Source organism: Sorghum bicolor, chromosome 3 (assembly GCF_000003195.3).
Source record: "Sorghum bicolor cultivar BTx623 chromosome 3, Sorghum_bicolor_NCBIv3, whole genome shotgun sequence".
NCBI lineage: Eukaryota > Viridiplantae > Streptophyta > Magnoliopsida > Poales > Poaceae > Sorghum > Sorghum bicolor.
The window spans coordinates 50821303-50965481 of NC_012872.2; the positions used below are offsets into that span (position 1 = coordinate 50821303).

Below are 144179 nucleotides of genomic sequence, written 5' to 3' on the forward strand. Positions count from 1 at the left end.
AATAGCCAAAAACATTATCCTATCCCTGTTATTCCCCGTGAAATAAATGCTCTTGATATTTTGGTTACTACCACTTGCTACATTATTCTAGGAGGGTGAGTGCTCTAAAAGAAAAGAAAAAAAAGAGAGAGAAGAGAAAAATACGAGGATATAAAAAGGGGCAAGTGCCCGGAACCTCGAAAGAAAAGAAAAAGTGAGACGAGAGGTAAAAATGGACAAGTGTCCGACAGTAGAATTAGGGATACAAGATACCCACCTGAGAGAAAAGAAAAAGATAATATAGAGCATCTCATTCCCCTCAAAAAGCTTCAAAGTGCAAGAAAGGTATGTATCCCCTCAAAAAGAGCAAAAGTAGAATTAGACTTTCACCATAGTTTTCACCATTATCACCATCATCACCATACACCATTCATTCGCCACACATGCACATCTTGATTTGACTTATTGACTTGTTTCTCTGGATCCATGGTTTGACTATGCAATAAATGTCTTGTAAGTATGTATTAGCTGTCTCCCACCTATGAGCTCCAGATATCAAAACCTTATTAGAGTAGGGTGAGAGAGAAGGCAATGTTACTATGCCTCATACCAAAAATACCACATACTTTGAGAGAAGGCATATACCATCACTGCCTTGGTAAGGATCCAGAAATACCACAAAAGAGAGACTAGAGAGAGTCATACAAGGAATCTCTGAGTTTTATTTTGAAAATGTACAAAAACTCCAGAGCTATAGTTGATCAAAGAATAAGAGACATGGCGCTTGACTTGACCGTTCTATCTTTTAACTGCTCAAGACATAAGTGACGGTTGCAAGCCCCACGATGAAAGGTAAAATGAGTAAGTTTTAAGTCTTAACAGTTTACCCAAACCTAGAGATGAGATCTTGTTTGAACGCATGTGTACCTTTAAGGCATGAAACCACTGCAGAAACTCTTGAGTCCATCCTTGCTCACGGACGAGCAAGAGGTAAGCTTGGGGGAGTTGTTGACGGTCCTTAAGTACCAAATTTAATCATCAAATAAATAAAGAAAAGGATCCAAATGCAACCAACACCCAGACTTAGGGTTTTATCTGACAGAATTCCACGAGTTTTGGTGTTTGTCTATTTCTACAGGGGGTTATCAGGAAATATGAAGGAAAGGCCCACATGTCGGGTTTACATAGAGATATTAACGTGCCGCGTAATTTTCTATCATCTAGAAGACTCTAGAAGCCACGGGAACGAACGGGAGGCCGAGCGGGCTCGGGGGCAGGGCGCCCGCCCTCCCCCCTTGGGCGCCCACCCTGCTGCAGTGGCCAATCATGTTCAACCTCGCGGATTATGCTCCACCGACCTAAAGGATCAAGGATAACCGTTCAATCTATGTCGGTTTGATCCGACGGCCCAGATTCACTTGAGGGGACTATATAAGCAGACCCCCTGGCCCTTGGAGGAGGCACCTCTTCATCCTTATTCATTATTCATAGACAGAGCAAAAGCTAGGGTTTGGAGATGAGAGCTCTCCTCTCTTCCCTAAACTAGAGTAGATCTAGATAGTAGCGAGATGGAGAGCGAAGGAGGATTAGAGGAGAGGCCGGCCTGTCGGTTCTTCCTCCGGTTGTACTTCGCCATGATCAAGCTCTAATCAAGCTTGCTCATGGGATGACTCTGGTAATCTACTTCTAATTCATTATGCAATTACTAATCATGTATGTTCTGGTTCACAACTCTTTTGAGTACTTTAATCTATAGGACGCTATAGGTGAGAGTTGTAGTATAGGTGTAAGCGTGGTGCTTAGACCTAGATTACTTGTGGATATCCCCTATCTAGCTGGATCGTGTGGTAGGCCGCGTAAGTGACAGCTATGTTGGTCCTCTGTAGCCCACCTCCCGTTAGCAGGACTGGTAGGGTTTATCGGCCTATGGATAAGCATCCTTTGTGGTGTATTCTTATCACGTGGTTCGTCCCAGACATAGACATACCCCTTTGAAGTAGAGAAACCATAGTTATCCTCTCTATTCTGCTACCATCGCCCATATATTAGATTGTTCTACTCTCTATTCCCATATTATCACCCATTGTTATCTTACCTTTAATATTGTTCTTATTCAATTCTACCGTCTTTCCTATTTGCACCTATCTATATATCTTGGTTAAGTTAGAACGTAGTTGGTTCTCCCGTTTCCCTGTGGATATGATAAAACCTTTAACCAGGAAAAAGCTTCAACGGTATCCGTGCGCTTGCGGATTATCTGTGTGCGTATAAATACCATAGTACACTCTAGTGCCATGCTGGGGATGACAACCTAGTATTCAAGTGGTGTTAGCAAGTGTCAACACTAGTGAGCTTAGGCTTTGTGCGCTTTGCCTCACTAGTTTGTGTGGAAGCTCCCCCGGTTTACAAAGTACTAGTTACATAGGTTTGTGTGACCTTGCTTCTAGATTTGGTTAGGTGAGCTCTTGCTAAGGTAGCACCTTGTTTTCTTATTTAGGATCTTTTACAAGGTGCTAGAGAACTTAGATAGAGGGGTGTAGTCTTGGCTAGGCCGATAGATTTAATTCCGTATTTGTTTCGGTTAGCCGGTGCGTTAAGTTTTAGAAAGGACTATTCACCCCCCCTCTAGTCCGCCATCTCGACCCTTCAATTGGTATCAAAGCTAGGTCTCTCATTTGTGGTCTTCACCGACCTGAGAGGATGGCGGCTTATGGGCTAGATGTTGAGTGTCCACACTCTTTTGTTGGCACACACTTTGCACGGTGGAGAAATTGGATGCAATGCAATTTTATGTTTATTTCTCCTCAAATTTGGTGGATGGTAGATGTAGGCTTTTCTCATGTGTTGGATGAAGATGATCTAACTCAAGCACAAGAAAAATGCCTAGATCTAGACATCCAAGCTACTAACATCATGTATAGATCTTTGGATGATTGCATATTCGGAGAGATCATTGACATGAAGACCGCCCATGAGATTTGGGTATTTCTCAATGAGAAATATGGGGCAATCTCCAATGATGATGATGTGCGAAAGGTGGAGGCACATGAGGATGTTGAGCATGACCACAACACCGTGGATGTGGAGGATTGCTCCACCTCATGGTCAAGTGATGATGACGATCGGTCAACCACAAGCTCACTTGACAAGATTGATGATGATGCCACAAGTGAGGCAAATGATGACACTACTTCATGCACACTTGATGGTGAAGATGATGGTTCATGCTCAAGCCATGAATATGATGCTACTACAAGCTCATCCACTACACCACATAGCTTCATGTCACATGGTGACACCAAGGTATATAATGCTAATGTGGTTGATCATGTTGTCTCATATGATGAGCTTGTTAGTAGACTTGCTAGCATGACTATGTCTTTAGAAAAAGAGAAAGCTAAAACTTTGAAATTTGAAAATGAAAACTCATTTCTAAAGACCACATGTGAACAACAAAAGCATCTACTTTATGTTACTACTTGTTCATGTTGACGGTCCTTAAGTATCATTTAATTATCAAATAAACAAAGAAAAGGATCCAAGTGAAATCAACATCCAGACTTAGGGTTTTATCTGACAGAATTCCACGAGTTTTGGTGTTTGTCTATTTCTGCAGGGGGTTATCAGGAAATAGGAAGAAAGGCCCACACGTCGGGATTACATAGAGATATCAACGAGCCGTGCAATTATCTTACATCTAGAAGACTCCAGAAGCCACGGGAACGAAGCGGAGGCCGAACGGGGCCTAGCCCTGGGCGCTCGCCTAGGAGACCAGGGCGCCCGCCCCCTTACAGAGTCCAATCAGAACTCTCTTTCGGGATCAATCTCCATCGACCTAAAGGATCAAGGATAACCATTCAATCAATGTCGGTTTGATCTGACGGCCCATATTCACTTGGAGGGACTATAAAACCAGACCCCTTGGCCCCTGGAGGAGGGAGCCTCTCAACCCTAATTCATTATTCCTCAAGGGAGAAGAAGCCTCTGATCAAGCCTAGAGCCACCACATCAATTAGACATCTAGATTAGCATAGCTACATAGGATTAGAACTAGAAGGAGTCAATCTTTGATTGGTTTCCGGATCTGTCAAGAGGATTCTTGGTAATTCTCTAATTGTTCTTCTAATTGTTCTCTAATCATCTTTGTTCTTCAATATTATGAATATGACTTTGTTCTACTTCAATATATTGCTTATGACTTTGCTCTACTTGTTTATATTCAAAATTATATTGTTCTTAGTTTATCATAGTTATGTACTTGGCTTAGTTAGATTGGATCTATATACATGCTTAGGATCGTATAGCGTTTATCCATCGGATCCATGGGTAAATGATAGATATTGTGTAGGCGTGGTGCTTATACCGTATTTATCTGCGATTGTACCCAATATGCCAGATCGTGGGGTAGTTCGTGATAGTGACAGCTTCATTGATTCTTATATAGTCCCCCTCTCGTGTATTGGGCTGGCAGAGCAATATTATTACAAGGGAGTTATTGCTATGTTTCTCATTTACCTTGCTAATATCACTATGCATGGGCGTAATCTTGTCTTGCAATGATTGCTAAGTATGCTTGCACTAACTATGATAATGCTAGACTGTATAGTTGAGAATAACTTAGGAAATATTCTTGTAGTTCGTTCTAATACCATGCTAATGACTTTTTAGAGTATCTAATTGAGGTGCTTATCATATTTATTATGTGGCTAGTTATGCTGATCAGATTAGTTATCTTTGTCACTATTCATACTTTATATATATCCTTTATGTGACAGTTAACCTTGTATGAGAGAGTTAGATAAATGTTCTCAATTATACATGCAATGATAGATACTCAATTCTCTATTCTATTCTATAATCAACATTGATGGTTACTAATCCCTTCGCAGTGGTAAAAATATAAATAACGATACCTGGAATACTTTCCGGTTAAAATGCTACATCGGTATTAATCTGTGCGCTTGCAGATCCCATTCATTATTTATTTAGATGAGCAATTGCATATTTCAATACCGTGTCTCTTATGTCATGCTGGGGATGACAACTTGGCTTAAGTGGCATGAGGGATAGGTTTGGCATTTTTGGCACTGTTATCAGAATTAGAAAACTAAGTCTACTTTTGGTAATGATGTTAAGAATACCCAACAAGCATTTTTGGCGCCGTTACCGGGGAAGGTTGATTACTAATCAGGAATGGATATAGATTTTTGAGTTATCATTCGCATCACTAATATGATTGAGCTTATCGATTCTCTCATACAGTTTTATCCCGATATTTTTCTATTTTATCTTATGCAGGGGAATGTATGAATAGAAGACATCTTCCAGGAAATTTTGTTGTCAACCCCGAAGCGTTATTCAGAAAAACAAGAGCTAAGCTCAAGAAGAGATCATCAACACTTCAGCAAGAAGCTTCATCCAATCAAGAAGATCACTGGAACTTGTCTTCAGAGTCCGAAGTCATGGCAAACAAATCGATCCGCAAGTTCTCAGCTCCCACTATGGACAACATCCGCACTGGACCTGCTGCAGAGATCGATGACAACTTTGAGCTCAAGCCTGGACTTATCAACATGGTGCAATCCAACCAGTTCTGTGGGAAGGCACATGAAGATGCTAGTGCTCATCTCCAACACTTTCTAGAAATTTGCAGCACATTTACCATATCAGGACTCCCCAGAGATGATATACTACTTCGCCTCTTCCCATTCTCACTGTTAGGAAGAGCGAAGTAGTGGTTCTACGCTACAAAGGAGAAGAATACTACGTGGGCACTCTTCTCTACGAATTTTCTGGCTAAGTTCTCTCCCATGGGCAAGACCAATGCTCTCTGTGGGAAGATTACAAGTTTTCAGCAACAACATGATGAATCCGTTCTAGAAGCATGGGAGCGCTTCCAAGACTACATCCTAGAATGTCCCCATCATGGAATGGAGAGTTGGCTACTGATGCAGACGTTTTATCATGGGCTCGGCAACAGTGCCCGAGTGACCATGCATGCTGCAGCTGGAGGAGCATTCTTATCACTCACCATACCACAAGCCACAGCTCTTGTGGAGAAGATGGTGTCCAACCAAAGCTGGAATGAAGAGAGGACCCAGACACGCAAGAAAGGTGGAGGTATGTATCAGCTCAAGGAGGTAGACATGTTGTCTGCAAAGCTAGACCTGCTCATGAAGAAGCTCAATGATAGAGCTGGAGATAAGAAAGAAGTTATGCACATCTACGACTCTCACATGACTTGTGAGGAGTGTGGAGACACTGGACACTCAGGCAATCACTGTCCTGAGATGCTTGAGGATGTGAACTACATAAACAACAACAACAACTACTACTACAACCGTCCTCAACAAAATCAAGGTTGGAATCAACAGAGGCCTAACTACTCAGGTAATTATCAAGGTAACAATTCTAACAATAATAATAATTTTCCACCTCTGAGAGAGTTAGTGTCTAATCAAGGAAAGCTAATGGATAACCTATCTAAGAAATTGGCATCTATTGATAAAATGCTAGAAAATATAAATAATAGAATGGATAATTTCTTTACTGCCATCAAGAATCAAATTAGCTTTAATAAAATGATTGAATCTCAGTTAAATCAAATAGCTGCTGCTGTTCCTGCTACTAACCCCGGTATACCATCACAACCGGAAGGATTAGAATCGGCAAATCTTGTACACATGTTTGATGCAGGTAACTATTGGAGTAACCCCGTCACTGAAGTTAATACTGACCTTCTGCCGGTCAAGAGAGGCGATCCAGGACGCCCCGTCATCCCGATCTCCATCGGCATGGTGGACTTCCCAGAAGCACTCTGCGACTTTGGCTCTAGTGTCAACATTATGCCCAGGGTACTCTATGAAAAATTCTTTACATATCCTTTATTAGAAACAACCATGTGTTTGCAGTTTGCAGATCAGGCGTTAACTTTCCCAAAGGGAATATTGAAGAATCTTTGTGTCCGAGTTGGTACCTTGTTCGCCCTAGCAGACTTCGTGGTGATAGAGACCGGTAATGATGAGAGGGCACCCATCATCTTAGGGAGGTCATTCTTAAACACCTCGGGAGCTGTCATATACGCTAGTGCTGCCAAGATCAGTTTCTACATTAAAGGGAGAAAGGAGACATTTTTCTTCAAGAACAAGACTACACAAATCCCAGAGCAATCCCGACATGAACCAAGGAAGAGGACCAACAGGAGGAACAGGAACAAGCAAGTGTGGACCGAATCAGCTAAGATGGTCACTACAGTTCAAGGAGGTCAAGATCATCAACTTAAGTCACCATTTCTGACCAAGAAGGACGACCCAGGAATGCCAAGCATCTATTGCTCCATAAATAGATACAACTTCTACAAGACGTTTTGCGACACCGGATCGGGCGTCAACATAATGGCCGCAGTCACCTATCGGCTCTTGTTCGAAACCATGCCCTTAAGACCAACATACATTTAGCTCCAGATGGCAGATCAGACATTTCGAGAGGTTAAAGGTATAGTAACTGATGTTCCTGTCAAAATAGACGATCATTTTGTCTACACAGACTTTTAGGTTATTGACATGGGAGAAGACGAATACGATCCACCCATCATCCTTGGAAGACCGTTCCTCAGCACCGTTAAAGCAATCATCTACATTGGAACTGGAGAAGTCCATATGCACTTCCCCTCAGAGAAGGTACGCCGCTATTTTACTGACCCTAACTATATCGTTGAAGACTCTAAGCAGGTAAGGAAACGACGCAACCGCAACCAGAGGAGGCAAATCATCAAGGACGGATGGACAGACTATGAAGGAGAAGTGGTAACGTCAGAAGACGTACAGTTTAAACAGAATTATCCTGAGGAGACCGAAGCACCAAGTCAGGTGTGGAGAGAAAAGATAACCATACATGAAGAAGAGGCGCTGCCGGAAGTACCGACTACGCCACCCAACGAATCCCAGGACGACTGAGAAAACGGAGAGTCCCGTTCGGAGGACTTAAAAACACCGAACGCCTTGCCAAGAGGTAAATTTGGTAGTTATCCTTTCCCTTTCAATTATTTCAAATAGTTTACTTAGTTAATCATGTTCATGCTATCCTAAAAAGAAAATAAAAATGTTAAAAAAATAGTAAGCCCCATGTGAGTATACGAGTGGCATAACCCATAAGTACATTCACTGTGGTGGCATAAAAATAAAATAAATATTTCTTTTCTGCTCTATAAAATGAAAATATAAAAAATAGGGTGTAACATTTATTGAGGAGACTCATCATGATAAAGACTAGATATTTATGCTAACACTTAATCAGTTCCACAAGCTTTGTTGTCTATTTGAGCTCCACAGAATTTAAGAATCAAGAAGACTAGCAGACAGAGGACATTCTAATCGCTGTCACGATACTGCCGACTTTCAAATACACCTCTGCCACCTGCTAGCTACATCAAGAGAAATTACGTCAAAATTCAGCTTGGGGGAGAGCACCCCCATTTATCCCGATAAGTATTTCTATCTATCTTTACACTTATATTATATTAGAATATAAATATACATAAACCTGAAAAAACCAAATAAAGATTTTGTGCCTATATAAATATATGTCTTTTGCTTAGTATGTTTAATAAATAAATAAATAAAGTAGCTATGCTAAACTGTATCTAAATAAAACTCTAACATGGATATGATGAATAGTTGCTCTACCTAATTTGCAAATTTGAAGTTCTCTCACTAGTTTAGATATAACTGTTATAATTTAAAGCTTGCTCTAAACCTAAACTTGTGGGATGAAAACTTGATCTGAAGTCTAAGTTGTTAACGGATATGATATGGGAAGGTTGAGTTGTTGTTTATCTATTCCTAGAGATGCTAGAAATTCTGGAGAATTTTATCTTTTAAAATCTTTAAAATAGCACATGATGAGTTCCTGTATGATGAGAGTTTAAATTCCTACCACAGCCATATATACATGCTTGCTATACTTTGAGCCACACATTTACTATTTACTGCTTATGAGCATTGAGTGTGGTCAAGCTCTGTATACCCTTAGGAGCTTGTCATGTGCTTAAAATCAAGATTCACTTACACGTTCACTCACATATGCTACTTCTACTTCGGAAGTACCATCCACATATATCCACCCATTTCCATCTCCAGAACCACCCAAAAATATTCTACTCCTAATCCGGGAGAGAATAGCCAAAAATATTTCTGTTTTTCCTTGTGAAATAAATGCTCAAGTTATCTTGGTTACTACCACTTGCTATATTATCTCATGAGATGAGTGCTCTAAAAAAAAGAAAGATACGAGGAAATAAAAAGGGGCAAGTGCCTGGAACCTCGAAAGAAAGAAAAAGAGTGAGACGAGAGGTAAAAATGGACAAGTGTCCGACAGTAGAATTAGGGGTACAAGATACCCACCTGAGAGGAAAGAAAAAGAAAAAAAGAAGAGCATCTCATTCTCCTCACAAAGTTTCAAAAGAGCAAGGAAGGTATGTATCCCCTCAAAAGAGCACAAGTAGAATTAGACTTTCACCATTGTTATCACCATCATCACCATACACCATTCATTCACCACACATGCACATCTTGATTTGACTTATGGCTTGTTTCTTTGGATCCATGGTTTGACTATACAATAAATGTCTCGTAAGTATGTATATTTTATCTCCCACCTATGAGCTCTAGATATCAAGCCTTATTAGAGTAGGGTGAGAGAGAAGGTAATGTCACTATGCCATATACCACAAATACTATATACTTTGAGAGAAGGCATATACCATCACTGCCTTGGTAAGGATCCAGAAATACCACAAAAGAGAGATTTGAGAGAGTCATACAAGGAATCTCTGAGTTTTATTTGAAAATCTGCAAAAACTCCAGAGCTATAGCTAATCAAGAATAAGAGACATGGCACTTGGCTAGACTGTTCTATCTTTTAACTACTCAAGATAGAAGTGACGGTTACAAGTCCCATGGTGAAAGGTAAAGTAAGTAAGTTTTAAGTCTTGACAGTTTACTCTAACTCAGAGATGAGATTTTATATCAAAGCATGTGTACCGTTAACTTTTAAAGGCATTTCAACAAATTCTGATCCATTACTGAGTCTATCCTTGCTTAGGGACGAGCAAGAGGTAAGCTTGGGGGAGTTTGTTGCCGGTCCTTAAGTATCAAATTTAATTATCAAATAAACAAAGAAAAGGATCCAAATGAAATCAACATCCAGACTTAGGGTTTTATCTGACAGAAATCCATGAGTTTTGGTGTTTGTCTATTTCTGCAGAGGGTTATCAGGAAATACGGAAGAAAGGCCCACACGTCGGGATTACATAGAGATATCAATGAGTCGTGTAATTATCTTACATCTAGAAGACTCCAGAAGCCACGGGAACGAAGCGGAGGCCGAACGGGGCCTGGCCCTAGGCGCCCACCCAGGAGACCAGGGTGCCCGCCCCCTTACAGGGTCCAATCAGAACTCTCTTTCAGGATCAATCTCCACCGACCTAAAGGATCAAGGATAACCGTTCAATCAATGTCGGTTTGATCTGACGGCCCATATTCACTTGGAGGGACTATAAAACCAGACTCCCTGGCCCCTGGAGGAGGGAGCCTCTCAACCCTAATTCATTATTCCTCAAGGGAGAAGAAGCCTCTGATCAAGCCTAGAGCCACCACATCAATTAGACATCTAGATTAGCATAGCTACATAGGATTAGAACTAGAAGGAGTCAATCTTCGATTGGTTTCCGGATCTGTCAAGAGGATTCTTGGTAATTCTCTAATTGTTCTTCTAATTGTTCTCTAATCATCTTTGTTCTTCAATATTATGAATATGACTTTGTTCTACTTCAATATATTGCTTATGACTTTGCTCTACTTGTTTATATTCAAGATTATATTGTTCTTAGTTTATCATAGTTATGTACTTGGCTTAGTTAGATTGGATCTATATACATGCTTAGGATCGTATAGCGTTTATCCATCGGATCCATGGGTAAATGATAGATATTGTGTAGGAGTGGTGCTTATACCGTATTTATCTGCGATTGTACCCAATATGCATGGGCGTAATGTTGTCTTGCAATGATTGCTAAGTATGCTTGTACTAACTATGATAATGCTAGACTGTATAGTTGAGAATAACTTAAGAAATATTCTTGTAGTTCGTTCTAATACTATGCTAATGACTTTCTAGAGTATCTAATTGAGGTGCTTATCATATTTATTATGTGGCTAGTTATGCTGATCAGATTAATTATCTTTGTCACTATTCATACTTTATATATATCCTTTATGTGACACTTAACCCTATATGAGAGAGTTAGATAAATGTTCTCAATTATACATGCAATGATAGATACTCAATTCTCTATTCTATTCTATAATCAACATTGATGGTTACTAATCCCTTCCCAGTGGTAAAAATATAAATAACGATACCTGGAATACTTCCCGGTTAAAATGCTACATCGGTATTAATCTGTGCGCTTGCAGATCCCATTCATTATTTATTTAGATGAGCAATTGCATATTTCAATACCGCGTCTCTTATGTCATGCTGATGACAACTTGGCTTAAGTGGCATGAGGGATAGGTTTGGCATTTTTGGCACTGTTATTAGAATTAGAAAACTAAGTCTACTTTTGGTAATGATGTTAAGAATACCCAACAGTTCACATGAGGAGCTAAAATTGACTCATGAGGAACTTTGTGTTACTCATGATAACTTGGTAAAAGATCATGCTTTTCTCACTAAGAAGATTTCTAATAAAGAAATTAAAACTAGTGAGAGCTCATCACTTGGGTCAAATGATCAATCACATATTGTTACTAACCCTTGTGATGTAGGCAAGAAGCATGTATCCACCTCTTGCGATGATTTATTATCTATGCCATGTTCTTCACATATAGATGCTTCTTCTACTTCTATGTCTCGTGAGACTAACCTTTTGAAGCAGAACAATGAGCTTAATGAACAAGTGAAGATTTTGAGCAACAAGTTGGAGAGGTGCTACTACTCAAAAGTCACCTTTGAGCACATATTGAAGACTCAAAGAAACTATGGTGACAAGTGTGGCCTTGGCTTCAAGGAAAAGATGACAAAGGGTAAAAGAAAGCAAGAAAAGAGAAAGCTTTCTCATTTCATGTGCTATCGGTGCCATGAAGTGGGACATCTTGCTAATGGTTGCCCAAACAAAGAGAAGCTCAAGAAGATGAAAGAAAAAGAGAGGCTTAAGCATGTCAAATGCTTCAAGTGCCGCACTTGGGGTCATCTCACCTCAATGTTCCCAACCAAGCAATTGGTGAAGCATCAAGTGAAGCCTCAACCAACGCCACAAGTTGAGCAAATGAAGACACCCCAAGATCAAGTCAAGATCAACCATGATGGTGATGACTTGATGATGATGAAGAAGAAAACAAGAAGGGGTGGAAGAGCAAGGCATCCAATGCAAATCCAAGATGCCAAGATGATGAGCAAGGATGAAGACAAGAAGAAAGCTTATGCTCACATCAAGTGCTTTGAGTGCAAGAATGATGGACACTTTGCCTCAAAGTGTCCTACCAAGCTTGAGAAGAAGGCTCAAGCAACTCTCAAGAGGCAAGGCAATGAGAAGCAACACATGAGCAAGGAAGAAAAGGCTCAATCCAAAAGAAGTTGCTACTTATGCCAGGAAAGGGGACACATGGCTCATTCATGTCCCCTAGGTAATAGTTCTAAGCCTATTTCAATTGATGATAATACTATGCTTAGAAAGGATGGTAATGGTACCTCTATGGTTGCTATTGCAAAACATCCCGCTACACATACTAAGGCATCGCCTAAGTATGTTGCACCTAACTTGAGAGGACCCAAACTAGTTTGGGTACCATCAAAAAGTGGATGAATGTATGTAGGTACCATCGGCATTGGAGGCTTAATTCAATTGATCCTATAATTGTTCATCATATGTTTGAGTCAAGTATTGAAGCCTAGTGCACATCCAAACCCAATGCCATGACAAGATAGTGAAGTCCAAATGTGCTAAAACATACAAGTGTCACATTCAAGTTGTGGTAATTTATTGAATTAGTTGATGGCTTGCAAATACATAAGTTGAAGCTTGCAAATTAGATTATCATGAGCTAAACAAGGTATATCTTTGTTGATCACATTCATTTGGGTGCATATGAGTTGATTGAATTGGATAAATATGCAATGTTGCTTGCTATAAGATGATTGAATGGATTAAATGATTAGTAATCAAGTTTGGATTGATTTGAGTTGGATAAGTTCATAAGATGATTTTTGGTAAGTGGATTGAATTGATATATGTCTTGTGAAAGTATTCAAAAAAGTCTTTTTCAAGTTTGATTCAAATTGAAAAAGTATAGCTCAATTGCTTGAAATCTGTCCAATATTGAAAATCTGAGCTAGCTGAGATCAAGTCTGAGTTTGAGTGATCAAATCTATTTGGAATGGCTTGACATTTGGTATGCATGCTGTACAATTATCATAGAAGATGCTGTAGAAACTTCATGAGAATTGGATAAGGGATACTTCAGTTTTGGAGTAGATCTTATCAGCTATAGTGCAGCAGTTTTCAGCATGTAGCAGTGATGGAAGAATTAAAATCTGGTAGCAATCTAGAAGTCAAATGAAGCTCAAATTTGTACAGCTGCTAGATGACTTAGTGAATCACATCTCCACCAAATTTCGTGATATTTGGATCTGTACATTATGAGATATGGATATTTCTTTAAAGGGTACAGAATCTACCAGAAAAGTGACAAATATTGGATTGATCTAGAGTCACTTAAATTGAAAGGTCCTCAAGTTGGAAATATGATTATAAGTGTTTGAGGCACCTAAGTTTGGTTTTGAATTGATCTAGAAGCATGACAAGTAATGAGTACAAGGTCATTTGATTGTGAAATGTACTTGGTGTACACATTTAGTACTCAAATTGAAGATCAAGATTAAACTCAAGATGAAGATGAAGTTTTAAGTTCTAGTAACTATTGGAAATTATTTGGTAGAAAGAAAAGGACTTAAAAAAAGGATTCATGGTTAGTCATCACATTAAGTCCATCACTTGAATCAGTCAAACAAAGCAATTCAAGTGAGTATCAAAAATAGTTCTTTGGAGAGAGATCACTTCTCCCTATGTGAGGGGCGTGCCGCCCGAAGAGTGGGTAAACCAAGTATGGTGCTTGGAAGGCTAACATGGAAGTGGTGATCTAAAGGACATTTGAGATGCTTAGTTGAAGCAATCAAAATAATTGATCAAGAAAGCAAGCAACAACCCAAAAGAGAGCTTGTCATGCTATTTCAAGTGATATTCTTAGTAGTTCTCTCATGCAAGCAATGATCAAAAGAAGAAGCAAGCCAACCACAACAAGATAGTGCACTTGATAGTAAGTGGTTCTCAAATTCATATGGGCGATGATTTGATCTATCAATTGGCATTTATAATTTGTCTTCACCAAGCTTATAATTGGACTTCACATTGCTATTTGGAGCTACATTGGAATCTTATTTACTATCCTCTACTCCAAGATAGAAAAGGTATCATTGTAATGTGCATGATCATTTCATCCCATACTAGTATGCTGTTAGTGCATATAGTACATGATTAATAGGATCATGCATGAGAAATGAAAATTTTTAAATTCATAACCTACCACTATTGCTTGAATGATTAGTTGATCTAGTGGTATGTATATGAGTTTGTTCATGAGCTAGTGAACCCAAGTACTTGATCTATTTTGGATTGTTAACAAGTGACAAGTACAACATTGGCAAGATAACCCTTAATGTGAGGTGTGAAAAAGCTTGTCATTGGTTCAAACCGGACTTGGAAGCTTTAGCAAATCAACTTAGTTCAAGTCATCAATTAGAAGCACCTGAAGATAAGAGTACAAGAACAAGACAACAATGCAAATGGATATCTAGACTCAAATGTTCCTTCTATATCCTACAATTGGTACTCATGATGATGATAGCAAATGTTTAAGATAGCAAACAAGTGGTTTCATACTAGAAGACCTTATTGGTATAAGAATCCCATATGGTATCGGACAAGATATTTCAAATGATATCACATTTATACATATGGTATCTATCATACAAGAAGGTGGTTCCACAAGTGATCCTCAACTTTAAGTGATCATCAAGCAAAGAAAAGTTCCCTCACCAACAAGATTGACAAGTAAATGACCCATGCTATGACATAGGGGGAGTGCCCCAACAAATGGTATCAAGGTCAAAGATCCTATGTGGTATCTCAAGTGCAATTCAAGTAATGTCATTCCAACACATATGGTGATGTCCATCAAAAATAAAAGATTCAAGCCTCAACCATCTATCCCGATGCAATCCTTTGTCACAATGAGTTTCACACTTTTTCAATTGATATCAAGTGATTTGATTGGTATCACATACCTTTTATGGAAATTGATGACAAAGGCGGAGAAGTTGGAACAAAGATATGATCATGGGATAAGTTGGACAACAAAAGATATGTTTCAAGGGGGAGAGATCAAAGATGGACATGGATAAAGAGGGAGCAACATTAAGATAGATCAAGAAGGATCAAAATTCTTGAACATGAGAAGCTCACAAGTAGGGGGAGCAAGCTCATGAACATTGATTGTTTGCATTTGATATGTGCATATTCATATGCTTGCTTGCATTGCATAAGTTTCTAAATTCAATATGCATTCTTGTGTGGTGTATGCTAGTTATAAAACTTGATTGATGATATGATAACTAGCATGCATAGGATGGTAGCTAGACTTGTGGTCTTCAAGTAAAGACTAGACCCTTGCTTATAATGTTGATCTCACGGGGTTTCTAGTGTTTTTGTTGTCTAGCTACTCATGGTGCTAAGGATGGTGTACATTGAATGCTTCAAATGCTATCGAATTTGGTATCAAGCTACAAAGGTTTATTCTATACACATTAGCACTTAGTAGGGTTTTATGGTGCTTATCCAAATTTTGACATAGAGCTTAAATGTTGGATAAGTAGCATAAAATCCGAATCAAGTTAGCAATTTACACTTGTGTAAAGTGCTATCTTGAAAAAGCTTAATTTCCATATCTTTGTAGAGTTGTCATCATTTACCAAAAAGGGGGAGATTGAAAGGTCCTTGTTTGGTTTTGGTAATTAAGTGACAACTTAGGTGGACTAATAGTGTTTATGTGAGATACACAGGAAATTAGTCCACATGTGATTATGTGATAATGGAGGAGCTCATTGCATATGAGACATGACATGGAGTCATGTGACCAAGATGGAGAAGATCAAGATGAGGCTTGGCTCGATGGACCGGTTGCAAGAGTGAAGGACAAGTCAGAGGCTTTGAAGCAAGAGACCACATGTGACGGTGAAGCTTGAGCAAGACTTGGCACCGATGGACTGAGGTAACGGTGAAGAGCAAGTGCGGTCAAGATCGATGAACCAATACGGTCATGTGATGATATGAAGTGGATCATATCATTTGGTGATTGGTTGGTGCATGTGTTGCATCAACATTGGAGGAGATGGAATGGAATGCGCAAGGCAAAGGTATAACCAAGGGGCATTTCCATTTCACCGGTCATAGGTGTGTAGAGAAGTTTATGATCGGATTTAGGATAGATGGCCGTACTATCAAGAGGGGAAACTTGTTTGCATATCGGTCATCTAGTGCCACTTGAGTGATCTAACTTTGCATACGTGTTAGGATCGAGTGGTGTGGCAAGTTTGAGAGGCTAACTCTTTTGAGAAAATGTTTGTGAAAATGCTAACACACATGCACATGGTGGTGTACACTTAGTGGTGTTGGCACATTTGCAAAGGAGAAGGTGTTGGAGTTGATTTTGTTCAACTTGGAGAAGATAGAGAAGTCTTTCGGTGTTCTCCGGACATTAGGATGGCTTTTAGATTGGAATACTGCTTTGATCCATTTTGATTTGTATTGAGTATTTATATAGATTGGATAGCACTCCAAGTAAGCTTTCCAAAATGTCCAAGATCATCGAATTCGGAGTTCGGAGCCAGAAGTTAGCAACCTAATAATTTGAACTGCAGACACAGGACGCTGAGTCCGGTGCGCACAGGACGAGTCCGGTGGGCATAGGACACTGAGAGTTCGGTGCTGCTGCAAGTTTGCGTTGCTCTCTGCATACGGGTTCGGTGCCCACAGGACGAGTCCAGTGTGCACAGAACGCTGAGAGTCCGGTGCTGCTGCAAGTTTGCGTTGCTCTATGCGTATGCGTTCGGTGCGCACAGGACGCGTCCGGTGTGAAGCAGCAGAGCGTCCGGTGCTACTGTTCCAGATGCGCGTGCGTGTGCTAGCCGTTGGCGGCAACGATCAAGTTCAAATGGCTAGTGACACGTGGCTGTTTCTAGAGCACCGGACGCACTGTTCCAGCGTCCGGTGCTACCTGCAGTGAGTCCGGTGCTCACGACTTTTGCCCACTGAAGGGGCAACGGCTAGTTTAGCCCTTGGGGCTATAAATAGAAGTGGTGGCCGGCCTTAGCTTGTGCTGAGCACCCTTGGGACTTAGTGTCCATGCTTGGGGAGTGCTAGGAAAGCCTCTAACTCACTTGTGCTTGCAAGAGTGCGAAACAATAGCGAGTGAGTGATTCTAGTGCATTGCATTGAGAGATTACATCGAGTGGCACTAGGTGTTCGTGTTGCAAGCCGGTGGTGCTTGTTACTCTTGGAGGTTGCCACCTCCTAGATGGCTTGGTGGCTTGTGACTCCGTCGAAGCACATAAGGAGATTGTGCGGTGCTCCGGAGAAGAGATTGTGAGGGGTACGGTGGTCACCCCGCGGGGATCGCGAAGAGCAACTCTAGTGGATCGCTTGTGGCTTGGAGGATCCCCATCTTGAGAGTGGATGTGCGGCACCCGCTGAGGGTTTGGCTTTGGAATGCCAATTAGCTCGTGATCCATCAAGTGGGTGTATCGCCACAACGAGGACGTAGCTTGGTGGCAACCAAGTGAACCTCGGTAAAAATCACCATGTCAATATTTTCTACTCTTCTTGGTGGTTTGCATTTGCTATACACGAGCTTGTATTTATATTCTAGATATACTTGTGCTTGTGTAGTTGCTTTTGTAATTAGTTAAGCTTGTGTAGCTTGCTAGTTACCTTCTTGCTTGTGTAGCTAGAAGTAGTTCCCTTGCGTGGCTAATTCGGTTTGTGTAACCTTGTTAGTCACATTGCTTAGTTTGTGTAGCCAAGCAAGTTGCGCTCTCTAATTTGGCATTAGTTGCCTTGTTATTGAGCTTACTAGTGAGCTTAGGCTTTGTGCGCTTTGCCTCACTAGTTTGTGTAGGAGCTCCCCCGGTTTGCAAAGTACTAGTTGCATAGGTTTGTGTGACCTTGCTTCTAGATTTGGTTAGGTGAGCTCTTGCTAAGGTAGCATCTTGTTTTCTTGTTTAGGATCTTTTATAAGGTGCTAGAGAACTTATATAGAGGGGTGTAGTCTTGGCTAGGCCGATAGATTTAATTCCGCATTTGTTTCGGTTAGCCGGTGCGTTAAGTTTTAGAAAGGACTATTCACCCCCCCCCCCCCCTCTAGTCTGCCATCTCGACCCTTCACACGAGCCACCCACAAGAACTCTGGGTGATCTTCGTGCCTAGAATCACCACCGAACCATCTAGATGATGGCGATCACCTAGAGTAATAAGCAAAGAACTCTCACTTGACCCAAACAAGGCACTAGAGAGTGGTGGATGCACACTTGACTTTTGGAACTCAACTAGAGAAGGATTCTCACAAGAAATCTCTCAATTCTCAATCCTCTCTAGGCTCTTGCTTCTCTCTTACACCACAAGGTGATTCTCAACTGAACAAATGGGCAAGAGACCTTCCATGGATGAGGTGGAGGAGTATAAATACTCCCCATCAAGTCCAAGGGCCGGCCAACCGTTATACACTAAAAATGGGAGCACCGGACGCTATTGATGTTGCACCGGACGCACTGCACCGAGCGTCCGGTGACACACAATGGCTAACTGTACTCTCTTCTGATAGAGCACCGGACGCTACATCTGAGGGTCCGGTGACACCGTCCGGTGTGAGGGAAAACTTACACCCTCCCTGGGTTTAGGACCGGACGCTACCCGATGAGTCCGGTGCTAGCGTCTGGTGCCCTGGTCACCTTTAGACCTCCCTGGGCATAGGACCGGACGCTCTTCGGTGAGTCTGGTGCGAGCGTCCGATGCCTAACCCTAGGCACCCAGCCACTCTGACTCAAGTCAACCATACCGAACGCACTCACATAGCGTCTGGTGCTAGCGTCCGGTGCCTACTTAGGCACCCAAACTTCATCGAAACGCGATCTTTCCAAAACGAAGTTTGTACCTCTCGATCTAAGGACTATTTCTGAGCTGCCTAGTGCTAGGTTTACCAAGTGTGCACCACACCTAAACCTAAAGCCTTGCCTAGGTCAATCTACTAATTCAGTGCCCCTCTTAATAGTACGGTCAAAAGAAAACAAAGTCCTAAACTATTCTAAGTGCCCTTCTTCACCATATGGCACTTAGACCTAGTCTTGTCTTGACGATGTCCAATCATCCTTTGAAAAACTGAAACAATTTCCACTACTAAGTAGGCATGAACGTCCTTGTCCATCGAGTACTTGTTACCATGACCTAACACTAATGACTTTGCCTCTGCAAAACACACGTTAGTCACAGTAATCAACATTGTCATTAATCACTAAAACTCATTAGGGGCCTAGATGCTTTTCAATCTCCCCGTTTTTGGTGATTGATGACAATGACCTCGATTATGAAGAAAGTGGGGTTTTCAAATGACTTGGTTTCTATAAGCATGAGTCAATAAGAACACAAAAGGAGTAGGCATGCTTATATCAACCAAGTCTATCATCCTGCATCCAAATATGTGAGATGTGTACAACACGATATAACAACATATGGCTCATAATAAATCGGAGTAAAAACATGGAAGCAAAGTAATATGAGCCAAACACATGACATAAATATATCACAGAGAAGCACATGTCAAGTCTCACAACCAAAAAAGTATCTCACACAAATGCATGAAAAGTAAACATGATGCATGAAGTAGCACACAATATAATCAAATCCCTCTATCTAGCTCCCCCTATCTCTATCATACTCTAAGCTCTCTCCCCCTTTGGCATCAAGCGCCAAAAACCTAAGAAAAGGAGGTGGAGGTAGAGCAGAGGAGTCTCGTGGCACAGCCTCGAACTGAGCTGCATCATCTGTGCCATCTGCCGTAGACTCTGAGGAGGTGGAGTGACACTCTGAAACTGCACAAGCTGGAGAAGCGGTCTGGTCTGCTCTGTGGGCTCTATGGCTGTCGTAGTCTGTGCTGGAGGCTCAAGACCTGCTGAGGAGGCTGGCACTAACTCTGTAGCTGTAGTTGACATCTCAGGAACTATATACGATGGTGCTAGCTGCTCAGATGACGCTACGGACGAGGACAAGCGCTCGGTAGTTGTGACCGGCAAAGTGAAAGCTACAGGAGCCTGCAGTGGCGGTGGAGTCAGCTGCCCGGTCAGAGCGCTATAGGAGAACGAGATGTCCTGTCCAGCTGAAGAGTCCAACACAAGCTGAGAGGCACTAGCTGACTGTGGTGTGAACCCTGAGCGCAGAGGTGTAAACTGAGGCACCTGCTCAAAACCAAAAGAGATAGCACCCTGAGAGACCTGGTGCTAAGGCGTTGAAAATGGCTGGCTCTGAGCAGGTAGCTGGAGCGGAGGCTGGGACTGACTCTGAAGTCCACTGGGCTATAACACTAGAGTCGGAGGCCTGACAGAGGATGTGCCTGGAAGCTACACATGTGGTAGCTGAATCCCTATCGCGGCCATAAGAGCGGCCATCATAGTTGTTTGCTGGGCCTAGAAAGCTAGCTGCTGCTCCTAAAAGGTTAGAAGCTATCTCTGAAGCTCATCCTGCCTGGCCTGCATGGTTGCATTGATGGCAGCCTGGTCCCTGTCCCTCCTAGCCTGCTCCTCAGCTGCTCTCCACTAATCTGCCCTCATCCCCTCAAGAATAGCAAGCAAAGCTGGGTCTACGGTACTGGAAGAACCTCCTGCCTCGTGGTCGTGTTGCCTCGGAGGTAGATCTGGAATAGGGAGATGATAATCATCATTTGAGCTGTCAGTAGCAAACTCGATCTCCTCCTCGGCCTCAGCATCTGCAACTGCCCCAATAGCAATGTCCTGCTCCTCCTATGTCTCTGCGACTCCCCCTAAACTGCGGGTAGCCCTAGGTGAAGGTGGTGGCGCCTGGCCACGTGGTACTGGAGGAGGTCCTGGAGCTCGAAGGTCATGGTGTGCTCTCAACATCTGGCGGGGGTCATAGTGTGGAAACACAGTGTCTGTCTCTGTCAACTCCCTCTAGATATGAGCTGGAAGAGGGTCTGCCCTAGCACGAAGAATGAGCATGGTGATCCAATGTACGTAGGGTAGCTGACGTCGACCCCTAAAGCCCTCAACTATGGTGTCCTCAATCTCTAACACTATCAGATCCCACAAGTTAAACGACCTCTGAGCAATCAGTTGAGCTATGAGCCACTGCTGAATCGTGGTAAAACCATCGCAGTAGCTCGGCCTGGGGAGAAGTATCTTCCTCATCACAAAGTCGAGGATCTGAGCTGGGCATGTAAGATCTCCCACTGTCCTGCTGGAGCCCTCACCAAAAGGCTGACAAAAGCACGGTGCAACAAAATCAACAGGAGGAAGTGCACCACCGTGTGGTCGTCGAGGGGGCTCAAAGTTGCCACAGCATAGCTCATGGATCTTGGTGTCAATGCTGTCAGCCCCCAAGTCTCTCTAGCCCTCTGAGCTGTCACCCTATAGTCTATGCCTGCTAGTGTTTAATGGATATAACTGTGATCTGGAGCAACCCACACTGATGCGAAGAACTCAAGTACCCACTCCTCAACATAGGTACCTGGCAGAGCAAGCAGACCTGGGAAACCTAGTAGGTAAGTGAAATACTGCCTGATGTCCGCACCTACCACGTTCCCTAAAATCTGAAGATCAAGCACTCGATGCTCCCTGAACTGAGTCTGAGAGTGGACATATGCCATGTACATGTCCTCCTGAACAACTATGTAAAACCTAGCATGTGCCCTCTGATCCCGGGCTACTGGAAACCAAGTGGGGAAAGCAGAGAACCTCAGCTCCTGAATCTCATGAGTGGGAGCTCGGATGTAGTCCTTATGAATCCTAATAGGAGCTGGACGTGGAGCTGGGGTGCCATGTGCTGGGGTGGAGCGAGCAGACGAGGTGGACTGACACTGCGTACCAGTCTTGGAGGCTGCCTAGGTACGAGTGTGAGTCGACCTATGAAGGGGCAGCTCCTCCTGCTGAGTCTCTGTCAGACCCTCTTCCTAGGTCTCTACCTCTGTCTCAGCAGGCTCTGCCTGACCCTCTGCCTCAGTCTCCTCCTGTCCTGGCTCAGTGACATTAATCCTGACACGACGACCCCCTAGCATGATGGTGCTAGGAGGAGTCCCGTGCCGCTGCTCGACCTGAAGTACAGCATGCCTCTGAGGTGGCATGAGATTGGACCCGATCCTCAAAGCACCTGAGCGACCACCTCTCTCAGCTGCCTCTGCAGCTGCTGCCATAGCCTCTACTATCTCGACCTCTCGATCACTAGCCTTCCTCTTCTTAGTCATAACCTTCTTGCATTTGCCCTTCTCTGTAGCTGTCAGGCGATGAGGAGGATCATCTCCCCCATCACCTCCTAGAGAGCCACCACTATCGGCTGTCAGACCACTGACATTCTTGCAATGTGCCATTACAAGAAACTAAGCTTGAGAAACTGCCAACAACTGACAATCTGACACTTGTGAGGCTTGGCCTCAATCCGTACTTGTGGGCTTGGCCCCGAGTTCAACTACCACTAACAACTAACAAGCGGAGACCAACATGCTGCAAGAGATGGAATAGATAGGGTATATATAAGCATACATAATAGCTAGAGATGAGAAAGCCCTATAGATCGCAAGAATAGACAAGATTGGACATTAACTGCTTACAATCGGTCGACGAGACGCGTTCCAGATGAAGAATCAAGATCGAAGTCCGCCGGAGAACGCAAACCAACTCCACAAGGTGCTACAAGGGAAGAACGGATGAAATCGTCGTCAAAAACAACAATCTAATCCATTCACACATTGAATCAAACACCTTATGGGCAGGGTTAAGGAGCTCACCCCAAAACCTAGAATCCACACAAGAAAGAGATCCCTGCACGCAGAGAAGGAAGGAGAGAGCCTCAGAGACGAGATCTGGCGCGAGGAGGGCGAAGATCGTCGGAGAAAACTCGAATCCCACGGCGGCGGTGGGTTCGGTGACTTAGGGCATGAGGCGGGTGTCGGCGGTTTCACGGGAGAGGAGAGAAAAACTAACCGAGCAGATCGTGGGCTCGGGGTTATATGCGCCCGCTGCGGGGGCACTGGACGCTCTTAAGTGGTCACCGGACACGTCCGGTGCCCACCGGTCTTAAACACAGAGAGCTCTGCAAATCGTCCGAGCACTGAATGAAGGCCACCGGACGCTCGCCTGGCGTCCGGTGCCACAGGGTACCCCTTGGTGAATCACCGGATGCTCCTCACCGGACGCGCTCAGCGCACTATGCGTGGGTCCGGTGAGTGCAGACCGGGAGACCCACCACACCGAACGCACTGGGGGTGAGTCCGGTGCAGCGTCCGGTGCACCTTTAGCTAGTTTTTCAACAGTGAACTTCACCTGACTTTCACCTAACCAAGTTCCAACTTCAAGAAGACTCAAATAAACACAAATTGGAACTGGTATGAGTGACCTCTCTCAAAACCTCAAATTTTCACAAATATTTAGCCTTAGGCATAGTAGTTTTTATGAAAATAGTCAAGTGAAAGCACCAAGGAGCATCGTGTGGCCATAAAGCTAGGGGTTTAAATCATGAAGAGCTTTCAATGCTCCCCCTATCAATGGACGAACACAGCAGATGCTCAAAACATAACCAAAAAGAAATAGTAAACCAACAAGCATGCATATGATATGAAGTGCAATGCAATACTTGAAAGTAAACTAATGCTTGTCAAGTTTGATCCAAGGTTAAGCTTTTTCACACACACATGGGGGTTATCTTAACCATGTTAGACAAGCCCTACTCACGATTTTTTTGTATTTTTATTTTTGGTATGCATGACATGCAAAGCAGAAGCTATTTACAAGGTCAACACACAACTTCATTTTTTAATAATGTTAGAAAGATCAAGCACATTTAGTTTATTTCTCAACATACAAAATCTAGCTTCATCTAGAGGTTTTGTGAAGATATCCACCAATTGATTTTTTGTCCCCACATTCTCTAGGGATATATCACCTTTAGCAACATGATCCCTAAGGAAATGATGGTGGATGTCAATGTGCTTTATGCGGGTGTGTTGAACCGGGTTGTTTGCAAGTTTTACGGCACTTTTATTGTCACACAACAAAGGTACTTTGTCTAGTACTACTTCGTAGTCTAGCAAAGTTTGTTTCATGTAAAGTATTTGTGCACAACAAGCACCGGTGGCAATGTATTCCGCCTCGGCCATTAACAAAGCAACACTATTTTGTTTCTTTGACATCCAAGAGACAAGAGATCTACCTAGGAAATGGCACCCTTCGGATGTGCTTTTTCTATCAATGCGGCACCCGGCATAATCCGAATCGGAATAGCCTACAAGTTGGAATCTTGCACCTTTGGAATACCACAAGCCTAGGCAAGGTGTGTATTTTAGGTACCTAAGAATTCTCTTGACGGCAATCAAGTGAGATTCCATAGGCAAATCTTGATATATATAGCACACATACACACACTAAACATGATATCAGGCCTAGATGCGGTGAGGTAGAGTAAACTTTCTATCATGGAACGATAGAGAGTTTTGTCAATTGGGTTACCTCCCTCATCCAAGTCGAGATGCCCATTTGATGCCATGGGAGTCTTGATTGGCTTGCAATCTGTAACAGAACCGACCAAATTATAAGAGATTAAGCCTAATAGTGACCATTTGCATAGTCGAACTATCACGCTTAAGCCCATATAATCCCGGTAGTCCGTGAAATCTCGAAGGATTTCAAACCACACATCACATATACAGCCAAGATCGTAATAAGTTTAGCGGTCGCCATCCACAAGCACATCCAGATTACAACATTCATAAAATACATCGGAGTGCTTAAAGTTGTTACAAACCAAGTTCTTCAAGTAGCGGAAGCTTCATAGTTTGAAATTACAACACACACGAGAAGTCTGATACAGTGCCATAGTTCGGTCATTCCCACAAAAGCAAAAGAAGAGACGGAGTGACCATCGCCCTTGGTCTAGTCATCACCCATAGCTGGGTACAGACAGAGGATGCAATAACCATAGTACATTTGACCATCTGCAAAACAACATGGGAATAGAACCCTGAGTACAAGAAGGTACTCAGCTAGACTTACCCGTCATAAACTTAAAATAAAGACTCATCAAGGATCATGAAGGCTATTTAGTGGGGTAGCTGACAACCATTTTGCAAAGACCGCAAGGTTTTATTACCCAACCTACATAAATCTTTTCTTCTTTAAATCTGCTTAAGTTGAAAGTATCATTATCTATTACCTAGGTTTGCTCCTATGCTATTACAAGCAAGTATGAGACTATGATAGTACCTCATCACAGCAGTCATAAACCCGTTTCATTATAACCCAAGTGTTCCATAGTCCTTACTACGAGGACAGGGCTCATGTCAAGTGCTCACTATCCAGGAGCGATGGCGATTCGAATCGATTTCTAACCAGCTGGCGAGGTATTCCCCACACAAACCACACTCACTGATCAAGTGAGCTACAGATCACCGTATTACACTATCCAGGACCAATTCGCGGGTTCGGCAGGCACCGCCAGTACCCGAGGACCGTTCCGGCGACCGAGGTATCCAAGGTATACCAAGGTTGCGCGCCGCGCCCTCGTCGTTCTCCTCAACCACCACCAATACAGCGCATGGCGGCTCGATTCCCGGCCCGGATAGTGTTCAGGCTTCGCGGTCGGAACGACTTATCCTTCCAGCTAAGTGTGGGGCATGCGTTCAACATGACAAGAGGGCCGTCAACGATCGGTCCTTAATCGACACAGGCAGGGGCACCATGGTCAACCCACCATAAGACCCTGCCCGGTCTCCAATTACATTCCACACTTGGTTATTTCTTTCCCCAAGCAACCACTGCTTAAACAAGCAGGTATCCACCTATATCTCGCAGGTGACAGGACATCACCTGACTTCTACCGGACTAAGCAAGCTAAGCATAGACTCCGCGCCTGTCTACATAGGACAAGGTAGATAAACGAGCAGGGATAACAAGGAGTACATATGCAACAACGGTATCAGGCAACTCCTATCACTTAATATGCAATACAGTAGAACAGGTATAACACTTTATATAAGTTAGCGAGAATAGGGAGACTTAGAATGCTCCGGGGCTTGCCTTTCTCAAACGTGCTGGGTCGGTGATCCGGACACTCCTGCAATTCCTCTCCGGGTTCCTGTGCTTCCGGAGGTTCCTGCTCCTGAAGCTCCTCGGGTTCCTCGGTTCCCACCTCGTTCTCCTGCGAGCCTGTATGATGCATACATGCTCATGAGGGGAGTGCGAGATGCCCGAGTGGATGCTTACATGAGGGAGTACCAAAGGAGTCATGTTATGATGCATAGGTAATGCACTTGGTCATGCTTATTACAAGGTAGTCAACATCATCCAAGAATAAACATTTGAATCAAACATCTATTACATTCTCTTCTATAATTATTTTTCAAATGAAATCAGCAACCTACATGATGCTTCAAAGATACACCAAACCCAACTTAGTCCATTCAACCCACATACACAACCATTCATAATTTTTCTTTATTCATTTCTAAGCCCATTAAAAATCACATGCAATTCTGTTCATCAATAAATTCCAGAAAAATTACAGGAGACTACTAGCTAATCATAAAGTCTACTGTAAATTTTTCATAATTTTTGGTTACTTATTTTGAGCCACAAAAATCACAAGATTAATTAATAAGGCAAGTATAATCACCCTACTGTGATATAAGTGTCAAACAACATATTTCATATTTTTACAATTTATCTAATATCATAAGAAATACCCACAAAATTTTCCAGATTTATTGCATGACCCATTTAATTATTAAAAATCATAAAGCACTGCCATGCAAGCATTTAAATTACCATAAATTCATTTATACACCAAATAATATGTAACAATATTTTCTCAGTGAGTAAACACACATGCAGAGCCAGCAAAACAAGTTTCACATTTTTCTGAGCCATATTTCATTTACTATGCATTTTCCAAGTTTAACAAAATTATGGATAAAATATATTCACACAGAAAAGTTGCTCCAACATGACATGCAATTACATCAAACTGTAGATCTGGAAATATAGAGCACACCAAAATTTATTTCATTCAATTTGGAGCTGTAGAACTCAAGATATAGATTTTACAAACTTTAAATCAATTTCTGGAAAACACTTTTTCAAGAAAACCGACGAAAAACGCTACGCTCACCCAGATCTACACCCACCGGGGTACCCCTGCGACTGACAGTGGGTCCCCGACCCCACCAGTCAGCGAGACCGAGAGGGAGCTCACCTCCGACGAGCGGATCTCGCCGGCGGTGAGGTCTCCGGCCACGGGGTGAGCACCAACGTGCTCCCCGCAGCAAGACGCACCCAGCGGTACCCTTGGATCGACCAGAGGACGGCCGGAACACCTCCGGCGAGCATGCATGGCGGCACGGCGGCGCTGCTCGCCGTGGCCAGGCTGCTCCGGCGCGGTAGAGCGTGCGCAAACGCCTCTCCGAGCTTCCTCACCTTCCTACCGACCTAGCGCAACAAAGAACGAGCGAAAAGACGCAGGGAAACGCTAGATCCGCCGCGGCGGAGTACTCCGGCGAGCTCGGGGTAACTCCGGCGAGCGATTCATGGCGCTCGACGGACTCTCACCTCGGTAGAACGTTCGCACGAGCTTACCCTAGCGACAGCGAGTGTCCTGGTGCTCTCGGCGTCGAGCTTGAGGCTCTGGTGTGGCCGGCGACGAGCGGCGGAGCTCTCTCCGGCAATGGCGCGCGGAGGAGCGGCTGCTGCGGCGCGGTTCGAGCGGAGGAGGAAGGAGAAGGAGGGCGCGGGGGAGACAGGATGGAGGGAGTGGCCTGGGAGCCTACGCCGGCGTCCCGACCAGGGGGGGTTGGAGGCCGGCCGCGGCGCGTCCAACGCCGGCGTACGGCCGCCACGTGGCCGGCGCCGGGTGGAGCAAGGCGGGCGCCGCGCGCGCGGGAGAGTGGGGAGGGGGAGCGGGCCGCGCTGCCCAGCTGGGCCAGAAGGGAGGCGGGTCGGCCCAGCAGCGCCTGCCCCCTTTCCCTTTTTTTTGAAATTTCTTTTCTCCAAATTCTTTCTAAATTCATTTGGACCAATTTAAAATCATTTTCACCTCTTGCTCCCAAAAACAAAGTTGTTCCAAAACAAAAACTCTACCACTTTGCTTTAACAAGCAAGACCAAATTCCAAACAGAATTTGAATTACAAGTTAAAACTCAGTTCTAGGTTTTAAATAAATTCTTTTTGGATATTTTTGTATAAATTCCCTTTCTCAATTTCCATAGCTCCAAAAACTGCACAAAAATGTTCTTAATTCTTCTTACACCTAAAGCAACCTAATTTTAATATTTCACTATTTTAGAAACAAGTATCATATTTTTAACATATTTAAACTCATGAAGTGAAGCACATCAAATCATAATTTGACAAGAGTGTCATGCTCATGATGCTTATGCTTGATGGAATGCTTATGCATGGCTTTGGTGAGACTAAGTGCATGCTTAACACCTAGGGTGTTACAGCCCTTCCCCCCTTAGGGAAATCTCGTCCCGAGATTTTGGGTTACTAACCATTTCTTATGAAACTTTGGGTAAACTGTTTTTAAGTAATCCTCTGTTTCCCAGGTGGCATCCCTATCGTCATGATGACTCCACACCACCTTATATGTTCTGACAATTATGTTTCGGGTTACTCGCTCCTTGGTATCCACGATTCCCACTGGCTGCTCTTTATACTCTAAGTCTGCTTTTATTTTGATCCCTCGGGGTTCAATTCTTTGCTCAGGCACTTTCAAACATTTCCGTAGTTGCGACACATGGAAGACCGGAAAGATCGAGCTCATCTCTTCAGGTAACTGAATCTTATAGGCCACTAGGCCTTTCCTCTCTAGCACTTGGTACGGTCCCACATATCTGGGTGCAAGCTTGCTTCGAACTCGGAAACGTTGAACTTTCTTCATTGGCGTAACCTTGAGGTACACATAGTCACCTATGTTGAATTCAAGTGGCCTTCTTCTCTTATCAGCATAACTCTTCTGTCGTGATTGCGCTGCTTGCATATGTTGCTGTATAATCTGCACCTTTTTCTCGGCATCATTCACAAAGTCGATACCATAGTATCTTCTTTCACCAGGTTTAACCCAGTTTAACGGAGTTCGACATCTTCGGCCATACAAAGCTTCAAACGGGGCCATCTTGATGCTCTCTTGATAACTATTATTGTAGGAGAATCCAGCCAAAGGTAACCACGATTCCCATGATCCCTTGGATGATAGCACACAGGCTCTCAGCATATCTTCTAACACTTGATTTAGCCTCTCGGTTTGACCTGAAGTCTGGGGATGATACGCCGTGCTTCTTATCAGACTGGTCCCCAAGCTCTTATGCATGCGCTCCCAGAAGTGAGCAGTGAACTGCGGTCCTCTATCCGATATGATAGTTTTGGGAATACCATGCAATTTGACGATCTCAGCCATATATATATCGGCATACTCAGGAGGTCGGTAACGAGTCTTCACAGGGATGAAATGGGCCGATTTGGTCAATCGATCTATGATTACCCAAATCGAGTCATTCCCCTTCCTTGTGGTTGGTAAACCCGTGATAAAGTCCATACTGACCTCTTCCCATTTCCACTCCGGAACTGATAACGGTTGCAACAGACCTGCAGGTTTCATATGGATGGCCTTAACTCTGCAACACGTGTCACAACGGGCCACATAAGCTGCTATTTCTTTCTTCATCTTGGTCCACCAAAAGTGGGGCCTTAGATCTTGATACATTTTGCTGCTGCCAGGATGAATAGAAAGCTTAGAGAGATGGGCTTCATCCATGATGCGATTCTTCAACTCCCGATCTTTCGGGACCACTAACCGCTGTTGGAACCACAGTACCCCCTTCTCATCAACCCGAAACTGAGTCTTTGGGTCATCTTTGATCTTCTCTTTGATGTGGAAAATACCCTTGTCTGTTTTCTGACCTTCAATGACTTGACTCTCGAGTGAACAACTGAGTTGTATATGACATAAGACCTCAGGATGCATAAGATTGAACCCATCTTCAAACAACGGTTGAACCACTTGACAGTGTGGTTTACGACTTAGAGCATCTGCTACTACATTAGCCTTGCCTGGATGATAGTGAACTTCCAGGTCATAGTCCTTGATTAGCTCTAACCACCGTCGTTGCCTCATATTCAGCTCGGACTGCGTGAAGATGTACTTCAAGCTCTTATGATCGGTATAAATGTGACACTTATTTCCTAGCAGATAATGTCTCCAGATCTTCAAAGCATGTACTACTGCTGCTAACTCAAGGTCGTGCGTTGGATAGTTGACTTCATGCTTTCTCAACTGTCGGGAAGCATAAGCTATCACCCTGCCATCTTGCATCAACACACACCCCAGGCCACTCTTCAATGCGTCACAAAACACATCAAAAGGCTTCTCTATATTAGGTTGTGCCAGAACGGGAGCAGTGGTTAGCAACTTTCGCAAGGTGCGGAAGGCTAACTCACACCCCTCCGTCCAGACGAACTTATGATCCTTTTGTAGCAAACTTGTCATTGGCTTAGCAATCTTGGAGAAGTCAGGTATGAAACGACGATAATACCCGGCCAGACCAAGAAAACTTCTAACTTCCGAGACCGAAGTTGGTGCCTTCCAGTCCATGACTTCCTGCACTTTTGATGGATCCACAGCAATTCCTTCTTCAGACAGAATGTGCCCGAGGAAAGGAACTTTCTTTAACCAGAACTCACACTTGCTGAACTTGGCATATAACTGATGCTCTCGTAACCGTGTCAGCACGATTCTCAGATGCTCGGCGTGATCTTGCTCATTTTCTGAATATACCAGAATATCATCGATAAACACCACAACAAACTTATCCAATTCCGGCATAAAGACTGAATTCATCAGATACATAAAGTATGCAGGAGCATTTGTCAACCCAAAGGACATGACAAGATACTCGTACAACCCATATCTGGTGGAAAAAGCAGTCTTCGGGATATCTTGCGGACGAATCTTGATTTGGTGATACCCAGATCTCAAATCTATCTTAAAGAACACTCTTGCCTTGGATAATTGATCAAACAGGATGTCAATCCTTGGCAAGGGATACTTATTTTTGATTGTCACTGCATTGAGTGGACGATAGTCCACGCACATGCGCAACGACTGATCCTTCTTTTTCACAAACAACGCTGGACAACCCCATTCCGACGAGCTGGGCCGGATGAACCCTTTTTCTAATAACTCCTTTAGTTGTTTCTTCAATTCTGCGAGTTCGTTTGGTGGCATCCGGTACGGCCTTCTAGATATTGGTGCTGTACCTGGTATCAACTCGATTACAAACTCTACCTCCCTATCTGGGGGAAGTCCTGGTAACTCCTCGGGAAACACATCGGGGAACTCACAGACTACTGGGATCTGTGGTAAAGGGACCACGTGCATAGCACAGGAGATGCTAGCAAAGTCAAGACGACGGGGCAGAGGTACTTGAAAAGAGTTACTGCCCTGTGGTTCTCTGAGAGATAACATCCTCTTTCCAGTATCTATGACCGCATCCCATTCTCTCATCCATTTCATGCCCATGATAACATCCAAAACTAACCCAGGCATGACCACTAGATTTACCCGAAAGACTCGGCCACTTATCTCCAGGGTTGCCCCTCGGACCACTCTATTGGTCAACACATCTGCCCCTGCTGAGCTGATGCGGTAGCCATAGCCCAGATCTGTAACTGGTTGATTATGCTTTTGTGCAAATGCTTGACTCATGAAAGAATGCGACGATCCAGAATCAAACAAAATAACTGCAAGATGTTGGTTGACAGAAAACATACCAGCTGTTACCGGTTCTCCTTCCGGGATTTCCTCAATCGAGGTATGATGCACACGAGCTGGATATGTTGGCTGCTGCCTCTTGGGATAGGGACATTCCTTAGCAAAGTGCCCCATCTTGTGGCAGTTATAACATGGACCCTTGGGCGCATTGTTGACGGCAGGTGCTGCAGCTTGAATTGCCTTTGGCTTGGCAGGAGCTATCGCCACCTTGTACGGCTTCTGCTGTGTTGGATGCCCGGTGTTCCTTCTCTGCGGTGGTCGGAACCTAGCACCCGGGGCAGGAGGACGATACTGCTGTCGCCCTGCCACTGGTGCCCTGGACTGGGATGATCCTGCTTCAAAAGCCCTTTTACGTGACTTGGATGCACTGTAGTTGTTGTTATTGTTCTCTTGGGTCAGGCAGTCACTGATATAGGCATTGAAAGTAGCCCTGGCCCCTGTACCCATGGTCTTCAGCATCTTTGGATTCAAGCCCCTCTGGAAACTAGCAATCTTCTTGGCCTCCGTGTTCACAAACTCAGGGGCATAGCGAGCGAGATTGTTGAAGGCATGTAGATACTCTTTCACAGATTTCGTCCCTTGGGACAGCCTCATGAACTCCCCAACCTTCATTTCAACCACACTAGGAGGAATATAATTCCCCGGAAAGCGGTGGTGAAGCGGTTCCAGGTGATTGGTGTCCCCTCTGGGTAGGTGCTACGGTGATGGGACCACCAAATCCCAGCTTGTCCTTGCAACTGATGTGCCGCATACTCAGCCTTGAGTTCTTCTGTCATTCGGAGAAGACGAAATTTCTGCTCCATAGTGTTGATCCACTCATCTGCTTCGAGCGGTTCCAAGGCCTCCTTAAAGATTGGTGGCTTGGTATCCATGAAGTCCTTGAACGAACTGTACTGGTTGACCTCCCGACCACCCTGATTATCTCCACGACGGGTGTTGTCAGCTATGTTGCGCAAAGCTTCTTCCATGTTGCGCTGCATCTGTTCCATGTTGCGTTGGCTTCCCAGAAACTGCGCGAAAAACACATCCGCAGTGTACGGGGGAGGCGGTGGTGGTGGTGGCGGTGTTGGTGCTCTGTCCTCAATCCGTTGAGCCCCACCTCCGGATGTACCTGTTCCAAGGCCCGGATTGCTGCTACCCCCGCCACGTGTTTGTACCATCTGCATACGCCAATGATAAGCAATCGTTAGGAGTTGCCATCAATCGGTAGAAAATGTGTAAAATCGTGCCATACTGAATTTACTGAAGGAATAAATTCACACAATAAACAAAGGCACAACAACTCATTATCCACGCACAACATCACTAACAGATTACTTAACATTCACGCAACAAGGTTCACGTACATCCAACTTGCCAGCATACATACACTGGACTTTCAGCATCAACTCATAAAGTCTTACACAGCCCAGATCCAAAAGTACATGACATGCCACGCAACATACATCACAAAAGAGGGAAGACTAGCTCTAGAGCCCTAGCATCTACTCGCTGTGGTCACTGTCCATGCCAGAGCCATCCTCATCCTCGTCACCACTAGCAGCTGCTCCTATCTCGGGATCCGCGTCCATCTTGTCCTCAGAGTCTAGCTCCGCTGCTCCAGGTAGGTGGTGAGGGTGGAGCTGGTTATGCAGCTGGTGGATCTCCTCATGCAAGTTCTCATTGTACTCCTCGGCATTAGCTAGCTGCTGCTCTAGCTCTAGCTGTCGGGCCCTCAAAGTGTCCTCCTCGTGCCAGGCTTCATTCCTCTGTCCAAGCACATGGACTAGCATGCGCTCGCAGTTCCTGTGAGCAGTAGTCACCCTGTCCTTCTGCTCCCGTACTGCAAGCAGGTCCTGACTCAGCTCACTGTTCTTCTGGACTGCCTGGTCTCTCTCTCTGGTCACACGAGCCAACTCTGCCTGTAGCCTCTCAACCTCAGAGTCAAACTCACGCTGCAACTGACGCTTCTCATCCTGGACGGTGAGAAGAGACCCGGACAAGCGACCCAAACAACGCTCCAGGCCTCCATAGGTCTTCATCAACGCGTACATGGCACTCATAGCTGCACTGTCACTGTGCTGGTCCTCATCCGCACTCCTCTCTAGAGCATTCACCTCGGACTGATCCCACACCGAAGTGTAAGGGTCACCCCGGGGAAACACCCCAGCGAAGGCGTGGGCCAGCTCCTGTGGAAACCTCTCCATGAGGTCCCTCAAAACTGCGAAAGCTGCCCTGCTGGCACCGTGGAAAGGCGTGACACCTCGGGACTCGTACACCCAGCCGCCCCAAGCAGGGTCTCCTCCACTGGTAGGGACAACTGCCTCAATCCCCACCAGGGTCTCGTCACCAAGCGGCTCCTTATCCTAATAGTAGCGAGGCTCCCTTCCTTCGGGATACCCCATCGAACTGAGCACCCTCCAAAGCAAAGTGGGCATCCCAAACTCCTCTAGGAACTTGCTCTTATGTCGCGAGCTCCTAGCTGCCAACGGACGGCGAGGGGCCCGCCCACCAGTGGACTTGCGAGCTGTGAGCCTAGTGCGTGCCATCTGCTGCAAATGGAATACCGTGGGTAAGAGCGAGGATTACCTTTAATTATTTTATTTAGAATTGGGACAGATTAAATTAAGGGGGAAAGTAAGCAATGATATAAAATGAACATGATGCATGCACGAACTTACGATCTCACAAACTTAGAAAACAAAGGTTAACACTAAGCGGTATACGCGGTGGCACACAACGTTCTCCCATAACGTAACTAGCGTTCTAAGCGAGAACGTGGTTAGGGTACCTGCAGAAAACTCATTTCAGCCCACCCACAGTATGGTCGTGCATAACAAAATTTAAAACTATACACTTCACATACACAGACACCCGTCCATGCATGTGACGTGTCACTACCCACATCATCGCCCTAATGACGGCATCGCCTCTCAGGACGGAATTCCCAGCATGCGGTACTGTTCCCAAGACACACCAACATGTGTGCATGACACAGCACCTGACAACACTTCCCTAGACCGGCAGTGTATCCGATCATGCTCTCACAACTCCCACTTACCATGGCGTAGAGGAAGAATTGATCCATACATTACCACTCAAATGAATGGCACTCATACTATTGCACGCCGTATGAGCGACGAAATAAAAATATGATGCATTGACCCCCCAAGTCAGTACTTAGCTAGCCACCTTAGAGTCCTTAACTGGGCATAAAGGATATGACCATGGCACACTAGATAATTTTCCCAAAACTTAGTTTAACACCTTGATCTTTATTAATTACTAAAATCTTTCATTAAACCGGTTTAGACTTTTGTTTAGAACGTACTTATGAACAGTAACTCGCTAAACCTTGCTCCGATGCCAGCTGTAACAGAACCGACCAAATTATAAGAGATTAAGCCTAATAGTGACCATTTGCATAGTCGAACTATCACGCTTAAGCCCATATAATCCCGGTAGTCCGTGAAATCTCGAAGGATTTCAAACCACACATCACATATACAGCCAAGATCGTAATAAGTTTAGCGGTCGCCATCCACAAGCACATCCAGATTACAACATTCATAAAATACATCGGAGTGCTTAAAGTTGTTACAAACCAAGTTCTTCAAGTAGCGGAAGCTTCATAGTTTGAAATTACAACACACACGAGAAGTCTGATACAGTGCCATAGTTCGGTCATTCCCACAAAAGCAAAAGAAGAGACGGAGTGACCATCGCCCTTGGTCTAGTCATCACCCATAGCTGGGTACAGACAGAGGATGCAATAACCATAGTACATTTGACCATCTGCAAAACAACATGGGAATAGAACCCTGAGTACAAGAAGGTACTCAGCTAGACTTACCCGTCATAAACTTAAAATAAAGACTCATCAAGGATCATGAAGGCTATTTAGTGGGGTAGCTGACAACCATTTTGCAAAGACCGCAAGGTTTTATTACCCAACCTACATAAATCTTTTCTTCTTTAAATCTGCTTAAGTTGAAAGTATCATTATCTATTACCTAGGTTTGCTCCTATGCTATTACAAGCAAGTATGAGACTATGATAGTACCTCATCACAGCAGTCATAAACCCGTTTCATTATAACCCAAGTGTTCCATAGTCCTTACTACGAGGACAGGGCTCATGTCAAGTGCTCACTATCCAGGAGCGATGGCGATTCGAATCGATTTCTAACCAGCTGGCGAGGTATTCCCCACACAAACCACACTCACTGATCAAGTGAGCTACAGATCACCGTATTACACTATCCAGGACCAATTCGCGGGTTCGGCAGGCACCGCCAGTACCCGAGGACCGTTCCGGCGACCGAGGTATCCAAGGTATACCAAGGTTGCGCGCCGCGCCCTCGTCGTTCTCCTCAACCACCACCAATACAGCGCATGGCGGCTCGATTCCCGGCCCGGATAGTGTTCAGGCTTCGCGGTCGGAACGACTTATCCTTCCAGCTAAGTGTGGGGCATGCGTTCAACATGACAAGAGGGCCGTCAACGATCGGTCCTTAATCGACACAGGCAGGGGCACCATGGTCAACCCACCATAAGACCCTGCCCGGTCTCCAATTACATTCCACACTTGGTTATTTCTTTCCCCAAGCAACCACTGCTTAAACAAGCAGGTATCCACCTATATCTCGCAGGTGACAGGACATCACCTGACTTCTACCGGACTAAGCAAGCTAAGCATAGACTCCGCGCCTGTCTACATAGGACAAGGTAGATAAACGAGCAGGGATAACAAGGAGTACATATGCAGCAACGGTATCAGGCAACTCCTATCACTTAATATGCAATACAGTAGAACAGGTATAACACTTTATATAAGTTAGCGAGAATAGGGAGACTTAGAATGCTCCGGGGCTTGCCTTTCTCAAACGTGCTGGGTCGGTGATCCGGACACTCCTGCAATTCCTCTCCGGGTTCCTGTGCTTCCGGAGGTTCCTGCTCCTGAAGCTCCTCGGGTTCCTCGGTTCCCACCTCGTTCTCCTGCGAGCCTGTATGATGCATACATGCTCATGAGGGGAGTGCGAGATGCCCGAGTGGATGCTTACATGAGGGAGTACCAAAGGAGTCATGTTATGATGCATAGGTAATGCACTTGGTCATGCTTATTACAAGGTAGTCAACATCATCCAAGAATAAACATTTGAATCAAACATCTATTACATTCTCTTCTATAATTATTTTTCAAATGAAATCAGCAACCTACATGATGCTTCAAAGATACACCAAACCCAACTTAGTCCATTCAACCCACATACACAACCATTCATAATTTTTCTTTATTCATTTCTAAGCCCATTAAAAATCACATGCAATTCTGTTCATCAATAAATTCCAGAAAAATTACAGGAGACTACTAGCTAATCATAAAGTCTACTGTAAATTTTTCATAATTTTTGGTTACTTATTTTGAGCCACAAAAATCACAAGATTAATTAATAAGGCAAGTATAATCACCCTACTGTGATATAAGTGTCAAACAACATATTTCATATTTTTACAATTTATCTAATATCATAAGAAATACCCACAAAATTTTCCAGATTTATTGCATGACCCATTTAATTATTAAAAATCATAAAGCACTGCCATGCAAGCATTTAAATTACCATAAATTCATTTATACACCAAATAATATGTAACAATATTTTCTCAGTGAGTAAACACACATGCAGAGCCAGCAAAACAAGTTTCACATTTTTCTGAGCCATATTTCATTTACTATGCATTTTCCAAGTTTAACAAAATCATGGATAAAATATATTCACACAGAAAAGTTGCTCCAACATGACATGCAATTACATCAAACTGTAGATCTGGAAATATAGAGCACACCAAAATTTATTTCATTCAATTTGGAGCTGTAGAACTCAAGATATAGATTTTACAAACTTTAAATCAATTTCTGGAAAACACTTTTTCAAGAAAACCGACGAAAAACGCTACGCTCACCCAGATCTACACCCACCGGGGTACCCCTGCGACTGACAGTGGGTCCCCGACCCCACCAGTCAGCGAGACCGAGAGGGAGCTCACCTCCGACGAGCGGATCTCGCCGGCGGTGAGGTCTCCGGCCACGGGGTGAGCACCAACGTGCTCCCCGCAGCAAGACGCACCCAGCGGTACCCTTGGATCGACCAGAGGACGGCCGGAACACCTCCGGCGAGCATGCATGGCGGCACGGCGGCGCTGCTCGCCGTGGCTAGGCTGCTCCGGCGCGGTAGAGCGTGCGCAAACGCCTCTCCGAGCTTCCTCACCTTCCTACCGACCTAGCGCAACAAAGAACGAGCGAAAAGACGCAGGGAAACGCTAGATCCGCCGCGGTGGAGTACTCCGGCGAGCTCGGGGTAACTCCGGCGAGCGATTCATGGCGCTCGACGGACTCTCACCTCGGTAGAACGTTCGCACGAGCTTACCCTAGCGACGGCGAGTGTCCTGGTGCTCTCGGCGTCGAGCTTGAGGCTCTGGTGTGGCCGGCGACGAGCGGCGGAGCTCTCTCCGGCAATGGCGCGCGGAGGAGCGGCTGCTGCGGCGCGGTTCGAGCGGAGGAGGAAGGAGAAGGAGGGCGCGGGGGAGACAGGATGGAGGGAGTGGCCTGGGAGCCTACGCCGGCGTCCCGACCAGGGGGGGTTGGAGGCCGGCCGCGGCGCGTCCAACGCCGGCGTACGGCCGCCACGTGGCCGGCGCCGGGTGGAGCAAGGCGGGCGCCGCGCGCGCGGGAGAGAGGGGAGGGGGAGCGGGCCGTGCTGCCCAGCTGGGCCAGAAGGGAGGCGGGTCGGCCCAGCAGCGCCTGCCCCCTTTCCCTTTTTTTTGAAATTTCTTTTCTCCAAATTCTTTCTAAATTCATTTGGACCAATTTAAAATCATTTTCACCTCTTGCTCCCAAAAACAAAGTTGTTCCAAAACAAAAACTCTACCACTTTGCTTTAACAAGCAAGACCAAATTCCAAACAAAATTTGAATTACAAGTTAAAACTCAGTTCTAGGTTTTAAATAAATTCTTTTTGGATATTTTTGTATAAATTCCCTTTCTCAATTTCCATAGCTCCAAAAACTGCACAAAAATGTTCTTAATTCTTCTTACACCTAAAGCAACCTAATTTGAATATTTCACTATTTTAGAAACAAGTATCATATTTTTAACATATTTAAACTCATGAAGTGAAGCACATCAAATCATAATTTGACAAGAGTGTCATGCTCATGATGCTTATGCTTGATGGAATGCTTATGCATGGCTTTGGTGAGACTAAGTGCATGCTTAACACCTAGGGTGTTACACAATCCATCATCTTGAACCTCTTGAGAAGATCTTGTGTGTACTTCTCTTGAGAGATGAAGACCTCTTCCTTCATTTGCTTCACTTCAAATCCTAGGAAGAAGGATAGCTCGCCAATCATGGACATCAAATCACCAAATTCCTTGCAAATATCTTCATTAGTGGAGCCAAAAATAATATCATCAACATAAACTTGGCAAATGAAGATTTCCCCATTCATTTTCTTTATGAAGAGTGTTGTGTCAACTTTCCCAATCTTGAAGCCCTTCTTAATGAGGAAGTCCCTAAGCCTCTCATACCAAGCTCTAGGAGCTTGCTTGAGACCATAGAGTGCTTTGGACAATCGGTAGACATGCTTGGGGTACCTAGGGTCTTCAAAACTGGGGGGTTGCTCAACATAGACAAGCTCATTAATATAACCATTTAAAAAGGCACTTTTCACATCCATTTGAAATAACTTGATATCATGACTAGATGCATATGCAAGTAGGATACGGATAGCTTCAAGTCTTGCCACTGGTGCAAAGGTTTCACCAAAGTCAAGACCTTCCACTTGTAAAAAGCCCTTTGCCACGAGCCTTGCCTTGTTGCGCACCACCTTGCCTTGATCATCTTTCTTGTTCCGGAAGACCCACTTTGTTCCAATCACTCTTGCATCTTTGGGTCACTCTTCAAGTGTCCACACTTGGTTGTGAGAGAAGTTGTTCAATTCCTCTTGCATGGCAATGATCCAATCCGCATCACGAAGAGCTTCCTCTATGGTCTATGGTTCATCTTCAAGAGACACAAAAGCGTGAAGTTCAATAAATGAAGCATGTCTAGAGCGTGTAGTTACACCACATGATGGACTCCCGATGATGAGATCTTGAGAGTGATATTGGAGGAGGTGTGATGATCTTCTTGGTGCCACTTGAAGGGTTGCTTGGGGAGCATCAATATCTTGTGCTTGTGCCACCGCTTGCTCATGAGTGACTTGAGTGTCTTCATGAGCATCTCTCACATCCTTATCTTCATCTTGTGGCACATGTGAGGTGGATGGTGGATCAATGATTTGCACATCATCATCTTCTTTTGGCTTGATGTCCCCCACCGGCATGTTCTTCATGGCATCCCTCAAATGGTTCACCACCTACATCATAAAGATTATCACTTGCTCCTTGGGAGCCATTAGTTTCATCAAATTCAACATCAAATGTTTCTTCAACCATGTTTGTGGCATGGTTAAAGACCCTATATGCCTTGGACTTTGATGAATAGCCAACCAAGTAGCCAATGTCACATCTCCTTTGGAACTTGCCCAAGTGTTGGCGTTTCTTGTAGATGTAGCACTTGCACCCAAACACTCTAAAGAATGAGACATCGGGCTTCTTCCCATTGAGCAACTCATATGGTGTCTTCTCTAAGAACTTGTGAGGAAAGAGCCAGTTTGAAGCATAGCATGCAGTGTTGATTGCCTCAGCCCACATCTTCTCGGAAGTGTTGTACTCATCAAGCATTGTTCTTGCCAAGGTGATCAATGTCCGGTTCTTTCTTTCTACTACCCCATTTTGTTGTGGTGTGTATGTTGAGGAGAACTCATGTTTGATCCCAACATCATCACAATATTCTTCTATGTTGGTGTTGTCAAACTCCTTGCCATTATCAATTCTAATCTTTTTGATCTTGACATCAAATTGATTTTGGGCATTCTTTGCAAACTTCTTGAATATTGATGCAACTTCGGCCTTGTCTTGCAAGAAGAATGTCCAAGTATACCGGGAGTAATCATCAACTATGACCAAGCAATATTTGTTGCCTCCAAGACTAGCATATGTGGTTGGTCCAAATAAGTCCATGTGGAGTAGCTTAAGCACTCTTGAAGTAGAGAGATAGGCCTTGGTTGGATGGGTGTTTGCAACTTGCTTGCCGGCTTGACATGCACTACAAAGCTTGTCCTTCTCAAAGATCACATCCTTCAAACCTCTAATTAATTCCTTCTTCATCAACTTCTTGAGTGTGCCCATTCCAACATGTGCTAACCTTCTATGCCACAACCACCCAAGTGAGGTCTTGGTGAATAAGCAAGTCTTCACATCAACTTCATTGGATGAGAAATCAACTACATATAAGTTGTTGTGTCGGAAGCCTTTGAATACCATTTCATTGTCATCTTCCTTGGTCACTATTACTTCCTTTTTCTTGAATAGGAATTGGAAGCCAAGATCACAAAGTTGTCCAACTGAGAGCAAATTGAAACTCAAAGATAACACATAGAGCACATTGGTGATGGAGTTGTCATTGGATATTGCAATCTTTCCTAGTCCCTTGACCTTCCCTTTTGAATTGTCACCAAATGTGATCTTCTCTTGGTTGTCAACATCTTTATCAAGTGAGATGAACATCCGGGGATCTCCGGTCATATGTTGAGTGCAACCACTGTCAATTACCTAATGTGATCCACCGGTCTTGTAGTTCACCTACACACAAGAGATCAAGCTTGAGATTTAGGGACCCACATTTGCTTAGGGCCCTTGACCTTCACTACTAGTTGCTTTGGCCTTAGCTTGTTAGGCGGCCCCATGAAGCTAACCTTGACCTTCCCACTCTTGTCTTTCCTTACAATATAGTGAGCATTGAAGGCAAATGGTCTAGCATGCTTGGGCAAGGGTGGTGGTAATGGTGCCTCACACTCATGAGCAAAGTGTCCCTCTTGTCCACACTCAAAGCATCTCTTTGGCTTTGGCTTGCTTGATTGATCATGGGTGGCAAGTGACTTGATAAGCTAGCTTTGGTGAGCCTTATAGCCAATCCCACTCTTGTCCATCTTCATGACGGTGTTCATAAATAGTTCACTTTGAAGGTCCTTCCCTTTGGTGAACTTGGCTAGCCCCTTGGTTAGATGCTACTTCTCTTTCTTGAGCTTATATTTCTCTTGAGTTAGCTTCTTGATGATTGGGTCATTGTTGCTCTCTAACTCTTCCAAGATGAATGACTCATCTTCTTCTTGCTTGTCATACAACAAACCAAGCTTGAGATATTGGTTTTCTTCTTTGAGCAACTTGTTCTCATATGCAAGCTTCTTATCTTGATCAAGTGACTCAATCACTATGGTGTTGTGCTTGACTTGCTCTTGCAATTTTTTCTTGAGCTTGGCATTTTCTTTCATGATCATGATAGTGTCCTCACTCTCGGCCACTACCATATTCTTGCCTTTGCAACCAACACATTTGCTAGTGCTCTCCACAAGTAGGTCATCACAAGATGTGGCTACAACAAGCTTAGCAACATGGTTAGTAGCATCATGTGTTTCATTCATTGCAAGATCATAAGCTATCTCAAGATTATCATAGTTTGCTTTTAGAGTTGTAAACTCTTCCTTCAAAGCTCTATGTCTAGTGATAAGCTCATCATGAACACTCTCAAGTTTATCATGTTTTTCTTTGAGCTCTTTTAAAGAGAGTTTGAGCTCCTTGAGCTTTGTAGTCATGATCTCATTTTGATCTCTAAGCTCATCACTAGACTTAAGCTTTGCTAGAAGTGATTCATTTTCATGTTCAAGTTTGTCATTTTCACTTATAGTCTTTCTTATGACTTTAGTGTACTTATTTAGCAATTGCACAAGTTTGTCATAAGATGGTGATTCATACTCACTATCACTCTCACTACTCTCATCCTCACTTTGTACCATTTGGTCACCCTTGGCCATGAGGCATAGGTGTGTAGATGATGTAGATGGTGGTGAAGATGATGGTGATGAAGCATCAATCACAATGGCGGCAACCTTCTCATCATCACTTTCGTTGCCGGAGGAGTCACCACTTGTGCTTTCAATGTCGGTGAGCCAATCACCAACAATGTAAGCCTTGCCATTCTTCTTCTTGTGGTACTCCTTCTTCTTGCCACCTTTCTTCTTGTATGGCTTCTTTTCGTTCTTTTCATCATCACTTGAATCATCTTGCTCTTTGTTCTTCTTCTTGTACTTATCCTTCTTGGGCTTGGGACATTGGTGAGCAAGATGACCAAGATCACCACAATTGTAGCAATCCATCTTGGAGATGGGCTTCCTCTTGCTACTTGTGAAGAACTTCTTCTTCTTGGAGTCAAAGTTGACTCCATTCTTGTTTAGCTTCTTCCACATCTTGGTGGATCTTCTCACCAAGAGGGCAATGGATGCATCATCATCACTTGAAGTTGATGACTCAACTTCAATCTTCTTGGCTTTGCCCTTGTGAGAATCCTTGAGAGCCAAGTCATTTTTCTCTTTCTTGGCTGATGAGGAGCCATCTTGGGGGTTCATGTGCATGTACATCTCATGAGCGTTGATCTTCCCCAATACAGACGTTGGTGTGGCGGTTGAGAGATCACCTTGATGAAGCACGGTTACTATGTGCCCGTATTTCTCAACGGGGAGAACACATAGTATCTTCCTCGCCACATCCGCCGGACTCACTTGATTGAGCCCAAGTCCATTTAGCTCCTCTACAATGACATTCAAGCGAGAATACATTTCATTAGCATTTTCTTTTGGAAGCATTTCAAACGTACTAATCTTGTTCATTACAAGATGAAAGCGTTCCTCACGCTCACTCTTTGATCCCTCATGGAGCGCACAAAGTTCCTTCCATAACTCATTGGCGTTTTTGTGGTTCCTTACGCAGTTAAACACCTCTTTGCAAAGACCTCTAAAGATGTGGTTTTTGGCCTTTGCATTCCACTTCTCGTTCTCTTGCTCTTGTGGAGTAAGAGCGGTGTCTTTTGCTGGAGGGGTAAACCCTTCGGTCGCGGCTTTTAGGCACTTAGTGTCACATGCCTCGAGGAATGACTCCATCTGTATTTTCCAATATGAGAAGTCATCGCCATCGAACATGGGTGGCGGTTCATCCCCGTTAGACATCTTTTCACTAGGCGGTGAAGCCTAAATAATGAGCACTAGGCTTTGATACCAATTGAAAGGATCAAGATGCCCAAGAGGGGGGTGAATTGGGATTCTCTAAAAATTTAAGCAACTTATAAGCTTCAATTCAACCCCTTGTGCCTAGTGTGACTAGAGAGCTAACGGATAAAAGTTTTGCAACCTAGTTCCAATCCTATTTTAGCATGGCAATTCTAGGAATGTAAAAGCTCAAAGTAATTGCACAAAGTAAATGCTAGAAAGTAAAGGAGCAGAGCAAGAATGGGCTCGGTGATGTTTTGTCGAGGTATCGGAGAGTCGCCACTCTCCACTAGTCCTCGTTGGAGCACCCGCGCAAGGGTCTTACTCCCCCTTGGTCTGTGCAAGGACCAAGGCTCTCTATAGGCTGATTCTTCGACACTCCGTCACGGTGAATCGCCCACAACCGCTTACAAGCTTGACACGAGCCACCCACAAGAACTCAGGGCGGTCTTCGTGCCTCCAATCACCACCGAACCATCTAGGTGATGGCGATCACCAAGAGTAACAAGCAAAGAACTCTCACTTGACCCAAACAAGGCACTAGAGAGTGGTGGATGCACACTTGACTCTTGGAACTCAACTAGAGAAGGATTCTCACAAGAAATCTCTCAATTCTCAATCCTCTCTAGGCTCTTGCTTCTCTCTTGTACCACAAGGTGATTCTCAACTGATCAAATGGGCAAGAGACCTCCCATGGATGAGGTGGAGGAGTATAAATACTCCCCATCAAGTCCAAGGGCCGGCCAACCGTTATACACTAAAAACGGGAGCACCGGACGCTATTGATGTTGCACCGAACGCACTGCACCGAGCGTCCGGTGACACACAACGGCTAACTGTACTCTCTTCTAACAGAGCACCGGACGCTACATCTGAGTGTCCGGTGACACCGTCTGGTGTGAGGGAAAACTTACACCCTCCCTGGGTTTAGGACCGGACGCTACCCGGTGAGTCCGGTGCTAGCGTCCGGTGCCCTGGTCACCTTTAGACCTCCCTGGGTATAGGACCAGACACTCCCCGATGAGTCCGGTGTGAGCATCTGGTGCCTAACCCTAGGCACCTAGCCACTCTGACTCAAGTCAACCTCACCGGACGTACTCACATAGCGTCTAGTGCCTACTTAGGCACCAAAACTTCGTCGAAACGTGATATTTCTAGAATGAAGTTTGTTCCTCTTGATCTAAGGACTATTTCTGAGTTGCCTAGTGCTAGGTTTACCAAGTGTGCACCACACCTAAACCTAAAGCCTTGCCTAGGTCAAGCTACTAATTTAGTGCCCCTCTTAATAGTACGGTCAAAGGAAAACAAAGTCCTAAACTATTCTAAGTGCCCTTCTTCACCATATGGCACTTAGACCTAGTCTAGTTTTGACGATGTCCACTCATCCTTTGAAAAACCAAAACAATTTCCACTACTAAGTAGGCATGAACGTCCTTGTCCATGGAGTACCTATTACCATGACCTAACACTAATGACTTTGCCTCTGCAAAACACACGTTAGTCATAGTAATCAACATTGTCATTAATCACCGAAACTCATTAGGGGCCTAGATGCTTTTCAGCATCATCATGGTTCAAATGGTCCCTTCTTTTCACCGCAGTTGCATACGTAGATTTGACAGAAAAGAGACCCATAGGATCTACATGCCAAGCCACAAAAAAACTCATGCCTTGAAATATAGGAATTGCAAGGATAACGCTTGAATCTTCTTTTGTTTGCAGTAGTGTTTTTCTCTTACAACAAATCATCGAACAGTATTTTCAGCCAAGCGAACAGATATTCTGTGATTGGGTTGATCAGATCAGATCAGCCACTTTGTGTAGGATTGACCCATATCTTGGTGTAAAACCCTTCTCTTGGAATCCAAGGATCTTCCCATATTTTAACTTTGGTCCCATCACCGATTCTCCAAATTAATCCTTCCTTTAGAAGCTCAATACCCTTCAATATACTCCACCATGTGTAAGAGATACCAACTTTTACTCTTATTTCAAGGAGGTTATCTGTGGGGAAATACTTAGCTTGTAACACTTTAGCGCATAGGGAATCTGGTTGAGTTAGGAGGTGCCACCCCTGCTGGCCAACATAACCAAATTGAAAGCATGGAGGTCCCTGAACCCCAAGCCTCCAAGCTTTTTTTATCTTGTTAGTTTTTGCCAGCCAATCCAGTAAATCTTATTAATTTTGTCTTGCCGGCTCCACCAAAATCTAGCATGAGTTTTTCACATAAGCCTTTCGTGAGATCAAAACATGACATAGCATAGGTTGGGATCGCTTTGCGCTACCGCTTTGATGAGAATTCCCTCCCAAGCTTTGAATAATAATTTCTCTTGCCAACCCTGTATTCTAGTCTACACCTTTTGCTTAATGTATTCAAAGGACTTCCTCTTGATTTCCAATGTGCACAGGCAGCCCCAGGTATCTGTCATTAGTTGCGGTATGAGAAATTCCTAGCTCCACCAAAATTCTAGACTTCACTTTGTGTTGGAGTGTTTTTTTTCTAAACATAGCTGTTGTTTTATCCTTGTTTATCATTTGGCCCGGAGCATTCTCATATAGGGATATAATCTGTTGCAGATGCATAGCCCCTGAAACCGATGCTTTGATGAAGATTAGTGAGTCACAACAAAAAAAGAGGTGGCTGATAAATGGTGCCCTAGGATAGATCCTTACTCTCTCAATTATACCCCCTGACTATATCCTCCATTACTGCAAAAAAGAAATCTGCACAAATGATAAACAAATAAGGGGATAGGGGGTCTCTTTGTCGTAAGCCTCTCTTAGGCCAAATAGTTTCAATATACTCTCCATTGACTTTAATCTTATATGATACAGTTGTGACACACATCATAAGTAATCTAATCAACTTCTCAAATCCCATCCTCCTCATGATTTTCTCAAAAAAGGTGCACTCCATCCTATCATATGCTTTGCTCATGTCCAACTTGAAGACCACAATTCCGTACTTGCCTTTTCTCCTATTTCGCATATAGTGTGCCATTTCATACCTTCCTGCCTCGTTTGATTTGAGCTTTCCATGAAGCCTCGATGGCATCTTGGAGCCTGCTCCAGCAAGCTAGGGTTTTTGCATGCATATTTGTTTGTTTCTCGTTTTCATCCATCATGTCTCAGCGTGAGAAAATGATTGGTTGCTCGCTCCTTTCTCACCTCGTGCACGCATTAAGGGCGTTTCCAACAATGTTCTTGAATCGCTAGCTGATGTGTACACAAGAGAAGGTAGAAAATGTACGAGAATCGAAAACCGATTTAGAGAAATAGAGAGAGATGTGTGTGTGTGTGAGTGTTGGGTATTTTAAACGCAAATAGAAAAATCCGCAAGCGCACGGATACCGATGTAGCTTTCACCCGGGAGTATTCCAGAGTATCGATTTTCCACAAAGAATGTGAGTGTACTAATTAAGATCCAAGATCGCCCAAGGATAACTATATAATTATTTTTGGTGGGAAGAGAGGAAGTTTCCTGAGAGTTCTCTAGTTGATCTAAGAATCATGAATTACTTCAAGATTATCTATATCGGGACATCAGAGCACTAACCACAGAAAGAGATGAGAAGGGGGCTAGGAAGGTCTGACTACGGTCCTACAAACACCGATCCGAACATGGTGGAATACGTCGACCGTTAGGGCTGTCACTACCCTAAGGCTACCACAACAATCCGTAGGATTGGGTGCAATTCTAGGTAATTGCAAGACTAAACACCACGTCTAATCTATTAATTACTACTCTAGCGTTATAAAGACTAGAGCACTTGATGCAAGTGGGAATCCAATAAATAACTTGAATGTAAATAAAAGTAATTAAAGAACTCAGGAATTATAAATTGAAGAACCTAGAGAACGATGAAGAACGAACCAGTTGCTGCAAAAGTACAATGTTGAGGAAGATCCGACAGACCTGGCTCCTCCTCCGCTCTCCTCTTCACTCTCCCTATTTTCTAGATTACAACTAGAACTAACTAGAACTAGAACTAGAACTAGAGGAACTAGAACTAGAACTAGATGAGCTAGAACTAGAACTAGATGAACTAGAGGTAGAACTAGAAGAACTAGAGGGATCCTCTCTACTTGGATGAAGAATTGAAACCCTAGCTTTGATTCTGTAGAAGAGGTATGATCTCCAGGGGCTAGGGGGTCTGGTTTTATAGTCCATTCAAGTGAATATGGGTTGTTGGATCAAACCGACATTGATTGAACGGTTATCCTTGATCCTTTAGGTCGGTGGAGCACGATCCGCGAGTTTGGACGTGATTGGACAGAACTCTAGGGCGGGCGCCCTGTGCCTGAGCCCTCTCAGCCTCCGCTTCGTTCCCGTGGCTTCTGGAGTCTTCTAGATGATAGAAAATTGCATGACACGTTAATATCTCTATGTAAACCCGACGTGTGGGCCTTTCTTCCGTATTTCCTAATAACCCCCTGCAGAAATAGACAAACACCAAAACTCGTGGAATTCTGTCAGATAAAACCCTAAGTCTGGGTGTTGGTTGCATTTGGATCCTTTTCCATGATTAGTTGATGGTTAAATGTGAGCATTAAGGACCGTCAACAAGCTCCCCCAAGCTTAACCTTTGCTCGTCCCTGAGCAAAGATGAACTCAAGAGTTTCTGCAATGGTTTCATGCCTTAAAGATACACATGCGTTCAAACAAGATCTCATCTCTAGGTTAGGGTAAACTGTTAAAACTTACTCATTTTACCTTCCACCATGGGGCTTGCAACTGTCACAGCAGTTAAAAGATAGAACGGTCTAGTCAAGCGCCATGTCTCTTGTTCTTCGATTAACTATAGCTCTGGAGTTTTTTGCAGATTTTCAAATAAAACTCAGAGATTCCTTGTATGACTCTCTCTAGTCTCTCTTTTGTGGTATTTCTGGATCCTTACCAAGGCAGTAATGATGTATGCCTTCTCTCAAAGTATGTGGTATTTTTGGTATGAGGCATAGTGGCATTGCCCTGTCTCTCACCCTACTCTAATAAGGTTTTGATATCTGGAGCTCATAAGTGGGAGACAGCTAATACATACTTACAAGAAATTTATTGCATAGTCAAACCATGGATCCAGAAGAACAAGTTAATAAGTCAAATCAAGATGTGCATGTGTGGCGAATGAATGGTGATAATGGTGATGATGGAGATAACAATGGTGAAAGTCTAATTCTACTTATGCTCTTTTGAGGGGATACATACCTTTCTTGCACTTTTGAAACTTTTTGAGGAGAATGAGATGCTCTATATTTTATTTTTCTTTTCTCTCAGGTGGATATCTTGTACCCTTAATTCTACTGTCGGACACTTGTCCATTTTTACCTCTCATCTCACTTTTTTTTCTTTTCTTTCGAGGTTCCGGGCACTTGCCCCTTTTTATTTCCTCGTATTCTTTCTTTTTTTTTCTTTATTATTTTTTTAGAGAGCACTCATATCATAAAATAATGTAGCAAGTGGCAGTAACCAAGATAACTTGAGCATTTATTTCACAGGGGAAACAGAAATGTTTTTGGCTATTCTCTCCCGGATTAGGAGTAGAATATTTTTAGGTGATTCTGGAGATGGAAATGGGTGGATATATGTGGATGCGTACTTCCGGAGTAGAAGCAGCATGTGTGAGTGAACGTGCAAGTGAATCTTGATTTAACCATATGACAAGCTCCTAAGGGTCTACACAGCTTGACCACACTCAATGCTCATAAGCAGTAAAAAGTAAATGTGTGGCTCAAAGTCTAGCAAGCATGTATATATGGCTGTGGTAGGAATTTAAACTCTCATCATACAGGAACTCATCATGTGATATTTTAAAGATTTTTTTCATAGATAAAATTCTCCAGAATTCTAGCATCTCTAGGAACAGAAAAATAGCAGCTCAACCTTCCCATATCATATCCATTAACAACTTAGACTTTAGATCAAGTACTCTCCCCACAAGTTCAGGTTTAGAGCAAATCTTAATTCATAACAGTGATGCCTAAACTTGAGAGAGATTTCAATTTTTGAGAACTAGTCATGGCAGAGCAACTATCCATCATTTCCATGTGAGAGCTTATCATGAGGGTTCATAACAAACTTTATTTATTTATTTATTTAGCAAACTAAGAAAAGATATATAAGCACAAAATCTTTATTTGGGTTTTTATGATTATGCATCTTTTTATTATTTGAGTAAAATATAAACGTGAGTAGAACACTTAGCTGGATAAATGGGGGTGCTCTCCCCCAAGCTGGATTTTGACGTAATTTCTTCTGATGTAGCTAGCAGGTGGCGGAGGTGTATTCGAATGTCGGTAGCACCCTGACAGCGATTAGGATGTCCTCCGTCTGTTAGTCTTCTTTGATCCTCGAATTCTGTGGAGCTCAAATAGACAACAAAGCTTTGTGGAACTAGTTAAGTGTTAGCATAAATATTTAGCGTTTATCATGTTGAGTCTCCTCAATAAATGTTACTCTCTTTAGTAGGATCATAGGACAGGAATATATTTATTTTATTTTTATGCCACCACAGTGAATGTACTTATGGGTTTTATGCCATGAGCATACTCACATGGGGCTTACTATTTTTAACATTTTTATTTTCTTTTCAAGATGATATGAATCTGATTAACTAAGCAAACTATTTTAAAATAATTGAAAGGAAAAAAGATAACTACCAAGTTTACCTCTTGGCAAGGCGTTCAGTGTTTTTAAGTCCTCCGAACGGGACTCTCCATTTCCTCAGTCGTCCTAGGATTAGCTGGATGGCGTAGTCAGTGGTTCCGGCGGCGCCTGCTCTTCATGTATAACTATCTTCTCTCTACACACCTGACTCGGTGCTACGGTCTCCTCAGGACAGTTCTGTTCAAGCTGTATGTCTTTAGACCTTACAACTTCTCCTTCATAGTCTACCCATCCGTCCTTGATGATTTTGCCTTCTCTGGTTGCGGTTGCGTCGTCTGCTTCTTCTCCTGACCTGCTTAGAGTCTTCAACTATATAGTTAGGGTCAGTAAAATAGCGGCGTACCTTCTCAGAGGGAAAGTTCATGTGGACTTCTTCGGTTCTAATGTAGATGATTGTTTTAACGGTACTGAGGAACTGTCTCCCAATGATGATGGGTGGATCGTACTCGTCTTCTCCCATGTCAATAACCTTTCGGAATGTCTGATCTACCATCTGGAGCTGAATGTATGTTGGTTTTAGGGGCATGATTCCGAACGGAAGTTGATAGGTGACTGCGGCCATTATGTTGACGCCTAATCCGGTGTCACAAAGCGTCTTCTGCAAGTTGTATCCATTAATGGAGCACTGGATGCTTGGCATACTTGGGTCGTACTTTTTGGTCAGGAACGGTGACTTAAATCGACAATCTTGACCTCCTTGAACTGCAGTGACCATCTTAGCTGACTCGGTCCATATTTTCTTGTTCATATTCCTCCTGTTGGTCCTCTTCCTTGGTTCATGTCGGAATTGCTCTGGGATTTGTACAGTCTTGTCCTTGAAGGAAAACATCTCATTCTTCCCCTTGATGTAGAAATTGATCTTGGCAGCACTAGCGTGGATGACCGCTCCCGAGGTGTTCAGGAATGGCCTCCCCTGGGTATAATGTTGACACTGGAGCCAAAGTCGCAGAGTGCTTCTAGGAAGTCCACCATGCCGATGGAGATCGGGATGACAGGGCGTCCTGGATCGCCTCTGAGTAGTTAGGCCTCTATTGATTCCAACCTTGATTTTGTTGAGGAGGGTTGTAGTAGTAGTTGTTGTTGTTAATGTAGTTTACGTCCTCAAGCATATTAGGGCAGTGATTGCCTGAGTGTCCAGTATCTCCAGTGTGTTTGTGCTCGTAGATCTAGGTTCTTCTCTTGGTGGAATCTAGGAGTTGTAAAAGTCCTTCATATTTTGCTCGAAGTGTACCTGCTCATAGAGACAAGGCAGAGATCAAGTGCATGGGCCCTGTTGGTGGAAAACACCAACAGAACCAAAAGTGTATTTGTTCTTCTCTAACCTTAAGCATAGTGAGCAAGACAAAGTTGATGGATAATAAGATCATGAGTGTAGCATTTAAAACATTTGTCAGATCAGATTGCTCAACCTAATGGAAAGATAATCTATCTATACTTATGTTTTGTTTATATCTTCCAGAGATTGAATGTGCAACATTTTAGCTTATATGATTAGGAGTGTGGGATCATGAAGGTAGTACTATAAACAAAGATTAAAGGACTAAATATATTGAATCGATTGGGTTGGTTAATCTAGAGTTGTAGATCATACATGTTTGTCTCTTTTATTCATGTGAATGTCAGAACAAAGGAGAAGCTTATAGAAGTGATAGTCAAGTACCTTAAGATGTTACCTTACTTGAAGAATGATGGTACAGTATCACCTTGTGGAAGCTTCCCATTCGTAATGGGTGTGTATCGTGTTTGAGGCACCCTCCATGGATCATCTCTTGTGAGCTATGCCTTCCTTGTGTAAATTGTTAAACTTCATGTGTCTCTCTCTTTGTCTCCAATGTGAGTTTATCTCAGGACTTCCCAGGTCGATATTGAAAGTTTTCCTGCAGGGGTTAGTCCAACAAAATATCCAATATCTACTATAGCATACTATCGGCTCAAAAATCAACCTAGACACCATGTCTAATTTGATTTAGGAGGGCACTTTAACCTAAGCATCATGCTTAATTTAAAATCCTTTGGAAGTAAGATCATCATCCCTAAACTAAGCACCATGCTTAATTAAGAGATAAATGAAACTACTACAAACCTAGACATATACTAAAGCTAATAAAGGTAGCATGAGAGCATTTATAGAGATCTACTCAAGTGGGGATGAAGTAGTGTGATTAGTATTTAACAAATTGAGCATGTCTCAAAGGTAGGGACAACCAACATAGCAACATGGCAGAGGATGTTTTTATGTAAAGTACTCCCCAAGCTTGAATTTTGCAAAATTCAAGTTTGGATGAATTTAATTCAATGTTGTATGATGATTGGTTGGACATACCTTGTGCTTGTCATTCATTCGATCTTCTTGCTCCAATCCTGGAAAGGTTAGTGACAAGAATACTCGAAGGAATTTTTCTACAATTATCTTTATATGCTCAATACACAAGGCAATGTTGCAAATAATTCAAAGCTTATGTTACAATCTGATCAGTGCTTGTTTTAGGACACTAAGCTTGTCCTTGGGAAACCATTAATTTAAGTCGGCGAAGTGGTTTCCCCTCCAACGCTGACCTATATCAAGATCAACTCAACGAGATCTGCAATATTTAATATAGACATATGCATCGACAACCGCCCTTTTAAAGTTTTTATGAATAGAAAGGAAGAGGGGGTTGGAGATCTCGAATGTGGTGATGTTGGAGAGACCAATGGATTGTGAAGATGTTGCATATGAGCATGGAGTAAATGAAGTGGCTATAAAATAAATTCCATGCTCATTAATGCTTAGAGTGAAATCCATATGGTATGGTGAAAATGATAAGTTGAGTGTGGTAAAAAAGGAAAAGAAAAAGGATACACGGACGACTTGGTTCGAAACTAGCACAGCTACCGTTCCCCGGCAACGGCGCCAGAAAGCATGTTAGGTATTTTAAACGCAAACAGAAAAATCCACAAGCGCACGGATACCGATGTAGCCTTCATCCGGGAGTATTCCAGAGTATCGATTTTCCACAAAGAACGTGAGTGTACTAATTAAGATCCAAGATCGCCCAAGGATAACTATATAATTATTTTTGGTGGGAAGAGAGGAAGTTTCCTGAGAGTTCTCTAGTTGATCTAAGAATCAAGAATTACTTCAAGATTATCTATATCGGGACATCAGAGCACTAACCACAGAAAGAGATGAGAAGGGGGCTAGGAAGGTCTGACTACGGTCCTACAAACACCGATCCGAACGTGGTGGAATACGTCGACCGTTAGGGTTGTCACTACTCTAAGGCTACCACAACAATCCGTAGGATTGGGTGCAATTCCAGGTAATTGCAAGACTAAACACCACGTCTAATCTATTAATTACTACTCTAGCGTTATAAAGACTAGAGCACTTGATGCAAGCGGAAATCCAATAAATAACTTGAATGTAAATAAAAGTAATTAAAGAACTCAGGAATTATGAATTGAAGAACCTGGAGAACGATGAAGAACGAACCAGTTGCTGCAAAAGTACAATGTTGAGGAAGATCCGACAGACCCGGCTCCTCCTCCGCTCTCCTCTTCTCTCTCCCTATTTTCTAAATTACAACTAGAACTAACTAGAACTAGAACTAGAACTAGAACTAGATGAACTAGAACTAGAACTAGATGAACTAGAGGTAGAACTAGAAGAACTAGAGGGATCCTCTCTACTTGGATGAAGAATTGAAACCTTAGCTTTGATTCTGTAGAAGAGGTATGATCTCTAGGGGCCAGGGGGTCTGGTTTTATAGTCCCTTCAAGTGAATATGGGCCGTTGGATCAAACCGACATTGATTGAACGGTTATCCTTGATCCTTTAGGTCGGTGGAGCACGATCCGCGAGTTTGGACGTGATTGGACAGAACTCCAGGACGGGCGCCCTCAGGACTAGGGTGGGCGCCCTGTGCCTGAGCCCTCTCGGCCTCCGCTTCGTTCCCGTGGCTTCTGGAGTCTTCTAGATGATAGAAAATTGCGCGGCACGTTAATATCTCTATGTAAACCCGACGTGTGGGGCCTTTCTTCCGTATTTCCTGATAACCCCCTGCAGAAATAGACAAACACCAAAACTCGTGGAATTCTGTCAGATAAAACCCTAAGTCTGGGTGTTGGTTACATTTGGATCCTTTTCCATGATTAGTTGATGGTTAAATGTGAGCATTAAGGACCGTCAACGGTGTGAGAGAGAGAGAGTGAGGGTTTCTTGGCTTCTATGCGAGCCTAGCTACTACTTTATCACTAACGAGCTATTTTTCTGCCTTCTGTTACTTCCACGTCAGCGTCAAACTAGCCCTGAGCTACCTCACTGTGGATGATAGCTGAACGCCCGATATGCACTGCTCATAAATAGAATCTTCTCGACCGCGAGAGCCATTTTGCATTAATCAGGTTATGCTCAGCTATACTCCTTCCGTTTTAAATTATAGAATGTTTTAGTTTTTCTAGATTTATAGTTTTTACTATGTACCTAGATATATATTATATTTAAATATATTATAAAAGCTATGAATCTGCCAAGAAGTGTTATAATTTAGGACAGACAACTTAATCTTGCATTCCATGGACCAGGCCAGGTGATCTCCAGCCGACCAATCATGACTGTAGACTTTCTCCGTCGTGACAATTGAAAATGGGCTTTGGTCCTGTCTGAGCCCATTTGCTCCACCGCGAGCACCCAAAACGGCCCAACGCACACCCCTAACCCCCCACTCCCTTCTTCCTCCTTCCCCGGACTCTGCCCCCTCCGCTCCTTCCACTTCTTCTCCCCACCTGCACACCGAGAACCACCGTCTCCACCAGGCAGCCGTCGTCGCCGCCGCCGCCCGGGCTCGCAGAGCCATCTCCAACAAGCCGTACCTGGGTTTCTAAGGCCCCTCCTGATCTCTTGGCAAGAAAAGCAGATTTCTTGACTTGATTGGTTGGGGGAGGAACGAGAGGGGAGGCGATGGTGGTGGTGAGATAGGGTTTGCAGACATACAGGGTGATGGGGAGCTGCGCTGGAGAGGAGGAGGAGTGGCCCGGCGGCGTGACGGGGCCGGACGCCGAGGTCGGAGCGCTCGTCTGGGTGCGCCGCCGCAACGGATCCTGGTGGCCGGGCCGGATCCTGGGCATGGACGAGCTTCCCGAGAACATCGTCATCCCGCCGCGCTCCGCCGGCACGCCTATCAAGCTCCTCGGCCGCCCCGACGGCAGCATGTCCGTACAAACCCTCGCCCTACCGATAACCCAACTTCCCCCTGATGCCGTCTGTAATCACTTTGTTATGCTCCTTGTTCATGCTTTGATTCCGCTGGCTTCCGATGATCCGTTGCTGCTACTATTTGTCCTTGGTCTAATGGTCATTGGATCACTCTCTCATGTTGTGTTCACTCTCAAGTTGGGCAGGGAACAATTTTTTGGGTGGAACTTTTGTTTTAGGTACAATTTTTTGTTGGATTGATCTTAGGGCTTCCACGAAGTGTATAGCTACCTCAAGCAAATCATTATTGCTGAAATATATATTTTTTCTGGATGTTTGCATCCATATCTAGATGGAGGTGCTTACCTTTAGCTCCAGATGTTGTTCTTGTTACCCATGGTGGCAGCATCAACTGAACGTAACCCCCTGTTGCCTGAACCTAGAGAGTGGTATAGGTATCATAAGGGTACGTGCAGCGCAGGTGCTTGCACCGGCGCTTGCATGTGTTTTTGTTTTTTGGCGCCACGGTGGAGGCTCACAGGGCGCTTGAGTTTGCGTCTGCTGTCAAGTTAAGCGATCGGCACCTCTGCTCGATTAAGTATGAAAATAAACGGTTACAGATTAGCACGGAAAATTAATTTATTCCATTGTAGGTTAGGATGCTTGTATAGAAACAAATTAGCTTCTTTTTTAAGCGCCTTTTCAAGCATCTCTGCGCTGTACATGGCCCAAGTATCTGTTAGACGATAAGGATAAGGTTACCTTTCTATGTATGCCTTGGGGGCCCAAAAAATCATGCATTTCTTAAAATTAGAACAGAGTTTAAAATTGTGTGCACAGTGATTGATCTATTTTCTTGGTGTATATTTGATCCATGAACATACTCTCCAAGTCTTTGTGTAGTTTAAAAATTGTGCTGATACTAAGAAAATATTACCCTATATGAAGTTAGATTTGAATTTTTTATTCATTCTGGTGAGCTGATCATTTGAAGTTGTATGCATGTTTTAGGCTTCAACATTTGCTTTGAACTTCCCAAACAAGTGCGTAAATTAATGTTTATCACTCTTCGATTGCATTTTCAGATATTTTCTGTTTGTAGCACTGAACATCATCAGTTTACTAAAGTATTCACCTGCACCCTAAGTCTGAAAATGTCTATCTTACTTGCTGTTTTGGACTTTGCCACAGTGACTGGTATAATCTTGAGAAATCTAAACGTGTGAAGTCATTTCGGTGTGGAGAATATGATGAATGTATAGAAAAAGCCAAGGTTCTAGCTCGCCAGCAAAAGAGGACACATACTGAAGGGAGATATGTTCGCAGAGAGGATGCCATTATGCATGCCCTTGAAATCGAAAGGTCCCGCTTTCCAAATAACTGTGATGATCTTGAAGAGGACGCTGCCAATGATATGTGTACATCCCATAATATATGCTCTGCAAAGTCTATAAATATAAATGGGCTCAGCAAAAAATCTCGTGGTGCAAAGAGTCTGTATGATATAGAAGAAAATTCAGCTCAAGAGTCGTCTCAAGCCTTGACACTGTATAAACAGCCACAAAATTTATCCTCTTCAAGCACTAGGTATGCATCGTCAAAAAGAAAGAAGCGGAAGGGACATAAAGATCATGAGGATGATACAGTTCAAGGATTCCAGCGTATGAGAGATCTTAGGGAAATTGGAACAAAGAATGTTCCCAAGCAGAAGTCTGGTGCAGGACCTGTTTCAGATGTACCTCTTTTTGAAAGTGGACCGAGCTTTGGCTATGATTTGTCCAGTGCCAATGGGATAAAAAAGGGTAAGCAGTCTCAGTCATCCATAAAAAAGAAACGGTCCAGTATCGGGCAGTCCTATGATAGTTTGAGTAAGAAAGATAGGCATCGCCCTCTATCAATGTTATCTGAAGATTCTGAAGTGTCTGGAACTTATTATCATTGGGACCCTTCAGTCCAGTCTTCTAGTCAGTACCCAGGAGGCCAGATACCCAATTTGTTTGAATCAAGTAGGGCAAAAAATATTTTTCCGTCTGATGTAAATAACTGTTCCTACAGCTCAGGCACTTCAAGTTTGGAGACATTATTAGATACATCACACATCAATCATAAAGGTTCTGTAAATGCTGTTACTCTCAAGGATGCTGACCCATGCACGACTGGATTTCTCAATGATGACTGCCTTGATTGTGATGGATTTCTTGATGCCGTTACTTTGGAGGGTGATGTTCTGCAGGAAGGTAAAAGTCTGCCATTTTTATTTTCCTTTTTTTTTTTGTTGCACCATTTTCTCTTTTTTGGTGAAAAAATGGTTTGTATGTTAAGCAAACCTTACCTACTGTCTCCAATTATAGAGGTGTCTCCAATTATAGAGGTCAGTTACATGAATGCACACAGGAATAGTATTTGTGGATGTAACATGTTATAACAGTAGATGAGGTTTGCGTAAGCGTTCAAGTCATGTGTTCAACTGTGTCCAATTAGATAAGTCAGTAGGCCATGTGGTGTTAGACAAATCACTTATTGGCAAAATTTCTTGTTTTCTTGTTCAGCAGAGTTCTTTTAGGTTTCTTGCATACAAATATGATTGGTTATCCAATTGGACTGCAGTTTCTTAGTCATTTGTCATCATATTTTGATGCAAGTTTTACATATAAATGGATGGGAATGTCTGATTTTATCACTCTGAACTAGCATATTGAGCGTTTTTCCTAATCTTTCTGGTAACTTTTTCCAGGCCATTTGGATACTTATGGATCTTGTGCATCCATAAAGGATCAAATTTCAAAACTGGGTAATCAAAGTACTGGCTGTGGCATAGGTGGCATACCTTCAACTCGACATAATAGAAATTCCAAGAAGAAAAGCATAACGTCTGTCAATTTGATACCTAAAGAAAGCCAGAAGAGGGATATAAATTCGCTGCTGCAATGTGAAGGGATTATAAAATCGGAAGGTACTGTCTTTAGGCCTGCTGAACTTGAGGATAATACACAACATGCGACTCCTGAGCATGATGAGTCCTCTGAAACTATAAGCAACCATTCAAACTCGGAGAAGGGCACAACATCATTCTCCAATTATGTTCCGCTTCAAGTACTACCACCGCCTGGACAGCGGCCTGATCTGAAACCTCCAAGATGCCCTGTAACGAGTCCAACCAAGAGAGCACGCACAGATAGATTATATGATGTTGAGCTGACTGTCCAAAGAAGCTACAAGGGTCATCATGTGCCCCTTGTTTCCCTCATGAGTAAATGGACAGGTAAACCAATTGTGGGGTATCCTGTCACCGTGGAGGTTTTGGAGGATAGTTGTCCCATAACAAGTAGAGATGAGCACCACCCTGTGAAGGGCAGTCTAGACTCCTTACTGAAGAGCAAAGTTGCAGAACCACGGCAAGCAAGATCTTCACATGCACCACGATCAAAATCTAAATCCAGTGGACGTAAAAAGGCCTCAGAACATGATTTGGACAAGTCTTGGCGGCCCCATACCAAGAAACCAGCATCTTCACCGAGGAAAATGAGGAGGCTATCATCTTTCGCCGGCAGCCGGAGAGAGTGTGCAGACCAGAAGCCTGTAGTTGCAAAAACTGGCGGACCAGCAGTTGCGTGCGTCCCACTTCGGCTCGTTTTCAGTAGGATCAATGAAGCACTAAGCTTTCCGTTGAGACAGGAAAACCCCACCTGAAGTTGTGGCAGTTTTGCATTGCAGAGATAGAATGGGGGCAGGCATATACATTTGCTAGGTTTTCTTTGTACATTAGTTACCATGTTATCTAAAAGCTTGTTGCCTGGCATATTTATATCAGTATATCATGATGTAATCTGTAACTGCACTAGGCAATTACAACTTACCCACCGTGAGATAAGGGTCGAACATCCAAAGGTGGGAAGAAATAAGAGGGGCATCAGTTGCTGTGGCTTCATCTGACAGTGGAGGAAAAAATGGCAGCAGCCCTGTTCACATACATCTTATAAAATTCTCATGTTTGCTGGCAACTTTTAGTTGTTTTAGGCAAGTAGCAAGTTGCTGTTTATAAAATTCCCTCATATTTGCCGGCTACATTTAGTTGTTTTAGGCAAGTAGCAAGTTGCTGTATGTAATCAGTCATTGCAACGATTTCAGGGCTTAGTGCAACTACTTGCAGCTTTGAGCATGCCTGTCCATTTACTCACCAGGCATCTCTAGTGTTGATGCTGGTCTCTACGGTGTAGATGCTTGAATGTGCTAATTTTGTGGTATCACCGGTGCAGATTTTTTGACACATCGCATAAGGTCGAGGCATATACTTTGGCATGAGAGAGCACTCGGAGAATACCATGTGGGCAGCCATTCCAGTGAGACAAGCTGTTCGGACCTCGTATGCAGCTAGGTCAGATAATGTTCGACATGATAGGTTCACTCGTGTGATTGGTTGTGCGAAGCCAGTAATTTTGCGATAATCTATATCTACAGATGCATTATGGATGTGCATAATTTTAATTTCAGAAACCCTTACTTCTGAGTGTGCAGGATCTGGGTGCTCGGTGCGCACACCCGCACCCACCGTCGATTCATGCTTGTGCTCTCCCGGCCATCGGATTCGTGCTCCCTTGCTCGTGTCCGTTGTCTTCTTTCCTAGCTCCGGCGGCGGCTAGGGTTTCGGTGGCCCACACCATCCCCTTCTTCCCCAATTTTGGCGGAGAGAAGGGACTCGAGGGAATCAGGCAGGCTAGGTGGTGGGGACGGCAGCAAGGTAATTTAGGGCCCTAGCGGCCGTGGAGGGGGCCAAGCTAGGTCGGAGCAAGGGCGCCTTGGCGGGAGCTCAAGAAAGACTTCATCGGAGCTCATGACAGCGTGTGGGGAGAGAGGGTGGGGGTACGAAGGTCACCATGAGCGGTGGTCGGCTGAGCGATAGTAGGTGGGGGAGGTGGGTGCACTCTTGCCGGATCTGGAGGGGGTTGAGGGCGGCGTCATTAAGCCGAGGAGTAGGGGGTGCGGCGTGGGGTCAAGCACGGTAGGAACAAGATAAGAGGAAGGAGGTGTGCGAGGAGATAGGCGTGTGTTTGCACATGGAGAATAGTAAGGCCATTTTAATTTTCGTGAAAACTCCAACTATGTTTTTCTAAAGTGTTACACAATTGATCTAGTAGAGGGTCTGCGCTGAATATTTTTCCTAGGATCAGTCGTGTACGTGTTTAAATTCTGAGCAGCACGGGCTTAACAGTCATTTAGATTCTGAGCATCAGCATCAGCCACTTCTCTATTCGGCTTATCATTTCTGCAGCTAATGCTGATTTAAAAAACACTATTCCTTGTCTAAAAAGTTCGCCACTTCTCTTTTCGGCTGATCATTTCTGCAGCTATTGCTGATTAAAAAAACACTATTCCGTGTCTAAAAGTAGTGACTGGTGAGCTCAGCATTCACCGGCACGGTGTTTCAACTTTCGTGTACATCCGACAACATTCACCGGGCGCTTGTGACACCACATTCGCTTGCAGCAATTTGTTTTCCAACATCTAAGAAAACTATACATTTTTTTTATTTGGGGGTTGGAAATGGTAATATGCGATGTGTATAGGTAGTAGCTCTTCACACATCATTAGCTCATAAGTGCTAAAATGAGAAACGGTTTCATCCAACATCACATGAACACTGGAATAAGAACAGGAAGTTAAAACAGGCCACATAATCTGCTTAAGCGTTGCAGTCAGTAGACAGACTTCCAATATCCGACAGATAACACTGAGTTTTTTTGGATAGTGATAGGCTTAATGTACAGGGATAGAGCAACCAATTTAAGTTTTGCTTGCTGCACAATCACACTATTGTGATCTAGATAGACAATCAAGAGCAGCAGCTGCTTTGCTGAGAAACAGGCTGACCCCGCATTTGCACAGTTGCAGGCCTGCTAGCACCACTTGCAGCCGGTTGACTTGCCATCCTATTCAACAAAAAGGAGAACGAAGATCTATTAGTTGCTCCCATATGCAGATGAACAATAGCAACACTAGTGACCATGCTTATTCATGGCTTATTATTCACTTTGAATCATTTGCAATATTATGTTCCAGTGTTCTTTGTGTGTACTCACTACTCAGTCCACAAATGAAAAAGGGTCTCCATATGTTGACATACTATACTTGATGACTCCAAAAGGAATGAGAAACTGCTGCCACACAAAAAGTCTACAACACAAAGGATGCTGTTACCTGTTCTTTATCTCCCCTGCCATGGTCATGAATGCCTTCTCCACATTTGTTGCATCCTTGGCACTAGTCTCAAGGAAGGGTATTCCGATCTCATCAGCAAGGGCCTGTGATGACAAGCAACATGCAGCCATTTAACTATCATCCAGGTTGAAAGCAGCATGTCCAGTAAAGGTAATTAATGCAGAGAAAATGTTACCTTGCCAGCCTCATAAGAAACTACTCTGTTCTCAGCCAGATCACACTTGTTCCCCACCAAAAGCTTGTTCACATTTTCACTGGCATACCTGTCAATTTCATTCAGCCACTGCTTGACATTGTTAAAGCTCTCCTGGTCAGTTACATCATACACGACCTATAGAAAAACAACAAGGTTAAAAAGACCCAAATTAATCAAGATGAGATAATAACAGATACAGAAAGAAAAACAAAAAGGAACAAAGAAAAAGAAAGCTCACAATAATGCCATGAGCTCCACGATAGTAGCTGCTTGTGATGGTCCTAAAGCGCTCTTGGCCAGCAGTATCCCACTAAATCAGAAGAATGTGAAGAAACATCAGTGTCAAAGCTTCTAACGGTCATAAAATGTAACCTTCACTACAGTTGATTACTTACAATCTGCAGCTTTATTGTCTTCCCATCTTGCTCAACGGTGCGGATTTTCTAGCAGACAGGGAAGAAAAAAGGTCATACATGAGTAACAACTAGCAAGGCATGCAAGCAATGGTACACTACAGAGGGAATCAGCTTTGTTTTATCTCATCTCATTGAGAAACCAACTTACAAAATCAACTCCAATAGTACTGATGTAGCTCTCCAGGTATGAATCATCCTGTAAAGTAAATGATAAGAAAGATCCTCACATTAAAACAGATGAGCATAACAAGCACTTATTAGGAGGGATGGTGCCCAACAGAAAATCAGGAATACAGCTGTTTTTAAACACCATTCCATAAATAGTGGTACTGTATTAGAATGCTCTTATGGTTAAATTTCATGCTGAAAAATAATTGCGATTTGAGAGTATGTAAGATGGCAACTCAAGCAAAAATATATTAGCACCTGCTGGATTCTGCATACTTTCTAATTTTCTACTAAAAAGTTCAATTCGACGAAATAATGTAACTGATATAAGAAATTGAAACTTGACTGTTTTTCCAAAGTAGACAGGTCAATATTTGGTAACTGGACCAAAGCAACATTTGTATATAAGTAAACTATATATCCAGCCAGGAACCGGGTTGCCAAATGTATGCAAAGGGGCCAATCATAACAAGTAATGGTAACCATGCCTATATCATATCAGAAATCATTTGACATGAGTGTGAGTCAGACACCATGCCTTGGAGAACAGCATTTCATCTACCCTGGTAGAAGATGCATCATCGAAACTAAACAAAAGACACTTCCTAGGTATATGGACAAGACATTTTCCTCCCAGTGTTGTCATGGAGAATGCATCCAAGTTAAAACAGAAGACCCTGCTTCCTCATATGTGGTGAAAGGGAAAAACAAGAAATCCTCACCGCAAACCTCAGCAGCAGGCAAGACTTCCCAACACCTGAGTCCCCGATGAGGAGCAGCTTGAAGAGGTAGTCGCTGCACAATAGCAAGAGCATGCCGTTAGAAATCATAAGGCACGCATCTACATCTCATCACATCATCACGGCTCCTGCCCACAAGCGGACACGCCCTGCAACGAACTTGGTGAACACATCCAAATGACAAAGCAAAGAGTAAAAACAAAATAGTAGTCCCTCCAAACGCCGGGAACATGCACGAATCTAGGTCGTTCCTAGGCTACCGGGAACGGCGCACCCAACAATCTGCTATTTCTGGCATGGGGACCGACCGACGAAGCTAAAGAGTCCACGCACCGCGGCAACTACCACAAGCAAAGGAGCAAGGAAGACCCTCTAAAAACCCACGATCGGGACCCGAATCGGCGACCGAACGACCCGCCCGGGCGGCCGGCGGAGAGATCGGCGGGTTCCCCTACCTTCCCGACCACGCTCTAGATTCAACGAGCCCGCCACCGACAGAATCGGAAACGGCAGCACGATTGGAGACGGAGAGGAGGGAGGAGGAACTTACTACTCGGGATTCATGGCGACGGACGGGATCGGGGGGCGGGGGCGGGGCCGGGAGGGACGAGGCGGCTCCTGCTCTCTGGGGCAGGCGACGACCGACGAAGCGGGGCAAGGAATTGGGGAGACGAGAAAACAACTAGCGTCCGGGTGGGGCACGGGACGGCGAAGAGAAATACGGAAGGGAGGGGAAAGGAATAGCCTGGGTTGTCGAGTGGGGCACGCCTCCGTCGCGTCTGAACCTGCCTTTGCCTGCCAGCCCGGTCCAGCCGTCCAGTCCAGGCCAGCAACGCCACGATCCGGACGTGGTGGTGGTTGCTTTGCTTTTGCTGGTGCTCGAGGTCTCCGCCACCGTGGGGCCAAGTCGCTGACGGTTGGTCGCTTTAGTTGGGCCTGGGCCTCGCTCCTCGGTGAGTAACCTGTACAAACTCTAAGTCGATGTAATATCTAGTTTTTTCTTCTTTTCTTCTGCGACTTATAAATTCATTCAATTGGAATTGGGGGGTGGTGGCGACATCCATACAGCTAGAACGCCCCTATGGAGGACGGCCGGAGTACACACGCAAGAGCCGCGGCGGCGGCGGCCAAGAAGAAGAAGAAGAGAGAGAAGAATGACGCCGGCACGACGCGAGAGCAGCCGCGCCATCCGGTCCCTTTTGCTCAGATCCCCGGCATCGCCGACGCCGACGCGCTGCGGGAGCGGCTCGAGGCACTTGGCGCAACAGAGCCGTCGTTCCTGATCGGAAAGTCTCTGGTGATGAGCGACGTGAACCGGGAGCAGGCGCGCCTGCTCTTCTCGTGCAAGCGCGAGTCGCCGTCGCAGGTCACCGGCGGCGTCTTCACCGAGACGGAGATGCGGTTCGTCGAGGACAGGACCGGGCTGCTCGTCGCCGCGTTCGACCGCGCCGGGCGGAGCTACAGCCTCACGTGCAAGTACCTCGCGTCCAACTCCGGCTACCGCTTCATCACCGGATGGAAAGCGTACGTCAACGACAACGGCCTGGGCGTGGGTATCCGCGTCGAGCTATGGTGCTTCCGGTCTCGGAAACTGCACAATCGATACGAGCTGCGCCAAGGGAAGGGAGGAAAGGAGGAGAAGGTCCCCGTCATTGTGGACAGTGGTCACCCTGATGGCTCCTTGGGCCTGGTCCTGCTGCACTACGAGAACGATCTGCTGGAGCCGGAACGACGGCAAGCCGCCGACGACGAACCCGACGAGGCGCCGCGGGTCCAGGAGACGGAGACAGGGCAAGGGCACATGGATAAGCTGGCAGATGACGGCGGTACGTGTGCTGAGCCAATCAAGTCCAAGAGGACGATCGCAGAGGACAAGCTAGCCAATGGTGGCGGTGAGTGTGTTGAGCCAATGATCAAGGAAAGAAATACTGTGATCCCTAGGGACGAGGTGTTCTATGCCGCAATAGGGCTGCTTAAGTTAAAGAAGCACTTTGGTGGAGGTGGCGGTGGTGGTGGTGGAGAGGGAGAGGGAGAGGGAGGAAGAGGAGGCGGCGGCGGTGGCGGTGGCGACAGAGGAGGAGGAGAAAGATAAAAGGCAAAACAAGAGCTATAAAATTTGTTTAGAAAAATTAGAAACAAAGTCATAGAAAAAGCCACGTCGAGCTTCAACGTAATTTCAAATCAGAGTAATACATGGACACCTTAATTAAGAATTTAAGATGTAATCATTGTTTATATCGTAGGTCTGTTTTTTCTCTCTCCTGCTTTTTCTCTCTCTTTTTTTTCTCTTTTATGATTATTACAAGAGGTCACGTGTGCATATACCAGTATCCTTTATATGTAACCTTTTAAAGCAGTGGCAGAACCAGAAACGATATAAAAGAGAGGGTTAAATAGTAAGAAAAGATTAAAAATTCTATGACAGATTAGTGCTTGGTAGGGCTGAACACCTAGACTTTAAATTATTTTAAACTAGAGATAAAGAGTTTCTCTTAGTAATTTTGGGCCACGCCCTAAGCTGTAGCTCCTAGTTTGGGGTGCAGATCCGCCCCTATTTTAACGCTAAATCTATTGCTTGCTCGGGTGTTTCTAAGCCTCCCGTCACTCGATTTTCTTATCCATCCGATGACGTTTTGATGATACAGATGAACTGCGGCAAGGCAGCAACAAACCGGTGGTGGGCCCTAGGCTGCCGTGGTTCCTCACGACTTTGTTGGCTCTTCCAAGTGGACGGCAACTTCTTTCCCCACCGCACTGCTGCCTCGCCGCGGATGCCATATGCCTGCCGCTACTGCCCCGTCGTCCCTACGCCACCACGCCGCGCATGCGCCCCTGCTGCCCCGCTGTCACGGCGTCACCATGTCGCGCACCTATAGTAGCGCCTTGCCATCCCATCGGAGGAGGACCAGTGCCGTCTGGCAGTGTCAGGTAACCACCTCCTCCTCTCCTTCATGTCGCCGGCGGTGACCACGTCAGGGAGTATGGCGGCTACGGCTCAGATCTCGTCGACTGCAACCAGTTCCTTGTGCTCCTAGTTGCAGATTACATCTTACAGCAGCATATTTTACTCTTCTGATTTGGATGTAAGTTTTGTGTTTAACTGGTGTAAATTGGTTATTTGTAAATGAGAATGGTTATTTGGATTATTCGAACACTTCTATGTTTTTTAGCTTTGATTTCTCTTCTAATTTGTATAATATGCTAATTTTGTCTGTCTTTTTTTCTCTATTTTCTTTTTTCTCTGGTCTTCTTTTAATTTGACTTTCATAGAAATTATCTGGTAAATCTGTCTTTTTTCTCTATTTATTTTTGCTTTGATCTTCTTCTAATTTTCCTTTCATAGAAATTATCTGATAAATCTGCCTTTTTTATTTTTTTGCTCTGGTTTTAATCTATTTTTATTTGGTCCGTTGGATTTTGATTTTGTGGTTATAGGAATTGAGTGATGGCGATAATTGAATCACCTGATTTGTTTTGTTTGTTGGAATCAAGTGATTTAACGTGTTGTGTCACTCGGGTGACAAGATGATGTACATCACCTGAGTTATCCATAGACAGACCCTATTTTAAAGTGTACCTAATAATTTATTATATGTTCGGTTAGGGGGATCAGAATGTCTGCGCATCTAGGCAAGAACGAAACAAATTGTTTTTGTTTGTGAAGAAAAAGAAAGAGAGAAAATCAGGCTCTAATGCAACTGTAGATTCATACTTGTAGTCCTGTACAGGTCGCAGGCCAAGAAATTGTCCATGCATCAAACTCTCACGTCGGAGGCTCTTTGGCACCACCACGGTCCACGGCCACCGAGGCGGCTGGAGGACCTGGACGCCCGCCACGACGACGGGGCCGGTCGCAGCGTGTCATCATCGTCGCCGCCGCCGCCGGGCGTGGCGTGGACCTCGGCGAGCCGAAGCTGATCTGGCGCGCAAAGGCCACGACGGCCTTCACCCACTTTTTGATCTGGCAGCTTGTCGCGTCAGTGGCGTGACAAGATCGTAATGTGATAAGACCGAACATTCGAAAAATTATAACTCTTCAATACAATATAGAGGAACATAATTTTTATATAAAAATTATAGATTTCGATGAGATATAACTTCTTAGTTTTGAGATTTTTTATTTGACGATGTTAAGGTACTTAGAAAAATATATAAAATGGTAGCATCATAATAATTATGTACTTCCGCTTGTCGTATTAGAAAATTAATATCTTTTCTTTATCTCGTGAAATGAAGACATATTTTATATCAAATTTATAGCACTCAAAGCAATCTGCATGTTTATAATTTTGAGTTTTTACATTTGAAGTTGTTAAGATGTCGAGAAAATAGTATAAAGCCTTAACAACATATTAAGTTGCCAAATATTTGGTTTTATCACGCTACTCCCAGTGGCGCGATATGACAATATTGTCGCACCAACGGGAGTGGCGTGATAAGCTTTTCCACGTCAGAAACGCCGTTGTATGTGTTGTATCTTGCTGAGCCAATGCATGTGGTGCGACTATATTATTTGGTCGCGTCAGCGTGACTGACACAACCAAAGATGTTATCTAATGCAAAATATTTATTAAAAAGAATTAAAATATAAAAATCTTTGTGTGTGCGCATACGACGTACCAATATCCTTTATATGTAACCTTTTGAAGTGTATCTTAATGATTTATTATGTGTTTGGTTCAGAGGATGAAGAGAGATGGTAATGTGGGATGGGGTGAGATCTTATTTTTATATATTATAATTTATGGTGTATTCGATTAAATAGAGGTTGCTCGAGGACAAACCCGTCCCTAGGGGTTTGCCCCTCTTTCCTCATGCAATTGGACGAGCAACTATAGTCATGGAGGCCAAGCACTAAGGTAGTGAACAGTAGCGAACTACGTCAACATACGACGAGTACAGGTGGGTGTATGCTAGTGCAGAGCTGAAAGGACGACCTAGATGTCTAGGGAGAGATAAATAGACTATAAAAAATTTCTCTACAAATATTAGAGAAGGAGATTGTTAGTAAATAACAAGTTCTAATGGCAACTACTTGCACTAGCTCTAGTTTCACCCAAGTAATTCCCTACACAATTTTAATTCCTATTAAGTTCTACACTAGAGCATTACACCACAGAAGAACCACAAGATAACAAGGCTACACTAGCTAGCTAAACAAGTGAGCAACTAACAAGCTACTCTAGTCAAAATGTTATATAATTTAGAATGAAAGGAGCAATGTTGTTTTATTCTTAAAAAAATAGTTTCTTTTAATACAAGAAACCAACATTATATATTTACAATCAACTTGGGATCGATATAATAAAACAATAGTTACCTCTTCCAAGTCCTAGATTATTACATGATAACAATTATTGTATTGCGTACGAGGACTGGTCTCTTAGGTACAGACAGAAACCAGAAAGAAATACTATTAAGTGTGTATCCACAAATGGATGAATAGTACAACCGATACATTTGACATATATCAAACAACAACAACATCAAGAAACAGAAAAGCGTGGCATCTAGGCAAGAAATGAATGAAATTATTATTTTTTATGAAAATTGAAAGAAAAAAGATAGATCAAATTCTTGTTGTACAATGAGGTAGCCTTGAGTCTATATAGTCTTGCATCTAGAGAAGAGTGATTTTTTTTATTTTCGAAAAAAAAGGGAAAAGAAAGAATAAATCAAACCCTCATGCTGTACATAGTAGCGTGCAGTTGTAGTCTGCGCATCTAGGCAAGAACGAAACAAATTGTTTTTGTCTGTGAAGAAAAAGAAAAAAGAAAGAAGACTCTAATGCTACTGTAGATTCATACTTGTAGTCCTGTACAGGTCGCAGGCCAAGAAATTGTCCACGCATCAAGCTCTCACGTCGAAGGCTCCTTCTTTGGCACCACCACGGGCACCGAGGCGGCTGGAGGACCTGGACGCCCGCAACGACGACGGGGCTGATCGCGGCGTGTCGTCGTCGTCGCCGCCGCCGCCGCCGCCGGGCGTGCGCGCGGACCTCGGCGAGCCGAAGCTGATCTGGCGCGCAAAGGCGACGACGGCCTTCGCCCACTTCTTGATCTGGCCCTTGAGCTTCCCGGCGTCCACGTCCTTCAACGAGCCCGGCCCGATGCTGAGCTCCAGCCCCGAGAACCAGCGGTCGTACCGCTTCGCCTTCTGCTTCCTGCTCCTGCTACCGCCGCCGCCCGTGGCCATGTCGCCCTCCTCCTCCCTCACCGCGGCGCCGTCGCCGTTCTCATGTCCCTCGTTGCCGCGCCGCCGCGCCGGCAGCGACTTGCTGCCCACCGACATGGACGACGTCGTCGCCGCGCGCTGGCTGTCAGCTATCTCGATCTGCGTCCGGAAACTTATCCGGCCGGCCGGTTTCGTCTGTGACAATAATTTGCCGTAGCTTCTGAGAATCGGCTTTCGTGTTGGCTAATAATAATGGCAAGGCGCGCGTTATATATATAGCTCGCTCGCTCGCCAGCAGCTGCAGCACGCGTGGCGTGAGAGACGGAAATTCACAAGCGCTCGGTCGCCGAGGCGGCTTTGCCTGCAGTGCAGTGACTTGCGTGGTACTCCAACCCATGGCTCACCGTGTAGTATTTGGTGCCTGAGGTTGATGCATACGTACTATATTTCCTCTAAAATATATCCAGGTATAAATTACTTCATCTGCCCAAAATAAGGCCTTGTTTAGTTTCGAAATCTTTTCGGATTTTGGTTCTGCAGCTTTTTTATTTTATTTGACAAATATTATCCTATCATGAACTAACTAGGCTCAAAAGATTTATCTCGTGATTTACAGGCAAACTGTGCAATTAATTTTTATTTTCGTCTATATTTAATACTCCATGCATATACCGCAAGATTCGATGTGACAGAGAATCTTAAAAGTTTTTGGTTTTTGGGGTAAACTAAATAAGGTCTAAGTGCCCTTCTAGCTAGCTTCCTGAGAATATCAACCACCTTTAACTTTAATAAAAATATACAAAAAGATATTTGTATTTATAATATATAATTAATATCATTAGATAGACCATTAAATATATTTTAATAATAAATTTTATTAAAGATATAAAGGTTGCTAATATTTTCTATAAATCTATTGAAATTTTAAAAGTATAACTGGTATGAATATTGTAGCGACATTTATTTTAGGACGGAGAGAGCACCTCTGTTCTAAAAAAATTAATTCACTTTAAAAAAGACAAACAATTTTAAATTAAATCAAATCTTTAAAAGTGCTAACATTTATGATGAAAGGATAATATCATTAGATTAATCATATAGTTATATATCTACTTGGCCGGGAGTCATAAACTTTAATAATACTTTTTCTCGGTCAAACTTACATACAGTGATATCACAATTTGCTGCGACCGCGGTCAGGAAACTTAGCGGGTCATCCTTGAAGTAATTGCTTCTTGTACGCTTCCATAAATCCGTTTTCTTCGAAAACAGGTATCGTGCTCTATTGAAATGAATCACGACATGTACAGTGTAAGATCCAGAGGGGTTAGGAAACGAAAAGATTTAACTGTAAAAGAAAAAACGAATGCTTCACGGCCTCACGGGGGGCAACTATTTGCATGGTTTCAAGGTGCCGCCCCTTCCAGAAAATTTACCCGTTGTTGTTACTAAACTATATATCTTAAACCTTAACATCGTCAATAGAGTGGCGTGACAAGATCATAACGCGATAAGACCGAACTTTCGAAAATCATAACTCTTCGATACAACATCGGATGAATATAATTTTTATATATAGATTCGATAAGATCTATAACTTTTTAGTTTTGAGATTTTTCATTTTACGATATTAAGGTACTCAAAAATATATATATATAATGTCAGCATCATAATAATCATGTACTTCTTGTCGTATTAGAAAATTAATATCTTTTCTTTATCTTGTGAAATGAAGACATATTTTGTATCAAATTTGTAGCACTCAAAGCAATCTGCATGTTTATAGTTTTGATTTTTTAGTTTTTTACATTAGAAGTTGTTGAGATGTCGAGAAAATAGTGTAAAGCTTCAATAACATATTAAATTGTTGATATATATAGACACGAATTCACGGCAAAGCTGCTATCTGGTATTTATTACTTTAATCCTGAGAGATGACGGTGCAGACTTGATCTAATAAATGATAAAGAAAATGAGGAACTAGTCCGCACGAATGGAGTAACAGATGCTTCTGGGAATCCCAGCGAAGCACTTGTACTACGTGTTTAACATGAGCTGCACCTGCACCTAGCTGAGCTGTCATCACGCGTTTGATTTTCGTTGGACTTCCAGATGCCGAACAGTCAGATCAGTTGCAATGGACAACAGACAGCACCCATCTTGAATTTGTTCTCCTTAATTTGAGAATATTCAAGCAACAGAATCTATAAAAAGAAAGTCAGCAAGGATGTTTTCAACCATGATTGCGCAATCACTTACACAGAAAAGGTACAAGCAAAGCAATCTCATCTCGCCAAGAAATTTATATGGTTGATTACTTTTCCATCTTTTCTCCAACAAAAACTAACTGTATGACACAGTCAGGATACAGCAGAAACTATATTATATATTACTACTAGAACATAAAATAAATGGCACATCAAAATTGATGGATGGGTGGCCATACATATGAAACTTTTCTAAAGGCTGTCAATGTTCATTCGCCACCACTGTGACTCACTAATCATGGCCCATAACTAATTAATATTGATGACGTAACAGCTCTAGCAAAAAGGAGATGCGGACGCCACTGAATGGTGCCATATAGACAAATGCCAAAACTGGTGCAAGCCTGACATGTGGGCCCAAGTCACCGCAGCCTCATATATTTGGGTGGTATATGTGAATTCAAAAATATTATCCAGTGGCATGTCGTAGACTTATCCAGTCTCTTCGCATTTCAAGAGCACATCTTCACGGTATTGACTACTAGGAACTCCTAGATCAGAACACGTTTTTTTTTTCTTTTTGACAACTATCTGACAGATGCAGTTTCATGTGATACTTCGAAAATGTCGTCTTCTTTGACACTCCTCTGCCACCACCTGATCCTTCCTCTTGCATTTTGCTAATTTCCTTACGCTTCTCTTCTTATCTGCCTCTGTTTTGTTGGACTTCACACTGATAACGCTGCGCGCAGACACTATACAATACTCTGCAGGGCCTTCTAAGGCCTTGTTTAGTTCCTAAAATTTTTCAAGATTCCCCGTCACATCGAATCTTACGGCACATGCATGAAGCATTAAATATAGACGAAAACAAAAACTAATTACGCAGTTTACCTGTAAATCGCGAGACAAATCTTTTGATCCTAGTTAGTCTATGATTGGATAATATTTGCCACAAACAAACGAAATTGCTACAGTAGCGAAATCCAAAATTTTTCACAAACTAAACAAGGCCTAAATTGCATTGTCATCATTATCAGCTGTTACATACTTCTGCAGAAATTTTGGATCCCAGTAGCCTCGTTTGCGTCTCCTGACATTTCTCCTGAGTATTTTTTCAGATGATGTTAATGAGAGTGTCAATAAGGCAGGGGAAGGAAAACTGCATATAACTGCATTAAGATGGGAAAAAATAACTTCATAAGAAACTTAGACTCAAAATCGTACACATAAATATAGTTTGGTCAAGTATACTGGATTTGGTTCGTGTTTAACTTTACTTGATTTTTTTTTAAAAAAAAGAAAAGTATAACCATATAAATTTTATGACTACAGTAGTGAGCTACCAGCATGCCCATTATTTGGGCATGAATCATGATGCTGATTTCGAATTGTAACTGTTACCTGGAACTATGAAGTTTACAGAACGAAACTAAATGTATTTGCTTACCTCTTGTCGAGCTAAGGACGTAAGGTGGCTTCAATTTCTTTTTCCTGCAATGCTTGATATGAATCCGCAATACCATGAGCATTGACGCTTGGAACAGCATATAGGCGATCTTTTGCATTAGATAACTGTGTTTCTTACCTGATGATACTCTACTAAATTGTTGGAACTGGCTTCTGATGGCTTAACGCCATGCAGCAGTATAATGATACTCAACTAAGGCTGACACAACTCAACTATATTAGTGAAGTTGTTTTTTTTTTAAAAAGAACTTCACGAGTAACTTTCTAAGTAAATCTGAGCTGTTTTAAAAAAGTTGTTCGACAAATTAGTTTTCCAAGTAAAAAGTTTCCGGAACCAAGCTAAGCTTTGTTTAGTTCCAAAAATTTTTGCAAAATGTGAATAGTACCAATTTCGTTTGTATTTGACAAATATTGTCCAATTATGGACTAACTAGGCTCAAAAGATTCGTCTCTTCAATTCCGACCAAACTGTATAATTAGTTTTTATTTTTGTCTATATTTAATACTTCATGTATACGTCTAAAGATTCGATGTGATGGGAAATCTGAAAAATTTTGCAAAATTTTTTGGGAACTAAACAAGGCCTTAAAAAAGCTCCGGAACAGGGAATATAACCGTTCCAGGAAGCAAGTTCCCACAAGAAGGAACCAAGCGCCGGGCACCGGAGCATCCATATTCCATACCATAGACATACTCACATACATCACTGTGCATGTATATTCAGTTTACGGCGCCGGAGCTACAAAGGGGTTCATCACCAAATAAAAAGGTTTTCCAAACATTTGAACTATGGCATAGGCATGGTCATACATCTATAAAAACTTTCACAGCAAGAAAGCGATCTGGTTCCTCCAACTCATGGCAAGTAATGCCGCTAACATGATCCTGTTTCGACAGAGCATGCATCCATCCACCCAAACTTAAAACCATTCTACGAAATCTGACCCCAGCTAGGCAAGCATATGTTCTTGCATCCATGAATAAACTAACGAACGATCCACTGGTTGGCACAAACATGACCAGAGTTGATTCTAGTGCTTGATATGAATCTGACCACCAGATATGCCACACCGAACCAAAAACTGCATCAGGCTATTGGTTGCAGGATCATCCTCAAAGCAAATGATCTCAACAGTCTTAAGGTGCTCGCATGTAAACGGTCTATTTCCAGCCCAGCCCATGAGTGCTCCAGGTACTTTAGCATGCTACAAACAGAAAAAACAAACAAGTTTTACCTGCATGGTACATACATAAAGTTTTGATATGATGAGAATATACATGTGGAGAGAAGAATGCACCTGTTTCAGTTTGAGATTCAGAGTTAGATGCTCCAGATTAGGTGAGTTCTGAAGGAAGGCTATCAGTCCATAGAAATTTGCATCCAGATACCAGTTGTCGAGACTCAGGAACTTCAGATTGTTGAATTTCGGGCACCATTGCAAATCCATTCCCATCATCAGCTGCATGAGGTCAAAAAGATTAGGACATGGCACAGAATCCATGCCATAGTCTAGAAAACTTTCTTGGTCCAGCCAAACGTGAAAAAGAAAGAAGAAATAGCAGGAAGCTAAAACTATTGCGAAACTTTCCGGCAGAACTGTAGACTACATTTTCAGAATAGTGGACGAGAGAAACCACAAATGTCATCCACACTCTATAATATACTATGCTTATTGCTTCAAGAAAGTCTAGAACCCTATGCTTAGAACATGTCACCCAGACTCTATAAATCACAACTGAAACATCCACTCTATAATACTATGCAAATGTAATACAATCATTATAAAATATTCACATGAAACTCAGATTGTGCTATGGTGGTACTTTAGACCATCAACCATCCTATAGACATGACTTGTTATTAGAATAAAGTATCATACAGTTAGATTTGCACTTACAGTACAACGACAAAATACTAGTATTTGTAGGTCTCAGACATCAACTTATGAATACTTGCATGGATCCACCAATGTCAAACAAAGAAGCATACCTCTTCTTGTCCAAAACCAAAACAGAACTCCAATTTTGTGACACCAGAAACGCCCAAGAGAAATTGACGGATATCATCAACCGGTAGATCATTGTGCTTAAGCAGATCAATGTAAGCTGTCTGTAGTGATTCCATGTTCTTCACTAAAGGTATTCTGCCATAATCACTATAAGCCAAAATATCAAAGAAGCCAAAATGAGGTTTGGAAGAGAGAAAGATGGTGGATGTGCCGGATCATTAGGCCTAGGCTGAAACGAACAATCATGCCCAATGGACAAGAACTTGAGTGTCTGGGAGGCAATCTCAATGTCATTAATGGGGGCATTCCTGTAAGATGAGGCGTTCCATTGCCTTGCACCCATTTTGGAGTTGCTTAAAGAAACCGTTGGTCACAACAACTGAGTATAAAAGCAGGCTCGTCAGGTGTTCTGAAGTAAAGACTGCAGGATTGAGTTCCAATTTATCAGGCCAGGTGAAAATCTCGACAGAACGAGCTTGGCAGAGCACAGCGTGGCGGATCCATAGGTTAGGTTCTTCGGCGTCAGCATAGAGCCTGTCACCGTCGATGCAGTACCAGAGGCGGAATTCGTCCAAGGGAACCGGGTTACGGAGCAAGAGCAGACGGCTGAGGAACTTCTTGAACAGCGACCTGCCGTGGTCGTCGATCTCGCGGCCGTCGATCTGGAACGCGCGGCACGAGGCGTTGATGCGGCGCGTGTCATGCCAGAGGTCGCGCCACAGCTTCGACAGCACGCACGTCTGCGGTCTGCACGGCCTCGCGCGCGTCCAGGCAGGAGAGGACGCGGGGCAGTACGTCGCGGGGGAGGTCGTCGATCCCTGGTTCCGCCCGAGGAACGCGCGCTGGGGCCACGACCATCGCACCAGACGTCTCTTCCATGGGCTCGGGGTCGCCAGGCATTTCGTCGAGCAGGTGGTGCTCGAACAAGCTGCAGCAAGGCGGAAATTGAGGATCACGGTGAGAATGAATCCGTAGAACGGAATGGGGATAGAAATGGAGATGGCGCTACCGATAGCAACAGGTAATTGAGCGGAGATTTCCGGCAAAGATCGTAGCAATCGATTTTGTTTTTGGTTTAGGAAGAGAAGAAGGCAAGAAACGGGAACGAACCGCGCGGCGTGCGCTTCCGCCCACGAACACCTCCCACCGGTTTGCTCTGCTTTGCTTGCCGGAGCCGGACCCCCAAAGGCTAGTGACTTCCACTCGGTACAAATAAACCCCTCTTCCGTCCACCTCTGTAGAATATATATTTTTTTATACATGACAAAAAAAAAGAAACGATTATTCTCAAGGAAGCAGGAGAAATGGAAAGCCAGATCAACATGTAGACATGAATTTCAGTGAGAAGGGTTATAATCACAGATGGAGATTAGGATTGAACTGCAACAACTTCACAGTCTAATGACAAGTTTAATCACTGATAAATCCTACTCTATGCTCACCGTGCCATCACAGGCTGATGACGCAGGGCAAACTCACTGTATATATATATGATGAAGTACATCATCGATCACTCTGTAGTCTGTACACTATCGATCACTCTGTACTCTGTACACTAGCACTAGTCCAGCACTCCCCAGCCGCTTCACTTCATGGCCTTGCAGTTGCAGGTGATGGAGCGTCGTCATCCTCCTCCACTGTGAACCACGGCATCTGGAGCGCGGCCGCCGCGGTGAGCCTCTCCCTGGGGTCGAACTCCAGCAGGCCGCGCAGGACGTCGAAGCCAGCCATCGACAGGAACTCCTCTGGCACCGCGTCCCGCAGCTGGCTCGGCGTCGAGGCCGACACGCCTAGCGGCATCTGCGACGCCTCGTCGGGGACGCCGAGGAGGCGGACGATCTCGGCCAAATGCTCGCACACGCTGACCTCGACCTTGAAGATGGGCTTCCCGGAGACAAGCTCCGCCATGACGCACCCGAGTGACCACATGTCCACGGGCGTGCTGCAACCGTCCATGTCTCCCATGAGCTGCTCCGGCGCCATGTACCCCAGCGTGCCTTGGACGGGTCTCGAGGTGTCCGGGGATGGCAGTGGCACCGTCGACGACTTGGCGAGGCCGAGGTCGCAGATCTTCAGGACCCGGCCCCGGCCCCGGCCCCGGCTGCCCTCCTTGCCGACGAGGACATTCGCTGGCTTAAGGTCGCAGTGCACGACGCCATGCCCGTGCATGATCTCCACGCCGCCCAGCAGCCGCTTCATGACGCGGCGCGCCTCGGCCTCAGTGAACGGCCGGCCGTCGCGGCGGCGCTCGCCCATGACGTAATGCAGGCTGCGCCCGGCGTACTCCATGACGAGGTAGAGCTTGTCCTTCTTCGCGTCGCGCACCACCTCTCGGAACTCCACCACGGCGGGGTTCCCCGTGCACGCCGCGAGCAGCGCGGCCTCGCGCAGAAGCGACTCTCCGCTGGCGCGCACGGACTTGATGGCGACCTTCTTGCCACTCCGGCGGTGGCGGGCTTTCCACACGTCGCCGAAGGCCCCCGCGCCGATCTTGTCCAGTTTCCTGTATGAGTCGACTCTGCCGATCCGGATATTGTCAAGCGTGTCGCTCGTCCCTGCTGTGACAGTCGATGATGCAGCAGCCGACGTCGACATTGTGGCGGCTGTCGTCTCCACTGCTGCCACTTGAGGCCAAATCGATGACAGGCCGACGAGGTGGCCGCTTAGTGGGAGCTATATGCAGGTGCGATAGAGCAGAGTGTGGAGGCTAACCTGTGGAGTGTTGTTTCTTTTTTTTTTTATCCTGCTTGCTGGAGAATTTTTTTTTACAAGACTTGCTGGAGGAATGGTTTTCCCTCAGACTAACATGATTCAACTAGGAGGAAGTGAGAGTGAGCAGATGTAGCCTACTTCTAGGATCAGAAGTACTTGAATCGGAAAAACTTCTACGCGACCCCGAATCTCCCTCTCTTTCTCCCTATCCCACGCGGCGGAGAGGAAGAAGAAGCTAGCGGTGGCTAGGGTTTCGGCGACGGTGAGGTGGGCGACACAGCTGGTGGCGAGGAAGCTACGGTCGGAGGCGGCGGGGAGGAGGCAAGGAGTGGGGGAGGAAGGGTGTGACTCAAGGCACAGCCAGTGGCGAGGAAGCCACGACTAGGAGCAGCGGGGGAGGAGGCGGGGGTGGGGAACGAAGAAGACGCGGAGCAGTGTCACGAGAGATGTGGCTTAACGCTGCGGAATTTTTGCTCGTACGCGCGCTAGAAAAGGCAGCCGACTTAAAACGCTAGTCTGCTACTTTTGTAGCCTTTTTTTGTTTGGTTGCCTACGCTTGCTCTCCGAGGCGCGCTACAACACCACCACCTACTTGCTTGTGTTCGTTCGACGCGGAGCTCGCAGCCCCCCACACTTGCTTAGCATTCCACTTGTGATTCTAGAGGATTTGGAGAAATGCGCCTGACCATGAAGAATAGATTTTAGCTTTTGTTTCATGTGAAACAGGGTTTTCGTGTTATAGACCACGTCGAGAAAGACCAACCAACAACACAAATAAAGACCATCCCACTACCAGCCAAATTTACCAAAATAGGCGAGTTTTCTTGATTTGGAAACAACTAATAGGGTTAGGGGATTTGAGTCTACCACATTGTAACAACCTAGAAATTTTCACAAAATACCAAAATTACCACCCGAAATTTTTTTCTAAAAGTAACCCTTGTTTGGTGAATTCATGCTAGGAAGACACCCTGTAGATGCACAAGCAGAGCCTAATTAATTGTTGAGCATATGCATATTTAATTCAACGTGTGATTTGGCTCTTATTGATTTTATGTGATGATTAATAAAATCAACGACCTTTATTTAATTAAAGATTTCTCTTCTAAAACCAACCTTTGGTTTGTGCCCATGAAAACCCTAGACCCTTAGAGGACCCCCTTTAAGGGTGTATACAAGTTGGCAACTTGTATATGCAGATAGGGGACCAAGGTGTAGATAGTAGAATTATTAGAATTTGGGAAAAGACTAAAGCTGGGGCTGGAAAAATAGGAAATGGCATCTGGCCCAAACACGGCTTGCGGCCCAGTTCGCCGCCCAGCTCACGCACGGCCCAGCGCTGCTCCGCCCGCGCCTGCGCTCAACCACGCCTGGCCCAGCAACGGCACCGCGGCCCGGGCGCCACCGCAGCCCAGCACCGCGCCAGCCCGCGGCCGGCCGAGCCCAAAACCCCCCACCCCGCGCGGCTGACAGGCGGGCCCCGCCTGTCATCCCCCACCTCGCCTCTGATTCCCCTGCTTTTTCCCCGACCCCTCCCTGCCATGGTGACGCCACCCGCGCCCGCTTTTGACCGGACAAGCGCAGATTGGATGGCGCCTACGCGCTGGCAACCACCGCGCGACCCCAAGCCGTAGCCTAGGAGACCCGGGCGCCCTACACGTGTCCCGATTGTGTCCTCGCCGTCTGCCGCGACGCCATGATCGGGAATGGCTATATAAGCCGATTCCCCAAGCCCTAGCGTAATTCCATCGACCCCGCCGCCACGCTGCGGTACAGCCACCCCTCGGCACGCATCGAGGGAGGAGAGGAGCAAGGAGGAGAGGCGTACCGCGCTGCTGGGTCGCTGGAGCACCGGGAAGGAGGTCGCCGCCGCCATCTCCTTCCTCTTCCCCGCGATGGTCTTCACGGCACAGCACCGCAAACCTTCGGCACGGCGCCAGCTCTCCACGGCATCGCCACTCTTCAACCCTGCCACCATCGGTATGCACGCGATTCCGTCCGCGTTCACCGACCGAGCTCGCGAGCGCCACCATGGCCACCACCGCAAACACCCCAAGGCTCCGCCTTTGCTCTCCTCGCGTCCGCCTCACACCCGCACACCCGCACGCCGCACGCAGCACACACCCGGGCTCGGGAGCAACTCCCAGCCTTGCAGGGTCACCACGGACCCCAGAGCAGAGGCGCTGTGCGCGTCCGCCATGGACGTGCCCTGGCCAACGGCACGAGCAAACCTACGAAGGACCCAAAGCATCGCTTTTCCCACCGCCTCGCACCCGCCTACGCACTGCGCCACCCGTGCGCGCCGTTTGGCGCGTCGCGCGCACCCGAGCGGGCACGAACACCCCTGGCACGCACGCCGTTCCGGCCGTTGCGCGCCATTAGAGAGACCCGAACCACTCCTAGCACCTTCACCGCGACCTGGAACACACCGTGTGCTGCGTAGAGTAGGGAGAAGGGGGCGCGGGCCGTGGAAAGCGGGCGCCGGAGCGCCGCCGGAGCGCTGCGTGCCCCTGGGTGCCGTGGAGAAGAGGGAGAACAGGGGAAAGGAGGGAGAAGCAGCCCTGGCTGCACTCGGTGCACCATGAACCGAAGAAGGAAGGGAGAGTGGGTGGTCCAAGTCCATCAAGACCAAGCCAGCGGTCCACTGACCCCCGCCGTGAGCCACAGCAGGCTGTGCACCCGCGCGCCCCCGCTTCCTGGCCACTGGGCCGAGCCCAGCACAAGGCCAAGGCCCAGGAGCGCCAGCCCAGCAGCAGGCAGGCAAATACCGGCCCTCTACCCCCCTGGCCGCCGCGTTGGGCCGGAATGAGGCCCAAACCGCAGAACTAGCCCCCTGCCTCTTTTTCTTTACTTTTCCAAACTTATAACTTGCATAAATCGTATAAAACCCAAATGAATTCTGAAAAATACAATCCAAGTGTCCAAAGTCTTCTAAAAACGAGCTCTACGTATTAGGCTTAATTATGAGTGCAATTGGTTCTTTCGATTTTTCTGTTTGGTTTTTGTGATATCTATAGGAGTCGCTTACCGCGGCTATATGTCTCGTTTTGACAGACCCGGAGGAGCCGACGACAGAGGAGTACGACCCCAACTACACTGAGGAGCTCGAGGATGACTTGCCAGGTGCCACGTCCCACCCAACCTCGTAGAATCCTATTAGCCATGCCTTGAATGTAGAAGCTAGCGCTTTACTTGGCGTGCGTTTCAGGTGTGTGGTGAGGGTTGAGTCGACCGAGCAAGAATGTACGACGAGTCTTGGGACAAGTCATGCCGGGGAATGCTACCTGGGCGTTCCCCAAAAGAGATACCTGTGGCGGGTACAACTGACACGGAGAGGTCCCGGAGTGGAGTGTCTTCGTGGGATGAAGCGCCGGGATGGGAGGTGCTGTTTAGCACGGGGTAGCCGGGTGTTCCGTCGAGCGAAGCATCGGTAGGCCCCACGCGAAGATGTCTTGTTTGGTCACTTAAGGACTGATATGTTCTATGGACCGGGTCTTAGGAAGCCTTGCACCCTCACTCGCCTTCATGGGAGGGGGACGGATGTACGACCATCTAGGGCGATGCCACTACTACTAGGTTGTTAGCGGATAGTGTAGGGAGGTACGGGCCTGGGTCCCACACCCTCCTAAGACAGCGTAGTGACCCTGGGGGCCCGGTACTACGTCTCACAGTCTCAGCATGCCGGTGGTACTCCGGTATGGCCCTAGTTCTGAGTGGTAGGGTGGCATCGTGTTTAGTTGGAAGGCAGCCCGGAATCAGCCTAGACGATGTACAACGTCGATGATGGTGATCTTGTGGGTGGTGTAAACCTCTGCAGAGTTTCTGGTTGATCGATCGATACATATGCTGTTCGCTGCTATGGACCTTTCCTAAGTACAGCTTCACTTGACTAGTGAGAGGAGTCTTTTCTACCTTCCCTTGGGTTGTGTTGGATCCGGCGATGGCCGCTGAGGCAAGGCACGACCGGGAGTCGTCCTTGCTGCCTAGAGAGTGAGAGTGTGGTGAGAAGTGTGTTGGGGTGGGAGAATGTGTGAAATAAGTTGGATTAAAAGTTGACTTATTATTATAAAATTTGGACTTATTCGCATAGGAAGCTACAGCCATAAATTAGGTCCTTTGATACATCCCCTTGCATTCCACCTACCACAAAGCTTCGCAAAAAGCATAGGGTGAGAGCCGGTGGCCAGTACAAATCGTATTGATAATTTGGCAGCAGGTTCTGAGCCTGAGTATGACTACGCGGGCGATGATTGGGAGGAGTAGCAGTCTCATCCTACGCTCAAGTTTGGAGGATCCAGAGTTCGCGCCTTCGCTATCTACCCGATGCTGTTCCGCATGTTGTGTGTGTGAGTGTGATTCCGCCAAGTGGCGATGTAATAATGAGTAAACCCCTCTTGTACTCTCTTTTGTGCTTGTATGACTTGTATAACAGCTGAAATTCGGGTATTTCAAATTGACTCCTTCGCGCGTCAATCGTTTTACAATTCGAATCTGGGGATTTCCCTTCGTAGAAATCTAGATCATTTCAGTTGGTATCAAAGCTATACTTGACCCTAGGACGAGACCCTTAGGATTGGACGACAAAATCAGGATGAGACTTGTCTTTTTCGGTCTATATTCGCCGACCTTGCATCTTTTATGCATGGCTTAACTTTACATCTATTCTTTCACCACTTAAATCTCACTAATTTCCCTTCTAACCCCATTCTTTGGGTAAATGCAGAGCACCATGTTGATCGTTGAGATGGTCGTGGACGACCAGCAGTATGGTGGCTTTGTGCCCATGCTGTACGACGTGCTGACTGAGCTTGGAGTACCCACCGAGCCAATCCGTTACGTCTGTCGTGGATAGGCGGGATCGGACGGACAGCTTCAGGGTCACATTGTGATCAACCTCACCGTCCCCGCCAGCGTGACGCTTCCTCGGTCGTCAACTGCGTCCAGGCTGTGACTCGCCAGGCCATCCGCCACGTAGTCCAGGACACGTGGGAGCATATCCAGGGAGGCAGATTCCGTCTACTTTCTCGCGTCCTGGACCTCACCTACGTCGAGGGAGCCACCGTCCGAGTGTTGGCTGCGGACCAGCTTGCTCAGGAGGAGACAGACCCCTGTCTTCAGTTCTCGGGTCGCTACATCTTGGCCCAGGATCGCTACATCACGGCGGTCGATGCTGAGAACAAGCGCTACCGAGACCTGATGTTCACAGCCGACCACGTCCTTGAGATAGAGCAGAGGAAGAAGAAGATACTGAGGGATGCTATCCTGACAGAGCGCCACAGCCACGACCGCCTGGAGGACTTCAGCCGAGCTCGCGAGGTCGCCTTCAGGCAGGAGATTCAAGAGTGGCAGAACAAGGCCAGGGACTACGAGCTCCGAGGCGACCACTTGGACGCCAAGGTGCTTGAGCTGGAGGACCGACTTGAGCGCCAGCGTGTGCTCTTGAGCGAGTTCCGTCAGAAGGAGAAGGAGAAGATCTTCAGCAAGCTGTGCCTGGAGACCCGCTACGAGCGTCTGTCACAGGAGAACGAGATGCTGAGGGCTGAGTCCACCCACAATACTCATCACCTAGCTGAGCTCATCAAGACCACAAAGTACTTCAGGGACAAGGCCCAGAGGACCCGTTAGGCTTGGATCGCTTCTGACAGCAAGCGTGTCAAGGAGATCGCCCGTGTCCAGGAGCCCCTTCCTCCAAAGATGCGCAAGGAAGCGCGCAAGCACTCTTTCCGTCCTGCACCTACTACACTCAACCTCACCGTTTGCCCTTCTGAGCACTACCCCGAGACATCGAGGACCATACAGCTCGAGGCCGCGGAGGAGTACGCTGGTCGACTCTACCGCACTGACGCCGAGCTCCAGGCTATGGACAGGGACTCTGAGGAGCAGTTCCCTAGCTCTAGCCCTGCCACACCACCTTACGTCCCTACCCACTAGAGTAGAGTAGCCGTTCTGATGATATGCCCTGCGTGGCGAATAATGCGACATGTAACTCACTATCTGTAGTAGAGTGGAATGTCCTGTTCTTTTGGAGCCTACCTGCGAGTAGAGAGATTCTCGCGAGCCCTCTGGTGTAGTTGCCCAAGGCATCGCTATGTAATGAACTCATGTAATGAATGTTTGGGTCTTAATGCATTTTATCGATGTTATTGCTTCTTTGTATGAGTGTTGGATAGAATGTTTTATAAAATAAATTGCCTAATTATCTAAACACTGTCTTAACTCATAAAAATCATGACCTAATCCATGCAGTGAGATGGCGTGCCACCGTTCTAAACGCCTCAACGTTCGTTCCCCTTCCCCCGTGATGGAGTACCACGGTCGTGGACGCGGGCGTGGTCGAGGAGCTGCCTCTCCTGCCCCCAGACTCGAACTGGAGGGGGAGGAGCCCGCCCCAGGAGAGCCTGCCCTAGAGGAGCCCAATAGGAGAGCTAGGTCCCCTCAGCTCGGGGGCAACGATGCACCACCACCACCGCCACCGTCTCTATCTGAGGTGATGGATCGCCAGACCCGCCTTCTGGAGGCACTGGCGGATGGCATACTGCGTCGTCCTAGAGGAGGTCCATCCAACGACTTCCAAAGGAAGCTAGAAGGCTTCCTCAAGCTGAGGCCTCCTACGTTTGACTATGCTGATGATGATCCCATCGTCGCCGAGGACTGGCTGCGTGAGATCGAGAAGAAGCTGGACCTCACCACTTGCACTGATGAGGAGTGTGTGGGAGTCGCCGCTCACCAGCTCACCGGTGCTGCACGCGCATGGTGGGACAACTACAGTGACGCACATGACAAACCCGGGGGCATAACCTGGGCCGAGTTCACTGAGGCGTTCCGTGAGCAGCATGTACCTGAGGGTGTCATGGACGCCAAGGTGGAGGAGTTCTGCAACATCTCCCAGGGCACTCAGAAGGTACAGGAGTATGCCACTCGCTTCACCCGCACCATGAGGTATGTGTTGACGGTCCTTAAGTACTAAAATTAATAATCAAATAAACATGAAAAAGGATCAATATGAAACAAACATCTAGAATTAGGGTTTTATCTGACAGAATTCCACGAGCTTTGGTGTTTATCTATTTCTGCAGGGTGTTATCAGAGAATATGGAGAGAAGGCCCACATGTCATGTTTACAACGAGATAATTACGTGCCGCGCAATTTTCCTCAATCTAGAAGAATCCAGAAGCCACGGGAACGAACGAGAAGGGAATCGGGCTCGGGAGCAGGGCACCCGCCCACCCCCCTTGGGCGCCCGCCCAGGCCAGGAGTCCAATCAGGACTCTGCTTCGGGGCTAAACTCCACCGACCTAAAGGATCAATCTAAACCATACAATCTATGTCGGTTTGATCTGACGACCCACGTTCACTTGAGAGGACTATAAAACTAGACCCCCTGGCCCCTGGAGGAGAAGAGAAGAAATCATTATTCAGAGGTAGCCATCAAAGTTAGGGTTTAGAGCTTCTCTCCCACAGAGAATTAGAATTAGCTACTCCCTAATCCTTCAAGTTTAGAGGTTTGATTAGATAGCAATTAGAGAAGTAGAGCACTATGCTCTGGATTCGGATCTTCGGTAATAAAGATTGGTATTATTCATATCTTTCTCTAATTCTTTGTTCTAATTGCATTATGTCTCTAATTATTATGTTCTTAGTTTGCTCTAGTTCTATATTTGATATAGTTCTAATTGATAATGAGTTTATGTATAAGTTTGCAAAGCGCTTAGCTCTTGACGCGAGGGAGTTAGGTGATAGATCACATGTGAGCGTGGTGCTTAGATGTTATTTATCTGCAAATGTATCCTATTGGCCGGGTCATGTGGTAGTTCGCGATAGTGACAGCTTCGTTGATTCTTATATAGTCCACCCTCCGTTGATAGGACAGGCATAACCGGTATTGTGGAGTAAGTCATGCGATGCTCTGATTTACTTTATCAATGTTCCTTATACATGAATGAAGAGTCTTTTATGCTATATATGATCTTGTAGATAACTAGAGTAGATTATGACTTAGTAGTTAGTAGATAACTTAGAATCCATTCTCTAGCTAATCCGACATCACCCACATATATGAGGAGTAGTCTATTTTCTAATCGCTGTGTTATCTGCCCATGAACTTATACTTTATTATCATTATCTTTATGGTTTACCCCCTGCTAAAGTAAGTGACTGTGTGACGAGTTTCTCATTAGTAATCATGTTCTTGCAAGTTTATCTCTAGTCTATGCCTTGATAGATTTTGCCCCCTTGATTTAATTTCATCTTCTTTAGTTCTCCCGAGCAAAATTATAAATAACGATACCTGGAATACTTATCCTGGTGAAATGCTACAATGAGGTGTTTTATCTGTGCGCTTGCGGATAGAATAGATTATTTTCTAGAGAGCCTTTACATTTATAAATACCTTTGTACACTCTGGCGCCATGCTAGGGATGACAACCTAGTATCTAAGTGGTGTTAGCTAGTGTCAACAAGCATTTCTGGCGCCGTTGCCGGGGAAGTCTCATGAATAAGTCATAAAGGGGAACAAAAGGGTAATACTTAGGAACGGTAAGGAAAGCCAGAAAATCAATCAAGGTTATTCATATAAAATATTAGACTAGACTATAGAGAAATAATTGCATAAGACAGCTACTAAGTGAGAAATCATAACAAGGCACCTCTGCTTTGGCAGGTTCACCCTGTTGTTTTTCTATATTTATATTTTTTATACAGGGTATATCAGGATTGACTTTGGGTACATTCAACTCTTCATCATCAGAACCAAAGCAATCAAGAGAAGAAGAAGCTAGCTACCAATTGCTGAAGCTATGGCACAGAAGACCCTACAAGAATTCTCTGCTCCAAGCCTTGAGAACATTCCAACTGGTCCAAGATTTGCAGTAGAAGAAGGAATACCCAAGTTTGAGCTCAAGTCAAGCCTCATCAATTTGGTGCAAGCTACACAATTCAGTGGAAAGGCACATGAAGATGCTAGTGCACACTTGCAGAATTTCTTAGAGATTGGAAGCACAATCCACATCAATGGAGTTGACAAAGACGTTATACTGCTTCGCCTTTTTCCATTCTCACTAGAAGGGAAAGCGAGGAAGTGGTTCTACACTCATCAAGATAACATCAACAACTGGACGAACTTGTCAGTTTCCAACAATAGAAGACAGAAGCCATTTCAGAAGCATGGGAGCGTTTTCAAGGATACATTTCAGACTGTCCTCACCATGGAATGGCCACATGGTTACTTATGCAGACCTTCTACCATGGATTAACCCAGAAGGCTCGTGAGTGCCTAGATGCATCTGCTAAAGGATCATTCTTGGAGCTTACAACTGGAAAAGCAGAAATACTTTTGGATAAGATAGCAGAAAATCAAAGCTGGTTCCAAGATAAAGCTCAACAATGTCATCAAACTGAAGAAATACCAGAAGAAGTAAATGCATTATCAGCTAAGATGGAAAATTTGCTCCACTGGATTGACCAGAGGGCCAAGTTCAAAGAAGATCAAAGGGCCATTGAGATAGCATACAAATATCAACCAACTTTAAGTCAACCCAATAGCAAAGGTATGAATTTAGATAATACTTTCAAGCAACTTTCATTAAAAGAGTTAATTGCTCAACGAACCAAAATTAATGATGAAGTTAAACAAAGGCTATATACAAATGAATCATCTCTAAAAGATATACACAATAAAATGGATTTTCTACTAACTGCCTTTGATGAGCAAAACACTCTTAATAAAAGGGTAGAGCTTAAATTAATAAAGATAGCTGCTGCACTGTTGCTACTAACCTTGAGCAGGTAAAGAATATAACTACTAGAGGAGGAAAAACAACCAGAGATCCCCCATACCCAAAAGAGAAACAAAGAACATCAGCACCAGTGCAACCAGCAGTAGAAGAAGAAAGCCCAGTTGAAGCAGAAGATCTGCTACAACCACCAAGAACTAGAGAAATGAGGAAAGATTTTTACGACACCAACTATTTGCCATTTCCCAGAAGAAACAGAGGACTGCAGTCAGATGAGCAGTTTTGTAAGTTTGTAGAGGTCATTCAGAAATTATATGTCAACATACCTCTGCTCGATACCATACAGATACCTACATATGCAAAGTACATCAGAGATATTCTTAACAAGAAGAGACCACTGCCCACCACTGAGGTTATCAACCTGACAGAAGAATATAGTGCGGCCATCCTCAACAAATCACCAAAGACGAAGGAAGATCCCGGATGTCCCACTATTGACTGCTCAATCGGAAACCAACACTTCAACAATGCACTTTGTGATCTCGGAGCAAGTGTCAGTGTGATGCCAGCATCAGTCTACAAAAAGCTTGAGCATGCGACCCTAGAACCAACATCAATGTGCCTACAACTAGCGGATCAATCGGTTGGACACCCGTTGGGCATCGCCGAGAACATTCCAGTCAAGATCAGAGATTTCCTAGTGCCAGTAGACTTCGTAGTACTGGACATGAGTTCTGACTCAAAAGTATCCATCATCCTTGGAAGGCCATTTCTGAGCACTGCCAATGCCCACATTGATGTCGGAAAAGGAGAAATCAAGTTCAACATAAACGGTCAAGAAGAACACTTCACATTCAAACCCAGACCAGAGAGAGACTCTACAGTGAAGGAAATTCATGAAGAACCACTGGAGACACCATCTCCGGAGGAAGGTAACTCAGAAGATTAAAAGAATTGGAGGTCCAGCTTGGGGGACCTAAAAATCCCAAGCCCTCACCGGGAGGTAAATCGGTATTTATCCACATTATTAATTTTCTCATGTTTAAATTCTTGCATAATTAATTCTTGCATTAGTCATATATATTCATAGCATAATTATAATAATCAAAAAGCCCCATATAAATAATATTCGTGGTGTGTAACAACCCATATTTATTAATTATTGTGGAGGCACAAAAATATTTTCCATTATCATTTTAATTAAGTTTCAATTCTCATAGATTTGTCCTGCATTATAATTAATTATATTAATCTTCTAGAAGCATGACCCACACTCCTTGGGTCCCACATGTCATACACTTCACCTCACATACATCCCATCACATTATTTCATCCACCAACATGTCTCCACTAACCAGCACTTTTCCACCGGCCATCCACTACCCATGATGCATTATTTTTGCTTAAAGATTAAGCAAAGGAGATAGTGGAGAGAGGGCAGCCAGGATGGGCATCATAAGTGGGCGGCCGCCCACCTACCAAGGGCGCCCGCCCTGCCCCTCTTCCTCCTATAAATAGCTACCTTCTACCTCCATCTTCTTCACACAAACACTCCAGAAAACCACACAAGTTTCAGTTTCCCGAGAAGGAGCTCTTGTAGTGAAGAGAAGAGAGTAGAGAGAAAGAGAAGAGTGGAAAAGAAGTTGGGAGTTCTTTTGAGAGAGTGATTATCACCTAGCAAGTAGTGATCCCGCTGTCCAAGCGGAAGTAAAAGTTGTTTAGGGAGCTCTACCAAAATAGAAATTTGTCTTGAACGATTAACCCTTGGACTACTGACATTCCGACAGCTGACCACTAACATTTTCTCTCACATTTTCCACTAGTGGTGTTTTTGCCAACTTTTGTTTGCAGGATGTTTAAGAAGGTGAAGAATGCAGGGAAGGCTCTCAAGAACATTGGTACAAGGAGTTCATCCCGACACTCCTCACAGCCATCAGAGATGAGCGTCGACCCGACACCCACACAAGCTCCATCATCTTCATCAGGTCAGCAAGTTAAGGTCCTTCTCAAGATAGGAGACCTTGGACTGAAGACTCGAAGAGAGAAGGAAGTCTATCAGCAACTGAAGAACAAAGATTTTATTCACACCCCTACTCTCCATCCAATCCTACTACAAGAAACAGGTATGGACACTGAATTTGACTTAATTTTCCAGATGATAGGTTGGACAAATTTTTGGAATATAACTGAGCTGGGTTCTCATCTTCTCACCCTCGAATTTCTTTGCACTTTACAATACTATGAGGGGAGAATTGTTTTTCAGATGTTCAAACAGGAAATTATGTTGTCTTGGAGAGAGCTAAGCGACCATCTTGGTTTCTCTTCAAGATGCATCCTGAACATTGACTCCGATTTACCCAATTTTGAGAGACACCAGTTTTGGAGGGAAATATCTAGAGATAATTTTTATAGTCAAGCCCGAACCAGTGACATGGAACACCCCACTCTTAGGATGTTTCACAAATGGCTTGGGTACAATCTTTTCTATCGTGACGATATTCGGAAAGTAAGAGTAGGAGATTTACAACTTTTATATGCTGCTATTAGTAAAGTACCCACTTCACCTGTTACACTATTAGTTTCACATTGGCTTAGTATACCTAGTCTTCAGGGACTAGTAGGATGTACTTCACTCATCACTCGTCTAGCCACTAATCTTCACTTACTAGAAAACTCATCGTTGGACTTCATAGATGAGTTAAGAATTTATCATGGCTATGACACATTTAGACAGGCTCGGATGATTAAGAAAGAGGGGAATGTAATATATATGCTATATGATGATAAAGGCAAGATTCGGTTACCTAACCCGAACCTTGGCCTCTACGTTGTTCAAAACTTTTTGATTGAGATTGCAGCAACACCAGTAAACCAGAGAACTCCACAGCGAGTGGCATCTGAAAGGATGACTACTCACCGAGAACACACCTGGTATGGAGCTGACCCCGGACCAGAAGAAGCAGCGCACCTGCATTATTGCGATTACAACCCTCGAGTCCTTCGAGACCCATGGGTTCGTCATGCGCAACCACAAGAGCCAACAGAGGAGACATGGCCGGAGAGCCAAGATCACCAGTGGACAAACCTGCCTTTTCATACGGGCAGGTACTCCACTGATCCATATGGAGCTTCAGGATCCAGACCTCCGCCCCAATTTGATGCAGGACGATACTCCGACGCCTCCTACGCTTTCACGAATGACTACTATCAAGAGGCCGGTGCTTTCTTCACTCGTACCGACAACACCCTCCTCGACATCCAAAACACGCAAGCAGAACATGGAAGACTCCTGGAAGAGCAACAAAAATGGAACCAGGACCATGCCGCTGCAGTACAAGAGCTGAGACAAGATACAACAACAATGAATGACAACATCACAACCATGATGCGGTTCTGGAACATCGGGTAAGACCGACGTCAACATCCAGCTTGGGGGAGTTCGTCCCCAATTTATCTAGTAAGTTTTTATTTTCTCTTCTTATTTATTCTATTTTGTCTTAGTGTTTTATTTATCTTAAAAAGGAAAACTTAGAAAACCAAATAAATATTTTATTGCTTTAATTTACTGCACTTTATAAACATGAAAACGAAATAAAAAGTTGAGCTACTGTTTATCTTGTTCCTACTACACTAAGTTCTAGAGATTTATTTTGAAAACTTGCAAATCACATGATGAGTTCCTAGCATTGCAAACTACCTACCACAGCCATACTTGCTATAACATCTTTTACTTATATTCACATTGAGTTTGATCGAGCTGTGTAGACCCTTAGGAGCTTTTCATGTGGTTGAATTTAGATATTCACTTGCACACATCTACCACAGCATTCATCATTAAACATTAAAATTATTAAAAAAATATTATCACTCACTGTCGCGAATATTGTTATTCTCTCCCTCTAAAAAGATTCAATGCAGAAGAGGCATGGGTTATGCAAAAATATACGAGGAAATAAAAAGGGGCAAGTGCCCGGAACCTCGAAAAAGAAAGAAAAAGAGTGAGACGAGAGGTAAAAATGGACAAGTGTCCGAAGTAGAATTAGGGGTACAAAGATGCCCACTTGAGCAGAAAAAATGGACAAGTGTCCGACAGTAAAAAAAAGATAGCCCATGTTCTCCCAAGGCAAAGATCAAAGAGGAGGAGAGATAGCAATATGAGGAGCAATGAGAAGTAAGTTTTATTATCACTTATATATCTTCACCATCACTATCATTTATTCCATCACACATGCACATCTTGATTTAATTATATGCTGAGTTCCTTTGGATCCATGGCTCGATTAGACAACATATGTATGAGCTGTTTTTTCACTCCTATGAGCTCCACTTAAAATATTCCATTAGCTATAGGTAAGTGACATTATGGTAAGGATCCACAAATACCACATATAGAGAGACCTGAGAGAATCATTGCTGGGAACTCTGAGTTTTATTTTGAAAACTTATGAAAAACTCTAGAACAAAAGTGAAGTATAAACAGGAGGGATAGTGCTTGACTTAACTATTTTGTCTTTCGATTACTTAAGATTTAAATGCAGGTACTAAACTCCATAACACTTCACTCTCATCTGGAAGAAATTTATGTAAAAGCATGTGTGCCTGTCAGGGAAGAAAACATCGAAGCAACTTCTGATTCGTCTAAGTTTAGCTATTTGCTCAGGGACGAGCAAAGGGTAAGCTTGGGGGAGTTTGTTGATGGTCCTTAAGTACTAAAATTAATAATCAAATAAACATGAAAAAGGATCAATATGAAACAAACATCTAGAATTAGGGTTTTATCTGACAGAATTCCACGAGCTTTGGTGTTTATCTATTTCTGCAGAAGGTTATCAGAGAATATGGAGAGAAGGCCCACATGTCATGTTTACAATGAGATAATTATGTGCCGCGCAATTTTCCTCAATCTAGAAGAATCCAGAAGCCACGGGAACGAACGAGAAGGGAATCGGGCTCGGGGGCAGGGCACCCGCCCACCCCCCTTGGGCGCCCGCCCAGGCCAGGAGTCCAATCAGGACTCTGCTTCGGGGCTAAACTCCACCGACCTAAAGGATCAATCTAAACCATACAATCTATGTCGGTTTGATCTGACGGCCCACGTTCACTTGAGAGGACTATAAAACCAGACCCCCTGGCCCCTGGAGGAGAAGAGAAGAAATCATTATTCAGAGGTAGCCATCAAAGTTAGGGTTTAGAGCTTCTCTCCCACAGAGAATTAGAATTAGCTACTCCCTAATCCTTCAAGTTTAGAGGTTTGATTAGATAGCAATTAGAGAAGTAGAGCACTACGCTCTGGATTCGGATCTTCGGTAATAAAGATTGGTATTATTCATATCTTTCTCTAATTCTTTGTTCTAATTGAATTATGTCTCTAATTATTATGTTCTTAGTTTGCTCTAGTTCTATATTTGATATAGTTCTAATTTATAATGAGTTTATGTATAAGTTTGCAAAGCACTTAGCTCTTGACGCGAGGGAGTTAGGTGATAGATCACATGTGAGCGTGGTGCTTAGATGTTATTTATCTGCAAATGTATCCTATTGGCCGGGTCGTGTGGTAGTTCGCGATAGTGACAACTTCATTGATTCTTATATAGTCCACCCTCCGTTGATAGGACAGGCAGAACCGGTATTGTGGAGTAAGTCATGCGATGCTCTGATTTACTTTATCAATGTTCCTTATACTTGAATGAAGAGTCTTTTATGCTATATATGATCTTGTAGATAACTAGAGTAGATTATGACTTAGTAGTTAGTAGATAACTTAGAATCCATTCTCTAGCTAATCTGACATCACCCACATATATGAGGAGTAGTCTATTTTCTAATCGCTGTGTTATCTACCCATGAACTTATACTTCATTATCATTATCTTTATGGTTTACCCCCTGCTAAAGTAAGTGACTGTGTGACGAGTTTCTCATTAGTAATCATGTTCTTGCAAGTTTATCTCTAGTCTATGCCTTGATAGATTTTGCCCCCTTGATTTAATTTGATCTTCTTTAGTTCTCCCGAGCAAAATTATAAATAACGATACCTGGAATACTTATCCTGGTGAAATGCTACAATGAGGTGTTTTATCTGTGCGCTTGTGGATAGAATAGATTATTTTCTAGAGAGCCTTTACATTTATAAATACCTTTGTACACTCTGGCGCCATGCTAGGGATGACAACCTAGTATCTAAGTGGTGTTAGCTAGTGTCAACAGTATGCTCCAGATGAGTCCAACACTGAGAAGAAGAAGATGTTCTTCTTCAAGAAGGGTCTGAGTACGCGCCTCAAGGTGGCCCTTTCGGGACACACCTGCTACACTCTTCGGGAGATGGTCAACAAGGCCCTAGAGATGGAGAGGGACCACCTAGAGGCCGACGCCCAGTACAAGGAGAAGAAGCGCCGGTCCGAGAGTTCTTCTCATGGCCCGGCACCCCAGAGGCCACGTGCTCACGTGCCCCCTCCATCGCGCCCCCGCACTACTGAGGGTGTTGCACCGGCTCTGAGTCGAGGAGGTGGTACCCACACCGCCAACTACCACCGCCCCACTCAGAGCCGCCCCGTGCAGAGTACCAGCACGTGGAAGGCCACTGCACCCACCTCCACTAGCAGTGTGCCTTTCGCTTGCTTCAACTGTGGTCAGCCAGGCCACAAGGCTGCCCACTGCCCTGCGAAGACTGCTCCACCACCTGCCCCAGCTTCGACCAGGCAGGCACCTGCTCAGGGCACAGTTCGCAAGCCACCTGTGGGAGCCACCCGCAGCTGTCTCACACACCTGACAGCGTAGGACGCACAGGACGCCCCCGACGCGGTGTACGGTATGTTTTTGGTACTGGGAGTTATGGCATCAGTTCTATTTGATTCTGGTGCAACTTGCTCATATGTATCCTCTAGTTTTACACGAAAGCACAACCTACCCGTGTCGCCATGGAAGGTACCCATATAAACCATATCCCCGTTAGGCAACCTCAGATGCACCCAAAAATGTCAGGGAGTGAGTATCACCATAGAGGGTTACCCTTTTCTAGCTGACCTCACCTTACTTCCGTCAGATGGACTGGATGTCATCTTAGGGATGGATTGGCTGACCCGACACAAGGGGGTGATATCTTGTTCACCGAGGTATGTGGAGATAACGCACCCGAGTGGTCGTGTGCTTCGATGTGAGCCTAACCATGAGAAGAAGGCGCCCATGATATGTGCCTTAGAAGCCAAGTCTGTTGAGGAGGTGCCTGTGGTGAGTATCCTGATGTGTTTCCTGAGGAGTTGCCGGGTATGCCACCTGACGGAGATGTGGAGTTTGTGATTGACCTTTTGCCGGGAACGGGTCCCATTGCTAAGAGGCCCTACCGCATGTCAGTCGATGAGCTGGAAGAGCTCAAGAAACAACTCAAGGAGTTTTCAGATAAGGGGTACATTAGACCCAGTGCTTCACCATGGAGTTCCCCTGTCTTGTTCGTGTAGAAGAAGGATGGTTGCATGAGGATGTGTATTGACTACCGGAACTTAAATGCCATGACTGTCAAGAACAAGTACCCTCTCCCAAGGATCGATGACCTATTAGATCAGTTGAAGGATGCCAAGTTCTTCTCAAAAATTGATCTACGATTTGGGTACCATCAGATGAAGATCAGACCGGAGGATATACCTAAGACAGCCTTTGTCACAAGGTATGGGCAATATGAGTTCACCGTTGTGTCCTTCGGACTCACAAATGCCCCGGCCTACTTCATGAATATGATGAACAAGGTGTTCATGGAAGAACTGGATAAGTTTGTCGTGGTGTTCATTGATGACATTCTTGTCTATTCAGCCTCTGCCGAAGAACATGAGCAACACTTGAGAGTAGTTCTGGAGAAGTTGAGGCAGAACCAGCTCTATGCCAAGTTCAGTAAGTGCGAGTTCTGGCTTGAAGAAGTCGCCTTCCTTGGGCATGTTCTCACGGCTGAGGGAATTGCAGTCGACCCAGCCAAAATAGAGGCCGTGAAGGAATGGGAGCAACCCCACAATGTAACTGATATCCGTAGTTTTCTGGGTTTGGCCGGATACTATCGTCGTTTCATCGAGAACTTCTCTAAGATTGCCAAGCTAATGACCAACCTTCTCAAGAAGACCAACGAGTTTGAGTGGACACCTGAGTGTGAACAGAGCTTCCAGACCTTGAAACAGAAGCTTACCACCACCCCTGTGCTAGCCTTGCCTGACATTCAGAAAGACTTCATAGTCTACTGTGATGCTTCAAGACAGGGACTCGGATGTGTTCTGATGCAGAGTGGGAAAGTCATAGCATATGCGTCACGACAGCTGAAAGACCATGAGCAATGCTACCCCACCCATGACCTTGAGCTAGCAGCAGTAGTGCATGCCTTGAAGATCTGGAGACACTACCTGATCGGCAACAAGTGTGATATATACACTGATCACAAGAGCCTGAAGTACTTTTTCACTCAAGAGGATCTGAACATGAGACAACGTAGGTGGTTAGAACTCATAAAGGATTACAACTTGGAGATTCACTACCATCCAGAAAAGGCAAATGTAGTTGCTGATGCTCTGAGCCGCAAGAGCTACTGTCATAGTTTGTCCATGGAAGCCATACCGTCAGAGTTATGTCGGGAGATGGGAGACCTACAACTTGAGATCATACCAAAGGGTTTGCTCAGTGAGTTGCAGATACAATATGATCTAGAAGATCAAATCTGCAGAGCCCAGCAGGACTGTCCCGAGATCTAAGAGGTCTACGAACACATGGAAGGAGGAAAGTGCCCTGAGTTCCGAGTTGATTAAACAGGGACATATTGGTGCAAGAATAGAATTTGTGTACCTAGTGACGAGGCCTTGCGTGAAGAGATCTTGTCAGAGGCACACGACTCCAAGTATTGCATACACCCTGGCAGCACCAAAATGTACGCCGACTTGAGGAAGGTCTTCTGGTGGAAGGATATGAAGAAAGACATCGCTGGACACGTTGCTCGATGTGATACTTGCAATAGGGTCAAAGCAGAGCAGCAGAGGCCGGCTGGGTTGTTAAAACCCCTAGACATACCACAGTGGAAATGGGACAACATAACCATGGACTTTATCGTAGGATTACCCCGATCCTCGCAAGGCCATGACTCCATCTGGGTGATAGTTGATCGACTCACCAAGGTAGCCCACTTCGTGCCAGTCAAGACGGGCTACCGAGCTGACAAATTGGCAAACTTGTACGTACATCACATCCTCAGGCTTCACGGGGCACCTGCTAGCATAGTATCAGACCGTGGCCCCCAATGGGTATCCAAGTTTTGGCAGAGCCTGCACAAGGCAATCGACATTCGCTTAGACTATAGCACCGCATACCACCCGCAGACTGACGGGCAGACTCAGAGGGTGAATCAGGTCCTTGAGGACATGCTCAGAGCTTATGTTCTAAAATATGGGTCAGATTGGGAAAAAAGTCTATCTCATGCAGAGTTCTCCTACAACAACAGTTATCAGGCCAGCATTCAGATGTCACCTTTCGAAGCCCTATACGGAAGGAAATGCAGAACCCCGCTATTGTGGTCGTAGGTGGGAGAGAGAGCATTCTTTGGCCCTGATAAAATTAAAGAGGCCGAAGAGGGAGTCGCCCATGTGCGGGAGAACTTGAGGATCGCTCAGAGCCGACAGAAGAGTTATGCGGATAACCGTCGGAGGGATCTCGAGTTCAAGGTGGGAGACCATGTCTATCTCAAGGTCTCCCCGCTACGTGGTACTTTTAGATTCCATGTGAAGGGGAAGTTGGCACCTAGGTTTGTTGGCCCCTACCGGATCGTTGCTAGGATTGGCAAGTTGGCTTACAAACTAGAGTTACCAGAGGAGCTAGACAGAGTGCATCCAGTGTTCCACGTATCTCAGCTATGCAGATGTTTGAAACTGCCAGAGACACAAGTACCCGTTGAGTCGCTGGACCTGCAGGAGACACTAGAGTACCGGGAGTACCCAGTCAAAATTCTAGGTAGAGCCACCAAGGAAACTAGAAGCTCTACCATTCCCATGTGCAAGGTTGTGTGGAGCAACCACACAGAAAGAGAAGCCACTTGGGAGAAGGAGTCCGAGCTGCAGTTACGTTACCCCTACCTCTTCGAAAGGTACGTCACACCTTAAATCTCGGGACGAGATTCCAATGAGGGCGATGGACTGTAACAACCCAGAAATTTTCACCAAATACCAAAATTACCACCTGAATTTTTTTAAAATAACCCTTGTTTGGTGAATTCATGCTAGGAAGACACCCTATAGATGCACAAGCAGAGCCTAATTAATTGTTGAGCATATGCATATTTAATTCAATGTGTGATTTGGCTCTTATTGATTTTATGTTATGATTAATAAAATCAACGACCTTTATTTAATTAAAGATTTCTCTTCTAAAGCCAACCTTTGGTTTGTGCCCCTGAAAACCCTAGACCCCTAGAGGACCCCCTTTAAGGGTGTATACAAGTTGGCAACATGTATATGCAGATAGGGGACCAAGGTGTAGATAGTAGAATTATCAGAATTTGGGAAAAGACTAAAGCTGGGGCTGGAAAAATAGGAAACGGCTTCTTGCCCAAACACGGCTTGCGGCCCAGTTCGCCGCCCGGCTCACGCACGGCCCAGCGCTGCTCCGCCCACGCCTGCGCTCAACCGCGCCTAGCCCAGCAACGCGCGCGGCCCAGCAACGGCACCGCGGCCGAGGCGCCACCGCAGCCCAGCACCGCGCCAGCCTGCGGCCGGCTGAGCGGCACGGCAGCGCCCAAAACCCCCCACCCCGCGCGGCTGACAGGCGGGCCCCGCCTGTCATCCCCCACCTCGCCTCTGATTCCCCTGCTTTTTCCCCGACCCCTCCCTGCCATGGTGACGCCACCCGTGCCCGCTTTTGACCGGACAAGCGCGGATTGGATGGCGCCTACGCGCTGGCAACCACCGCGCGACCCCAAGCCGTAGCCTAGGAGACCCGGGCGCCCTACACGTGTCCCGATTGCGTCCTCGCCGTCCGCCGCGACGCCATGATCAGGAATGGCTATATAAGCCGATTCCCCGAGCCCTAGCGCAATTCCATCGACCCCGCCGCCACGCTGCGGTACAGCCACCCCTCGGCACGCATCGAGGGAGGAGAGGAGCAAGGAGGAGAGGCGCACCGCGCTGCCGGGTCGCTGGAGCACCGGGAAGGAGGTTGCCGCCGCCATCTCCTTCCTCTTCCCCACGATGGTCTTCACGGCACAGCACCGCAAAGCTTCGGCACGACGCCAGCTCTCCACGGCATCGCCACTCTTCAACCCCGCCACCATCGGTATGCACGCGATTCCGTCCGCGTTCACCGACCGAGCTCGCGAGCGCCGCCATGGCCACCACCGCAAACACCCCAAGGCACCGCCTTTGCTCTCCTCGCGTCTGCCTCACACCCGCACACCGCACGTAGCACGCACCCGGGCTCGGGAGCAAGTCCCGGCCTTGCAGGGTCACCACGGACCCCAGAGCAGAGGTGCTGTGCGCGTCCGCCATGGATGTGCCCTAGCCAACGACACGAGCACACCTGGGAAGGACCCAAAGCGTCGCTTTTCGCACCGCCTCACACCCGCCTACGCACTGCGCCACCCGTGCGCGCCGTTTGGCGCGTCGCGCGCACCCGAGCGGGCACGCTCACGGCCGCAGGCGCCACAGGCACGAACACCCCTGGCACGCACGTCGTTCCGGCCGTTGCGCGCCATTAGAGAGACCCGAACCACTCCTAGCACCTTCACCGCGACCTAGAGCACACCGTGCGTTGCGTAGAGTAGGGAGAAGGGGGCGCGGGCCGAGGAAAGCGGGCGCCGGAGCGCCGTCGGAGCGCTGCGTGCCCCTTGGTGACATGGAGAAGAGGGAGAACAGGGGAAAGGAGGGAGAAGGAGCCCTGGCTGCACTCGGTTCACCATGAACCAAAGAAGGAAGGTAGAGTGGGTGGTCCAGGTCCATCAAGACCAAGCCAGCGGTCCACCGACCCCCACCGTGAGCCACAGCAGGTCGTGCACCCGCGCGCCCCCGCTTCCTGGCCACTGGGCCGAGCCCAGCACAAGGCCAAGGCCCAGGAGCGCCAGCCCAACAGCAGGCAGGCAGATGCCGGCCCTCTACCCCCCTAGCCACCGCGTTGGGCCGGAATGAGGCCCAAACCGCAGAACTAGCCCCCTACCTCTTTTTCTTTTCTTTTCCAAACTTATAACTTGCATAAATCGTATAAAACCCAAATGAATTCCGAAAAATACAAACCAAGTGTCCAAAGTCTTCTAAAAACGAGCTCTACGTCTTAGGCTTAATTATGAGTGCAATTGGTTCTTTTGATTCTTCTGTTTGGTTTTTGTGATATCTATAGGAGTCGCTTACCGCGGCTATATGTCTCGTTTTGATAGACCCGGAGGAGCCGACGACTGAGGAGTACGACCCCGACTACACTGAGGAGCTCGAGGACGACTTGCCAGGTGCCACGTCCCACCCAACCTCGTAGAATCCTATTAGCCATGCCATGAATGTAGAAGCTAGCACTTTACTTTTATGCAATAATCCGAGATAGGATGCATGGTAGAAATGCTTGTGAGCCTTTACCTTGTCGCAACCTACTACCCTGCTTACCCGCAGTTAGGATAGAAGCTCGCATCTTCTTACTGATATTCTACTCTCCATTATATCTGTGATGTGATGCTTGGTGGATAGTTGTTGGTTGGGATGAGGCATATGATGCCGTGAAACTTAATAACAGATTCGGGGAGATCTTGGCGTGCGTTTCGGGTGTGTGGTGAGGGTTGAGTCGACCGAGCAAGAATGTACGACGAGTCTTGGGACAAGTCATGCCAGGGAATGCTACCTGGGCGTTCCCTAAGAGAGATACCTATGGCGGGTACAACTGACAGGGAGAGGTCCCGGAGTGGAGTGTCTTCGTGGGACGAAGCGCCGGGATGGGAGGTGCTGTTTAGCACGGGGTAGCCGGGTGTTCCGTCGAGCGGAGCATCAGTAGGCCCCACGCGAAGATGTATTGTTTGGTCACTTAAGGACTGATATGTTCTATGGACCGGGTCTTAGGAAGCCTTGCACCGTCACTCCCCTTCATGGGAGGGGGACGGATGTACGACCATCTAGGGCGATGCCACTACTACTAGGTTGTTAGCGGATAGTGTAGGGAGGTACAGGCATGGGTCCCACACCCTCCTAAGACAGCGTAGTGACCCTGGGGGCCCGGTACTACGTCTCACAGTCTCAGCATGCCGGTGGTACTCCGGTATGGCCCTAGTTCTGAGTGGTAGGGTGGCATCATGTTTAGTTGGAAGGCAGCCCGGAATCAGCCTAGACGATGTATAGCGTCGATGATGGTGATCTTGTGGGTGGTGTAAACCTCTGCAGAGTTTCTGGTTGATCGATCGATACATATGCCGTTCACGGCTATGGACCTTTCCTAAGTATAGCTTCACTTGACTAGTGAGAGGAGTCTTTTCTACCTTCCCTTGGTTTGTGTTAGATCCTGCGATGGCCGCTGAGGCAAGGCACGACCGGGAGTCGTCCTTGCCGCCTAGAGAGTGAGAGTGTGGTGAGAAGTTTGTTGGGGTGGGAGAATATGTGAAATGAGTTGGATTAAAAGTTGACTTATTATTATAAAATTTGGACTTATTCGCATAGGAAGCTACAGCCATAAATTAGGGCCTTTGATACATCCCCATGCATTCCACCTACCACAAAGCTTTGCAAAAAGCATAGGGTAGGAGCCAGTGGCTAGTACAAATCGTACTGATACTTTGGCAGCAGGTTCTGAGCCTGAGTACGACTACGCGGGCGACGATTGGGAGGAGTAGCAGTCTCGTCCTACGCTCAAGTTTGGAGGATCCGGAGTTCACGCCTTCGCTATCTACCCGATGTTGTTCCGCATGTTGTGTGTGTGAGTGTGATTCCGCCAAGTGGCGATGTAATAATGAGTAAACCCCTCTTGTACTCTCTTTTGTGCGTGTATTTCGAATTGATTCCTTCGCGCGTCAATCGTTTTACAATTCGAATCTGGGGATTTACCTTCGTGGAAATTTAGATCGTTTCACACATTGCTATGGTATCTTTCACCTCTCTTTTTTGTTTGATTTGACTTGAGAAACATATCTTGTCCTTTCTTTAACTCTTTTTCTTTTTTTATATAGAAAATGATCCCAAATGATAAGTGAATAGGTGTGGAAGTTATAATTGTAAATAAACCAGGATCGAAACTATGGAAGCATTGGTTTATACGTTCCTTTTAGTTTCGACTTTAGGGATAATTTTTTCGCTATCTTCTTGCGAGAACCACCTAAGGTTCTGAGTCTCTAACTAAGAAATGAAACTTTAATTGAAGGAACAAAATAATTTAGCTGAAGTAAGAGGATCACCTTCGGCGGCGGCAGGCAGGTACTAATGAAGTCAACGGCGACGGTGACTGGCTTAGTGGTAGGTATCCCAAAGTGGTGGCGAAGTGGTGGTGGCACCACCTACCATGCCAAGGCAAAATGGTGATGGAGGGAATAGTGACGGTGCTAAAATGATATCCCTCGAGACCGAGGAGCAGCGAGCCCACAGGCTTGCATGTGCACAAGTTGATTCTATGCAGGTACCCTGCCGAAGGATGAGACCACAAACCTAGGCTACCCAAGAAGTTGCCCAAGCTGCACAAATGCACAATGAGACACTCCAAACCAGTCCCCCCTATGGCGCCCATGCGGACCCTGGGATGAGATATCACCGTGGCTTTGATCAAGCAGGGGGATCAAACTGGTATAAACAACCAGTGCACCACCCATCGAGCCATAATACATGGGGACCCGCTGGAGAGGCCTCATTAATTCCACTCGTCGCATATGAGGACTTTGCAGATGAGGCCTCATTCCACTTGTCATAATGATATCATCAAGCTAACAACGAATCTAATTGAGGAGCAAGGCTAAGCATGTTGGTAGAGCAAACCGCTTGCTAATGAAAACCAATTCAATCCTTGCTTGATGCGTGTTTTTGTAGGATCTCCTAGAAGTTAAAGAGGCCTAGAGGGGGGTCAATAGGCCTAAAAAATTCAACTCGAAACTCTGTTAACACAGAGGGCGGCACTGCCGGCCTTCAACTAAAACACAGAAAGTAGTGAGACTTTGCAGGAAGTAAACTAAGACAGTGAAGAACACAATCCTTCAAAAAGAAGATAAGACCCAGTGCGAAGACTGGATACCACAGAAAAGTCTGAGAGGACTAGATCGGGCCACCAAACCCTAAAAGAGTATAACTTGAGAAATAATCTGCAAGAAGCACACAAGACTCAGTGATTTATCCTATGGTTCAGTTCACCACAAAGGCTTGCCTAGGTCCACGTTGTTGAGGAAGCCACCAAAGGCTTAGGCTCGCCACAAAGGCTTGTCATACCCTCGTTCTCAAGTCAAGAGAGTGAACTCTTGAGGTGAGAGGTAATTTCTTAGCTGCAAAATGAGTTTACAAACCTCCCAAGGCTACCACACAAGGGGGCAAGCTCAAGGGCGACACCTAGCCGGCTAGGAGCAAGCTCCAAGAGTAACAAACCCTAGAATCACCGACCAAACATGAACCAAATGCTCTTAAACTTTGAGAATTAGTGGATCTACTCTCTGTGGGGTATAAACCCCTATACCCTTACGGCTAGACTTGGGCCAAGGTCTCACGTTCACCGTCGGGCAGATCACTTGGACAACCCACGGCGGCGGCCTTACGACCACGACTCCGGGAGAAACCCAGATCCAATCTGGGACAGCAGAGGCATCGACTCCGATCACGCCGACTCCAAGGACACGACCTCTGCTCCCTCGTTACAGGGCAAAGCGAGTCGACAACTCGGATATTCTTCAAGCCCTCGATCGCCGACCACAAGCTTCTCGAGGCCTCCAACCTAGTGGATTTGATTTCACGCAGGCCCGATCAGGCGGCAACAACAATTTTTTTCAACTCCCGCCGACCAACTCGTGTCTCCACACACGAACGACTGGAGACGTCCCTGACGATAACGTCAACCACTGCGGGACCGACCGTCAAGCTCAAGACAGCCTCCCCAGACCAGAACTTCCCTCATGGTCTGAGCAACGCGGCTAATCAGTTTTCGCGGCATACCCAATCTCTATTCGGGAAGATGGGCTTATCGCTAAGTCAAAAAAGCCGACCAGCTCGCCACTTCGTCGACATGGTCTCCATCCGAACTTTGCCAGAAGACAAGTCCAACAGTTCAAACTCCAGCACCGGATCTATCACTACCAAGGTTTTACACCCCGAGGACGAAGACTACGACTTAGATCTGCCACCATACCCCCCAGGGTTTTCACGCTTCCCAGTCTTCCCACCCTAGTGAGGAGACCTGGTCCTCAACGTCAGCAATGACGAACTAGTTGTTGAAGGCGAAACCGACGAACAGAAACAGCAGCGAGAGCAGCGCAACGCCGACCGTGCCCAACGACGCGCAGACGAGGAGCGACAACTCGCCCCAAACAACCTTGGCGATGCTTTCAACATGGTCGGAAATCAGCAGGTTACAAGACACCAAGCGCCAATGTGGCTGTCGCCATGGCAAACTTAGATCGCTTTCCCGATACCCCGGAATATCAGGACATTCGAACCAACATACGGGCACATCTGATCGCGGCCATCGGACAGACTGCTACCCTACTCAAAAGGGTCCAAGCCATCTCCTATACGGAGGTCACTTCCGACCACACTCATCACAGCCGCACCTCACCACGATCCGGTGGGCGCCACCGTAGTCGTTCACCTACCAATAATCGAAGGAAGGACACCCGCCGTGACAATCGTGGTCGAGATGTTGGCAGCTTCCACGAACAAAGACACAGACGTGGTCAGGAGATGAACCAAGACCGGGATCTACGACACAACATCTCTCCTAAAAATGTCCGCGAGCGCATCAACAGGCGCATTACGGAACGAGCAGTACATGAAAACGTACGACGCATCGAGTACGATACAGCACATGGCCACCCGGGCCTAAGACAGTTCTCCTCACACCTTCGCCAAGTCGTATGGCCCCGCAACTTCAAGCTCGAGAAGCTTAAAAAATTCGACAGCAAGGAGAATCCCGAAAACTGGATCACCCTTTACGAGATCGTAGTCCGATCACTAGCAGGGGATGAGCACGTCATGGCAAATTACTTCCCAGTTGTCCTCGACCAAGCTGGCCACTAATGGCTCCTCGGCCTACCCGAGGACTCTTTTGATTCTTGGGAAGAACTGCGCTAGGCGTTTATTGATAATTTCATTGCTACCTGCGAGCAGCCTGGAAACAAATACGATCTTGAGAGGATAAGGGACAGGAAGAACGAGCCCTTGCATGATTACATCCGACGTTTCTCAGATATGCGCCTTAAGATTCCAAAGATTTCTCACGACGAAGCCATATCGGCCTTCATCAAGGGCTTACGCTTCCACGAAGCATTAAGAAGCAAGCTACTACGCAAAAGGCCGACCACGGTCATCGAGCTCCTCGCCACGACCAAAAACTACGCCGATGCCGATGATGCAGAAAAGCTCATCCGAGAAGATGTAAGAGGAGCCGAGCAACCTCTCCGACGAGATAACGGCCGTGGTCGTTTTGACAACCGAAACCCCCGCCGCGGCGACAACCGCGACCAACGAGAAGGGTGGGATAGGCGTCATGATAATCGTGATGATTTCAGGGGCAAGCGACCTCGCGACAACGATCACGTGGTGAACACAGTCAAGCGTCCTAACGGACGGCGAGACTATCAGGAAGACTATAACAAGACGCTGAAAGGACCGTGCCAACTCCATCCCAAGTCCAATCACACGATGGAAGAATACCGCGTCCTCAAAAGCATCTACACACAGTGGGCCGCTTAGGAGGATACCGCCAAGAAAAACGGGAAACAGGAAAACGCGGCCAGGAAGACGAGGACGACGACCAGGATAGGGACCCACGACACCAATATGTTAGTCCCACCGATGTGGTACACTCCATCTTTGGAGGTAAAGTCTCCATTGAGTCAAAACGAGAAAGAAAACTCTTAAAGAGGGCTTGCCTTAATGTGGACAGCACCGATGGCCTGATCGCTGATCCTAAATTTCCTCCCTAGTCGCACCGAGAGATTTCCTTCAACAGGCAGGACCAGTGGGCCGCCATCCCAGAGCCAGGGCGCTTCCCGTTGATCCTGGACCCATGCATCAACAACGTTAGATTCGAGCGCGTGCTCATTGACGGGGGTAGCTCCATCGATATCCTCTTCTGCAACAGCTTGCCTGCTCTCAAACTAACTCCGGCGCAGCTGAAACCGTATGACGCTCAGTTCTGGGGCGTCTTATCGGGTCAAAGTTCAGTACCCCTCGGCCAGATAACGCTGCCCGTCCTTTACTGAAAGCCCAAGTTTGGTTTTGGTAATTAATGACACCAAGTTGCTAATGCCTTGTGTTTAAGTGATTTGAGTTAGGCATAGCAACACATGTGATGAAGGTGCATGGTAGCTTGGAGAGGTGGCCACATGACTACAAAGAGATGAAGCTTGATGTGGAGATCATGACGATAGATGAGGAGCAAAAGTTATCAAGGCAAAGGTATAAACAAAGGGTTTTACTCTTGCCGGTCTAAGATGAGTAGAGAAGTGATTGACCGGATTTAGGATAGATAGCCGACTATCAAGAGGGGAAATCACGGTCATCTCTCGAATCAAGTGCTACTAGGTCCATATCTTGAGCATATGCATTAGGATCTAGTAAAGTGCTAACTTAACTCCTTTGGTGAAAATGTTTGTGAAAAGCTAACACACTTGCACTTTGGTGGTGGACACTTGTTGGTGTTAGCACATTTGCAAAGGAGGTGGTTTTCCTAGGGTTGAGAGGGATGTGGGTCGATGGGAAATTCGGCGCTTTTGAGAAAAATAAGTGTATATTTTCTATTGCGTCGATGGGAAATTTGGAGAAGTCAAGGGAGTGTTTTCTCACTGAGAAAGACTCACCGGACGCTGAGTGCGGAGGCACCGGACGCTGGTCTCAGAAGTCCGGTGTGCTTGACCCTGCTAGGGTTGAGCACCGCACGCTCTTTGAGAGCGTCCGGTGGTGTGCGTCTGATGTGAAGAGGTTTTGCAAACCTCTCTGCGCTTTAGTCCGGTGAGCATCAGACGCTATCGGTGCTTAGCGTCCGGTGACCCTACAGGTTTGTGGAACTCTCTACGCATGAGTCCGGTGTGCACCGGACGCGTCCGGTGTGGACCTGCAGAGCGTCCGGTGATCCGCAGGTGAGCGTTAGGATCTGACACGCGAGATCCAAGAAGGACACGTGGCTAACCCCTGAGCACCGGACGCTAAAGGTCGAGCGTCCGGTGATCACTTGGTAGCGTCCGGTGCCCCCGATTTTAGTCCAGTGAAAGTGGCCAACGGCTAGTTTCTTTGAGGGGCTTATAAATTGAGGGTGGCCGGCTTTGGGAGGATCTCTCTTGCACATTTGATTACTCGAGACATACTTTGAGCTAGAGAACACTCTCCCCACTCATCTCCTTGCTTGATTGCTAATCCTAGTGAGATTGAGTGAGATTCAAGTGTTTTGCTTTGAGAGTTGCATTGAGTGGCACTTGATTCTTGAGTTTGCTGCAGAGTTCTTGTTACTCTTGGGTGTTTCCCGATGCCCTAGACGGCTTGGAGCAACGGTGGTGTTGAGCTCGTGATTGAAGATTGTTTCGAGCCTCACCAAGTGATTTGTGAGGGGTTCTTGAGCTTTCCCCGTGGGAGATCGCAATTGGCTACTCTAGTGGATTGCTCGTGGTTTGGAGGATTCCCATCTTGTGAGTGGATGTGCGGCACCCGCTGAGGGTTTGGCTTTGGATTGCCAATTAGCTCATGATCCATCAAGTGGGTGTATCGCCACAACGAGGAGTAGCTTGCCGGGAAGCAAGTAAACCTCGGTAAAAAATCTTGTGTTATCTCTTGCCGAGGTCTCTCTTGTGATTGTGCACATGATTGATTGGATATATTTCTACTCTACAACGTTGGTATAACAATCACTTCCCTCTCCTTTACCTTTGTGCATACCTTACTAGTTGTGTAGCTTGTTTAGCTTAGAATTGTTGTTTAGGAGTGTAGCAACCTTCTAGTTGTGCTTTCTTGTTGTAACTAGCATTTAGCTTTCTTGCTAGACTTGTGTAGGTGGCTTGCATAGCTTAGTTGTGCTAGTGCTAGATTAGCTTCACCTTTTGTTTTACTAATCAACTTGTCTAGTTGAAGTTTGTAGAATTTTCAAATAGCCTATTCCCCCCCCCTCTAGCTATTTGGACCTTTCAAGTTTAGAACGCCAGACCACACTTCCACACAGAGTTTGTCAACTTTGTGGTCGCCGACTTCGACGGGACTTACCACGCAATTCTAGGCCGTCCTTCGCTTACAAAGTTTATGGTAGTTCCGCACTACTCATACCTGGTCCTCAAGATGCCAACCGAGACGGGCGTCTTAACTGTTAGAGGCAACATCTACACCGCGTACACTTGCGAAGAGGAAAGCTTCAAGATCACCGATGCAATTGATCTCTCGATTCGCATGGCAGAAACTGCAGTGCAAGCCACGCAAATCCCACCCGACCAGCTCCAATTACTCGAGCAAGAGACTCCTAGAAAAAGCTCCAAGTCCAAAGAGCACAAGGAAGTACAACTGGTCGACGGCAGCCCAGAGAAGACGGCTCTCATCGGGGCCAACCTGGACGCCAAATAGGAAGAGACGCTCGTCAGGTTTTTAAGGGACAACATAAGTGTTTTCGCATGGAAACCCGTAGACATGCCCGGTGTCCCACGAAGCCTGATCAAGCACTCCTTAAACATCTCGAAGACCGCAAGACCTATCAAGCAGAAGCTACGGTTCGCTCGTGACAAAAAGGAGGCTATTAGGACAGAAATTACACGGCTTTTAGCAGCCAGATTTATTAAAGAAGTGTATCACCTCGATTGGCTCGCCAATCCAGTCCTTGTAAGAAAAAAGAATAATGAATGGAGAATATGATTTGATTACATTGATCTCAATAAACACTGTCCTAAAGATCCTTTTGGTCTCCCCCGTATCGACGAAGTGATCGATTCAACGGCCGGATGCGAACTGCTCTCTTTTCTCGACTGTTAATCTGGTTACCACCAGATCTCGCTAAAGGAAGACGACTAGATCAAAACTTCCTCCATCACTCCTTTCGATGCGTATTGTTACACCACCATGTCTTTCGGCCTCAAAAACGCTGGAGCCACCTATCAACGCGCTATTCAGCATTGCCTCCACGACGAGATACGTGATGACCTCGTCGAGGCTTACGTCGACGACGTTGTCGTCAAGACCAGGGACGCAAGCACCCTGATCGATAACTTAGACCGCACTTTTAAAGCGCTGAATAAATACAAGTGGAAGCTTAACCGCAAAAAATGCATCTTCAGGGTTCCCTCTGGTATACTGCTCGGTAACGTCGTCAGCCGTGATGGCATATGTCCAAACCCCTCAAAAGTCAAGGCGGTGCTCGATATGCGACCACCTAGGAACGTCAAAGATGTCCAAAAGCTCACGGGGTGCATGGCTGCTCTCAGCCGGTTTATCTCTAGGCTGGGAGAAAAAGGGCTTCCCTTCTTCAAACCTCTAAAAGCGTCGGAAAAATTCTCCTGGACAGAAGAGGCCTACACTGCGTTCACCTAGCTCAAACTTTCCTCACCTCACCACCCGTCCTCACTGCACCTTAACCTAACGAGGACCTACTCCTCTACATAGCAGCAACTGATCGGGTCGTCTCCACGGTGCTCGTGGTCGAGCGGGATGAACCAGGCCATGTCTACAAAGTCTAGAGACCAGTATACTTCATAAGCGAAGTCTTAAACGAGTCCAAGACCAGGTATCCACAGATACAAAAGCTAATCTACGCCATCTTAATCACCACAAGGAAGCTAAAGCACTACTTCGATGGCTATCGGGTTGTTGTTACTACAAGTTTTCCGTTAGGGGACATTTTGCGCAACAAGGACGCCAACGGCAAAATTGTAAAGTGGGCCATGGAATTATGCCCATTTTCTTTGGATTTCTAGAGTCGCACTACCGTAAAGTCTCAAGACTTGGTTGACTTTGTCGCGGAATGGACGGATCTCAACGCACCACCTTCTCCAGATGTCTTCGATCACTGGTCAATGTTCTTTGACGGGTCCTTAAACATCAATGGAGCCGGTGCTGGAATACTTTTTATTTCACCAAACAAGGACAAACTTCACTACGTCCTTAGGATCCTTTTTCCAGCATCCAATAACGTCACCGAGTACGAAGCATGCCTGCATGGCATCTGATTGGCCGTCGAACTGAGAATCAGGCGCCTTTATGTCTACGACGACTCTGCCCTCGTCATCAACCAGCTGAATAAAGAGTGGGACACAACTCATGAGAAGATGGACCTGTACTGCAAAGAAATCCGTAGGTGGGAACCAAATTTTTATGGCATAGAGTACATCCACGTGGTCCGAGATAAGAACCAAGCAGCAGATGCGCTGTCAAAGATAGCATCGTCCCGGGCCCAGATTCTGCATGGTGTTTTTGTTCAGGACATCCACACACCCAGCGTCGGAACGGACCTGGCCGACAAGCCACCCAACGAGACGCTGCTCGTAGGAAATACCACTCCGACAACCAATGGCAACAACTGGCGCGCTCCTTTCGTTAAGTATCTCTCGGATGGTTTAGGATTTCAAGACAAAACGGAGAATGAGCGCCTTATCCGGCGCTCCAAAAATTACATACTGGTCGACGGTAGACTTATGCGCAAGAACGCAAACTCAGAAGTCTTGTTGAAATGCATATCCCAAGACGATGGCATCAAGTTACTAGATGACATACACGCCGGATCCTGCGGCAACCATGTCGCTTCTAGAACACTGGTCGGAAAGGCCTTCCGAGCAGGTTTTTACTCGCCAACTACAGTTGCCGACGCCGAGAAACTGGTCCGGCATTGTGAAGGATGCTAGTTCTTCACCAAGTGGACCCACATACCTACTCATGAGATCCAGACGATTCCGTCGTCTTGGGCATTTGCCTGTTGGGGCCTTGACATGATCGGGCCATTCAAACCGGCTCCCGGCAATTTCAAATTCGTGTTCGTACTAATCGACAAGTTCTCGAAGTCGATTGAGTACATGCCACTGGTCAAAGCGACTTCCAAGAAGGCTGTGGAATTCCTCAATCAAATCATACATAGATTTGGGGTTCCCAATAGCATAATCACCGACCTGGGCACTCAGTTCACCGGCACTACATTCTCGGACTTCTGTGATGACAGAGGCATAGTCATAAAGTACATGTCAGTAGCCCATCCGTGAGCCAACGGTCAAGTCGAGCGAGCAACTGGAATGATTATCGATGCTCTAAAGAAAAGGTTGTACACGGAAATCGACAGGGCACCAGGATGGTGGATGAAAGAGCTACCGGCTGTGGTCTGGGGTCTCCAAACACAGCCTAGTCGGAACACGGGTGTATCCCCCTATTTTATGGTTTATGGGGCCGAGGCAGTGCTCCCATTGGATGTAGCCTTTGGATCTCCTAGAGTTGAACATTTTGACCAGTCTTCAGCAGACCTCGCCAGAGAACTCGAGATCAACTGTACAGAAGAGAGACGCCTGACTTCCTACCTTCGAACAACAAAGTATCTCGAGGCCATTAGACGATACTGCAACTGGAACGTCAAAGACCGCTCCTTCATGGTCGGTGATCGGGTACTCAAATAGAAAACAAGCCAAGAGGGAATGCACAAGTTATCCACACCCTGGGAGGGACCTTTTGTGGTTGCCGAAGTTACACGCCCTACATCTTATAGACTGGCGTACCCAGATGGAACACGTCTGCCCAACTCATGGCACATAGACAAACTATGACACTTCTATCCCTAAGTTTCAGTGCATTTTACTTGTAAATCTTTTTTGATGAATAATAATAAAGTTTGCCTTTTTGTTATATACTATTACATATGTAGAATACTCGACAAGTGCCACAATAATTTTCCTTGACAAGCTCCTCAAGGGTAATCAACATGGCTCAGTGATACATCACTCAAGCAAATTTATTCACAGCGCTCAAAACCATGGCTCTCAAAAATCAAAATTTATTATAAACTTTATATACAAAGTTTACAATAAACACCCCTCTGGGTGGCTTCTAGTCTACTCCTACAGACTACTCTAAAGACCTACTACTCGGGCTGATCACCCGCACGGCTCTCTCATCCCGCCGAAGGGGTCGGGGCCACCGGCGCCTGGCTGGTCGAGACCGCAGGCGTCGACCGCTCATCTCCTGCAATCGACGCCCCCGACAACTCCCTGGCCGACCTGTCTGATCCCGGCTGATCGGCGGGAGTTGACGTCCCGCAGAGGTTTATATCGCCGATCACCGTCGATGATAGGTCGAGCAGGCCGACGCGAAGGTCATCTGCCTCCTTCGGACCAACCTCCTTGGGATATCGACTCTCTAGCTGGGACAGATCGACCAGGGGATAGTGAGTGCGTACCATGCTGAGGACGTGTGCTCCGGCAAACTCCCCAGCATCCTTGACGAACTGTTGAAGCCAGCCCCACGCTTGCTGCGCCTTCTCGACCGAGGTCAGCTTCGGTGCACCGGGCTGGTCCTCAGGGAGCTCGGGGCTGATCAGGTCAAGTACCGGGGCAACTCCTTTCTAGAGTTCGATGCAGTTCGTCTTCCAGGAGTCTCGTTCCTTGACCAGTTCATCGAGATGCTTCTTAGTGTTGGCTTTAAGCACTATGGCAAAGATTTCAAGAAAAAACCAAGAACACAGTCAGCAACATGCTACGGCAATATAAAAAGGAAAGAGAACTACATGGTCAAAAAGGACAAAATAGTTCTTACCAGCCAGCTCTTGACTCCTGGTCTTTAGCTCCTCGCCAACCTTGCGCTCGGTCTCCAGCGCACTGGCACGTTCCTGGTCGAGCTAGTCTCTCTCTTTTTGGAGACGCTCGAACTCCTCCTCGAGACCTGAAGCAACAATTGTTGGTCATCAAAACCGACCACGCAGTTAACTGTAACTCCTCGGATCACACGACTTACCCTTCTTCTCACGGTCCTTATCGGCTAGTCGCCGATTCAGGTCCACCAAGTGCTCCTCCTGAGCCGCCTTCTTGTCGACCTCCCTTTCATCCTCCAGGTGAAGGCGGTCCACCTCTGCGGTCAGGGCCTTGTTCTCGGCGACCACACCTTCAATTTGGTCGAAGCACCTTTTTTGGTACTTCGCCGTTTTCATTGCACCCTGCGAAAAATATACATATCACACAGTGAACAAACAACAGTATATACATACTCCAGCAGAACGTACGACCACTCACCTTGACTTCATCAACAAGCCGCTTAGTAGCGCGCTCTACCCTCACCGCCTCCTCGGTCTCGGCGATCTCCTCGTGATCGGCCCAGTGGTCCCCACGCTGGCGCCACACGTAGACATGTTGGCGGCGATCGCGGGGACGCCCCTGGATTTCCTCCACTTCGTCATCAGAGGCCGCCTGGGCCTCCTCGCCTTCCGCGCTACCCCCAGCCACGGTAACAAGTATCATAGGACCCTTACCCCGGCTAGGGGAGCCCTCTAGCGTGGAAGCCTCCGCTGGGGCTGGAGTTGGGGCCCTCTCTTATTCAGCTGGAGGAGGGGTCGTGTAAGTGCATTCGCCCCCGGTGTGGGTTTTGATAATTAATGACAATCAAATTAGGGACTAACATGTTTATCGAGTATAATCTATAGGTGTTAGTCCATTGATGGAATTGAACGAAAACATTCGGTGAATTATAGCACCCCTAAATTTCCAATGGATGAACGGTGTTTTGACTCAAGTGGCTACAAAGTTTTTATTCTTTGTTTGAGTTATAGGAAATGCCGCACTATCAAGAGGGATGTAAATCAAGTTGGTAAGATGAGGATAAGGGTGCTCAGGTCAATTTACTTCTTGCGCTTGAGAGACACGCTTGCACGCACGAACAACTAGGAAATTTGTTCTCTGCCAGGGTGAGCCGGTAGTACCGACCCTCAAGGCCGGTGGTACTGGCAGTGCTAGTCCTTCTCCTGAGTTTTGCGAGAAAATGAACTACCGGTAGTATCGGGCTCGGGCCGGTGGTACCGGCCAGCACCCGTAGTACCGGTGTGAAACGCCGGTAGTACCGGCAGGCCAAATCTGCGCTGACTTTGGTTGCGGAGATTTGAACTGCCGGTGGTACCGGCCTTCCACCGGTGGTTCCGGCAATGGTCGGTAGTACCGACAAAAGCCCGGTGGTACCGGTAGGCTTATTTCTCGCAAATCCTAGAGACTTCTTACCGTTAGATCTGAGGTAGCCGGTGGTACCGGTGGTTGCCCCGGTAGTACCGGTAGTTGTTCAAGACCTATGTATAAATAGCTCTTCCCTCATTTCTAACCGTTAGCTCTCCCATTCCTTCAACTCTAGATCTGAGAAAATAGTCTCCAAGCTTTGACTCACCCACTCTCTCTCCCTCTTTGCTCCTAGACTTCACTCCTTGAGAGATTCGAGCTAGAGAAGTGAGATTAGAGAGTTGGGAGCTTCGATTTGTGACTTGAGCACTTGGTTTCTTCGTCTTGCCGGTTTGGTTTGCATTTGTTACTCTTGGGTTCTTGGAACCCTAGCCGGCTAGGCGTTCTTCGTGGTTGCCCGTGTTGATTCATTTGTGAGGGCACCCTGAAATATTTGTATAACCCTTTGATTCTTAGTGGAAATCTTGAGCTAACCTGTGCTTGAGGGAGGAGACCAAAGTGGTCGGACCTTCGTGGTCACCTCAACAACGGGGATGTAGGAACTCCTTCGTGGGGATTGCCGAACCTCAGGAAAAATATCTTGTCTTGCTGTGGAGGTAGCATTGACTACCCTTGTTCTTGTGTTCTTCGTGTTCTTCCTCTCTACTCCCTTTCATAGGTGAACAAGGGCTGATCTACGTTTTGGAGAAGAACCGAGCCAAGGGATCTTCAACATCATCCTCTACTACATCTTGGAGAGTGGGGTAACTCTCAGATCTAAAATCAAAACTCAATCTACTCTGATTTCGTAGCTCTCATACGGCGTCGGTAGTACCAACAGTTGTGTCGGTAGTACTGGCTGTCTTACACCGGTAGTACCGGACCAAACTGTCGGTAGTACCGGCAGGCATTTAACTTCCGCAACTTGAGCTTTTGAGTTTCAGGTTTTTAAGATACGCCTATTCACCCCCCCCTCTAGGACAATTAGATCCTTTTAGGTCGGTACCTTGTCTCCCTCCTCCACAACGCTGCTCGGGGGAGGCGTTCCCGCTGTCTCATCACCCCTTGTCGAGGTACTCGCCTCGGCCTTGTCCTGAACCGGGTCCTCCTCGGCGGTCTCCACCACGACCACAATCGCGGGCTCCTCCACAGGTTGCTCATGGGCGGTCTGCTCGGCGGCATCCTTGTCGGCAACTGCCGGCTCGGTTGTCCTCAAGCCGGCAACGTTGCTCGGATCAACATCCGAGGCCGCACTAACAAAGAAGAGTCAAATACAAATTACCATAGCAACATTAAACTTCGTAAGAAACAAAGAGAGCGTAGAAGACATGTTTTCAAACTTACAGGTCGGAGCTCCGATGCGTCGCTGTGAAAAACCTTCTCCTGGTCCTCCAAGTCGCCGCTGCCGCTTCTGCTCCAGGACGTATCGCCTCGGCGTGCACGGCAGGCGGATCACTGGTTACCCGACTAGTGTCGATCGGCGCAACATCAGGACGGCTGCACGGCCTTCGAACCAAGGACGGAGTAGTCTCGTCCTCTTCATTGTCGTCGTCGACGATCCTCACAAGCCGGCGACGCTTGTGGGCATGGCTGGTCGAGCCTTGGCCCATCGAAGCGTCTACAACCGTCCCCGCTGGAATTGCTTCAGTGGGGGATGGCTCCACAGCCATTGGCCTCTTCCCAGCCACTCTATCATCTGTGGTCGGCGCTGGACGGCTCTAGTCCTCGTCGCTGCTGGTGTATTTGTCGACGAAAGCTGGTCGGCAGTCTACCTTGGGGTATACCCACGGTAGTAGTTTATCGGTAGACGGTGCGCAAACTACGAACTCGATGGTGACGCAAGACACGGACAAGCTTTTTATCCAGGTTCGGCCGCCGAGTTGGCGTAATACCTACGTCCTGCGTCTGGTTGTATTGATTTGTGTTGAGAGAATATGATGTCCTAGGGGGGTCCCTTGCCCCTCCTTATATAGTCTGGAGGGCAGGGTTACAGATCTAGAAACTAATCCTAGTCGGTTACAATTGCCATGGATAATTCGATATCAATTCCTATTCTAACCGACTAGAATCCTGCTTGATCTCCACATCTTGTTTCCTTGCGCGAAACTCCAGGCTGTCGGATCAAGCCTTGAACTCGTCTCGTAATGGGCCAAGCCTCCTGGCGGAAGTCTAGCCGTAAGGGTATAGGGGTTTATACCCCCACAGCTAGTCCCCGAGCACCATGTATTGTGATGTAACACGCCGTCTTGAGTTTCTTCGATCAGTGAGACTTGACGTCTTCAATAAGTGGGAAAGTCGCCCAAACAGTTGCAACAGTATTTTGACCAACTCAAAAAACAGTTGATCAACATTGACATCGAAGAAGCAGGTTGTTTGAAGAATGCATGGTGCTCTAAATTGAAAAAGATTTCTTTCCTGGTGAAGTGTGCCCACTTAGTCCCCGAGCCTGGTAGTAGGTGACGTAGGCACGTGGTGCCAGGGTCAAAATAAAAGTCCTCAAAGAAATTCTGAAACTGAGATGCATCGCTAGATGCATCGTACCGATGTAGTCCCCGAGCTTGCTGGAAGGCGAAGTATGAGCCTTGTAGCAAGGTCTAAAAAATTGAATTTACCAGTCCGTCTACAATTGAATAGACCAATCGACCAGTCCCCAAGCACCAAGTGCGCTCCTTAGAATTCTGTGTTGCTGTACTGTACGACCAGTCCCCGAGCATCGAGTGCTCGGTGGTCGGTGCAGGCTTTAAAGCTTCGAGCTGATAGACTGGACGACCAGCCCCCGAGCGTCGAGTACTCGGTGGTCGGTGCAGTCCTTGAAGCTTCTAGCTGATAGACTGGACAACCAGTCCCCGAGCGTCGAGTACTCGGTGGTCGGTGCAGTCCTTGAAGTTCCGAGCTGATAGACTGGGCGACCAGTCCCCGAGCGTCGAGTGCTCGGTGGTCGGTGCAGTCCTTGAAGTTCCGAGCTGATAGACTGGGCGACCAGTCCCCGAGCGTCGAGTGCTCGGTGGTCGGTGCAGTCCTTGAAGTTCCGAGCTGATAGACTGGGCGACCAGTCCCCGAGCGTCGAGTGCTCGGTGGTCGGTGCAGTCCTTGGATTGTTGACTCTCTGGCATATGTGTCTTCTTGTTTTTGAAAAGATCTTTCCAGTTAAAGTTGACGTGACGAGACCTCCTGACGGGGTGTCAGATGGATGCATGAAAAATTGCGCCTGGCAACTGTGCAGCCGCCCTTTGCATGGTTTGAGAAAAGGAAACCATCAATTGGTACGAAAACTCCGCCGCATTAATTGTCTATAATCATTGTAAACCGAAACGCCGCATCCGCCGCATGGCCCGCCCACTTCCCGAGAATACGGGAAGTGGGAGAGGTGGAGTTACGGGTTATAAGAGCCTGACAGTTCCGCCTGTACTGCTTACCCTGCCATTGCCTTCAAGCCTTCCGCTCTCGCCTCCTTCAACCACCTGCATCTTCCTAACTCAAGCCCACTTTCGCACCTCCAATGGCGAAGAGCGACTCCAAGAAGAGGGCCGAACTGATGGCCAAGGAGTGGAAAAAGTCCCGCAGCACCACGAAATCTCTTGGTGACCTCGTCGATATGGGGCTTCTGCACAGCCCGGAGCTCGGCGGCTGGAGGGCACCGGAGGGGGAGAGCTACCCCGACCCCCACGCCGGTGAGATCGTCGTATTTGAAGATTTCATTAAGAGGGGCTTTGGTGTTCCTGTTCATCCTTTTCTTCAAGGTCTTCTTTTGTATTATGAGATCGGGATTTGCAATCTGCACCCGAACTCAATTCTCCTCATTTCCACTTTTATCCACCTGTGCGAGGCCTATGTTGGCATAGAGCCGCACTTCGATCTTTTTCGGTATCTTTTCTGCTTGAGGAAGAAGGGAGCAGTTGGAGGCTCCAAGGTTGCAGGTGGAGTATACCTCAACCTTCGTGATGGGATGAAGAATCGCTACCTGCACTGTCCATGGAACACTTCCTTGACCGAATGGTACAGGAAGTGGTTCTACATCAGGGAGGAACCGGGCAGCTCCACGTTCTGCGACGTGGGATACATTCCTGAGAAGAGGATGAGCTGGACCGACCGCCCGGAGTTCGACGGTCCAGTGGCGGATCTCATGAAGCTGATCGACTGGTCGCGCCTGGACGGGCTTGGCGTGGTCGGCAACTTCATTTGTCGTCGGGTGATGCCCTGCCAGAAGAGGGTGCACTCGGCGTACGAGTATGCCGGAAGCGTGGACCCGACCAGGATGCGGCCGGAGATCTTGGAGAAAGCGGAGGTACAACAGCTGTTGAACGAGCTGTTTAACTTCGCGGACGGAGGCTTCATCCGTGGCAGTGATCGGGTGCAAGCCTTCAAGTTAGGACGACCAGCACCAAAGGTATGTAGCAGATTATTTTGTTTTAGCATTCGTATATCGTCTGCAGCTGACTCATCTCTGTTGCTTTTTGCAGATCGGCGATGTCGACCGGTGCACAGTGTATGTATCACTCGCACCGGGGATGGAAAATCCTGCGGGAGAAGACCCGCCAGAGGAGGACGCTGCTCGGTGTACTCATTACACCAGCAGTGAGGAGGACCAAGCCCGCCCCGTCCCGACCTCCGAGGAGAGGGTAGCGGGGAAGAGGCCATTGCCGGCAGATCCCTTGCAGACACCAGAGCTGCCGGCAGATCTACCGGCGGAGAGCAGCCAAGCACCGAAGCATCGTCGGCTCGTGCGGATCGTTGACGACGACGACGACGACGTCGAGGAGGCTGCGCCGTCGTTGGTCCGACGGCCTCGGAGCCGCCCAGATAATACGCCGGTCGCTACTGATCGAGTGGCCAGCGACCCCCCTACACCGCAAGTTGTCGGGATGGGGGCCTAGGGTGTTACAGGTCCCTTGCCCCTCCTTATATAGTCTGGAGGGCAGGGTTACAGATCTAGAAACTAATCCTAGTCGGTTACAATTGCCATAGATAATTCGATATCATTTCCTATTCTAACCGACTAGAATCCTGCTTGATCTCCACGTCTTGTTTCCTTGCGCGAAACTCGGCTTGTCGGATCAAGCCTTGAACTCGTCTCGTAGTGGGCCAAGCTTCCTGGCTGAAGTCTAGCCGTAAGGGTATAGGGGTTTATACCCCCACAGCTAGTCCCCGAGCGCCATGTATTGTGATGCAACACGCCGTCTTGAGCTTCTTCGATCAGCGAGGCTTGTCGTCTTCAATAAGCGGGGAAATCGCCCAAGCAGTTGCAACGGTTCCTTGTCCAACTCGAAATACAGTTGATCAACGTTGACATCGAAGAAGCAGGTTGTTCAAAGAATGCATGGTGCTCTAAAAAAATTTCTTTCCTGGTGAAGTGTGCCCACTTTGCCTTTTTGAAAGGTAGAAGCATCAAACAAGCAAGCAAATTCACCGCTAGGTGAAGTGTGCCCACTTAGTCCCCGAGCCTGGTAGTAGGTGGCGTAGGCACGTGGTGCCAGGGTCAAAAGAAAATTCCCCAAAGTAGTTTTGAGACTGAGATGCATCGCTAGATGCATCGTACCGATGTAGTCCCCGAGCTTGCTGGAAGGCGAAGTATGTGCCTTGTAGCAAGGTCTAAAAAATTGAATTTACCAGTCCCCGAGCATGTCATGCTCGTCTGCAATCGAAAAGACCAATCGACCAGTCCCCAGGCACTTAGTGTGCTGCTTGGAATTATATGTTACTATACTGTACGACCAGTCCCCGAGCATCGAGTGCTCAGTTTCCTAAGCATGCTTTAAAGCTTTGAGCTGATAGACTGAGCGACCAGTCCCCGAGCGTCGAGTGCTCGGTGGTCGGTGCAGTCCTTGAAGTTCTGAGTTGATAGACTGGGCAACCAGTCCCCGAGCGTCGAGTGCTCGGTGGTCGGTGCAGTCCTTGAAGTTCCGAGCTGATAGACTGGGCAACCAGTCCCCGAGCGTCGAGTGCTCGGTGGTCGGTGCAGTCCTTGAAGTTCCGAGCTGATAGACTGGGCAACCAGTCCCCGAGCGTCGAGTGCTCGGTGGTCGGTGCAGTCCTTGAAGTTCCGAGCTGATAGACTGGGCAACCAGTCCCCGAGCGTCGAGTGCTCGCTGGTCGGTGCAGTCCTTGAAGTTCCGAGCTGATAGACTGGGCAACCAGTCCCCGAGCGTCGAGTGCTCGGTGGTCGGTGCAGTCCCCGGATTGCTGACTCACTGGCGTATGTGTCTTCTTACTTTCGAAAAGGTCTTTCAAATTAAAGTTGACGTGACGGGGTCTCCTGACGATATGTCAGACGGATGCATGAAAAGCTGTACCTGGCAACTGTACAACCGCTCTTTGCATGGTTTGAGAAAAGGAAACCATCAATTGGTACGAAAACTCCGCCGCATTAATTGTCTATAATCATTGTAAACCGAAACGCCGCGTCCGCCGCATGGCCTGCCCACTTCCCGAGAATACAGGAAGTGGGATAGGTGGGGTCGCGGGTTTATAAGGGCCTAATAGGACCGCCTGTACCGCTTCTCCTGCCATTGCCTTCAAACCTTCCGCTCTCATCTTCTCCAATCTCCTGTATCTTCCTAACTCCAGCCCACATTCGCACCTCTAATGGCGAAGAGCGACTCCAGGAAGAGGGCCGAACTGATGGCCAAGGAATGGAAGAAGTCTCGCAGCACCACAAAATCTCTTGGTGACCTCGTCGATATGGGGCTTCTGCACGACGCAGAGCTCGGCGGCTGGAGGGCACCGGAGGGGGAGAGCTACCCCGACCCTCGCGCCGGTGAGATCGTCGTTTTTGAAGATTTCGTTAAGAGAGGTTTTGGTGTTCCTGTCCATCCTTTTCTTCAAGGACTTCTTTTGTACTATGAGATCGGGATTTGCAATCTGCACCCGAACTCAATTCTCCTTATTTCCACCTTCATCCATCTGTGCGAGGCCTATGTTGGCATAGAGCCGCACTTCGATCTTTTCCGGTACCTTTTCTGCTTGAGGAAGAAGGGAGCAGTTGGAGGCTCCAAGGTTGCAGGTGGAGTATACCTCAACCTTCGTGATGGGATGAAAAATCGCTACCTGCACTGCCCGTGGAACACTTCCTTGACCGAATGGTACAGGAAGTGGTTCTACGTCAGGGAGGAACCGGGCAGCTCCACGTTCTGCGACGTGGGGTACATTCCCGAGAAGAGGTCGAGCTGGACCGACCGCCCAGAGTTCGACGGTCAAGTGGCGGATCTGATGAAGCTGATCGACTGGTCGCACCTGGATGGGCTTGGCGTGGTCGGCAACTTCATTTGCCGCCGGGTGATGCCCTGCCAGAAGAGGGTGCACTCGGCGTACGAGTATGCCGGAAGCGCAGACCCGACCAGGATGCGGTCGGAGATCTTGGAGAAAACGGAGGTACAACAGCTGTTGAACGAGCTGTTTAACTTCGCAGATGGGGGCTTCATCCGTGGCAGTGATCGGGTGCAAGCCTTCAAGTTAGGACGACCAGCACCAAAGGTATGTAGCAGAGTCTGTTTGATCATTCGTATATCGTCTGCAGTTAACTCATCTCTGTTGCTTTTGCAGGTCGGTGATGTCGACCGGTGCGCAGTGTATGTATCACTGGCACCGGGAATGGAAGATCCTGTGGGAGAGGTCCCGCCGGAGGAGGACGCTGCTCGGTGTACTCGTTACACCAGCAGTGAGGAAGACCGAGCCCGCCCCGTCCCGACCTCCGAGGAGAGGGTAGCGGGGAAAAGGCCATTGCCGGCGGATCCCTTGCCGACACCGGAGCTGCCGGCAGACCTACCGGCGGAGAGCAGCCAAGCGCCGAAGCGTCGTCGGCTCGTGCGGATCGTCGACGACGACGACGAGGAGGAGGCTGCGCCGTCGTTGGTCCGACGGCCTCGGAACCGCCCAGACACTGCGCCGGTCGCCACTGATCGAGTGGCCAGCGGCGCCGCTGCCCCGCAGGTTGCCGAGGTGGGGGCACAGGCGCCGACCGGCCGGGCGAGGAGGAGGTTTACCGCGACCCATCGTCGGTCAGACCTGTAAGTGTTCGACTTACGAATTTTGGACTCCTCTCTTTTTTTTTTTAACTTTTGTTCCTGTAGTGCGGCATCGGATGTCGACCCTGGCCAAACTGCCGGCCAGGGAACGGGCGAGCCTGCCCGCGGTTCTGGGGATGCGGCCCCCCAGACCACAGAGCAGGCAACAGCTGCAGTCGCGCCTGGGAGCACCGAGGGGCTCCCGAGCGCGGCGCCGACTACAACAAGCAGCCCGACCAGGGCTGGAGAGGCTCCCCCAATTGACTCCTCGGAGAAGAGAAGATCTCCGACCGCTCCTCCTGCCGGGGGGAGTGAAGTCCCCCCGCCGCCCCGAGCAGGAGCCTCTCCGGCTGCGGGCTCCCCAGGTCTGGTCCAAGGGCCAGTGATGCCTGGGACCACCACCGGGGGTGACGCAGCCCAGGAGGAGGAAACCAGGGCGGCCTCCGACGACGAGGTGGAAGAGATCGAGGGTCGTCCCCGTGATGGCCGCCAACACGTGTATGTGTGGCGCCAACGCGGGGATCACTTTATCGGTCATGAGGAGCTTGCCGAGTCCGAAGAGGCCGCCAGGGTGGAGCGCGCGGCCAAGCGCCTTGTCGACGAAGTCAAGGTAAGCGGCCTTTTGTGCTACTGCGCATTCTTTTGCCTTGTCTTGCTTGATCGTTATATGCTTGCTTTGTAGGACGTAATGAAAACGGCAAAGTACCGGAAACGGTGCTTTGACCAGATAGAAGGCGTCATGGCCGAGAACAAGGCCCTTGCCGCGGAGGTAGACCGGTTGCGGGCGGAGGTCGGGGAGAAGGTGGTCGAGATGAGCGCCGAAAAGGAGCATCGTCTCGACCTCGCTCGTCGTCTGGCCGACCAGTACCGGCTGCAGGAAGGTTAGTCACACGCTCCGAGCAGTTTCGCATACTTGTATAGTTTGCTTTGCTGACCAGTTTAGGATTCACGCAGACTTGGAGGAGGAGGTGGCGAGCCTCCAACAAGAGAAGGAGCAGCTCGGCCAACAGCTCGCCAGTGCACAGGAGTCCGAGCGGCGAGCGGAAGAGGAATTGGGTCGAAAAGACCGGGAGTTAGCTGGTAATGAGTGCCGCCTTGTTGGTTGCTGCCTGCCCCTTTGCTTGTCTGGTATGCCGAAAGTAACGTTTCGTTTCGTTTGCAGTGCTCAAGGTGAACACCAAAAAGCACCTGGATGACCTGATCAAGGACCGGGACTCCTGGAAGGTCAACTGTTGCAGGATCTGGAAGGGAGTGTCCCCGGTCCTGGACCTGATCAGTCCCGAGCTCCCGGAGAGCCAGCCCCGCGTGCCGCAGTTGACCCCGGTCGAGAAGGCGCAACGGGCGTGGGACTGGCTCCAGCAGTTTGTGAAGGACGCCGGGGAGTTTGCCGGCGCGCACGTCCTCAGCATGGTACGCGCCCACTACCCCCTGGTCGACTTGAGCAGGCTGGAGAAGGGGTACCCGAAGGAAGTCGGCCCACAGGAAGCGGACGAACTTCGGGGTAGTCTGCTGGACTTGTCGTCGACAGTGATCGGCGACATCAACCTGTGCGGAACGGCCACTCCTCCAGACCAGCCGAGCTCAGATAGTTCGGCCAGGGAGTTGTCGGGCGCGTCCGTTGCTGGAGATGGGCGGTCGACGCCTGCGGTCTCGACCAGCCAGGCGCCGGTGGCCCCGACCCCTTCGTCCGGGCAGCAGGGCCAGGCGGGTGATCAGCCCGAGCAGCTAGGCCAATAAAGTAGTCTGTAGGAATAGACTAGTATCTGCCCGTCAGGGTATTTATTGTAAACTTTGTATGTAAAGTTTGTAATAAAGTTTTCTTTTTTGTCATGACTGTTGTTTTGAGCGCTGTACAATATCTGAGTGACGTGTCACCGTATTTGTCTTGGTTGTCGCCAAGAGCATCCATTGCAGGAGTTTTGCCGAGTGCTGTGTATGACAAGGTATAGGCGAAAAATAGAGAATCTTATTATCAAAAATTATAAGGTACTTACAAAAGAAAGTCATTAAAACTTTATGGATAGAAACGTCGCAGTTTGTCGATGTGCCAAGAGTTAGGTACTCGTGTTCCGTCTGGGTATGCCAATCTGTAAGACGTAGGTCGTGTGACCTCGGTCACGACGAAGGGTCCTTCCCAGGGAGTGGATAACTTGTGCATTCCCTCCTGGCTTGTTTTCCATCGGAGCACTAGATCGCCGACCACGAAGGAACGGTCCTTGACGTTCCTGTTGTAGTATCGCCTGACTGCCGCGAGATATTTTGCTGTTCGGAGACATGAAACTAAACGCTTTTCCTCCATGCAATTGATTTCGAGTTCTCTGGCGTTGTCGGCGGTCGCCTGGTCGAAGTGCTCGATTCTGGGAGATCCGAAGTGTATGTCGGACGGCAAGACCGCCTCTGCACCGTACACCATGAAGTAGGGAGACACCCCTGTGTTTCGACTGGTCTGAGTTCGGAGGCCCCAGACCACTGCCGGCAATTCTTTCATCCATCGACCGGGTGCTCTGTCGTTCTCGGTGTACAATCTTTTCTTTAGGGCGTCGACGATCATTCCGTTAGCACGTTCAACTTGACCGTTGGCACGTGGATGTGCCACTGACACATATTTTATGACTATGCCTCTGTCATCGCAGAAATCCCAAAAAGTGGTGCCAGTAAACTGAGTGCCCAGGTCGGTGATTATGCTGTTCGGGATGCCGAATCTGTGTATGATTTGATTGAGGAACTCCACAGCCTTCTCGGAGGTTGCCTTGACCAGGGGCATGTATTCAATCCACTTGGAGAACTTGTCGATTAACACGAAGACAAACTTGAAGTTGCCCGGGGCTGGTTTAAATGGTCCGATCATGTCGAGCCCCCAGCAAGCAAAGGGCCAAGACGACGGGATGGTTTGAATTTCATGGGCAGGTACGTGGGTCCTCTTAGCGAAAAACTGACATCCTTCGCAATGTCGAACCAGTTTTTCTGCGTCGCTGACCGCGGTTGGCCAATAAAAACCTGCTCGGAAAGCCTTTCCGACCAGCGTTCTAGATGCGGCGTGGTTGCCGCAGGATCCGGCGTGTATGTCCTCCAAGAGCTTGATACCATCGTCTTGGGGTATGCACTTGAGCAGTACCTCGGAGCTTGCGTTTTTCCGCATGAGTTTTCCGTCAACCAGGATGTAGTTCTTTGATCGTCGGATGAGACGCTCGTTCTCTGTTTTGTCTTGAAAACCTGTCCCGTCCGAGATGTATTTGATGAACGGGATACGCCAGTCACGCCCACCGGTTGTCGGAGTGGCGTCATCTATGAGCATTGCCTCGGTGGGTTGCTTGTCGACCAGGGGGGAACTTACGCTCGGCTCATGGATGTCCTGGACGAAAATACCCCGCGGGATTTGGGCCCGAGACGAGCCTAACTTTGACAACGCATCTGCTGCTTGGTTCTTATCCCGGACCACGTGGATGTACTCTATGCCATAGAAGTTAGTTTCCCATCTGCGAATTTCTTTGCAGTAGAGATCCATCTTCTCGTGGGTTGCGTCCCACTCTTTGTTGAGCTGGTTGATGACCAAAGCGGAGTCGCCGTGGACATAGAGGCGCTTGACCCCCAGTTCGACGGCTAGTCGTACGCCATGTAAGCAAGCTTCATATTCGGCGACATTGTTTGACGCCGGAAAAAGGATCCGAAGGACGTAGCGGAGTTTGTCCTTGTTTGGTGATACGAACAATATCCCAGCGCCTGCACCGTTGATGTTCAAGGACCCATCAAAGAACATTGACCAGTGGTCTGAGACATCTGGAACGGAAGGTTCGTTGAGATCCGTCCATTCGGCAATGAAATCGACCAGGGCTTGAGACTTGACAGTGGTGCGACTCTGGAACTCTAGGGAAAATGGACATAATTCCATTGCCCATTTCACGATTCTGCCATTGGCGTCTTTATTGCGCAGGATGTCCCCGAGAGGAAAGCTGGTTGTCACTAGGACTCGATGGCCGTCGAAGTAGTGCTTCAGCTTTCTGGACGTTATCAGGATGGCGTATATAAGCTTCTGTATTTGTGGGTACCTGGCCTTGGATTCGTTTAAAACTTCACTTATGAAGTAAACGGGTCTCTGGACCTTGAAGACGTGACCTGGTTCATCTCGCTCGACCACTATTGCCGTGGAAACAACCCTGTCGGTTGCAGCAATGTAAAGGAGCAGGTCTTCATTGGGCTGAGGCGCTGTGAGGACAGGCGGTGAAGTGAGGAAGGTCTTAAGCTGAGTGAACGCAGCGTCGGCTTCTTCTGTCCAGGAGAATTTTTCTGATGCTTTCAATAGTTTGAAAAAAGGGAGGCCTTTTTCTCCCAGCCTTGAGATGAAACGACTGAGGGCGGCCATGCATCCGGTTAGCTTCTGAATATCCTTGACGTTCTTCGGTGGTCGCATGTCGAGTACGGCTTTGACTTTTGAAGGGTTTGGTCGTATGCCGTCGCAACTGACGACGTTGCCGAGCAGTAGACCGGAAGGGACGCCGAAAATGCATTTCTTGGGGTTGAGCTTCCACTTGTACCTATTGAGTGCCTTGAAGGTTCGGTCTAAGTTGTCGATTAGGGTGCTCGCGTCCCTTGTTTTTACGACCACGTCGTCCACATAGGCCTCGACGAGGTCATCGCGAATCTCGTCGTGGAGGCATTGCTGGATGGCCCTTTGATAAGTGGCCCCGGCGTTTTTAAGTCCGAAAGACATGGTAGTGTAACAGTATGCGCCGAAGGGCGTGATGAAGGATGTTTTGATCTGATCGTCTTCCTTTAACGAGATCTGGTGATAACCAGAGTAGCAATCTAGAAAGGAGAGGAGTTCGCATCCGGCCGTTGAGTCGACCACCTCGTCAATGCGAGGAAGACCAAAAGGATCTTTAGGACAGTGTTTGTTGAGATCGGTGTAATCAACGCACATTCTCCATTCATTATTCTTTTTGCGTACAAGAACCGGATTGGCGAGCCAATCGGGATGATACACCTCTTTTATGAATCCGGCTGCTAGAAGCCGTGTTATTTCTGTCCTAATGGCCTCCTTTTTGTCACGAGCGAACCGTCGCAGTTTTTGCTTGATTGGTCTTGCGGTCTTCGAGACGTTTAAGGAGTGCTCGATCAGGTTTCGTGGGACACCGGGCATGTCTGCGGGTTTCCATGCGAAAACGCTCACGTTGTCCCTTAGAAACCTGACGAGCGCGTCTTCCTATTTTGGATCCAGGTTAGCCCCGATGAGGGCTGTCTTCTCCGGGTTGCCTTCGACCAGCTGCACTTCTTTGTACTCCTTGGATTTCGAATTCTTTCTGGATGTCTCCTGCTCAGGTTATCGGAGCTGGTCGGGAGGCAGCTGTGCGGCTTGGCTTGCTGTTTCCGCCATGCGGATTGAGAGGTCAATTGCCTCGGTGATCTTGAAGCTTTCTTCTTCGCAGGTGTACGCCGTGTAGACGTTGCCTCTGACGGTTAGGACACCCTTATCCGTGGGCATCTTAAGCACTAGGTATGAGTAGTGCGGGACTGCCATGAACTTTGTCAGCGATGGGCGGCCCAGTATGGCGTGGTAGGTCCCGTCGAAATCCGCGACTACGAAGTTGATGAACTCCGTCCGGAAGTGATCGGGTGTGCCGAATTGGACAGGCAATGTTATCTGTCCGAGGGGCACCGAACTTTGACCCGGCAAAACCCCCCAGAATTGGGCGTCGTAAGGTTTTAGTTGCGCCGGTGATATCTTTAGGGCGGGCAGGCTGTTGCGGAAGAGAATGTCGATGGAGCTTCCCCCGTCCACGAGCACGCGCTCGAATCTGATGCTATTGATGCAGGGATCAAGAATCAGTGGGAAACGTCCCGGCTCTGGGATAGCGGCCCACTGGTCCTTCCTGCTGAACGAGATCTCCCTGTGGGACCACGCGGGAAATTTTGGATCTGCGATCAGCCCGTCCGTGCTGTCTATGTTGAGGCAGGCTCTCTTTAACAGCTTTCTTTCTCGCTTGGACTCAGTGGAGACCTTGCCCCCGAAAATGGAGTGGACCACGTCGGTGGGGCTGACGTATTGGTGTCGGGGGTCCCTGTCTTGGTCCTCATCCTCATCTTCGTGGTCGTGCCCGTCGCGTTTGTTATTTTTCTTGGCGGAGTCCTCTTGGGCGGCCCGCCGTGTATAGATACTTTTGAGGACGCGACACTCTTCCATGGTATGGTTAGACTTCGGGTGTAGCTGGCACGGTCCCTTCAACGTTTTGTTGTAGTCGTCTTGGTAGTCCCGTCGTCCGTTGGGACGTTTGACCGTATTTACTTCGTGGTCGTATTCGCGAGGGCGCTTTCCTCTGAAGTCGTCGCGGCTGTCGCGCCGCCGATCCCAACCCTCTCGGTGATCGCGGTTGTCGGAGCGGCGGTGATTTCTGTTGTCGTAGCGACCACGACCGTCATCCCGCCGAGAAGGCTGGTCGGGGCCTCTCGCGTCGTCTCGGATTAGTTTTTCTGCGTCATCAGCATCGGCGTAGTTTTTAGCCGTGGCGAGGAGCTCTGCTACCGTTGATGGGCGTTTACGCAGCAGCTTGTTCCTCAGCGCTTCATGGAAACGCAAGCCCTTGATAAAGGCTGATATGGCCTCGTCGTGAGAAATCTTCGGGATTTTGAGGCGCATATCCGAGAATCGTCGGATGTAATCGCGCAGAGGTTCATTCTTCTTGTCTCTTATCCTTTCAAGGTCATACTTGTTCCCGGGCTGCTCGCATGTGGCGATGAAGTTGTCGATGAAAGCCTGTCGTAGCTCTTCCCAAGATTCGAAGGAGTCCTCGGGCAAGCCGAGAAGCCACTGATGACCAGCCTGGTCGAGGACTACGGGGAAGTAGTTAGCCATGACGTGCTCATCTCCTGCCGCTGATCGGACGGCGATTTCATAAAGAGTGATCCAGTTCTCTGGATTTTCCTTGCCGTCGTATTTTTTAAGTTTTTCGAGCTTGAAATTGCGGGGCCACACGACCTGGCGGAGGTGCGAGGAGAACTGCCTTAGGCCCGGAGGACCGTGGGTCGCGTCGTACTCGATGCGGCGCAGGTTTTCGTGGACTGCTCTCTCTGCGGCGCGCCTGTTGATGCGATCCCGGGCATCTTTGGGAGGGATGTTGTGGCGGAGATCCCTGTGTTGATCTTCTTCTTCTTGGCCGCGTACACGGTTCTGCTGGCGGCGGCCATCGGCGTCCCGACCACCATCGTCGCGCCGTGAGTCCCCTCGACGGTTGTCGGGGGAGCGGCTGCGGCGGCGCCTGCTGGGTGAGGCCCGGCTGCGATTAGTCTGGTCGGAGGCGGCTTCCGTATAAGAGACGTCCTGGACTCTCTTGAGCAGAGTGGCTGTCTGTCCCATTGCGGCGATCAGGTGTGCTCGGATACTGGTTCGGACTCCCTGGCATTCGGGGGTGTCAGGAAGCCGATCCAGGTTGGCCATGGCGACAGCCACGTTGGCGCTTGGCGTTTTGTAGACCGGCTGGTCCCCGACCATGTCAAAGGCATCGTTGAGGTTACTTGGTGGCATCTGTTGTTGCTCGTCCGCACGCCGTCGGGCGCGATCGGCGTTACGCTGTTCGCGGAGTTGCCTCTGGTCATCTGTTTCTCCGTCAACGGCCGGCTCGTCGGCGCTGACATTGAACACGATATCCCCTCGCCGGGGGGGAATATCGGGAATCGGTCGAAACCCGGAGGGTGTGAAGGAAAATCCAGGTCGTAGCCCTCGTCTTCGGTGTTTATAACCTCGGTGGGGACGGAGCCGGTGCTTGAGTTAGTGCTGGAAACCTGGCCGTCGCGTAGCTCTCGGATTGTCACCATGTTGACATGGTGACGATTGTTCCTTGTCGGCGACCAGCCCGCTTTGCTGAAAACGGATTGAACATGCTGTGAGTAAACAGAGGCCGAGTTATTCAGGCCGCAAGGATGGTCTCCCTTTTTGAGCTCGACGGATCGTCCTGAGGGGGTTGAGGTTATCGTCAGGGACGTTCCCAGCCGTTCGTGTGTGGTGACACGAGTTGGCCGGCGGGATTTCGAAAAATCCGCTCGAGTGGCTTGGTCGGGCCGGCGCAGAACTCCATCTATTAGTTGGGAGACTTCGAGCAGCTTGGAGTCGGCGCGATCGAGCGCTTGGAGGAGGTCCGAGCAGTCGATCTCCTTTCCCTTGTAGAGTGGGAACGGTGGTCGGGAGCTTGGTGCCGTCATGCGTGTGGTCGGAGACGGCGTGATCTCAGATTGGATCTGGATCTCTTTCGGAACCGTGGTCGGGAAGCCGCCGCTGCACGTCGTCCACGTGATCTGGCCGACGGTGAACGTGAGGCCTTCGGGCACGGTCGCGGAAGCTGGGATCGTGACCATCTTGTTCGCCGGAAAAGTTGCACGCACACCCCCTACCTGGCGCGCCACTGTCGACGAAAGCTAGTCGGCAGTCTACCTTGGGGTATACCCTCGGTAGTAGTTTATCGGTAGACGGTGCGCAAACTACGAACTCGATGGTGACGCAAGACACGGACAAGCTTTTTATCCAGGTTCGGCCGCCGAGTTGGCGTAATACCTACATCCTGCGTCTGGTTGTATTGGATTGTGTTGAGAGAATATCCTGTCCTAGGGGGGTCCCTTGCCCCTCCTTATATAGTCTGGAGGGCAGGGTTACAGATCTAGAAACTAATCCTAGTCGGTTACAATTGCCATAGATAATTCGATATCATTTCCTATTCTAACCGACTAGAATCCTGCTTGATCTCCACGTCTTGTTTCCTTGCGCGAAACTCGGCTTGTCGGATCAAGCCTTGAACTCGTCTCGTAGTGGGCCAAGCTTCCTGGCTGAAGTCTAGCCGTAAGGGTATAGGGGTTTATACCCCCACACCCTCCAGCCGCCGAGCTCCTGATTGTGCAGGAATCCAATTCCGACGAGGTCGTTGAGGGACCTCGTGCTGCTCCAAGACTTTTTCCACTCCTTGGCCATCATCTCGGCCCTCTTCTTTGAGTCGCTCTTCGCCATTGACGTAGCACGAAGAGCTTTGAACTAGGTATTGAGGATGCTGAGGATGGCGAAGGCAGGAGGCAGTAGTAGCAAAGGAAGGAGGCTGTTATGCAACCGTTGGGTAAAAAATATGGACGCAACATCGAGCCTTTTATAATAAGCAAACCCACCTTTCCCACTTCCCGCATTTTGGGGAAGTGGGCGGATCTTGCGGCAGTTGTGGCGTTTCGGTTTTCAAGAATTATCGTAGTTAATTTGGTGGCCTTTCTGAATGATTGATGGTTTCCTTTTCTTGGACCGCGTAAAGAGCGGCTGCACAGTTAGCAGGCGCCCCTTTTTATGCAACAGACTGACAATATGGCAGGACGCTCCGTCACATCGCACATTAATACGGCGATACGATTTTTTTTTCAAAAGATAAGCATGATCTTCGGCTAAGACGAACATGATATGCTCGGGGACTGGTCGACCAGTTTGCCCAATCGAAAATCTAGAGACTGTACCGACCACTGAGCACGATATGCTTAGGGACTGGTCGACTAGTTTACCCAATCGACAATCTGGGGACTGTACCGACCACCGAGCACGATATGCTCAGGGACTGGTCGACCAGTTTGCCCAATCGACAATCTGGGGACTGTACCGACCACCGAGCATGATATGCTCAGGGATTGGCCGACCAATTCCCCCGATCAGATTGGCCGTTTCCATTCAGTCACAAACAAGTGTGATGCGCCCTCGACTTAGAAAATCCAATTGCATAATGTCTAATCGAATAATTTTAACTATTTTGATCTTGCTACAAGGCTCATACTACATCTTCCAGCAAGCTCGGGGACTACATCGGTATGATGCATCTGGCGATGTATCTTAGCATCAGATTTTCTATGAAGACTTTTCTTTTTTGACCCTTGCACCACGTGCCTACGTCACCTACTACCAGACTCGGGGACTAAGTGGGCACACTTCACCTTGCGGTAAATTTGCTACTTTTTGGTAGACTTTACTATGCAGAAAAGTAAAGTGGGCACACTTCATTGTAACATCTCTGATGTTACGGTTACTAAAAACGGATCATGTCATCATAAGCATTGTAAAGCATAATTGTTAAAGCACATTAGTATGCATCAACTTAAAATAAGTTTACTTTGATTGCTTGAGCTTAGGGAAGTAGAGTGTGCTTTTGTAGTGTGGTGTTGCTTGTGTGGTTGCTAAAACCCTAGGGTGGAAGTTTTCCGTTAAGCTAAAGGGGGAAAAACCCTGATTTCTGAATCCTAGATTTGTCCCCTTTTGCTTAAGTCAAAAACTAAGCAAAATTTGAGGTTGAGTTCAAAAGCAAAGTTGTAGCTCTTGGCAAGATGTACAACTTTGATGTTTTGAGTTTTTGAAGTTTCAATACAAAATTCAAAGTAATTTTGAAAATACAGATTTCCAGAAAGTGTCCCCTTTTCCAACTTAAATTCCCAATTCAAAATCCATTTGGAATTTTGAAAAGTGGTCAACATGAAAGTTGTAGAGCACAAAAAGTTGAGCAACTTTCATGTTGGGAGTTTTTCAAGTTGTTATATAAAATCAAAAGTAATTTTGGAAATTCTGTTTTGCCCCAATTCAAAAATTTGGAATTTCTTTGATTTGAGTTTGATTTTCAAACTGTTTGGCCAAATTCACCCTGTTACACTCAAAATCAGTTCTGGACTCTTAAATAGGTTTTGTAGCTTATAAAATTTGGCACAATTTTTGTTTTGGTGGAATTTGGACTTTAGTTCAACTTTGGCTGTTTTTCGCAAGGGGACAAAAGAGAGGAGATAAGGGAGAGCTACAGTGATCCAGGGGATCACGAGCTCGTCCACCCCGGTTGCAGGGCGGGCAGGCGCCGCCTCCGCGCGCGACGCCACGCAGCTGGCCACGCAGCTGCTTGCTGCTATGCTTCGCGCGGACGGCCTCATCCACATCCCCTGTTCCGCCGCTTGGATAAAGCCTCGGACGGCCGGAGTGCTTCTTTTTCTTCCTTTGAACCTCACCGCCGACCACCACCATCCGCCGCCAAAATTCGTCCTCCTCGTTGCCTTTCCACGCGATTTGAGCACCCCAGCGACTCCGCCTTGAGCTCCGCCACCGGTTGCGCCCCCAAGCGCAAGCGCTAACCCACCAGAGCCCTTTCCCGAGCCGCTCTTCTCCAGCTCCGGCCAAAGCGCCGCCGCAAGCATCCCACCGTGGCCAGCATCGCTCAAAGCCTCTCCGCGGCTGTTTGTTGCTCGGTTGAAGTCGTGGTGAGCCTCTGTCGCTTTTGCGCTACTCTCTTCGCGCTCTACTCAAGTGTAGTGGCCGGTGTTTGCCCGGCCGAGGTGGCCGTCCGCCGTGTCCGTGGTCGCGGGGGTTAGGGGAGAAGAAAGGGGGTGAGAAGGGTATCCAGAGGTGTGCCTAGGAATGGAGAACGCGACCAGCAGGTCACGGGAAGCAGAGGAGGCACGGATGGCTCGGTCGCGCCATTGATTCGGCCGGCCGGAGGTGGAAGACGGAGCTGACAGCGAGGGCCCGCTGTCAGCGACGTCCTGAGGGGAGGCGAGGGCGCGAACGCGCACAGCGCGGGTGCGGGCCGAGCACGTGTGGGCCGGCCTGCGGCCCAGTTTCCAGGCAGCCCGCTGCGCTGTGTTTTTTTTTTTCTTTTTCCTTTTTGATTAAAATTGCTTGATGTTTGAATTTATGTTATAAATTTTGTATTAATCCAAAAATGATGAAAATTTTTGTATAAACTCTTTAAAATATGTAGGATCCAAGAAAAATACTAGGTTCTGATTTCTAATAGTTTGCAAGGATACAAAAATTAGCCCTTTTAATTAGCAAATAAAACTTGTATGAATTTTAATAATTTATTTGTATGTCCAAAAATCACCAAAAATTGTGGGGAGCCTCTAAATATTATTCCCTGGCTCCACACAAAATTTGGTGGCATTTGGGTATTGTTAGATTAGAATACTAATAAACCCTTATTTAATACTTAAATAATAATTCCAAAACCATTAAACAATAATTAATCAAGTTCTCATGATTAGGGTTGAGTGATTTTGGGATTGTGTGATGACCTGAGGTCATTAACCCTAATGACCTCTGGCAGTTAATTATTGTTTAGCCTTAATGCTTAATTGCTGTCATTAGTAATTAATTAAGAATTAATTAAGGTAAATAGGTTTAATAATTACTTAATTTAAGATAATTATGAATTAAGTAAAGTCTTAGTTTACAGATGCAACCTCTTGGGTAAAAATATTAAGTTATTAAACAACTTTATTTATTAATTGTTCTGCACTGCATTGGGAGGACAAATTGTACTTAATTCGGTCCATCTTGCATAATTGCCATACGCATATCATAAGCATTCATCATCTTGCGTATAGCGTCCGTGACCGAAGGAGCGCCCGTTGAACCGAACCCCGAGGTCGGTGCTCCGTTCGAGGAAGTCGGATCCGAGACTTGGGAAGTCTCCGAGGGTCCCTCTCTGCCCTGCAACCAAGGCAAGCCCCGGATGCATTAACCCCTCCTTGGATGTTTTAAATCTTTTATCACTTATGAATTGAAAATGCTGCATTAGGTAGATGAGAATTGGGTTAACCTACTTGCTGCATTTACTACCTTGATATCTGTTATCCTGTCCTTGACACCTGTTTATTTTAAAACTGCGTAGCGATGCTTAGCCCTGCTACTAGATAGGTTTTTAAACAGGAAAGTTTGAAGGGTTGTTGTGGGATACACTTATGATCAATGATGTTTTAATTCGAGACCAGTCGGTGGACTTGCTCTAAGAATGGAGTCTTAAAGTAGTGTCTCCGACTGTGTCGATTAAGGACCGTTCCGTTGATGGCCTGCTGGGTTGAGAATTTATAGTACTAGCCACTTGCCTACGGTAAGCCCAGTCCTGTGATCCCTCGACGCGAACAGCTACTCGCGCACTGGGAGTGGAAAGATGGCGAGAGTAGTGTGTACCCACCTTACGGATCTGAGATGACCGGAAAACATCTAGATCGGCTGTAGGATGGTGGAGTACTGTGCTCTCGGGTGCCGCGAACCTGGTCAAATTTGGGGAGAGCTTGATTTGGGTTGACATATGCAAGATTTGGTTCTACATATGTCGGGTGGTTAGGAACTCCAGCTGGATTGCTAAGCGATTCGAATCGTCGTTGCTCCCCGATTGGGAGACTCAATTCCTTCGACCCTCATCGTAGCTAAATATGCAACTAAGTGATATAATGAGAAAGGGGAAAATGTCTCATGAGGTTCGGATCCCAATTCCCGGACTCATAGCGACATGAAGCTATGGCCATCAATAAATAATACTTAATGATAGGACTAGGAACTCACGGATTCGTCTGTGGGATACAACCAGTTAGACTATCCTCGAATTCCTCTGCCTCTGCGAGGGAGGAGTTCAGGGTAAAACTTGAAAATAAGGATGCACTACTAGTAAGCTTTTACGCAAAACACTTTAGCTCCTTGCTCAGCCACCCCTTGTCTACCCTAAGCCTGCATCCCTAAATTCTCCTCTTTTCCCCGGCGGATAAGTCTTGTTGAGTACTCCCGTACTCAGGGTTTCAATACCCCTGTTGCAGGTGAAGCACAGGAGCCGACTTGTTTCGGACCCTGTTGTGTGACCGTCGTCGAGGTTGACGACGAAGAAGAGTGAGCGTGACCCATGGGCAGGGTCTGTAATTTTGTTCTGTCTGTACTAAAGTTTCAGTTGCTCCGCTGGACCAGGCTTGTAATAACACTCTACTATTTGGAAGAACTCCTTTTGTAAATTAAGTTATGTAATACTTCCGCTGTTTCACTCTGAAATATTATTTTGGTCTTGTGTTGTTGAGTTACTGCTTTATCTTCGCAACGAATGATCCTGGTGTTAAGGTGGCCACTTGCTATCCTGTAAGGGCGAGAAGAAACAGTTCTCGTTGTTTGACCATTACCAGTGGTCAGGACGAGCCAGCTTGGTACGCCACGGGTAGCAGTGGAATGAGCGCCCAGCAATGCTCATCGGACTTCTAAAGTGGGAGGACTCCCGACATCACCGTCAGAGGTCCTTAGGACAATGGCAGATGTCGGTGGGCCCAAACACTTAGGAAGTTCTGCCACAGCTGGTATCAGAGCATTCGTTGCTAAGATGACTGCTGAACCTTTTGAAAAACTTCAAAAATTCGTTTGGAACTAATACTATGAACCTGCCTATTTTGAGTCCAAGTGCTTAGTCCTACCCTACCCCTGTCTATAGGCTTTCTTAGAATTTTTGAAGTGGTATGGAGGAGCAACATAAAGTATTGCCCTATGTTGTAAAAGTTTAAAGTAATAACGTTACGAATTGTTAGTAGGAATCGTAAGTTCGTGCATGCATCATGATGTATTAACTGATTAAGTTCCTTCCTCCTTGTTGGGTTGGGCGAATAGAATCAATCCTATTCTTGCTAACCTTTGGGGTCTCTCTTACTAATCTAAACTTACCCTCTACAGGATGGCTCGTCAGAAGCAGACCCCGCGTAAGCGGACCGGTCCAAAAGGAGTTCCCCGACATCAGCTAGCTCCACGCAGTGATCAAGCCAGTAGTAGCCGTTCACCGCCTCAACAGGAGGTGGACAGGTTGTCCGCCGAGTTGACTGAGGTGATGAGAGAGAGAATGTATAATGTTATGGAGATTGGCAAACTTAAAGCTCAACTGGCCAAAGAAAAACAAGCTACGGAAAATTGTGAAGCTATGTTGTCCCGGATGGTGGAGGAGCGGAATGCAGCCATTGCCCGAGAGGAAGAAGCTAGGAGCACCCATAGGCATGAGCTAACTAGGATGAACGCAAAGTTGGGCAAGGCAAAGTATCTTAAGGATTTGTATGTGAAGATGGCGGCCACGGTCACCGCACAACGGGATGTCGCGTGGCAACGAGAGGACCAGCTCCAGCTGGAGAAACTGGAGCTGGCACATCACTTGGATACAGTCAATGACCTGGCTATGCAATATCGTGATATTGCATTTAATCTGTATCATCAACTCCACCCACCTCCCGGCGAAGGAGAAATGGATACGGATGGCGAGCTGGCAGACGATGGAGAACCCGATCCAGGCCTCAGTGATGAAGAGGAGTCCGACCCCGATGACTACAACCCAGGGGGTAATCAAGATGATGGCAATGACGACCCGGGCTACAGCTCTGGCCACACCGATTAGTTCGGTGAAACCGAGGGCAACGTCGTTGTAGGGGTCTTAGCTTGCCGTAGTGGGGTTCGGGTTTGTAATATAAGTTTTCTTTCGGTTTGAGAAGTTGAACCTGGTTACTCTTGGTGTGTCGAACTAATGTTTAATAAGTGAATGAAAGAATGTAAGATATGTTCTGTGTTATGAATTTTACGTGGTAACAGGTATCTACGATTCTTGTAACAGATGTCGATGCGTACTCGCGGATCCGATGGAGCTGGGACATCCCAGGGAGGGGATGATATCCCCAACCCTCCACCTGCTCCACCTCCTTTGGCTGACGCCATTGCTGTCTTGCTAAGTGCCACAACTGACAACGCTCGCTTGCTGCGCGAGCTAGCACAGCGTCAAACACACCCTGTTCCAAACTTCAGGGCACCGCGCAACGGGGATGGAGAGGCTCGGTATGTGGATTTTACCGAGACCAGGCCCCCGGTGTTCACTAAGGCCGATGAGCCTTTAGAAGCGGATGACTGGCTCCGAACTATGGAGCATAAGTTCAGTTTAATTCAGTGTTCAGAAACTCAGAAACCCTTATTTGCAGCTCAGCAACTTCGGGGAGCTGCAGGTGCCTGGTGGGAGAACTTCTTAGCTATTCAAGCTCCCGGACACCAAGTTACCTGGACCGAGTTTAGGGACGCGTTTCGCGCCCACTACATCCCCGAAGGGCTCATGGCCATGAAGGCCGAAGAGTTTCTCGCCTTGCAGCAAGGCGATAAAAGTGTTATGGAATACGTGGCAAGGTTTAATCATCTCTCTCAATATGCCACGGATCATGTGAACACTGACAGAAAGAGGAAAGCCTGTTTCATGCGTGGTCTAAATACTAAACTTCAGACCATGATGACCACTTGCCAAAATGCTACTTTCTATGAGGCGGTAAATATTGCTATCGCCTCAGAGGAAAAGAATAGGAAACATAAGGAAGCCAAGAAGAAGGCTGCTTCCTCTTCTTTCTCTGGTCGCGGTCAAAAGCGCCAGAGGATCATTTACCATCCACAGGGCCACGGACGTTTCCAAGCGCCGTCATATTATCGTGGTCCTTTCTCCCCTCCACAGTACAGACCCGGGCAGCAGGTATATTCTCGACCTACTGCCCTCGCTTTTGCACCACGCCAGCTGAACGCCCCGGGTGTTCGCCCTACTGCTCCGCCCAGCCACAATTACCCTTGCTTCAATTGTGGTAAACCTGGGCATTTCTCTAAAGAGTGCCCTTTTCCCCGTCAAACCAACCCTACCTTTCCAAGGCCACCTATGGGCCAACCCCAGCCGGGTCAGTTCAGAACTGGGGTTCAAAAAGGGCAACAGGTACAGAAAGGTAGACCGGTAAAGAAGACAGGGCAAGTCTTCCATACTGAAGTGGAGACAATTCCAGAGGGTGAACCAGTGATGATGGGTACGTTTCCTGTTGCGAAGCATCCTGCTTTAATGCTCTTTGATTCTGGTGCATCCCATACATTTATCAATCGCACCTTTGTGTTAAAGCATGGCATACCCATTGGGGAAACACAAGATCATTTTTATATACAGTCGCCAGGAGGACGGCTGATGTCTAAAGAAATGGTTCACCAAGTACCCATCGAATTTGGTGGGCACAATTTTCCTACTAGCATGATTGTTCTTAAGGACCAAGAAATTGATGTCATCTTAGGCATGAACTGGATGGCGCAACGAGGGGTTGTGCTAGACACTTTGCACCGAACCATTAAAATCCCATTGCCCAATGAGAATTCTTATTTGCTAATCCAATTAATTACTCCCAAACGGATAACTGGGCAAGTTCATGCCGCTAATGTGTCTGAAGTTAAAGATATCCCGGTAGTTCGAGATTTCCCGGATGTATTTCCTGAAGACTTACCAGGTCTGCCTCCGGACCGGGATGTACAATTCAGTATAGAATTGAAACCAGGAACGGCCCCAATATCTCGAAGGGCCTACAGAATGGCACCGAAAGAGCTGGCCGAATTAAAAACCCAATTACAAGAGTTGTTGCAGAAGGGTTTTATTCAGCCCAGTTCTTCTCCATGGGGTTGCCCAGCCTTGTTTGTGAAGAAAAAAGATCAGACATTAAGGCTGTGTGTTGACTATCGTCCTCTGAATGAGGTAACGATTAAAAACAAGTACCCATTGCCCCGCATTGACTTATTGTTTGACCAGCTAGCTGGGGCCAAAGTATTCTCAAAAATTGATTTGAGATCAGGGTACCATCAAATTAAGATTAGGCCGGAAGATGTACCCAAGACTGCCTTCACAACCCGTTACGGGTTGTATGAATACTTGGTGATGTCTTTTGGGTTGACTAACGCACCGGCCCATTTTATGTACCTGATGAACTCTGTTTTCATGCCAGAACTAGACAAATTTGTGGTCGTCTTCATCGATGACATCTTGATTTACTCCAAAACTAAGAAGGAGCATGCTGAACACTTGAGAATCGTGCTGACCCGTCTCAGGGAGCATCAGCTATATGCCAAGTTCAGCAAATGTGAGTTCTGGCTGGACAAAGTTCATTTCCTGGGTCATGTATTATCAGCGGAAGGAGTCGCTGTAGACCCAGGCAAGGTAGAAGATGTGTTGAATTGGAAACCCCCGACTACGGTACATGAGGTCCGTAGTTTTCTGGGCATGGCGGGATATTACCGTCGTTTTATCCCGGACTTTTCCAGAGTCGCCAAACCAATCACAACCTTGCTCAAAAGTCAAACAAAATTTGTTTGGTCACCCCAATGTGAGCAAGCTTTTCAGACTCTGAAAAGGTTGTTGACAACTGCACCTGTCTTAGCCCAGCCAGATATTGAAAAACCCTTTGATGTATATTGTGACGCATCAGGAATCGGGTTAGGCTGTGTGCTGATGCAGGAGGGTCGCGTAATTGCATATGCTTCCAGGCAACTCAAACCTCATGAAGAGAATTACCCGACCCATGATCTCGAACTAGCCGCCGTGGTACATGCATTGAAGATCTGGCGTCATTATTTGTTGGGAAACACATGTCATCTATATACAGATCACAAAAGCTTGAAGTATATCTTTACTCAAGCCGAGCTTAATATGCGCCAGCGAAGGTGGCTAGAACTAATTAAAGATTACGACCTTGAGGTGCATTATCACCCTGGCAAGGCAAATGTAGTAGCGGATGCCCTCAGTCGTAAGGCTCACTGTAATTGCTTAACAGTGAAGCCTAGGGATATAACTTTGTGCCAAGAGCTAGAGAACTTGGGAATAGAAATGATTTCCCAAGGAAGCCTTTTCAATTTAAAGATTGATTTCAATCTCGAGGCTCAAATCATAAAGGCACAAAAAGAAAACAAAGGCATGAGACATCTTAAAGAGAAGATTTCTAATAGAGCACTCACAGACTTTAAGGTGGATGATGCGGGAGTAATCTGGTTCAAGAACCGGTTAGTGGTTCCAAAGGTACCTGAGCTACGTCAGCAAATCCTAGATGAAGCTCATACCACGAGGTATTCTATTCATCCGGGAAGCAATAAGATGTATCAGGACCTGAAGCAAAGGTTTTGGTGGACAAAAATGAAGATAGAAATAGCTCGCTATGTGGCCCAATGTGACACCTGTCGAAAGGTCAAAGCCATTCATCTCAAATCCGCTGGGGAGTTGCAACCTTTGCCTATCCCCGCATGGAAATGGGATGACATAAGTATGGATTTCATAGTAGGATTGCCCAAGACGGCCAAGGGCTTTGATTCCATTTGGGTCATAGTGGATCGTCTCACCAAAACAGCACATTTTCTGCCGGTAAAGCTATTGTATCCTGCCTCCACCTATGCTAAGATTTATTTTGACCGTATTCTAAGTCTGCATGGAGTGCCAAAGACAATAGTGTCAGATAGAGGCACACAATTTGTCTCCCAATTCTGGAAATGTTTACATGAGTCCTTGGGCACTCAGCTTTTACACAGCACAGCCTACCACCCTCAAACCGGTGGGCAAACTGAAAGGGTAAATCAAACCCTAGAAGATCTATTAAGATCTTGTGCCCTGAATTTTCCAGATAAGTGGGATGACTGCTTGCCTCTAGCAGAATTTTCCTACAATAATAGCTATCAAGAGAGTATCAAAATGGCTCCCTTTGAGGCACTGTATGGTCGCCGATGTCGAACTCCGTTACACTGGTCAGAACCTGGAGAAAGATGGTTCTTCGGAGTTGATTTAGTGAAAGAGACTGAGAACAAAGTGAAACAAATCCAAAATAACTTGAAAGTTGCTCAGTCCCGACAGAAAAGTTACGCTGATAAAAGACGTCGACCATTAAAGTTCGCCAAAGGTGATCATGTGTATTTGAAAGTATCCCCAATGAAAGGAGTAAATCGTTTTGGTGTTAAAGGCAAGTTAGCGCCTCGTTACATTGGTCCATTTCCAATTATTGACCGATGTGGGCAAGTCGCTTACCGCCTTAAACTGCCCGAACGATTATCCGGAGTACATAATGTGTTCCATGTGTCTCAACTGAAAAAGTGTCTTCGGGTACCAGATCGAGTTCAAGATATTGAAGATGTAAAGCTTGAACCAGATCTAACTTATTCGGAATATCCTATCCGAGTACTGGATCAAAAAGCTAGAGTTACTCGAAGGACGACCACTAAATGGTATAAAGTACAATGGAGCCAGCACTCTGAAGAAGAAGCCACCTGGGAATCTGAAGATTACTTGCTAGAGAATTTTCCTGAATTCCATGCTTCTCTTCAGGACAATATATGATAACCAGAGGATGTACTCTAGTGAAGAAATAGAGTCGCCAAAGCCATGTACTTAATGTACATATATGCATATAATGAAGTATTTTCCCCAACTCCTTGCCTTATGGAAAAGTTGAAGATGAAAGAGTTTTGACAAATTTCCTTTTCCATTACTTACCCTAAGGTTTTAAATCTCGGGGACGAGATTTCTTTAAGGGGGAAGGGCTGTAACATCTCTGATGTTACGGTTACTAAAAACGGATCATGTCATCATAAGCATTGTAAAGCATAATTGTTAAAGCACATTAGTATGCATCAACTTAAAATAAGTTTACTTTGATTGCTTGAGCTTAGGGAAGTAGAGTGTGCTTTTGTAGTGTGGTGTTGCTTGTGTGGTTGCTAAAACCCTAGGGTGGAAGTTTTCCGTTAAGCTAAAGGGGGAAAAACCCTGATTTCTGAATCCTAGATTTGTCCCCTTTTGCTTAAGTCAAAAACTAAGCAAAATTTGAGGTTGAGTTCAAAAGCAAAGTTGTAGCTCTTGGCAAGATGTACAACTTTGATGTTTTGAGTTTTTGAAGTTTCAATACAAAATTCAAAGTAATTTTGAAAATACAGATTTCCAGAAAGTGTCCCCTTTTCCAACTTAAATTCCCAATTCAAAATCCATTTGGAATTTTGAAAAGTGGTCAACATGAAAGTTGTAGAGCACAAAAAGTTGAGCAACTTTCATGTTGGGAGTTTTTCAAGTTGTTATACAAAATCAAAAGTAATTTTGGAAATTCTGTTTTGCCCCAATTCAAAAATTTGGAATTTCTTTGATTTGAGTTTGATTTTCAAACTGTTTGGCCAAATTCACCCTGTTACACTCAAAATCAGTTCTGGACTCTTAAATAGGTTTTGTAGCTTATAAAATTTGGCACAATTTTTGTTTTGGTGGAATTTGGACTTTAGTTCAACTTTGGCTGTTTTTCGCAAGGAGACAAAAGAGAGGAGATAAGGGAGAGCTACAGTGATCCAGGGGATCACGAGCTCGTCCACCCCGGTTGCAGGGCGGGCAGGCGCCGCCTCCGCGCGCGACGCCACGCAGCTGGCCACGCAGCTGCTTGCTGCTGTGCTTCGCGCGGACGGCCTCATCCACATCCCCTGTTCCGCCGCTTGGATAAAGCCTCGGACGGCCGGAGTGCTTCTTTTTCTTCCTTTGAACCTCACCGCCGACCACCACCATCCGCCGCCAAAATTCGTCCTCCTCGTTGCCTTTCCACACGATTTGAGCACCCCAGCGACTCCGCCTTGAGCTCCGCCACCGGTTGCGCCCCCAAGCGCAAGCGCTAACCCACCAGAGCCCTTTCCCGAGCCGCTCTTCTCCAGCTCCGGCCAAAGCGCCGCCGCAAGCATCCCACCGTGGCCAGCATCGCTCAAAGCCTCTCCGCGGCTGTTTGTTGCTCGGTTGAAGTCGTGGTGAGCCTCTGTCGCTTTTGCGCTACTCTCTTCGCGCTCTACTCAAGTGTAGTGGCCGGTGTTTGCCCGGCCGAGGTGGCCGTCCGCCGTGTCCGTGGTCGCGGGGGTTAGGGGAGAAGAAAGGGGGTGAGAAGGGTATCCAGAGGTGCGCCTAGGAATGGAGAACGCGACCAGCAGGTCACGGGAAGCAGAGGAGGCACGGATGGCTCGGTCGCGCCATTGATTCGGCCGGCCGGAGGTGGAAGACGGAGCTGACAGCGAGGGCCCGCTGTCAGCGACGTCCTGAGGGGAGGCGAGGGCGCGAACGCGCACAGCGCGGGTGCGGGCCGAGCACATGTGGGCCGGCCTGCG

General features: G+C 46.7%; 5 protein-coding genes across 5 annotated transcripts; 1 reads left to right on the forward strand and 4 right to left on the reverse strand.

The window, feature by feature from the left end:
* LOC8075013 (uncharacterized protein At1g51745) lies at nucleotides 55732–60366 on the forward strand. The gene is made up of 3 exons (XM_002455751.2): nucleotides 55732–56224; nucleotides 57399–58444; nucleotides 58942–60366. The coding sequence occupies exons 1-3, from the start codon at nucleotides 56013–56015 to the stop codon at nucleotides 59895–59897; spliced, it is 2214 nt and encodes a 737-aa protein (XP_002455796.1). The 5' UTR covers nucleotides 55732–56012; the 3' UTR covers nucleotides 59898–60366.
* LOC8078596 (ras-related protein RIC1) lies at nucleotides 61823–64653 on the reverse strand. Its single transcript, XM_002457959.2, has 8 exons — nucleotides 64494–64653; nucleotides 63926–63998; nucleotides 63184–63231; nucleotides 63015–63062; nucleotides 62858–62929; nucleotides 62599–62754; nucleotides 62403–62506; nucleotides 61823–62134 (listed from the first exon to the last, which is right to left on the reverse strand). The coding sequence occupies exons 1-8, from the start codon at nucleotides 64505–64507 to the stop codon at nucleotides 62038–62040; spliced, it is 612 nt and encodes a 203-aa protein (XP_002458004.1). The 5' UTR covers nucleotides 64508–64653; the 3' UTR covers nucleotides 61823–62037.
* Nucleotides 69342–70348, reverse strand: LOC8078597. The gene has a single exon (XM_002457960.2). The coding sequence runs from the start codon at nucleotides 70232–70234 to the stop codon at nucleotides 69794–69796; it is 441 nt and encodes a 146-aa protein (XP_002458005.1). The 5' UTR covers nucleotides 70235–70348; the 3' UTR covers nucleotides 69342–69793.
* LOC8075015 lies at nucleotides 74455–76305 on the reverse strand. Its single transcript, XM_021455801.1, has 3 exons — nucleotides 75785–76305; nucleotides 75093–75254; nucleotides 74455–74999 (listed from the first exon to the last, which is right to left on the reverse strand). Exons 1-3 carry the CDS (start codon nucleotides 75917–75919, stop codon nucleotides 74826–74828), a joined length of 471 nt encoding a protein of 156 aa, XP_021311476.1. The 5' UTR covers nucleotides 75920–76305; the 3' UTR covers nucleotides 74455–74825.
* Nucleotides 77394–78398, reverse strand: LOC8075017 (putative cyclin-dependent kinase F-2). The gene has a single exon (XM_002457963.1). It carries the CDS (start codon nucleotides 78396–78398, stop codon nucleotides 77394–77396), a length of 1005 nt encoding a protein of 334 aa, XP_002458008.1.

What these genes read in the sequence shown, in the direction of transcription:
- LOC8075013 (XM_002455751.2), top strand. Translation starts at nt 56,013, where the DNA reads ATGGGGAGCTGCGCTGGAGAGGAGGAGGAGTGGCCCGGCGGCGTGACG. An exon ending in GGCCGCCCCGACGGCAGCAT is followed by an intron (nt 56,225 to 57,398) that starts GTCCGTACAAAC and finishes ACTTTGCCACAG; the next exon opens with TGACTGGTATAATCTTGAGA. An exon ending in GGGTGATGTTCTGCAGGAAG is followed by an intron (nt 58,445 to 58,941) that starts GTAAAAGTCTGC and finishes AACTTTTTCCAG; the next exon opens with GCCATTTGGATACTTATGGA.
- LOC8078597 (XM_002457960.2), bottom strand. Translation starts at nt 70,234, where the DNA reads ATGTCGGTGGGCAGCAAGTCGCTGCCGGCGCGGCGGCGCGGCAACGAG.
- LOC8078596 (XM_002457959.2), bottom strand. An exon ending in GCCTGCTGCTGAGGTTTGCG is followed by an intron (nt 63,232 to 63,925) that starts GTGAGGATTTCT and finishes TTTACTTTACAG; the next exon opens with GATGATTCATACCTGGAGAG. An exon ending in GTACTATTGGAGTTGATTTT is followed by an intron (nt 63,063 to 63,183) that starts GTAAGTTGGTTT and finishes CCTGTCTGCTAG; the next exon opens with AAAATCCGCACCGTTGAGCA.
- LOC8075015 (XM_021455801.1), bottom strand. Translation starts at nt 75,919, where the DNA reads ATGGAATCACTACAGACAGCTTACATTGATCTGCTTAAGCACAATGAT. An exon ending in TTGGTTTTGGACAAGAAGAG is followed by an intron (nt 75,255 to 75,784) that starts GTATGCTTCTTT and finishes GACCTCATGCAG; the next exon opens with CTGATGATGGGAATGGATTT. An exon ending in TGAATCTCAAACTGAAACAG is followed by an intron (nt 75,000 to 75,092) that starts GTGCATTCTTCT and finishes TTCTGTTTGTAG; the next exon opens with CATGCTAAAGTACCTGGAGC.
- LOC8075017 (XM_002457963.1), bottom strand. Translation starts at nt 78,398, where the DNA reads ATGTCGACGTCGGCTGCTGCATCATCGACTGTCACAGCAGGGACGAGC.